This window comes from Trematomus bernacchii, unplaced genomic scaffold, assembly GCF_902827165.1.
Source record: "Trematomus bernacchii unplaced genomic scaffold, fTreBer1.1, whole genome shotgun sequence".
Lineage (NCBI taxonomy): Eukaryota > Metazoa > Chordata > Actinopteri > Perciformes > Nototheniidae > Trematomus > Trematomus bernacchii.
Window position 1 is genome coordinate 1,013,988 of NW_022987708.1, and position 121,896 is coordinate 1,135,883.

Here is a 121,896-nt window from a genome sequence, read left to right on the forward strand (position 1 = left end):
AAGTAACAAAACACAAAAATTGCATAATTTTTGTAGTAATAGATGTATTTTTTTTCTTCTCAAGAGAGTACCAGAATGTGTATTTTATGCTAGTATTTCAAAAAATCTCCGGGGGAGAATCCCCCAGGACCCCCCGGCTGGGGTTGGGTTTTCAGCATGTCAACTTTTTCACCTGTGGGGAAATTGCAGGATTGGCTCCAGGTCGCCCTTTTTATTTACTACAAGACAAATGTGCCTTTTTATTTCATACAGTTCAATTTTGATTGAGACAGGGAAATAATCTAAACCTCACGCGTGGCGTTTCACTGTCAAGGGGGGCGATATAGCGTGTATGTAATTACATTGCAAATACTGACTTGAGCCGCACCACTGTATGGGTTAGCCCAGCGTTTCTCAAAGTGTGGGGCGCGCCCCACTGGTGGGGCGCAGAGATGTGATAGGTGGGTCGCGAATGGACGCGATGAACGGGAGATTATTATTATTATTATTTTTTTTTTAATACAATATTTTGACCTAAGGCCGGAATCGAACCTGGGTCCTCGCAGGCGGTAGTGGACTGTTACAGCCGGAGACTCGCAACGGCAGGTGTTTGCGGCGGCGGATGCGGAACCGGCGCAGCGGCGCTGTGAAAGTCCATGGCCCACCTATGCCAGAGCCAGCGGCCCACCGAAGGCAGCAGCCCACCGAAGGCAGCAGCCCACCAACGGCAGCAGCCCACCAACGGCAGCAGCCCACCAACGGCAGCGGCCCACCGGGAAAAGTCCCGAATCTCCCGATGGCCAATCCGAGCCTGCTCAAACAAACACAACTGAAACCAAAATCATTTACAGACATATGTAAAAATCTCTCATGCACACATGTGAAATGCACTGAAACGCTCTCACACACACACACAACAGCGTTGCACCTCACCACTTCATAAGGAGTTTAACCGTGACACTTTTCGAAATTCCGTTTGTGTCCCCCCCACTTTACAAATATGTTTTTTTTTTTTTTTAATGCAAGCCGTCATCGCCACGGAGGAGCACACAGCCTCTGTGAGCGAGCGAGACAGAGAGAGAGAGAGAGAGCTAGAGAGAGCACACCTTTATCTATTTAATATAGCCTAATTGTAAAAAATAAAGTAAGAAATCATTCCAATGTGTAGGACAGTAAAAAAAAAAAACAGTTTAAAAGGGGAGTGATTAGTAAAATATGCATAAATAAAAAGAAAGAATGCTAACTAGGTAACATAAGATAAGAATAAACAAGTTTAAATGATTTGTTATTGGTTGAGATCGTATTCTAAAGATGTTTGGATTATTGAAAAGTATACAGCTCCCTTTCATCTGAGTGTTGAGAGCTGTATCCATCAATTCATGTTGTGCTCAAAGTGCACCAGATTGATGCATTTAACTTCAACATTTAAAAACAAATCTTCCCTGGGTTGTATGCCCCTGGACCCCCCTAGAGGATGTGAGGTCCACCCCTAGAGGAGGTGAGGTCCACCCCCAAATAAAGCAGGTTAAAAATAATTAAATGTAATACATTTTATTTTAGTAAACACTGAAAAGGGGTCCCAAAGACCCAAACAGCACACAAGGGTTATGTCGCCTATGCCAAAAACCGGCCCTGATAACTATTCTCTTCAGCCCAACTATATAGTGAACTTTAGCAATCTATCTAACAAGCTTGCTAGCTAAAGTTAGCTATCTACTTAATTTAGCTATCTAATGTTTAGTATACTATCTAACTGGTGAGCTAGCCTCAGGTAGCTCCCTATTTAACAATAGTTAGTTTCTCTTAGCCAGGTCTGAGCATCATTTCTTTGGATGCTTAATTTGTAGTTTTACTCTTTGCTGCGCTGTGCATATGTGTTATGATTAAAAGCTGATTTGAATCCTTAATTGCCATGGTTAAACATCCTGCTTTACAGGAACTGTGTTGCTCCTAAATTTAATTTTCTTCTGTCTCAATTGTCGGTTGTTTCGTGGTTCTCTTTTCATCTTGGCCTAAAAGTTTGCCTCTCTCTATCTTTTTTTTTGGTTGTTGCTGAATCAGTCTGACATCCTGGTTATATCCTTGAAATCAATATTGAAGAGTCTTTCATCTGCTTCTCTCTGAAATGTATTTTTCCTATTTCCAAAAGGGGAGCACAGTGAGCGCAGTGTGGGCTCCATCATAGCTTCAATAGCTTTGGGAGTAGGTCAACTATAATGCTCTAATGACTCTAATAACTCCTCTGCACCACTTTTCAATCAGAAATCCGTCTTCGTTGGATTTGGGTACTGCATTGTAAAGGCTGAGGGTTGGAGCACTTAGACTTATTTGGAATAAGAAGACTGTCAGCTTGACTGTGAGCCGAGCACACTGTCACCACTGTGATGCAGCTGATGAATTAAATCTAAATTATTTGACTCTCACAGTGTACATTTTTACAAGCTTTTTTGTATTCGGTAAGAAAAGTTCAGAACAGGAGGCTGCCATAGTAGGAACGGTCCTAGTAAACATCGATTAGACATTTATTTGACATCCAGCTGTAGATCAAGGTAGGATGAAGAAATATCAACAGGGTGTGTTCCACTACTATTGATCACGTCTCATACACTGCCGGAATGGAGAAGCTGGACAACGTTTCTCCTAAGACCCTCTGACATTTAAAGGGAGTGTGTCCAGCAGAGGTGGGAAGTAACTAAGTACATTTACTCAGGTTCTGTACATAAGCACCATTTTGAGGTACTTGTACTTTACTCAAGCGTTTCCATGTTATGCTACTTTACACTTCTACTCCACTGCATTTAATAGGGAAATAATGTAATTGTACTCCTCAACATTTATTTAACAGCAATAGGCGCTTTCACACCAAGTACTTTTCTGATGAACTCTTTAGTTCTGATTAACTAAAGAGCAGATCGCGTTCACACCGGAATAAGTCCCTGAGGGAGGATTAGTCAAATGAAGCCGCTGACGTCACTTCTTCTTCTTCTGCTTTGGGTTTACTGGCAGGCCGCAAACAACTTCACAGCGTATACTGGCACGCGAAGTCCCCGGCCGGAGTTGGGGACTGGCTTCAGTAGAAGCTGCTGGGACTTCCGAGTAAATTGCCAGAAGCGCCGACACCTCCTCATCTCCACCGCTCCCATGTTTTCTTTAGTGTTGCCATAAGTTAGTCTCTCTGCGTTGGTGCGCTAATGCTAATGCTAATAATGCTAATGTGAGGAAAATAAAATGGCGGCTTCACAAAACATTAGGGGAGTTTTACGGGGCGTGGTTTGCAATCCGCCCAGCCAATCAGAAATGGGAACCTTTTTCTCCCATGAAAGTAACTGCTCTCTAGCAGGGACTGAAAAGGGGGTGAAAAGGTTCTCATTAACTAAATTCTAGTTCCGGATTTTTTTGGTGTGAACGCACATTTTCGGAACTATATCGGAACTATACTGGGAAAAGTACTCCGGTGTGAAAGCGCCTATTGGCTACTTTCATACATTTCCATCTCTAAAAATGGAACTAGTGGACTAACTCTTTAAGTCACAAAAAAAAGTCAATCAGAACTTTGCTTGTTTACAACAGTAAAATACTACGTGATGGAACGATATTATCTAGAAATGTCACATATATAAATATAATTATATACCCACATAAAGGCAATTTTTCTGCACGATTACTTTTACTTTTATATTTTAAGTTCATTTTGCTGATAATACTTTTGCACTTTTTCTTAAGTAAGATTTTGAGTGCATTACTTTTACTTGTAATGTAGTATTTTGACATACATGTAATGTATTACTTTTAGTAAAGTGAAGCATCTGAATACTTCGCCACATTAAACTGCAATGGATTGTTTCTTATTTCTTTAGATAAATTTAGTTTGAAGACCACGTAAAAAATATATTTTCATCTCCAAAGTGAAGGATGGAGGAACATCAGTGGACTTTCCATTGTTTTCACTAAAGGGTTATTAATACATGGGTTTAAGAATGATTGTTTAAGACTAATTTATTTAGAATGCCTCATTACATTTCAGCAAGCTAAAAATAACATCCGTATGTTTAAAGGTCACCTATTATGCAAAATCCACTTTTTCATGTCTTTTCTACATAAACATGTGTCCCCTCTGTGGAAAGAGATTCTGAAAGTTTCAGGAAAAAATATTCACTCATGTTTTGTCCTGATCCATTTATATAAAAAACCTGTCTGAAAATGAGTTTATCAGATTTTGGCCACTTTATGATGTCATAACGATTTGTTGGCTTGTGAAACCATTAGCCAATAACCAACCAAGGTGACACTATATCTTGTTTCTTTTTATGAACAATTTCATATTTCATTAGGACGAAGATAAGGGAATATAGTAGCTCCTGTTACCAGAGAGGATACGGTGTTAACATGAATTTAATATATTACAGCATAATCTAAAAGGGTTTTTGGAAGCTCTGTGATGCAATCAAGAGTATAGTGTTGTGTCTACTTGAGGTATAATTTATATATGAAGCAAACCAGACAGTAACCTGCACTTATGAGTGAGGCAGTATCTGCTCTGTGGCACTGAAGAGGCAGCATCCCAGAGGCAGGCAGACTATATACAGAGAAGAGAAGCAGACAAAACCTGGTAATGGCATGGTTATGAAAAATTGCATCTCAGAAATCCACTCCTACGGTAAGCTGATGGAGAAAGAAAACACTCTCCAATGTATCCAAGATGCATGATGTCTTTATCAGAATCAGGAGGTGTCCATTGGCCTTTCAAACATTCGTGATCTTATTTTGGATTGCTTGCTACCTTGGATGTGCTTGTCTAGTGCATCCAGTACCTTCTTCCCAACCTTGAAGGGAGAAATAACCATTAACTGGGCGGATAGGATCCCAACGATTTCCTAGCACTCTGCATGGTGCAGGAGTTCTTTCAGTATTTGAGGACCTGAACATTTATCTTGCTTCTGAGGTGAATCAGTCTCTGCCTTGCCTTGTCACCGCTGATTCTGGATGCACACAGGCCTATATTATAAACGTTGCTTATAATGAAGGATGAAATGTGAGATGTCATTAAACCATACTGTGTTTATTGGCATTCAAACAGTTTGATCTCTGTGTTTAAAATGGGTTTTTTGTATTGTAAAGCAATTTTAAAGTTATAATTATTATTCCATCTGCCAGCATGTGAACGCGACGTGTTGCTTTTAAAAACAGAAGTGGAAACAAATAACATCTATTATTTACATGTACAATGTCATTTAAAATAACACAATTCCTTTATATCTTATTTCTTCAATGAACGGAGTCGCTTGCTGGGGTTTGGGACGAATGAGGTGCAATGGACACGCTGGGCGAACACAGCTTGATTGATTGTACTACAAAATCTCATTGTATAATGACAATAAAGGCTTTCTATTCTATCTATTATTCTATTGTCGTTTTCCGAGTCATCCGATACATCTTGCCCACCTGTGTCCCCCTCCGTGATTACACTCTTCAAGAGAATTTCCAGGATATTCACTGACTGTTTCTCGTAAAGGTAGTTGTGGTGTCACCCATTGACTTGGCTCGTGGCACAAACACTCTGCCTGTGTAAGGCTATGGGCATTTTAGCAACCACTTTTATGTCGAAGCACTCACTTTTCAATTTGGTGCCGGTCCAACCTTGTGAGGCAGCAGAATTCACAGTGTTAACCTCATGCTGCCACTTTTTTTTGTTTTATCCGAACTGTTTCCACCAAACAACATTATTTACTTGTATCCACCTCCCCAAAAATACATTTCAAATTCACATTGATCGACCTTTTCTTTTCTAAAGCTGTTCTCTCTGCATCTACAGGACAATCCTCTTTTTACACCGTATAAGTATTATTTAATAAGGAGCATTTCACTGAATATTTAAAGGCAATCGTGGGCGTTAAGTGAAGCTGGCAAAGGTGAAACACGTTTGAAGTTGACTGTGATGTGCAGGTTCACTTTGGTATGAATAATGTATTGAGTTATTCAGCGCGTAAGAACTTTCTCTGTTCTTAGTCCATACGCAACCTTTGGATATCAATCCTACCCACAGTTTTATAAATGAAGTAGTGGTGTTTTGAAAACTTTTGAAATACTTTAAGGTACCCACCCTCTCAACCGAGGACCCATTGAGTTTAAGGGTTGCTATGGTTGCCGCCAGGTTGGTGCACCAGCGGTGTTTCACAGAGAGATACCGCAGGTCCTTCCTTCCTGCAGCGGTCAGAATGTATAACCAACACGGCCCTTGGTAAACCCCCACACAAACGTAATACCCCTGATATGCAATATCACTGTCTTTAAATATACAACTTTGTGCAATATACATGTATGTGAATGAATGCTTATTAGAGTTTAGTCTGGAGAGTGCGTGCGGACCTATCGGTTAGATAACAGGCGTGTGTAAGTCCTACATCTGTATGATACAAATGTGTGTAAAATGATACCGGGCGCTGTAATCACTCATCTGGTTAAAAAATTACATGTTTAATATCAATTATTTGCTGTGGCCAATTGTTTTCATTGCATTCACAGACCCTTGAATCTCTCTGATACCACCCAATGAATGCACAGACTTGCTTGTAGAACCACGCTACACAAAGCAGATAGCAACACCTATAAAAACTTAAGCATAGACATTTAAAAAAAGGGGCTACTGTATCGACATTTTAAAATTATATTTAAAGAAAAGGCCCTGACAAAACAGCAGGGCTCTATTTCAGTATTAACTATAGAAAAAAAGACAGCAACAGCTGACATCAAATCTTTGCTGAGCCCAAGGATAATCATAAATAAATAACATAGTGAAAATAAATATATTGCAATGCTCAGTACAGCAGCATCCAACCGTCTCTAATCATAAAAAAACATAATACAAATAAATGTATTGCAATGCTCAAAACAGCAGCATCCAACAGTCTCTAATCCTTGGATATTACATGTCACTGCATGCATGCACGGAGCAGCTGTAGCGCGGAGAATATCATATCATTCTGTCTTGTATTACTTAACAAAAAATAACAAAAACAAAAAAACGACTCGTTCGCGGGCGCGAGCCGGCTCCCGTCGTTCACTTAAAAGAGCCGGCTCTTTGAGCCGGCTCGTTCGCGACCGAGACATCACTACTGTGTGTGCCTTCTATATTGAATGATCAATATGGTCAAACATCCTTCATTCCAGAGGGAAACTGTTATACCACCTGTGATGTAAACTTCTGAAGCAATTGGAAACAGGACTCAGAGAGTCTTTGATGGCAAACACTGACGGTTTATTTGGTGCTTTGGCCGGAGAATTCACAAGACATGTCATGAGCCACGAGTTGACACAGGTTGAGATGCCACAATCAATTCTGAAGAACTCTTCTGTAGTTCGAGGTTTTAACTAGTTCAGAGTGTAATAATCAACATTCTTCATCTATGGGCTCAGAACAGTCTCATAATACACACATGCACACAGAAGGATTCACACTTGTATTTCATGATCCGCAAAAGGATTCACACTTGTGTTTCTGGATCCACACTTGTGTTTTTCAATGCACACACAAATGTGTTCCGTTTCATATACATGTAAATAAAATCCAAATACAGAAAAAAGTTTTACATATGTATTTTTGATCCTCACACATTTGTTTTCCGTTTAAAACCGCTGCACCTACAAACACAAACCGCTTTCTGTGCATGGATCGCTGTGCATTCGTGTGTGGGTTTTTTGAGACTCCCCTGACGGTGACCCGATTCGTACTTGTAATTTTTTCTATCTATAGCCAATCAGATGTCTCCTCAATTCTAAGCCAATCACATGAGCGCGTCCCCACGAGGGTAGATTTCTTGCGTTCATGACACTTCATATACGCATTTTGCGCTGTCCGGAGCAGGGTGGACAGAATTTATTTACCGGACAAATTTGAAACTTACCGGTCATGTTTCAATAATAATAATAAGAAGAAGAAGAATTGTGTAGCAGAGTTTCCGTTAGCAGGTAATTACCGGACTATGACCGGATGGCTAATAACACGGGAGTAAGGATCATCTATTTTCCTCTCTCCCTCCCTCTCTCCTGACAGCCCGTCAGTTTCTCATGCAGCTCGCTAAAACTTCACTCGCGTTTATGTCCATATCGATCAGATCCAGCTCTCCTGATCGGCCTTTATAGAGAGCACCGATCAAACTATTAAGAGTGAATATCGGCCGATAATGACCGGCGGGGCTCCCGCCGTTGACAGTTTACTGTCTAGCACTGGCTTCGTAATGCACTGATCGATTAGGCTAAGCTAACCTGTAGCTGCTCCCTCCACACTCACAACAACTTCATACAGACATAAATAAAGCAGCTGTATTCGCCATACAGGAAACATACATTTAAAACGGTTTTGCCTGCCGTTTTTGTGTACACAAGCATTCATTAATGGTTCGGAAAGTGGCAATGTACTGAGAGTGGAGGTGTCCTGAGATTAGCGCCTGCAGGCAGGCTCCATGGACCTGTCAGCTCCGGACAGCGCAAAATGCGTACATGAAGCGCTACGTCATGAACGCAAGAAATCTACCCTCGTGGGGGCGCGCTCATGTGATTGGCTTAGAATTGAGGAGACATCTGATTGGCTATAGATAGAAAAAATTACAAGTACGAATCGGGTGACCGTCAGGGGAGTCTCAAAAAACCCACACACGAATGCACAGCGATCCATGCACAGAAAGCGGTTTGTGTTTGTAGGTTCAGAGGTTTTAAACGGAAAACAAATATGTGAGGATCAAAAATACATATGTAAAACCTTTTTCTGTATTTGGATTTTATTTACATGTATATGAAACGGAACACATTTGTGTGTGCATTGACAAACACAAGTGTGGATCCGGAAATACAAGTGTGAATCCTTCTGTGTGCATGTGTGTATTATGAGACTGTTCTGAGCCCATATTCATCAGCGAGACTAAACAAATATGGACCCTGCGCCAGGGAACCTACGTTCCAGAAAAGAAGGGCTTCTAGATGTCCCTGAACAATAAACTATCTCATGTCAGCTTGTGCTCGGTCATAAGCTGGCAACAACAATGCGCCCATGCTGCTCCTCCTTAAGAGAGATAGCAGCAATACCCAAGGCCGTAGACCTATGCCATGGGAAAGGAGACAGTGAAAGGAGAAAATTATGAACTGTGTCAAAGGTTGAATACCTAAGCAAATTATTCCCTAACACCACCAAATGCCATTCTATATATTAGAGGCTCAAATGTAAATCTGCTTTAGCTTTTAACCTTAATTCACCTATATCAAATAAAATAAGATGTGTTTATTATCTATTTCTATTCATATTTTCTCTTAAAAGCTGGATCTCTTTGTACAGTTGTGGTTTGTTTGTTTTGTGCCGACAAAGAATGTTCAGAAACCATGGATAATGTGTATTTGCATGCCACAGTATCCTGCTTTCTATTAGAATAACACTGAACAATATTTACATCAGGAAAACATAAATGATTACTCCAATAACCAGATCATAGCTACGATTCTGTGTGCTTTCAAATTATTTTTTAATATGTATATCTTACAAGCTTCACTTACAAAAAGTGAAATAATGAATCAATGTGTTGAAAAAAGTATTTATTTAGGAACATTTTCACAATAGATATATGTACCAATAAATAGATTGCAAAAATGTATTTACAATTGAATACATGCAATGCATCAGAAATAATAAGATAATAGTATAATGTTATCTTATTATGGTACACTCATAGTACATAATGGGTGGAATGCTCAAAGCAATTATTAAGACTTCATGGAAATTATAGAACTGATTTGAACGTAAACAAATCATTGTATTTGCTGGAAAAAATATGGTACTTATATGTTTTAAACAAACAATGATTTTAGCCTCAGTGTATTGTTCGAATGGGGGGATTATGATAGTTATGGAAGTCCAGCAGTAACACTGATCAGCCTGATGGGGGAACCATACCTAAAGGGCAAACTTTCTGCATCACTGGTCTGACTCTGACAACTTCAGAGATGATGGAGAGAGGATGCTGGTTGAATGACCAGAGGTGGGAGAAGTACTCAGATCTTGTACTTGAGTAAAAGTAGAAGTACCAGAAAGTAGAAATACTCTGTTATAGTAGAAGTCCTGCATTCAAAATGTTACTCAAGTAAAAGTACAAAGGTATTAGCATCAAAATATACTTAAAGTATACCGAAAGTAAAAGTAGTCATTGTGCAGATTGGTCCATTTCAGAATAATATATATGATATGTTTTATAATGATTGATCATTAAAGTGTTCTCAAAGCTGGTAAAGGAGCAGCTAGTTTGAATGACTTTGTATACTGCAGGGTAGCTTGTGAATTTACTCCAGGTGGAACTAAAGTCTGATTTAACACTTGATTATATTTACCATCATTAATCCAGATCTGTAAAGTAACTAAAGGTATTACAGAAATGTAGTGGAGTAAAAGTACACCATTTATCACCTTATTAGCCTACTAGGCATTGGTGACCACATGTGGGCCACCAGCTCTAACCACTGATCTATTCAGCGGCCCAAATTAAAAACAATTTAAATGATTTCCTCCCCAAACATATGTAGAGCAATTCATCAGTATAGCAAGTTGACATATCCATATACAGCACAGGATAAATATGTACAGTATACAAATAGACAGGAATATAAGAATTTGAATGTGTATCTCAACTTGGATACTAACCCACTTATGTGGTTATGAATCTTTAATCAGCTGTGTGGATTGTTATTCTCTTCTGTTCAGAGACATTGTGCTGACATGTCGTCACTGCTTAAATAAAAAAAAATTGAATCAAAATTTATTATAGCCCCAAATCACAAGAAATGCCTCAAAGGGCTGTACAAAGCAAACAAAAGCAGATGTCATAGCATAACATTTAAAAAAACATTATACAACATTATACAACAACATAAGTATTGCCATGTGATAAAAGCATGTGACTGAAGTGATGCTAATGTAGATGGAAACTAGGTGATGGAAATTAGTTGACAAGGAAGACAGATGCGAAGAGATGGGTTTTGAGTTTGCGTTTAAAGGAGTCAACGGAAATAGCTTCGCGGATCTGAAATGGAAGACGATTCCAAAGGACAGGTGCTTATACAGTTATACAAGCCTTTTATAAGAGAAACAAAACAAAATGACATCTACAATGATTGTCCAATCCTCTCCATCTGCCTTCTCACTCACCTTGGCTGAGGCAAGTTGTTGAGGTGAAACTGTGATTATGTTTTTTACTTTATTTTCAGACATAATGTCTATACTGCTAAAGAGAGTGTATCTAAGTACCTAAGGTTCCATGATTCCCAGTTCAATATTGTTTCAACACATAAAGTTAACTTTTGAAAAGGTTAATGTTGTAAGAAAAAATTATAATTAACCAAAATAGTTGTCGTACCATACTCTTACAACAGAGCGACTAGGTATCACACCAGCCGAAAAACGACACAGCAAGGGGCTTAAAACGCAGCCCTGGGGTGCTCTGTTGTTAAGGACAAGGGTGGAAAAGGTGTGACCGCCTGCTCACACCACCATTGGTATCCCATTGGGAAGTCAAGGATCCATACGGACAGTTTTGGCTTATTCCAAGATCCTGAAGGCAGTGAAGGATGTGTTCTATAGCGTCTTCTGTTGGAACAGAAGCCCACTTTATTGGTTCAGTGTGCTGGGAATGATGAGCATAAGCCTTGATCAGCTGGAATTTCAGAGTGCCAGTGGGCGGTATAGTCTTTCAGAAATACTGGTCATGTTTGATTGCCAACAGGAATGATGGTTGACTTTTCATAGCACACAGTTATTAAAGCCTGACTCAAGGACAGCCTGTTAAATACAATTACAATGAACAACCTACAAAGAGTGTTAATATTAAAGGTGAAAAATACACAGTGGAAAGTAATTTACCAACCATATTATATCATAATAGTAAAGGACAAGCTTAGAATAGCATTCACTCTTTACATTATACAAATTATAATAAACCAAAATGGTTGTCGTACCATACTATTACAACAGAGCGACTAGGTATCACACCAGCCTTAACATCAAATCAGGCCAGGGGTGTAAAATCAGGGGGCCTCACTTCTTACACCCTTCCAGTGCCCTATAAGACAATATCCATCCCCAAACTCATTTAGGTCTCAACTACACACCTGTAATGTTTTGTGAAGCCAAGTTGGGCCACTCAAAGTCGTTTCAGTGGTACTTTCTGATACAGTAGGGGGCTGGTGAATATAGGTCATCAGGCTGCTTGTAATACATTACGAACCTGCAACATACACATATGTTCACATGGATTTAAGATTGTTCGAATCACAAGATGTTTTAAGCGAATTTTCAAAAGCTACTTTTTCCAAATTTGGAAGCAAAGACCAATCTCAGCCCAGCCAATGGTGAGCTTATCCAATCAGCCGTCAGTGGGTTTTGTGTTGATGTGTGATTGAGGGAGGGACCTGTCAATCATTTAGTGTGCGGCTTACTTGAAATGACATCTGTCCCAAGCAGATGCTTCATGAGCCTTTGCAGAGCACAATGAAGCCTGGCTTTGTGAGGAAACAGAAAACAACCTGGTGGAGCTTCCATCCAAACAGAACAAATATATATGTGTTTCCAGTGGAGGATGTTACTAAGTACAAGTACTGTACTTCAGTAAAACATTGAGGAACCTAATATTTTCTCATTTTGATACTTTATACTTTTACTCCACTACATTCTTTCCGCAAATATGCACTTTTTACTCTACTACATTTATTTGACAGATTTAGTTGCTATACTTTGCAGATTTAGATTATAAATACAAAATATACATAAACTAATACATTATTATATTTTATTATAGGTTAAGCTAGCTGGTAGTCGATAATATAATTCAAATAAAACCTACTTTTTTCAAGTGCAACATTGAAGTTATGTACACATAAATACATGTATAATTATAATAAAATAATTCTAAATATTATTGTGCCATTCCGAGTACTTTTACTTTTGGTATTTAAAGTATATTTTTCTGTTAATACTCTTTTGCTTTTACTTGAGTACAGTTTTGAATGCAGGACTCTTACTTGTCTCTGAGTATTTTTACACTGTAATATTGCTACTTTTACAATGTAGTAATGCTACTTTTATTTAAGTTAATAACCTGAGTGCTTCTTCCATCAGTGTGTTTTTCAGGTAATACATCAAAAATATTTGCTCAATACGTAAGAATTTCCTGTTGGATCAGAATGCAAATAAAACTGTTTTTGCTATATGGTCAACATAGGTATAGTTATTCATGACATGTTTGAATTCAATATTATACCATTATATTGTTGAACAAGTCATGTAATGGCTGTAATCTTTTTGGAAAGGCTCCATCTCCGCTCCCAGAGGCAGGCAGCCGGAGGATCTGCCTCTGACTGATTGCCTGCTGCTCCGAGGTAAAGGGCAGGCTAAGGTTGCTAAACTACAAACTCAATACCACTCCCACTGTGATGACATCAGGCCCCGTGCTGTCATCACCACTGCATTACATAATCACAGAGCACACAGGACAACAATCCTGGCACAGCAGTCATCAGTAAATAAAACACGTTAAAGGCATTCTAACACGTGCATCATATTTGTCCTTGCTAAATGCCTAATTGGTGCCTTTTTGGGCCAAATTGGAGGCGTGTGAGCAACTGCGTTTGGGTTTTTTAATGAATGAATGCATGTCAGCTTCTGGGAGGTTGTCTAATCCTGTGTAATCCCTGCCTGATGAAACCAGATAGAGTGGAAATATTGGCAAAAGAGAGGGATTAGTGACCAGCGAGTCTGGCAAAACATGTGATCGCAGCACGAGCACATACTTTACTCACACATATGCAGCGCTGCCCTGGCACACACTGCGCCACAGCACCAGCCTCCATTCAGGATTCTTCTGAATCTGAATTTGAATCACAAAATAATAAAGCAGGATGTGTGAGTGTGTGTTAGTAAGAGGGTGCAAGTGTTCCCTTAGAAATCCAAGTGACCCAAGGCCAATGAAGCGCTGCTAAAAAAAGACAACAGTTGAAGGACAAACTGAACATGGGACTGGCACACACGTAGATCTCATGCCGAGGACAGACGGTGAAGGACAAAGCGACCTGAATCACTCGAGCTTTGGGCAAGAGAAAGATTAAAACTCCTCTCTGGGTGAAATAAATAAATATAAAGATATCTGTGCAGCAGACAGAAAGGGTCAGTACCGCAAACACAAAGCGGTCTGTGTCTAAAAAACAAGATGCGTAGCAGTGCCTCGTTTCAACCTGAGCAGTGGTGGTTCTACATTAATCTTTCAGTAAATGTACATTACTGACAAATAAAATCCCTGTTAACTTTGGCCCAGGTTACAGCACAATAACTTAGTAAAAACTGTACTGTTTGGTATAAGATAATATTAAAGTAAAGTGTAGTTTAATAGGATATTACATTAACAGTCACACAAATGCACACACACACGAACACAAGCCCGTTTGCCCTGTTGCATTGTTGGAGAAGCCTGACCTAAGATTTTCAACGACATAATTACTCTGTAGCTATGTTAGTTTGACAATAAAGAACATTGAACCTTGAACCTTGTTTAGCTCTCAGTTACCATTTCTGTCTACTTTATATTTAAAAAAATCTTTCATAATTTGTACAAATATTGAATATAATTGTTCTTTTAAGCTTTTTAGACTTGCAGCAAAAAGTGAAAGACGGTTATAAAACCCATTTTTGAAAAATATAAAATCAAAATCACTGTTTTGTTCCCCAGACTAATACCCATTTCACACATGCACTGCAACTGAACGTATGTAGACATTACCCAAGGGAGCTGTATGTGGGAAAGCAAATATGAATCAGACCGGCTATTAAAGAGACTTGTATTGCAAGCTCCCGAGAACAATGTCAGTAAAACGTTAAATTCAATGTCAATGTGTGAATAGAGGCGCTCTTTGTCTGGTGAATTCACAGCGAGCGAGTGAGTGTGTTGATGACGGTTCTGACTTGAAAACAGACATCCGAGTGTGAAGAGGTCATTTACACAGAAACAGCGTTGAAAACAGGAAGGAGCTTCTGCCTTTAGTGGCCGACTCAGAAAGGTTTAGACCATTTCAAGGGAAGGAAAAGATAATAAACAATAATATCATAATATCACGTTTAGACAAACAATATTTGGTTCAACTTCATATTATTGCTTTCAAATAACCTAATACAGTTATGCGAAATCTGTTGACAAAATACATTTAATTAAAGTCTACATTTGAGTTGTTTCAATGTAATATCAAAGCTGCCTTTACATGATCAGCAGGAAGAATCACTCCGCGCTGATGCTGCCGTTGTTTTCCTACTGAGAGAATTCTATGGAATATTCAAATTATTTTGACTTGGACTTCAACAGCGGTATGAAGCGACACAAGAAGGCATAGTACAAACCATAGAAACAAAACTTACTTAGCTGTTTTTAACATAACGTGTAATTTCAAGACAGATAACCAAACTCACTTCTAATGTGTAAACCATACCGATCCAACCAAGAAGACAACAAGTCCTAACAAATACAAGCCAGAATAGGGCGGGGCATGCCTTCACAATAATAGCAGAGTGTCTATTTTCATTGGGAGTTCTTTGGTTAATGGACTCTCAGAGTATTGGGCCTTCAGAACAATGGGCAGTCCCCATTTCCAGTAAACAAGACAGCTTCTGACTAGGACAACCTCCTGTTGTGTGTGTGAAAGTTAAACTCCAGAGAATCAGGATGAGGAAACAGCTTAAAAGTGGAGGACAGATGTGGGAGCAAATGAGAGAAATGGTTATGGATCTCATGTGACAAGCCAGTAAACTGACAGTGACTGTACATAGTATGCAGGTCCAGTCAAATGCATTTATGCTAATCCCCTGGCTATTCTCAAAAGGCATTTATACATACATTACTGAATGAAACCCATCTGACCTGCAAAGCCCTCATGCACGCTACTTCCCTAACACGCAGCGGAGGAAGGTGATCTTTCAAACACAGATTGTCATTGGTCGCAGCGAGTTATCCTCATTGGAAACAGTCACCCAATGTCAAGGTGAAAATAGTCTATAAGCAAAACACGTGAGATAGAGACCATATTGGGCATCCCTTTTCAATTCGAATAGCTTTATTTGCATGACCGTAATGACATACAGTATTGCCAAAGCTTTGTACAACTGTGACACCTATACATAAATATATACGTTTGAAATTGACTGTTAAATGTATAACAATGTTGAATAAATGCAAGAACAACATGTTTTCTTTACAAGGAACACAAGGAATTACCAGTTTCTCTGGTTTAACTATTTATAGGTATGTGTTTGAGTAAAATTAAGGTTTAATTTTTCATTCTATAAACTAGACTGGAATTGAATGGCTGCCATACATGTTGAGATTGAGATTTATGAAACATTTGGAGTAGTCTCTTTTCCAGAGCTGTATATAGAAAACATACAATACACTTACATTCACTTTACATAATAGAAAAATGTTTGTGAGTTATTGATTATTTTGCAGGATAATACTGATAGTCAATTCATATAATACATTAATAAGAAAATAATAAGAAAAAGAAGTGAGACCTGCTGTCAGTCTGAGTCTCTCATGTTGACAGGCAGAGACAAACTGTCTTTCTTTAATTTCCCCTAATAATATTTTTTGTTTTTCATTTAATTTTCTTTTTTAAATTATTGAGGATGCTAGAACTTTGGGAATAATTGTTTCCGTACAGGTTTGTGTTTTGGGCATTGTATGAGGAAGTGCTGCTCTGTTTCCAAAGCAGTTCCTCCGCACTGTTGACAAAGTGCTTTGTTCACGCACAAGAAACCAAAGTGTCTGAATGAATTGCTTCGGGTTCAGATAATACAACACAGCACAGATAAGCTACTGCCAATTTTCCTTCATCACACAGATCAGTAGACTTAATAAAGACATCAGAGGTTTTGAGTAGTACTTGTTTTGTTAAAGCAAGTGTATATTCTTTTGTCCACTAATTATCAAGCGAATAGGAACTTTGTTCTTTTAGATATTATTTGATGTCTTGTTATTGATATGTTAAACCAGTTCTCTATTGGAATTAAAATAATTTCATTAAGGACTGATATGTAGCCCTCAGTGTCAGCTGCCTGAGCAAAATAGTTTACAAATTATTAAATATTAGGGATGCTCCGATCGATCGGTCACCGATCGAGATCTGCCGATACTCACTCTCTACCGATCGATCGGTGCTCTCTAAACATGCCGATCGCGAGAGCCGATTGCATGACGTAAAATACATGACACTTTTCTCTGTGCGTGGCAAAACAAGCTGACAAAATGGCTTCACCGGTCTGGCATTATTTTAAGGTGTCCAAAAAAGACAGTAAAATAGCGGTATGCAACGTGTGTGTGAAGCAGAAATCCTGCAGCTCCGCCCGCTGTGACGGACCGGTGAGCGGAGCGAAACACACAAGAGTTAGACCTAACACACTTAGCTATTTTATCTACCTCTGGAACAAGCTAAACTAGTTATAAATATATTTATTCTTCACTGTCGGCCTCACACATTACTGGATCAGTGAGCTGCAGGAGATACTGATGGGCTGTCAGGGGAGGGATAGAGGGGGAGAGAGAGAGGGAGAGAGGGGGAGAGAGGGAGAGAGGAAAAGAGAGCGCTTTCGCTCATTTCTCCCGTGGTATTATCCAAAGTGAATGTAAACTTGAATAATATACATAATTTGAATGTAATAATTAAGTTGATTGTTGTTTGTGGAAGCTCCAGTGAATGAGCCCCATTAACTGAGTTTTAAACATCACTTTAAATGGAAGATTTAAAGTGATGTTTAAATCTTCCATTTAGGCCCCGCCCACTCGATCGGATCGGCGATCGGTATCGGCCGATACTGATTCCGGCGATCGGCCCCAAAATTGGCGATCGGAGCATCCCTATTAAATATATTACATCTGCCTTGAACAAAATGCTGTGTTCCTCTTTGTATGCAAGCTCTGTATTCTCAGCCTTTACTTCATTCAGCCAAAATACATATATGTTTATAATTACAGAATAATCTTTTATTTAACAACTCACCTCGTGAATTAATTAATTGTCACATCCCTCTGACTGGCAGCAAAATAATATCTATGTGAAGGAAAATAAATGAACTTTGGATGGTGGTGAGAAAAAACAAAAAGTTCCAGATGGAAAAGAATGCCCATAGTTGTCGTTTCCCAATTTCAAATTGACAGATTTCAAAAACTCCCCAAAGTTTTGCAAAGTCTCCTGAACACTATGAATAATATTACTGAGTTAATATATAGTATGAGATTCGACAAGGTCAGGATTCAATTCACTCTCTGCTGAAACACAGCCAATATTGACATATTCTACAGTGTACAACTACATCATTAATTAGTGATGGACGTTCACTAAAACTAAAGATAAATTGATAACAAGTCAGATGATTTTGAGGCAGTAAAAAGTGACCTTATTAAAAATAAATCTGTTATTTTATTCCTAATTGTCTCTCACCTGCAAGTTGCTCTATCACATAACTGGATGTTAAGCCATTTTCTTCTGTGTTTTGATTGAGTAAACGGCATTTGTAATCATCATTATTGGTATTTAACATCAGAAAATGCAATTTGGCATTTGTGCATATTGGTTTATGCGTGGTCGAGGGCACTGTCAAATGTTGAGGTTGTTTTGGAACGAGTAGAAAGTAGGATAGTTGAATGTCGCAACATTCTTAAATTACTCTTGCGCACAATGGAAGACTAAATATGTGCATTAAGCGAGATTTATGCATGAGACCCAATTTTTATCAATTTTTACCATTGAGCTTACATTAGCTAAATGGTCCCTTTGCTAAGCCCTGCTCTTTTGTTCTTTGTTGTACTCTGAAGTCTTTTCTCTGTCCATTCCCAGAGGACGCTTCACAGTTCAACATCACACTTGTGTAAGGTGCATGTTGGAGCGCGGTCGTTGTGATGTGAAGTTCAAGCTTGAATGTAATAAAATCAGTTTTCAGTTGAACCCAGAGAAACCCAAACACTTGCAAAACATTTCTGAGTGGATTCAGTAACAGATGCTGGAGGTCAGTGGGTTCAGTGAGCAGTCAAAGAAACATCAAGAACTTTTTTAACAATTTCATTTTTCTATTATAACTTTGCAGACTTCATCTTGTTGACGCATGTCGGGATATTTAAAGCCGCGCTCTGTCCTTGTCGCCTTTCTAGCCAGACATGGTCCCTCGTTTCATATTCATCATCCTCTTACTCTGTTTGGAATATAAATATTCAACGAACACAATAGTGTCTGTTTTTCATCCACTTCCATTGAGAAGCAGACTATGTCGAAGCCAATGCCTGTGAATGTACCACACTGACATTTATTTTACATTTAGCTGTGTAGTTAGCTACCTTGGGAGAGGTGTATTCAATCAATTCAACCAGAATAATGTATAATAGAAGTAAAAAACACTGAAGATGACAAAGAGATTGAATAATGGTAGATAAGAGAGGAGAGGAGTACAATTTTGATATTTTATTTGCATTGTCTTCTGTATCTTCTGTCTCGGATAAATGACCCAGATGATGTCCTTAGGCTTTACAAAGTTGGGATTTATGAGGAAATAAATAGATAAGTGAATTTTCCAGACAGAGAATGTCAAACAAAGACATCCTTTTGAGTTGCATTATGGGAGGTGGAGGGACTTAAAGGCAGGATGTCACACTCTGGTGCATCGATTAGTGGAATTTTACTTTATATTAAACATTTTGTCTTAAAGGTTTGAAAGTTAGCTGTTGATCAAAACCTGGCACCTTTACTCTGAAAATGTACACAAAAACTGACTAATGTCGTTTTTAAAAGGATAAAGAGCACACATGAGATGTAACAATGTTGGGCAGTTACACAACTGTGTAATATTATTTTCTCAGTCCTAGAAATACTTAGATTAGAAAAAAATACAGTTTGTGTATCAAAGAAGATTTGAGCAATTAATAACGTGGATGATCCGCAAGACAACACAATTCTCTCGGCACATAATTAATAAAGTTATTAATTCAATGTTCTGTATGGAAAAAAGTTGTAAGGAGAATTGGTTGTGTTAACATTTTTGACTCTCCTAAGTGAATAATAGTGTCGAACATGCTATCTTGAGGCTCCAAACTTGTCTTCTACATATATGGTGAAAACAGCCACTTAAGATTTGTTTTCATGGTTACGTCCCCTGTTAGCTTGCGCAGCTTCATACAGCTGTTATCTGATTGGTTGACTACGAAAGGTCAGCTGTAAATGAGTTGAAAGTTCAGATAATTTGTACTTTGAGCGCAGCGCTAGTCAACTACTTTGAGCGGTGCGCAACGCCAAGGCTAGCGGTTCCTCCTGGTCGGGCAGCTGTCTCCATAGAAACAAACCGGCAATGTAAGCACTGAGCCACTTTACAGAGCATCATGTGAATTAAGCTTTAGCCGGTTTGCTAACCTTATTTTCACCTTATTATGTTGATTTGGATATTGTGCTGACATTGAGCAACATTACCAATAACTTGTAATTATGACAAATGTATTTACAATATTTACTCACCTTAAGCTCTGGTTTGGTCTCCACCCACTCCATAACGAAGATATCTGTCTCTTTAGCTGTTGAATGCTTCACTATGTTCATCAGCTATGACTTTGTGAGCTTGGCAGGAAGTGTACAGTGTATTTCAGAGACCATTTTTACTAAAAATAAAACTGCCTGGTGCGGGCCAAGCATAAAAAAACAAGCATTAATAGTTATATTACACAACTGAGGGAGAATATCTCTGTGGGTTTGTCAAGACTCTTTAAAACATGGTTAAACTTAATAAATCCCTACTACGAATTGAAATATCTTTTTGGTCTAGTCTTGGCTATTTTTGTTGGTTTTCTTTGCTCACTGATCCCCATTTGTATGAGTTTTGTGTATGCAGAAGCATCATCTTATTTTCTATCTTAAGATTCGCAAAGATACTGCTCTATTGACCATGAATTATTGGGACACACCAAGCAATCACATGTTTGCCACTGCTTTGAATTTGAGAACATCGGTGGAATGAGGCTACTTATTTTGAATTGTCATATAGTCCCCTATATCAGGTCTCCACTGATGAGATTATTTAATGTACAAGGAGTAGCGTTTCAACAATGACAACTTTGGGTTGTGCAACCATTAGCCAATAACAATAAACCAATCACTTCACAGAGGGGCGTGGCCAGCAGCAGCTCATTAGCATTTAAAGCTACAGACACAGAATCAGCATTTTTTAAAGAGGGCTTTAACGAAGGGGTATATGGCATGCTACAATGCATGATCTGTTTGGTATTTCAAACTAAACACTTCAGAGACATGTTCTGTATATATCTGAGACCTATAATATATTGTTGAAAAAGAGTATAATAGGGGACCTTTAGATCATCCCTACATAATACATAAGTGCATCAAAAGCAGTTCATTACCACTGTAAATACTTTTTTAGACAAGGTTCTGTTGTCAGTGCGTGGGTTTCAGAAGGCCTGTGTGGTGGCTCCACTCTGCTAACCTTGTCAAATTGTGCTTCCATCTTTAATCCAGCTTCAGACCTGTTTAATACAGTATAGCACACTAACAGGATTGGTGATGTTAACCCCCAGGGACATAGTTGCCAGCTGTCCCCCCCCCCCCCTGGTGGTGGGTCAGCTCACACAGGGCGGCTGATGATGGGTGGAGCTGGGTGGGAGGGGATGCCTGGAAAGTGAGTGGATCTTCTTAGCTTAGTGCAGATTGCTGTAGCAAGAGGACGGGAGGGATGCTGAGCCCGAAGGTGCTTTAAAACATCACGGAGGAGTGGATATTTCAGAAGCCGTCCCATCCGGTCCTGGAGTGTGTTTTTTTGCTCGTGTTTTCATCACCACACCTGGATTTTAGGTTTGGTGTTGGGTCCATTTATGGGTTGCAGATAGGACGCAGGACAGCTGACTCACGATGGCCGTGGCTTTGGACGCAGTGTGGTTGAGGGTGAAGAACGTCTGCAAACAGAATGGGCTCCTCATCATGTCGGTGCTGGCGGTCATCATTGGGTGTCTTTTGGGATTCTTCCTGCGTACAAAGCGCCTCACTGAGCAGGTCAGTGTGTCTCCCCCCTTTGACCCGCTGTGACGTCATGCGGGCAGAAGATGATCAAGGATCTTCCCCCGTTTCTCACACATCTGTGGAGCATTACACTCCTCATTTATCCACCTGATTTACTGCATTATTACGCACAATTTCACACTGATGCTAGGCCGCAAATCAGTGCTGACCTCTGTGCTTCAAGTCATTATCTGCATGGGTTAGCGCTGCACCATAAGTCAAGTATACTGTTCCAAAGGCAAATGATTTGTTTATTTTAATTCTGCAATGTTGAAGAGTACCTATAGAGCTTATATATAGCTGTCTTGAAGTGCACATTTAGATGCATTTTACTTGAGTTTTTCCATTTTAAGTTACTTTAAACTTGTACTCCACAAAATGTCCTGACACAGACCATGATTAGAAATGTATTTGATACTTTAAAAACACATCTAAACCAGGATATTAATGTTCTTTTTTAAATGTAATTGAAAAAAGCTGTTTTTCAGGCTGTTTGTTAGCCTCCCTTTTCAGATGTCTATGAGTTGCTGGCAGTTCAATGAGAGACTTTTCCCCATCAAACATTCCCGCATGGTTTCACTTAAATAGCAGTTTGAAGCCCAAATAGGTCAAGTTCTCCAATAATTCACAAAAAAACATTAGGAAAAAGTTAAAATAACTAGTATGCACTTTTGTTGCAGAAATGTTTTCCCTTCCTTCCAACCCATTTAACACTCAGATGTGTCTGGTGAGTGGATCTTAACTGTAGGTTGGTAACCGCAGCACAAAACTAACTACTGTAACTATATAACAAGTACTAACTACACGTCGACCTACTTAAAAATGAAAAGGCTGCGTTTACATTGAAGCATCATTAATAATCGAACAGTGTTACTTGATAACATATCAATAACAGTGACGATTGTGTTGATCACCTTTGATTTTTAAGTATATTTTGATGATAGTGATTTTAATTTCGTAGGAATTTAAATGGACAACATTTTTATGATGTTTTGGTGCATTTACTAAAGTAAGCTATCTGGGTACTCCTTCTGCCACCGTTTTCAAGTCGCAATTTGTTTTATTTTAAACAAGTCTAAGCCCTGCAATTTTCTAGGAAGCATGATTTGTTGCAATTTAAACCCCTAAAAAACAGCAATCTGCTGGCAGGCCATTTATCATAAACATACTCAATGCAGCCAAAAATCTCATGACTTTGATTTCAAATAATGCTGAATATCCTAACGTTTTCAAACTAACGAAAAATACTTCTGGGATAATGCGTCAAGTTATTCACAAGATGGAATATTTCCATCTTATAGATTTGGGCAAATACTGTATATGAAACAATACATTCTTGGGTTGAATATTTCACTCAGTGTTCATATAGCTTTAACAAACACATACAGAAAATGATAGTGTCACACTGAGTGGAACAAGGTTAATTTTCAAACCTTTTCAAAACCTAAAATAATGGAGTCTGTGTTAAAGCCATTCTCACATGTGTACAATGTTTTCCCTGTCCATTTTAGCTGTTAGGTATGGTGGCCGACAGGTGCAAATGCGTTGCAATGGCCCAAAACAGTTCTATCAGGAGAAACACGATGTCATTTTAAAAACTAAAATGTGCCAAAACACATGCAAATAAAGAAACATTTTCACCAACGCTGCAATGAAAAAAACGCTGCAATAAGCTCAAAAGACAACGGACATGGGGACACTAAAAAGTGATGCACACAGCTGGGACCGGAGCGCTTGTTGACGTTCAGGGATTATACAGTTGGCCAACTGTCACTGTTGGCACAGTTACATGCAGTCTGTTTTCTCTTTTTTGTCATTATATATAAAATTACTAGGTTAGCTACATTAGCTAGCTAGCTAGCTAATGGCTGATCTGCAATGATACTGGAAGAAAACCTGTAATCACCTTGTTAAAATAAGACTTACATTTTAGGTACGTTTTCAGCGAAAGTGACAGTTGGCTCGTTTCTCTGGCGGAAGTGTTTTGGGCCGTTGCGGCGCATTTGCACCTGTCGGCCCCTGACGTTGAGAAATCCCTCTCTAATATTAATTATTAATATTATTAAAATAAATCCCAAAATTCCACTCATGAGTATAATGTTTTCATGTCGATGCATTTTAGTACACAAGTCCCCCTTTGTGTTTGCATCTCTCAACAAGTAAACACTCTTAGAGGACACAAAGAGAGGCTGCTAAAGGCTCATACAAACTCCAGATTAACTTTAAAATATAAAGAGAACTGTGATTCTTTCTCTAATGAAAAGATGTATTTTATTTTATTTAATAACACCAAAATAGCTTTCAAAATCAAACCGTTTTTGACAGGGGTATTTAAACTGGTTGCTTCTTTTAAACTGTCCTTCCTCTATTTGTAACTAAAAGTGGCGACAATTTATCTGATGAAATTGACTCCAATTGGTGTTTCATGCAAATGTCTTTGTAAAAAAACATCATTGCACAAATCCAGGCTAAAAACAAGTCCACAAGCTTACTGTAAATACACTGACGTTAATACATGTCACGGCTTCAGCACATTGCTCTAAACACAGCCAAGCAGCTTTATGGAGGCGCTCCATAAACAAAATGCAGCCTTTTCTCTCCCATCAGCCCTCTGGCTAAAGCCCTGTCAAATTCTCAAATAGGCCTAAAAATAGCCAGTGGATCCTTTACTCTCACAATAGAGGGATTACAATCCAATCAATGAATTGCTTTCTCTAATTGTACATCAAATAAGAGTGCCTATCCGTGTGATGGCAGAGTACCAGAGAACACAGGAGGCACAGACCTTTATGTTCAGACCATTTATAGAGGCCTGATCCTTGGTGTGTGTGTGTGTGCGTGCGTGCGTGCATGCGTGGCATTAGTAAAGTAAGTCCAAATCAAACCAATTTCTTTCTGAGGACATAGTACACGGTGCAGTAGCAACATGTTAAAGGATTAGCCCAAATAAAAGGAGAATTTGAAATAAAAACTGTGCAATGTATGTTAGCATGCAGCAGAGTTTCTATAAAGGAACACATGCTGAGAGGAAAATAAATGGATCAATCTATTAAATTGGTTTGGATTATAGAATGGGGGGTGGGGCGATCTGACGTTTTGCATGCATGCTTATATGTAAAGTTTACAGAATTACAAAAAAGTGTGAAATGTAATAATAATAAAAAAATATAAATAAAATAATAGTAAACTTAATAAAGCACAAGTGTTTTCTGCCATTCAAAGTGCTTTAACAAGGCACACATCACAATTTAAGACAGAAAACGAATTAGATTCAAACGTTTAAATCTTTTTGCTCACATAAATAACATAATATGACAACTTAAAGGGCCCATGTCATGCTTTTCCAGTTGTTACCCGTCCCCTTGTGTGTTATGAAGGTTTTTCTGCATGTAAACGGTCTGCAGAGTAAAAAACCCTCAAAGTACACCCTGTAGCGAGTAAAACTCTAACACAGAAAATACCTCCCCAAAACGCCTCGTTGGAGATTCGTCACTGATACAGTACGTCATTGTCCAATGTTTCTTCCGGGTACGGCTTAACGTCATGCGGTACCCGGAACCAAATGGACCAATCCGTGGAGCCGTTACGTTACGTCCGCGGAGCCGTTACGTTAAGACCCATTCTCACAGCGTTTATCAACCTTTTTCTTACTCAATATCAAGCCACACTTATTGTTTTTAATCCGGCTGTGAGTTTGTGTGTGCTCAGGATGAGTTTGGCTGTGTTTCGATATGTATCCTAAACAAGGAAACAACACCTCCACGGAGCTCAGCGCGATTCACAACGTCCCGACCAATCAGAGCACACTGTGCTCACAGGGAGAGTGGGGGCTGGAGCTATTGGCGCTACAACGAGCCGTTAAAGGCAGAGAGTGAAATTCAGTGAATACACGTAGTTTACAGAGATGCTGTATGAGAAACCAATGTGAGTTTGGAAAAATGCACAATATAAATCTATTCTAGTAGACCTCAACAATGGAATTATGATCAGTGGAAATGGCCATGACATGGGACCTTTAAAGGTGGGGTATGTCATTTCAGAAACACTTTTTGTTATATTCCATGGAATGCTCTTAACATCCCGATAGCAATGAATATATTAAATGCTTTGACAATAAATACATAAAAAAATGTCATCTGTGGAAGCCGTGGCGCTGTAAAAAGCACGACCAAGCCTTCCATCTGTGCACAAACTTATCTCGTGCCCTCATTGGTCTTCAAGGTTCAAGGTTCAAGGTTCTTTATTGTCAATCTGACATAGCTACAGAGTAATTATGCAGTTGAAAATCTTATGTCACAGGCTTCTCCAACAATGCAACATAATAACATAATAACATAATAACAATAAGAGCATGAGCAATACAAAAATAATAATAGTTATAAAAATGAAATAAAGTTATGATGTGGAATAGTGCAGTATGAGTCTATATACAAGTTATTGGAATGATATATATATATTAGGTATTAGATACATACTACTGAGTAGCAGTTGAATGTTTGATGTTGTTTCAACAGTTCAATTTTGAGCTTGTGCGCGTTCGTGTGTGTTGGAGGAGGGGCTCTGTAAGGAAGTGGCAGATTGTTTTCGGTTGTATTTTCAAATTCTAGCGCACTCGAGCTGGTTTCTCCAAAATGACCTACCCCACCTTTAAGGAACACAAGGAGGTAAAAAAGACATGATAATAAAAAATGACAATAACAAAAATAATAAAAAGATAAGAACCATCTCAGTAAAACAAGGGAAGACTAAATTAATAAACACAAAAAGATATTAAAAACTATAAAACAATATAAAAAACAAGAATATTAATGATTAAAAGACCAATTAAAAGGGGGATGTTGCTAATAAATGCTGTTGTTTGAATCCAATAAAGTCCAATATCATGTCTGAATACTGAAATTTAACAAATGGCATTTTGATATTGTTGTGTATATAGAACTTTACAAAGAGTGTTGCTGCCTCATGTTATAAACACTGAGTGGCAACTGTAACACACATTTACAATCTATGGCAATTGAAGGTATAACGTCTTTGTCAAAAGTTGTACCTCTACGTATTTTTTTAAACCTTTTGTTTGATTTGCAATTATATCTTTAGAACTTAGGCTTTGGCAGGGATCATTGGAGAAGGCAGTAAGAGTAAACTAGAATTAAAAGCATTGTTCCAATCCGAAAAAGCCAGCACAATGTTGCCAACTGTTTTGTAATGGAAGCAACCAAAAGTAATGAAGTCAATAAATATAGCACAAAAGTCACCAAGCTGGAAAGACTGACAACCTGTCCCTTCAGGCCTCCCTCCAAGGCCAATCCTCCAAAATGATCATTTTAAACGTCATTATAATGAGCATAATTAAGGAATATCGCTATTGAAATAATTCACAGATATTAAGCTAGAAGATTTTGAAAGAATTGTAGATGTGCCATCAACTCACAGGCACAACAAGACATATGCTTTTTTTTTTTTTTTGTAATGACAAAACGTATTATTACTTATTGTTTTAAAAACGGCTTTTTTCATTTTTCAATTAAATGGGATTGTTTGAGATGAATTACAGTAATACAACATCGGTGACACAATGCAAATTTAGTTTTACCCAACAATGTTAAATATTGATGGTAAACCACATCACACAATGTATTTCATCTACCATTGAGACACACCATCTGGAAGGAAGTTAATTCAGTTTTGAATCCTTTCCATTCTTAACGACAAAGGTTGACTCTCGTATTTCGCCCAGTGCTCTAAAAGTTGGTCGATTGGTCAAGGAACAACAACTTTGTTTTTCGGTCAATTATTTTATTTTTTCTCTCTTTTTCCCTGCCTAGGTATAAGATAAAAAATCTTCATGTATTCTTTTAGCAAACAATTGTGCTACTCAGTGTGAAACTTTGAATAAAGGCTCTCCTCTTACCGTCTGCATGTTCGCTTCGTCTGATGTCTGTAATATCAGACGTGTTATGATCGCACTTAAAAAGCAGTATTTGGGAGATCATTCCATGAGTGTATTTTTTCGTGATAGAACATCTACATACTGTGTTTGAGCAGCTGCTGACCGAAGAAAAACAATATCAGAGCAGATTTCTGCAGTGTCCAACTTTGAATTGAATTGAATTGGGAGGGATGAAACCCTCTTTTAATGGTCACACATGCAGAGCACAAAGCACACACAGTGAAATTTGTTCTCTGCTTTTAACCCATCCTAGTACCAGGAGTCTAGTACTAGGAGCAGTGGGCAGCTATTGTACAGCGCCCGGGGAGCAATGGGAGTGAGGGGGGAAGGGGGGTGTCCGGTGCCTTGCTCAAGGGCACCACGGCAGGGCAGGAGGTGAACTGAGACCTCTCCAAGTAGCAGTCCACACTCCATATTTTAGGTCTGGTCGGGGACTTGAACCGGCGACCCTACAGCTCACAGTCCAAGCCCCTACTGACTGAGCAACTGCCAAAAACAGGATGTTTTCCAAACAAATGTTTTCCCTTGCCAAATAAAGTACATCTGTTCGTGTTATTTTTGTTGCACGTTTTGTTCTAGGACATACGCAAGCAAAAATACTCCACTCGTGAATGTCCGAAACTTGTAGTCTGACTTTAGCTTAGCAATAATGTTGCGCATCCGTGGGTCTGTGATGTAGTTCGTTTATAGCATTACATTCGCTTTTTATATCTGCCAATTGTATTTACGCTGGTGTTATGATATATTCATATTATCCTGAAAAAGAAAATGTGTTAAGTATCATAAACGTGTGTTGGACTCGTTGTGTTTTGTCGAGGGACATCTTGCGATGCTAACTTCCGGGTTTGGCCTACAAAAATACGTCATCACTGAACCACTCTATGGAAGGACTATTTCAAAGTTGCGTTCACTCACGGCCACATTTACAAAGAATACACTGCAACTGCTCCTCAGCGGTTCTCTTGGAGCTTCAATCCCCCATAATATTACCTGCCAATGATGACATATGAAAGTCTGCCCATCCACTGTAGAAGAAGCCCAGTATCACTGCTGGTTGCAGATTGTTTTTTTAAATTACATTCTTGTTCCACATGTTTGTTGTTCAGTCTCAACAGAGCTAGAGAGGAGTGAACACACACACACAGACACACACAAATACCCGCAGATCAAGGGGCGCTGGGTATTGTCCACATTATTCACTGTTACATGTCTGATATGTGTAATATGTAATGTAAAGCGCTTTGAGCATTCGGAAAAGCGTTCTAATAAATTTAATGAATTATTATTATTATTATTATTATACAGACAGACAGACAGAGATAGGGACAACAGCAGAAAAGCATAATACCTTGTGGACTGAAGCAGAGAAATGTGCTGCAGCGCCTGAACGCAGCTCAGCTTCACCCAGCGGAAGTTACTAAACTTTCACAACCGTCAGATAAAAGTCAATCAATAAGTCAGGCAGTAGAGAGAACCAGCTCTCTGCCGGAACACATGTGAACAATGAGGCTGCATTTAGATTATTTCACGAACGAGGATGGTATTCGTCCTCATTTCGCTGTCTGGTAATGATTTTACAGAGAAAGTATGCCCATACCATTTTGTACAAATTGCACTATTGAGTTCATCGATTTGACAAAGTCAAGCCTTGACACTCTAAGAAGAGAGAAGAAAAATAACATCTTCAGCCCTCTCTACAGATCGTGACCCACATGCTTCACAGGCATTCCTCAAACATTCAGGCAACTAAGTCAAAGACTGAAAACCTTTAAGATATAGTCAGTGACCACCAGTTCTCTGTAGATGCAAAATTGCACTTTAACCGAGAGACATCTTGCAGGAAACAGTGTCTGAGGGCATGTTCATTTAATAAACTATGAATGTTTTATATCCATGTAACGCGAAGAAACTCATCTAACTGATCATTTTTACTTTTTTTTCAAAAGAAAACCCACAATGCTTATGCTCAGCCTCTGAATTAGCAACGAGCCAAAAATGCTAACAGATTACTGCACCGAAATTCACTCATAAAACCTTATTATTTATCTTTTCTGCACATCCAACACATCGATTCACACCGTGAGATGACACAGAATTGATGGGTACATACATTATCAATCTATGATACGAACTCGCGACTTTATAAACAAAAACAGACATCAAAACATGTGGCGCTAGGTAGCTAAAAACGCTAACATGGCTCACCTGTCTCGTAGTCTGTTCAAAAGTGATCTTCAATGGCATTAAAACGATAAAAACGCTGCTGAAGTTAATCCAATGTGTCTGTGTCCCTTTGAAATGATTTCTGATAATCCATAAGCAATAAACCTGCTTTTCCGTTTCCAGATGTCAAAGCTAGAGATAGGTTCGCTCTGATGCAAAACTGCATGCGCAAAGCCCCCACCTTTTTTTACCATGTGTGTGTGTGGGGAAATTCCCCTTCGATTCTATTGGCTCTAACGGTCAGAAAGAGGTGTCAATCACCAAAATCGACCAATGGGTTCCAGAGAAACTGTAAAACCCCTATTTCCACCCAAATCACCTCAGAGGTGGAGTCTTTTTTGCTAAACCTCTCTAAAAAGGTCAAATGTAACTTGTTTTGCATCAATCTTGATACAGGGTACTTATTATATGTTGTACTTTGGATTCCTAAAGCTTTTAGTCTACCTTACCATCATCCAAGGGTAGTTTTCACTATAAGTAAAAAAGAATTGTTGGACGGACACTATAATTTACAGTTTTTTACTATGTTCAATCAGAATTTTCTTTAAAATAAAAAACATCTATATTGATTCTGACTTTTCTACATCCAACTCACAGGTTTATCATTACTTTGAGAAAAAAGATTATTGATTTAACCCTTTTAGAAGGGAAGATATCGTCATTTGTTCTGGGAATGTCATTTTCGAGCCTGAGACCTGAAAAACAGGCTCAGGGCTAAACAGGTTAACTGCATGTGGCTATAGCAGTGGTCTTGAAAATGTTGTACTAAATGTCTACATATTATCTAAATTACATACATAACAATAACATAGTACCAAGACGCTATTTCCCACCTACAACCCATGGAGACTTGCACCGCACAGAATAGGTATCGACGGGGCAATGGTACAGTCAATCAATGAAAGTGTATTTATATAGCCCAATATCACAAATTCTACATTTGTCTCAGGGGACTTTACAGTTTGTACAGAATAGTTATTAGCACCCTCTGTCCTTAGACCCTCACACACAGTCTACTGAAAACGTTCACAATAAACTAAGACACAAATTTGTAAAATGAAGGACAAAGACATTAAACTCAAAACCAAAAATAAAATAGGAAAGTGGTTGCTAAAAGGTTCAGCCACCCTCTGAAGATGGACCGGTTGAGAGACCTTTGTCTTCAGGCTCAACTCCCTCTTCAACACAACAGTTCAGAAAAGCATCTGCAAAACCGTTTCGCTGCTCTCATTATCCGGCCCATCTCACGCTACATTATCCCCGTACTCAAGAACCCGAGATACTTGAGTCCCTTCCTACGCAAAGGAGACTGATCCTCATCCCAGCCTCTTTGCTGAAAGATAAAATAGTAAGTGGGGCCGGTACTCAGTGGTACGCAGTACAGGCACTTCCATATTTTACTCTTTGTCATACCATGACTTTTATTTGTGTACTGGCACTCCTCACAGGCTGCCGGTGCTCTACTCAGCCCACTCAAATCAGGTTCAATTGATCCTTTGCCAATAAAGGGAAAAACTGCTCTATCCAGGTAGTGTTAATTTTGCAATTAGTCCTCCAACTCATACGACCAAATGGGCCAATTGTTCAAGCCCTTATTACGACCAAATGTGTCGTTTGTTCAAGCGCTTAATACGACCTATAATTACGTTTGAAAGTTTTCGCCCTCTAGTGCTCCCGTTGAATGCAAACGTTACAGATGGTCGTTTATTCACAAATAACCCTCTCTGTAAAATCCTAAATTGTAGGATAGTTTGGCCATTAAAACGCTTTTTGATTAGATTTCTAGCGAGAAGTGTATATTGTACTTTTAGAATCCAGTCGATATGTAGGATCTATAGTTTGATAGATATTACGAAGATGATTTGAGGTTTCGACAGGAGAACGTGTATATGCGGTAGCTTCCATGTAAAGTTACGGGTTGAAAACAGTATTTCCGGTCTCGACGTTTTCATAATAAAAACAATGATCAAATGATTTAACAGTGATATCTGCAGTACTCATCCACTAAAAAACATCAGTTTATCCTTGTTAATTATACAACATTAATTAGTTTAAATTGTGTACAATGCTTTTGTGTTTTTCCCATAGGTTTTTCTCTTTCGATTCTGAGAGACACATTTCTTTTTTCAGAGGTTTTGATCACGCCGCAATGCACGTTGGGAAAATGGTGTTTATGCGATATGAAATCGGAAAACATTTAAAAAAATAAAATAATACTTTATTCCGAGTGTTCTTGCTTTTCTCTTTGGAAGTCATCACATAACGGCCTTGTAATTCACGGTTCGGCTGCAGTAAATATTACACATCTGCCGTAGTTCTTTATTTATAGAGCCCTGATGAGAAGACTTCTGGACAAACAGGAAGAAGTGCCGCCGAAACTGAATATGTGACGTGAATCATAAATATATCAGCAATTAAACAACATCTTACATTTATTTTCACAAAATACGTCTCCTTGCAGTATCAACATTAATTCGGCTGACTTTTATATTTGATCCAATTGGTAGATAGGTTATATTTACACCATAACGGTGCACAGCTGATAGAAAGGGACACCTAGTGGTTATCACTGACTCAGCCATGTTTATGCAGCACTGCACGTGGAGATGTGGACGCGCAAGTTGCGCAGATTACGTACATATAAACCTGCGGCAGAAACCCCTCTTGTCTGTCAGTGTGATTATGACTGATTTTATAAAAGTAACGAAGTAACGCGTGTCGGGGCAATGTTAGTAACTGTAGTGTGATTACTGAATTATAAAAGTAACGCGTTACACTACTCCGTTACCGACAAAAGTAATATTATTACAGTTACTGCGAATGGTGTACATTTGAAAAACTTCATGTTAATGTTGTTTTACATGTTATAAGGAGAGTAGCGAGTGACGCAATTTATAGTTTTAATTTGTACGTCACCAGGTGTAGGACTCAAAGGACTCGGGTTAATCGAGAGGGGAGACTCGTCACGACCAGCTCATTACTAGGATCCGGGTTAATGATCCGGATGAATCAGGACTCTCAACACAGTCTCACGGCATTTCGTGTTATAGTCACGAAATGAATCTATTGATTCGTGTTCACCAACACGATTTCGCCATTTTTTTCGTGTCACACAGAACGATTTTAAAAGCAATGTAAATAATAACAAATTAGAAGGAAAAAGACATTTAAAAAAATACAGATTTAACCTCTTAAGCCCTGAGCCTGTTTTTCAGGTCTCAGGCTCGAAAATGACATTCCCAGAACAAATGACCATATCTTCCCTTCTAAAAGGGTTAAATTAATAATCTTTTTTCTCAAAGTAATGATAAACCTGTGAGTTGGATGTAGAAAAGTCAGAATCAATATAGATGTTTTTATTTTAAAGAAAATTCAGATTTTACATCGTAAAAAACAGTAAATTATAGTGTCCGTCCAAAAATTCTTTTTTACTTATAGTGCAAACTACCCTTGGATGATGGGTATCAAGTATCAAGATTGATTCAAAACAAGTGAAATTTGACCTTTTTAGAGAGATTTAGCCAAAAAAAAACACTTCTGGGGTCATTTGGGTGGATTTGACCTATCTCTGGCCCCCCTTGCTCGATTTTGATGAATGAAATCTCTTTATAACCGCTAGAGCCAATGGAATCGAGGGAAAGTTATATACACACCAACACGTTAACAAATAAGGAGTGAGAGTGACGCGTTACCAAAACCGGAAGCTGCATACACTCTGGTGGCTACCATTAGCAGCTAACTTTTCCGCTCCGATTTTTACATAAAAAATGGAATTATGGATTATAAATAATTTCTTTAAAGGCACAGGTACATTATCAACCTATGGATCAACAGTTGTAGTATTTTTTTCTTTTCGTTTTAATGCCATTGAACACGTCTTTTGACCTACAGTAATTGACCTACGGTGAGACGATCTGCCGTAAAAGCTCCGTAAAGGTACGTGTTGTGATGTCTGTGTTTGCTTCCCCTGTCGCAAGTTCGGATCGCTCAGTGATGATACTATACCTAAATAATCAGTGGAGTCTCAGCTTTAATCGGCTATATTGTATGTGCAGCTACGATAAGTAATAAGGGTATCTTTATCTTGAATTGTGTGCCGCAGTGCGTTAGAATCTTTTCGCTCAGGGGTCATTTAGACGCTTCTTATGAGACTTGTGTTTTGTTTTGGTAAAAATGGTTCATATCTTCAGTTAGCTGAGATTCTTCCCGTTAATCTGGTGCTACACATGAATAGTTTCATAAATGTTAAGAAGCCCTGAGACATTATCTCGAAAAGAAAACGGTGGGAGGGGTCCAATGGGGGGACCGCGGTGCTTAAGAGGTTAAGTATTCTGACACAGAACGATTTTAGAAGCAATGTATTTATATTGGTAGTATGTTTCGTGCCTGCACCAAATAATAACAAATTAGAAGGAAAAAAAGATGACATAAAATACAGATTTCAGTATTCTGAGGCTCTGAGCCCCATTTCTTTTCCTCACTGACAGCAAAAAAACTCAGACATTATACAATTTAAAATAAAAGGGATAGGGTTAGGCTTAGGGTAAGATATTGAGTAAGAACATGTTTTTATGAACCACACAGCTTCTGGTCTTCCAAGACCCGACCGGACAAAAAGACGTGTTGCAGGCACGAAACATACTACCAATAGAAATACATTGCATTGAAAATCGTGTTGGTGAACACGAATCAATAGATTAAATTAATTTCGTGACTATAACACGAAATGCTGTGAGACTGGGTTGCATCTCTAGACCACTGCTCCCAAGCCATTTTCCTTTCTGTTAAATAAGGTTCGTTAGATCCGAGTCTTCCTGACCGTGCATAGTGTTCCGCTGGCCCGGTGTAATTCAAATGTACCGTGCGCAGCACAGACACACAACTGCTGCCCAGCCGCAGCACCGGAAATGGAACTGCTGGGAAAAAAACTGACTATCAGAGATGTTACGTTATTTCGAAAGTAAAGAGAGATTTTGGCCCACGAAATTAACACTATACCCAGGGAGTACTACGTTCCCAGCGTGTATCCAAAGACGCACTTGAACTACATTGGTGCTCAGGTGCTTACATTAGCGAACCTAAACGACCTAATCTACACCCTCTGCTATTGTCGGCAGGTAGTCTAGGGAATGTAAACTCAATAAAATGTTGACCTGGCTCCAAAAGGGTGAGATTAAGATTTATATAAACCTTTATTGATCCCCCTAGGTGGAAATTCAGTTTTGAACTCCACACATTTTTTAATACACACGCATGCACATTCATTTTAGAGAGGAGCACAGAGTGAAGAGGCAGCCATTTTTGCCTGGGAGCAGTTGGGTGTTCGGTGCCTTGATCAAAGGCACCTCGGCAGTGCCCAGGAGGTGAACTGGCACCTCTCCAGCTCCCAGTCCACACTCAATTTTTGTTTGGTCCGATCTGACATACTCGCCCCAGAAGGTATGGGGTCTTAGTTTTTGGTAAGCAGGACAATCAACGGGGAAGCAGGGCCGACCAACAAATCTATACGAAAACAGTCAAGTGAATATAGCCTAAAGGTTCTAGCTGATATGGTGCCCTGCAGTCTGACCTTAATTGCCTTCTTTGATGCAAAGTCATCAATCAAAAATTACACAATGGACTTGTCAGTACAATTACCTTTGAGGTGTTTGCTAAATGAAGTTGACTAAATCAATAACGGTTATAGTGGTAGTGTATTGTTTTTTCTTTTCTAAACTGGGCACCTGATGCCTTGTGCCTTTTTTTCTCCATCACCGTAGGTATTAATTTTTGACCTGAGAACCAATGCATAGCGTACCCCTCCCCAACACTGTCAACTACAGGTCAGACTATACCAAGTTGCCATAGTCAGTTTTTAAATAATTCTTTATTGTTTCATACAACCCAGGCCAGGAAAAAAATTAATCTGCAAAATGTTTTATTTGTATGTTGGACTATTTATTTCAGCTCAACATGACTGGCCACCAACTGCAGTCTGTCCATTGGCTTCATTGGGAATGTACTGTTGAAATACTTAAAATATTGCTTCCACTGGCTCATGTTCTTGTGATTCTTATTCGACTTTGGAAATTGACTTTTAATATGTCACAATAATCGCCACTTAAAGTCCTCTTATACCCCTTTCACACCAACGGTGTTTCAGGGCCGGTTCGGTGCTGGTGCTTGAAAAGCACCGGGTTTTCCTGTTCACACCGCAGCGGAGCAGCGTCATAGCTCCGGAATCCGGTTCGTTTCGAGCACCAAAAAGTTGTCCGTCTAGAAGCAAGAACCGCATACGTCACGCTTACGTCGGAGGGGGGCGAGATTAACCTGAGATAACAGTTAAGGCGAGTACGGCAAATAAAAGTTGTAACAAGCAGTAGTGCTGAGCAAAGTGACTAGAACGCAACCACACACTTGTTAAAAAAAAAACACACTTTATAAAGTCAGGCAACACTAACCAGGCTTTGTGTGATTCTGTTTATTTGTACCTTACTTTGACCATCCGTTCGCTGTTATTGATCATTGTGGAGAGCAGGCAGACGTTTTGTTTGTTATTATAGCAGCTATCGGATGGAATCAATACATGGGCTGCACAGGTTGTCATGTCCGACTATCACAAGTAGAATCATAATGAAAAATACGTCGGTAAAAAGTGCCTGTAGAAAACTGCTTAGCAAGTAGTCAGTTTAGCTTCAGTTGCTATGCTAACATCACCCATGTTATACCAGAGAAACTTTCATAACAGCGTTGTGATGCCAAACAGCGTCAATTCAGACTGACACACATTCACTTAAGGGGAACTGGGGATATGTAACAGCTGCTTGTGTGACAGTCAGACAGTGAATACTTTAGAGCCGTGTGAGCTAACCCGGAGCTAACGGGAGAATACACTCCCGTTGAAGAGCAGCCGGCCAGCACTGCAGCGGTCGGTAAATGCCGCTGAAACACATTAATAAACAATGAACCACGGCACTCTGGAGAAAAGTATAAGGTTGGAGAAGTCGTTATTTAATTTAATCTGGCTTCGTATGATTAAAAGCAACGCAGTCCCCGGCCCGTTGTTGTGAGGTGAGCTCCGGCGTTGGGGAGAAACTCAGCGACGTAAACTGTGACGTCATGACGCAGCAGCGGCAGCACCAGTCGGGCTCTGAGCGGTGTGAAAAGAGCCGGCGCTAAACCGAAGAACCGGTTCTGAACCAGAAAAGCTCTAGCACGGAGCTTGAACCGGAGTTGCGTTGGTGTGAAAGGGGCATTACAGGCTTTTTTTATTAGAGCATCTCATAATTTGTATCAGTGGATGCAGGTAATTCAATAGCCAATGGAGCAGATGGGTGCACAGCACGACCAAAAATGACATTACGACAACAAAACCCCAATAAGAAATAACCAAAGAAATGACCTTAAATTCTTTCAGATTTTCTTTATTCAGATGCAATTTATTGCATTCAACAGCTGAACAAATCATTTAGTGGGAATGCTGTTAACAGCATTCCAACTATCTGTTCTTCTACGCACGAAATTCTTTGTTCTTATTATTCCGCCCGTTATTTTGCCGGTCTTCTTCTCCCACATTCCACATCGCAGAAACTCGGTCGGGAATCGATGGCTATTACTTTTCTTATTCATAACTTTCATAATTCCAGAGATACATCCCATAATTCATCACATTTTTAACCATTGAAGTCAATCTTCATGCGACTTCAACTGCTAACTGTTCATTTATACTTTCACTCAGAAACCTCATTCCAACTTTAAAATGTTACACATCTTTCTGACATTATTCGTGTAACACAACTTTTAAATCTGATTCTTACTTTTAGAGATATTAAACATTGTTCAGAGCTTGGTACAGAGGCCTTCTTCAGATTTTAACATTAACTACAGTAGAGTGCGTGATGTCACAGCTAGAGGGTAGGAAATCTTGAAATTTGCCTTCATATTTTTTTTTAAACTGCCATAATTCCCAAACCCTACATTCCTGAGACATAATCTTTCATGACAAACGTAGGAAAACATCTCGTAGCTTGAAAAAAGACAAATAATTAAGCAAAAATAATTAAACAAAATGCCTCTTGAGGGCATGAAGTGACAAAAACTTTCAACATGTCTCCATTAAAGCCCATTGTAATTTCAGGCTGATATTTCCTCACAGCAGCAGCCGCACACCTTGAGTTAATCTGCCAAAAAGGCCACATTATTGACCCGAAAAAGAAAAAAAAGCACACTTCAGATACTCAAGGTCCTTGAGATGCTTCACGCTTTGAAATTTCACCGATATCTGTTGGGGTTCTTCAACAAAACGTTCACATGTAAGAGCAGGGATGCAAACTCATCAGGTATGAAAAAGGTGACAAGGATCCGAGCCCCCGACCCCACGGAATATCGGCTTTAAAATTAGGAATAACAGAGGATTTTAGCAGTCGGAACAACTAAAGCAGTTAATAATAACAGAAACGCCAAGGAGTCACATCTAATAGAAATGTATAAAAGCATTTATTTTAATTGTGGAGCAGTCAGTTTATAATTTTGGCAGCACTGTTGAGCATTTTGAAAATGTATTTTCATGCCTCTGTGCAAGGCTTAGTCTTTCTATCTTTATAGCCAGTGGTGTAAAGTAACTAAGTTCATAAACTCAAGTACTATACTTGGGTACAATTTGGAGATACTTGTACTTTATTTAAGTATTTCAATGTTTTGCTACTTTGTTCTTCTTCTCCTCTACAGTTCAGAGGTAAATGGTGTACTTTTACTCCACTACATGTATTTAATACCTTTAGTTACTTTACAGATTTGGATTAATGATGTGAAATATAATCAAGTGTTAAATCAGACTTTAGTTCCACCTGGATTAAATTCACAAGCTACCCTGCAGTATATAAAGTCATTCAAACTAGCTGCACCTTTACCAGCTTTGAGAACACTTTCATGATCAATCATTATAAAACACATCATATATATTATTCTGAAATGGATCAATCTGCACAATCACTACTTTTACTGTCGCTACTTTAACTATATTTTGATGAGAATACTTTTCTACTTTTACTTGAGGAACATTTTGAATGCAGGACTTTTACTGTAACAGAGTATTCCTACACACATTCCTTTACTCAAGTACAAGACCTGAGTACTTCTACTTTTACTCAAGTACAAGACCTGAGTACTTCTACTTTAACTCAAGTACAAGATCTGAGTGCTTCTACTTTTACTCAAGTACAAGATCTGAATACTTCTACTTTTACTCTAGTACAAGATCTGAGTACTTCTACTTTTACTCAAGTACAAGATCTGAGTGCTTCTACTTTTACTCAAGTACAAGATATATACTTATACCACCTCCGTTTATAGCCTATGAAAAAAACTATTTGAAAACGAAGGCTAAAGCTAACGTTAGCAGATAGTGACAATGTATGCTAGTTAGCTAGCTCAACGATTCCTTAAATAATATTGCGACAGAAAAACTTTTCAGTGCACATCACGCTCTGCCGCTCCGACAGGGAGCTCTGCTCTGAACACCTGAACGGCCCGTTCTAACAGCTGTTCACCAGCGGTCCAGTCTGTGCCACAGTGACTCCGGACCGCACAGTTAATATTAACTACATTACCTACGGTGCGTTGGTAATGTAGCTGCTGAAGCTAGACCATCATCCCGGAGCAGCAGAGCCTTATTATACATCCATGAGCAGAGCCGACAGGCAGGAAGACTCGAGCACTCAGCTCGCGCTTCATTATAATATATAAAAAAAGAACACCATGCGTGTCATGATGGCACATAACAGCTCGCGGCCGCAGATTACTCCGGGTCCCAGACCCCCCCCCATACCCCAAAAATATTTGTATTGCAGATCTACATGAATCACACAAACGACCTATTTTGGATTCAAAACGGCGAATTTCGCCGAAAGGTGACAAGTTTGCATCCCTGAAGAGGTTTATCTCTCATTCAGAACAATGGAAACCTTTGATCTCTGGACACCTCGTTAGCTCAAATATAAACACCTGTGTCATGGAACACCATGATGTCATAACTCCAACTGACATGCTCAGAGCAGCAGACTTCAGATAATGGTTAATGGTCCTGCCCTCAACAGCTCTACGTCAATTATGGGGTGTCATCATATGCCGATCCCTCGCCATAAAAGACGATGTCGCTATAACTCCTATGAAAATGTTCAAAAAGTGCTCAAACTTCACATGTGTGCTAACAGTCCAGCCGTGAAGATATCTACGGGACAGTTTTGAGATTTCTTCAAATGCCGTTGCCATGGCAACACAATGCTCGCCATGAAACACGTTTTCTCATAACTTCAGTGAAAATGCTCCAAACGGCCCAAAACTTCACAGGTTGGGTAACGATGCAGCCATCAACGCATCTAAGCGTATAATGGGGTGTCATCAAATGCTGTTGCCATGGCGACAGACCACTTGGTTTGAAACACGATGTCGCTGTAAGTCCAATGGACACGGTCCAATCGTCCCCCAATCTTCACTTGTATATCACCGGTCCATGCCTCAACAGCTCTACGCCAAATCTGAGATCTCACCATATGCCGTTTCCATGGAAACGCATCCCTCGCCATAAAAGACGATGTCGCTATAACTCCTATGAACATTTTCAAAAAGTGCTCAAACTTCACGTGTGCTAACAGTCCAGCCGTGAAGACATCTACGGGACAATTTTGAGATTTCTTCAAATGCTGTTGTCATGGCAACACAATACTCGCCATGAAACACGGTTTTCTCATAACTTCAGTGAAAATGCTCCAAATGGCCCAAAACTTCACAGGTTTGGTAACGATGCAGCCATCAACGCATCTAAGCGTATTATGGGATGTCATCAAATGTCGTTGGCAGATCATTCACCATCAAGTTAGTTCAAAAGTTTGCAGTTCAAATATTCTGCTGCTTTTCCAAGCCTTTTTACTTTCTTTTCTTCTCTCATCACACATTCAAGCCCCCGGTGTTCATGTATCATTTCAATCTAAATTCTTCACTTTCTTCTTACACATTACATTTCAGCATAGCAGTTTAGCGTCAGCTTTTCAGCATAAAGCATTCCCACTAGCAATTTCTTCAGGAATTGCATTCTCTAGTTGTAATTGCAACCTTCTATGCCCTGAAATTACCTTGGTGAGTTTAGTTTGAAGGTGAAATATCTAACTAACTCTTTCTTTGGTTTGAATTTAGTACGCTTGCAGCGTGATAATAATGTATCTTATTTTGATCATGCAACCAAAAGAGGAAAGGGCATGATTGGAACTAGTCACTGAGATAATAGACCTCCGCTGAGGCTGTTTACATAAGTGAAAAAATAATGAGTTCATTCGCCCTGTGTAATGAAATCCACTTCAAAATTGTTAGTTTTTTGGCCCAAGCTACACCCTTTCAGACGTTTTATGCAGTACTGCTGACAGAAACATACAAACCAACAAACCAAAACTCTATCATATAAACACCTTTTTAGGCGGTGGTGGCGAAGTCCATAGGGATACAGTAGCTTCTCTGATGCCTTATAGGCTTGAAATTATGCAACAAAGTTGAATATTGAGTATTTCCTGCCCTATTCCAAATATTATATTCCATTAAAAAGCCCCATCAATCAATAGTTATGCACCAACAAGTAAACCACCCAATGGGCCTATGTTTTTTTTATTATATTTCAGAGACAATATGTTGTCAAATGGTTGGAAATAAATTGGAATTGCAAATTGTACAATGAACAATTGCAGTAATGTTGTTGCTAGCTGCAGTAGGCAAGGCAAGTTTATTTATATAGCACTTTTCTGTACGCGACAATTCAAAGTGCTTTACAAAACAAATTAAAATACTTTTTATGAATAAATACAGTAAAAACACATTATATAAATGGCATTTTACAACAGGCATTACAAAGCAAAGATAATAAAATAATAAAAATAAACACCACAGGTATACAATACATGTTTAAAAGGCATACTGTACAGTACTATGGTAAATGTGCAAAATAACTTTACAACACTGGCTACTGTTTTACTGTTTTGTATTTGTAATTATGGTCAGAATGGCTGTCGTTCAGCAAAGGTACAGGCTCATTTTAGTGGCGGCTTCAATCTATTGAACCTATAATCTTTTTATGTTTGTATATATTTCTAATCTAGAATGAAGGCAAATTCCCCCCTGAGGATAAATAAAGTACTTCTGATTCTGGATAATGGATAGATGGAAAATGAATAAGTAATGTAATGTAATGAGTAAAACTTGTATATTCTTTACCAATGCTGCTGCTTTGTTTCATTCTGTTGTCTCTTTCTGTGTCATGCTGAGCTGGTAAAACCACACACTTGCAGCAGCCCTGTCGACTGGTCCTTTGAAAACAGCTGTACTTGTACCACAAACGTCACACACACACACACACACACACACACACACACACACACACACACACACACACACACACACACACACACACACACACACACACACACACACACACACACACACACACACACACACACACACACACACACACACCACACACACACACACACACACACACACACACACACACACACACACACACACACACACACACACACACACACACACACACACACACACACACACACACACACACACACACACACACACACACCACGACCCATACGCATGAGTGCAAGATGAGCAGAAACCTCCTCTGATCCTGCTCTTATACAGCAAACTAAGCTCTCTCTGCTTAATGCCCAACAGAAAAGCTCTTTAGCTGTCATTATGCCCCCGCCTCGCCCTGCAGCCCCTCAATCCACGTCCTCCCCTCTCCCCTGACAGCCCTAACCTCACACTCCCTGCCGTCAGCTCTGAACAATACACAACTTTTTGTATTAATCACATCGATACTGTATGGGGGTCCCAGCCTATTTGCCAGTGATTGCATTTTGCTCATCCCACCAGCAGTCGTGAATTACAAATATTTCCTGCTGTAGGGTTGGATAGCAAAGTAATGCTTACTTAATCCAAGCTTTTAATAAGATATAACATAGCTTTAATATCATGTTATAATACTACTACAGTGTTTGTGACAATTGCAGGCTTCCAGTCCAACAATGACATGATACCCAAGATTATCACGTTTAAAATAAAGCCTATGCTTTGGTCTGAACAAATGGAGGAAAGTAAGCCTAACATTGCTTCGGTACGTAGAATTGCATAAGGCTTTGTGGGACTGAAGACATGAACAATCAAGACTTTGTCCCCTGTTTACAGGAAAATAAAAGTCAATGTAACAATGTGTTGTATGTAGAGATATCTTATATATTAAGACCACTAATCTATATATGTATTGTTCTGCTTCTGGATGGGTAATGCCTATGAAGTGTGGTCCACACATCATCCTACAATTGACTTTGAAATTAGGTTTGGACATTAGCGGGACATGCTGACAGTGACTGTCAGCTAAGATGTTTGCTTTGGATGACCAGTTACAACTTCCATTTTCTCCCCTGAAATGCCAATCCTATCTTTGAAACTTCACTGAAGCAGTTTTTCTTTAAGCCATTTTTCTGACTATGGCTCCACATACTGTAGCCTCTGTGAATGTTTCTGACAGACAATCTCTGTGTGTAAAAGGGTACCTCATGTTCAGAATGCTCAGAAGTGATCCTTTAGACATTATCCGACAATAACCTCTCAGAAGACTTCTCCCAACCCAAAACCAGTTCCTTGGATTGTCAAATGTTCAGTTTCAAGGCTAGCAACTTTTACATTTTGTATGTTGTGGTATAGCATAAAGAAAGTCAGATTTGAGATGGTCATAGTTGGGGTTTACATTTCACAGGCGCTTGAGTCTCGTAATATCAAGAGTGGCCCGCCCCTCCCTACAAGCAGATCACGCAGACTGCGTGGGGCCTCACCTCGCGGAGGGGGCCTCATCTTGCGGAGGGAGCCTCATCCGAAGCGCAAATGCGGCGCACCTTTATGCGCTTATGCGGCGCAATTACTGCAAGTTTTTATATAACTCACCCATTTGTATTATATTAAGGAGTAAAGTTACAGAATAAGAGGGGCATGGAAGCATTGAGTGAATCAATGGGAGTCAAACAATGGCGTCTCTGCCAAGATGGCATCGATCAGATCCACCACTTTAACCCTAACCCTAACCCATCACAGAAACGTATAGGTGACATCACAGACAGAATAAGTCTATATTGTATACAGTCCATGGTTCTAATGGATTATGTGCTGAAGTTCCCCGTTAGTAAAAATGTGAAGTGAAACTACCTTAAACTGTTCAAAGGAACTGTAGTAGCAGAAATCCACTGCGCTTCTCAGCACATTTTTTGCGATTTTATCCAATTTGGTGGCAACGCATATTTAACCACAATTATTTAGTGCATAATGTAGAGTTATTTTGATTTGGTTTATAAAATGGGATATATTACTATAGTTTGGATTCAACTCTTTCTGAATCCATTTTGGTTGCTGCTAGAACCGGTACTGTACAGTATGAACATGAAGCGACAACTGCTCAAATTCAAGAGGCGGCTCATTGACTGAGTCATTGATTCATCATGCTCTGTGTATTACAGAGCTGCTGAGAGTGGAGGGGGTCAGCAGAGTTGGCTGATAATTATCTTAAGGTTTATTACCGCAAAAAACATATTTCTCATCCAAGTAGTCATATTAATGATGACAGTCACTTTAAGTTAAAGGGCACCTATCATGCAAAATGCACTTTTGTACGTCTTTTATACATGAATATGTATAAAAGACGCACCAAGTGTCAGAAAACACAACCCTCTCTATTTTCCTCCATACCCAAATCTCTAAAAAAGGGGCTGCAACGGATCTGATAAAAACTGATCCAGATTTGAACACTGTCCTGACGTCAGGAAAGTGGCGCTACGGCTATTGGGCCAACTCTCCACCTATCAGGGGAATGTGGGGTTGGCCATTGCCGCTCGAAAGCGCTGGAGACGCTGTAGTACATATGCCAGGCCTGTAATGCTGCGTTCACACCGGACGCGATGCGAATATTCGCTTCGCTCTAATCGCTCCTATCGCATCGCTCTAAACGCTGGAGTTTCACCGCGGCTGCCAGCTGTGTTTACTCGCATCATTCAAACAAGACGCGCTGGCTCGGGAGCTACAACTACAACAAAATGAACATATTTTACCGTGATTAAATTGTAATACACGTTTCTAAATGATGCCGAAGTAACAACATACTGATACCGGTTAGTACAAACCATGAATTAATGCTTGACAAGTCTGCAGACAAGACGGCAGGCGAAACATCTTTTAAAATGCTTGTTTTTCTGAATGAAGATCGGGTCGACCAGGCTAAGCTAACGTTGTATATGCTCATTCCACACTCATAACAACGGCCTACAGACATAAATAAACCAGCGACTATATTCGCCATGGCACAGACAGTCTGTGGTTTGTACTTGTTTAACTTTTGTCCAGTTTCTGAACAGATATGAGGAGCTGTGAGCTCTGTGTGCTAACTGCTAATAGCTAACGGCTGATGTTGTGTGGTTGAACGACAGTGACGGCAGGCTGAGATCCTCACCGCTGATTGGCTTCCGCGAGAACGCGTCACGTGAATTTGACGCTCGAGGTTGAAAAAATTGAACTCTCGCGTTTAACGCGGCACCGTTCAATCGCCTCAATCGCGTGATTGGCGCCGCGTCCACCGCTTCATGCGCACCGTCGGAGCGAATTCGCGTCTGTCCGCGTCTCTGCATTGACTTTACATGTAATCGCACCGCCCCCAAACATCGCATCGCGTCCGGTCTGAACGCAGCATAAGTGGCGCTGTAGTCTGCCACAAAAGCAGCGAAGAAGACTTCCCGCCCATAGTTACCATGGTTACCCTTCTGTTTATTCTCCGCTGTGGCTTTTTTTCTCCCTCCCCGAGGCAAGCGTTTGCTCCCGCTGCTTTAATTCAATGCAATCCCTCCCCGTCGAGGCAAGCACTGTAATTCTCTCCGGTTAGTCCACCAGCAGATGACAAACACCCACCTCTCCGCCTCTTCCAAGGAACAAGGGGACCGTGCGGCAGAGTTTCAGTTTCAGTTTCTTTCGCCGGTCAAGATGTCCGTTAAAGTTTAAATCTTCCGGACAAAATTAGAAAAGTGCCAGTCAAAGGTCTTCTTTGTTATTTATTGAGCTTTAAAACAAATGAATAACAACTCTATATAATAATAGGCTATAATAAAACACGGAAGACGGAGATCTATTTTTCTCCCCCTCTTCTGACAGCCCAGCAGCTGATCAGAGCACGCTCCCCTCTCCTGCAGGTCAGCTGCAGCTCACAGAATCAGCCCCCTGCAAAAACAGTGGAGGAGAACAACAAATAGAGCGAAATGAGGCATGGCTTAAAATCATGATCTGTTTGGTATTTTGAAAACAGAAACGTATAAATATACCTTATATAGGTATGGCCCTACAATATATAATTTAAATATAGCATGATAGGTCCACTTTAAAGTATTTAACCTGGTGCAAAAACTGTTGATAATTTACAGATGGTCAATTTATAATGAAATTATTTTCATACACTACTTTTTTGTTTCGCCTAATGTTTCTTAACTTATTTACATATAACTCTGTATTTCATTTTTAAGCCAATCGAGATTTGACAATTTGTTGTACCACAGAGATAAGGTAGTGGCAAGAGCCAATGTTATAGGAAGACAGTGAACTCTGTCTCAGGGAAAATATGACCATTTGCAACTTAAAAATCTGATTTTGTTTCCACTTTGATTGGCTCCTCCATGATGATATGTTTGTGTTTTTATCATGTTCTGTTGCTTGTACCTCATAGAATATTTAACAAATGGTACGGTGTCCTTGGGTGTCATGAAAGGCGCCTTTAATAAAATGTATTATTATTATTATTATTATATATTTCTCAAAGAGGGTATTTGCAGTTCCATTGAGTTGTATGTATGTGAACGTCATTTCTAAGGGATATTATTGAATTGTAAGACCAAAGGATTTTTCTGCAGCTCTGTGTGATTATGGCAACACGTCCTCATAACCTAACAACAGAATAGGTTGTTTACCAATGACTCCAAAAATACATATACGACTGTTCCGTAACGTAGTAAAGTGGCAGTTTTAAACATGTTACCAAAGTGAACGCTTAACACAAGCCGGTTACAAGCATGAAATCCATTTGATTAGAGTTAAGGAAAAGATCATGGTTTGGTTTAAACCAATTTTTGATGTAGAATGTGGTTACCTACTTACGTAGGTTTGTAACTCAAGGTGTACATATTCGAATGGTAATCTGAACACAAGCTGCCATATTCACAGAAACTTTCCTCTCTAATTGAAACAACAGCTACAGCTAAAAGGACGCTGGTCGAATGTAAGGGAGAAAATAAACCTTTTTCAAAGTGTTTAAATTCATTATTGTAAACTGTGAAACACAATGCAGACAGAGAATCACATAAATGAAAGGAATTAAAAGTTCCTTAAAATGGCAGCAAAACTATTTGATGCAACATTCCCAGTAAATAATTGCTTTATCAATTTGTTTCCACTGCTATTGTTAAGCATTTAAAACAATAAGAAATATTAGTCAGGTGATGACAGTTTACTCCAAGATAGAAAAAAGGGTTAAACGTTGGGAACCACTGATCAATTTATTGATCACTGATACTGATACAAAAAAAAACGTCATAGCCCTCTAATGGCCGTAGTTACTATACTGAGAGCAAAAGTGGTCGGGAAGGGGTGGATGGGTAAAAAAACACAGGACTTTCACCCAGATAACTGCTGTTTGTGTCCCGCGTTACCCTAACCTCCATATTTAGACTTTTTCAAGTTATGTTGACTATGCTTCTACATAATCTACGTTACAGGTTGTTGTTTTGTTTCACACATTTTTACGTTTAAAACGTGGTAGGCACTCGTTAGCAGAGATGGGGTCGTTACTAAAAAAAAGTAATATATTACATATTACTTTAAAAAAAGTAATATATTACACTACTTCGTTACTCTCTACATAAAGTAACTCGTTACTTTACTCGTTACTTTACTCGCAGGGCCGGCCCGCCCCTCCCTACAGGCAGATCACGCAGACTGCTAAAGTTTCAAATGTTCTCTTTAGTTCAGTTTCCATTGCCGCATAAGACTGATCCAGATAGCTCTGACCATGGCTGTCCTCTGTCTCCTGCTATCTGTATTTTGCGCAGTATATCTCTGAACAATGCGATTTCCTCTACTATGAAGGATGCTACAAGCCTGTCCATCTCTGCTTTGGTTACCGGTCCTCCAAATTCTAAATGTTGCTGCCTCGGAGTCGGCGGCGGCGCACTCACAACATCCTCACTCTGGGTTCGGGGGTCCTTAGCTATTAGCTTCACCTTAGCATGTGTGCTTTGCAGGTGTTTGTTGAGGTTTGAAGTGGTGTTTACAGCAGTGGATAACAGCTTCTGGCCTGGACACAGTTTGCACCTCACCGTCACATTCCTGTCTATGCTTCGGACGAACTCAAAATAATGGGCATACCTCCACCCCTCGAAAGTTATCGCTGACTCAGCCATGTCTATGCAGCACTGCACGTGGAGATGTGGACGTGCAAGTCGCGCAGATTACGTACATATAAACCTGCGGCGGAAACCCCTGTTGTCTGTCAGTGTGATTATGACTGATTTTATAAAAGTAACACGTGTCGGGGCAATGTTAGTAACTGTAGTGTGATTACTGAATTATAAAAGTAACGCGCTACACTACTCCGTTACCGACAAAAGTAACGCGTTACACCCAACTCTGCTCGTTAGTTCCTTTGAAGCAAACACTAGGGGGGAACATCAGCTCATAGAGAACAGCTGTCCACTGATGCACAGGATAGAGGCCAGAGCTTAGCCCGGTGGACACTGCAACCAATACACAGAAAGCCTGTGAAATCAGAACACTTCTGCCAAACTGTCACCCAAAACTCCTGGGTCTTGAAACATGGAGTTTGTTATTTCCTGGCTGTCCTCCTGTTTGTTTCAAATGAACGTTCCCCATCTGTGTTTAGCTGCATCTCCCCCTTTGCTTTGCTTTTACTCCTTGGACAAGTGAAACCAATAATCTATTTACCAAAAACATTGTTTACACCTACGCAAAAATCTCTGGCAAAGCACACCCTCTTCAGGGTCTCATTTCCACAACAGGTTCTTGTTACTTGCTTTGGCGGTCTAAAAGTGAGTGGGAAGGGATTTCTGGCAGTAAAACAGCAGAGATCATCAACAAAAGTCTGTCTTACAGTAGAAGTGAGAATGTGTGGCTTGCATCTCATAACAGATGTGCATAATAACTTTTAGCATTGTCAATAATTTACTCGTTTACAAAATGGTTGTGTTTCTGTTCTCAATTAATTGCACAGTTTTATGCGTTCAATATATTGAACACACAAATACACACCCTTCAACATCAACAACACAATTTCAGAAAAATCCCAAAACCAACATCAGACACTGCAGTTTATAAAAATGTAATATAAAGAGAAAGTTAAAAAAAAAAGTACATGTGTGCATTTACATATATGTTTTCATATAGACATACATTTATATATATATTGCACTGGAATATCACATCTAATAAATAAATAGATTGTGCAGATGAAACAATGAGCCTGTTCCTTCGGAGGAGAAGTGAGTAAAAGTCTCTAGGAGAGAAGCAAATGTCCCTGATTTATGATTGAGATGATTAGTCAGTTTTTCTAGAGGGAAGAGAGCTGACATATGTCGGCTGTGGGGACCTGAAGACCAGACCACAGCAGAAAAATACACTTTTTTTGTCAGAAAAAAACAGAAATGTTGAGTTTGCATAAAAAATGCGTTGTCCAAACCCGAGTTGCCTTTTGATCCGGGGTGACCGTAGCGGGGCGACACTCAGACCGAACCCCTCCTTTGTTCCCAAAAACCTAAGGAGTTCGTTCAGGTCGAGGGTTATACAGTTGAACGGCTTTAGTCTTCCACCCGATATTGGGGCCAGGGAGGCTAAATTACGAGTGCATTTCACATGCCTATGGGAAGGCGGGGAGAGCCTTCCCCACTGGGGTCCGTGCACACTCTACACGGGGTATGGCCGTGTCAACAGCCTTGTTCAACGGCGTGAGTGTGGAGGACATATGCACGGCGGCGTCTTGGTCTACGCCAGGCCTCTTCATAAGGTCTTATCTCTTGGACATGTCTGACTCCTTCTCATCCTCGGTGCTTGCTGGGGCAACACACGACTGGTGAGAGGGGGGGGGCTGTGGGTCAGATGCCTGCATCTGACCCCCCCCCCCCCCTGGGACATAGTGCGCTTATATTTTCCCATGCGCCTTAGGGACCCGGGAAACGTAGTATGCTGTAAACCCCGTACAGGACTGGAGGACGCTCCTCGCCTTCCTCACTATTTTCCATGCACACTCTACACGAGGTAAGCGTGTGTGAGTGTGGGGACCAAAAGCCGGTCAGGGGCAGTGTGATGGGTTGATGTTGTTGAACGACAGGGCGTTTATCCATCAGGGCTCCACCCACTGTAGAGTCCAGTAGAGGGCGGAGCCTGTGTGAAATATAACGGGGGGTTACGTATTGTAACCCTAGTTATATAAGCACAGGCGGAGCCCTCTACCTAGGGGCCCTGTCTTTCCTATGCCGCTCGCTGAAGAGGGTGTAGGATGACAGGCAGGAGGCGTAGCCACCTTATATACTGTGGGCCTGCGCACGCATTCAGGTAGGCTCGCCCCGATTGGCCGGCTACGTTTATGCAACTCAGTATGTGAATGCTCGCATAGCATGGTTAAGGGTAGTATCCATAGAGTCCAGTAGAGGGCTCCGCCTGTGCTTATATAACCAGGGTTACAATACGTAACCCCCCATTTGAATATACTCTTAGAAACATACAGCTCTGGAAAAAATTAAGAGACCACTCCACATTTTTCTTAAATCTCAATCTCTACATATATGGCAGCCATTCCTTTCCAGTGTCTGTTGAAACAAAATGTAATTTTACTGAAAGACTTTCCCATAAATAGTAAAGCGTTTTTACAAAAGGCTTTGTAGTTCAATTATAACGTTTCGAAAGAATCGAACAGGAGCGGCTCTAACCACTGAGCTAACCAGCGGCCCACATCACATTATTTTAAGGGATATACAGTACATAAGGGGGTCCCCGGTATATTCTCTATCTAGTAAGGGCTCCTTTGCTGGTAAAACTACCTCTGGCACTATCTCAGTTTTGATTTGCGGCAATGCAACTGTACCTTTGTTAATTGTGTTTCATAGAAGTTAACCCAGTTTACAGTTCCAGATTTCACCGGTTGATAGTAACACTAGATGGAAAATCCCATGTTATAGGGGTGTGTTGTTTTATAGTTAAATCACAGTATTTGCATGAAATGACTGTGTGTTTGTGAAGACGACTCTCCTGGTGATGTATCTTCTGATCAGGTCAGAGGATTTTGGCCATTTGTATTACTAGCACCCACAAAGATGCTTGTGTTGTTTTTACCTTACAAGTCTTTGTGTGTCTGACTGTGTACAGTTTTTGTCACCACATTGCAAAACCTTGCCTTCACAATCAGAAACACAAGCCGGCTAAGCTGACCAGTCACAGTTCTTACAGTCTTTATTTACCTTCATAAACAGAGTTGCATTGATTTATAGTTCATTTTTAGGATGTACCTACCCAACAAAGCGTATGCACATAGCTGCTGTTCATGGGTTCAATCCCATCGCCTCTGCAGTCTACATGTCCCTAATTGCTCCTGTAGGCATGGCTACGCTATTGAAGTGTATGTCAGCTACTTTGGAAAATTGTAAGCTAAATAAAATGTAATGTATTGTAATAGTAACACAGGCTCACTTCTATAGAGTGAAACAAATTCAAAGCATCCTTTCATGTTTGGCTGAAAAGGAACATTTCAAATGCATGATTAGCCACAGTGAGAGTTAAAGTATAATGCATTGCTACCTGAACTGAACGGAAGAATAAAAAACACTATATTATAATAATGCCTGTAGAGCATTTCATGGCCAAAAGATGCAGGAAAATAGCAGGAGCTTACATTTGAGCCTTAAAGGCATAATTGAACCGTCATCATGTTCCTGCTGAGCCAGGGCTCATCTATAATCATACATTTTATATGCTAGAGAAAAATGGATGTATCTTAATGATGTTGCAGTCAGAGCTCATTTTCAGCTCCGGCACTGCTCCAGACTTGCTAACAATGTCTTGTTCCTGTTAATAATTGTTTTGAATAACATCTACTTGCTTTTCACAAGATTGCTAATGCTCTTCCTCAAATCACGACTGACCGTAATGTGTTTTCTCCTCCTGGCAGGAGGTGAAGTACTTCCAGTTTCCTGGAGAGCTGCTGATGAGGATGCTGAAGATGCTGATTCTGCCACTCGTCGTGTCCAGGTACCGACATCCGCCTCCTGCACGTCATTACTCCACTGACCCCTTCACCTTTGGATAAGCAGATAACAAGTTTTCAGTGACGTACTGTATTCTCTGATTCATGGCCTATTATGTATATACCCAAATCTGCAGGTTCAAAGCCGAGTGAGTGGAAAGGAACGGAAATAACAAAATACCTTTGAGCGTAGATTTCTACACTGCAATTATATATGACTAAAAGTAATAAATATGTTTTATTATATGAATACTTTTACATTGGATGCTACACGCAGTAGGGTTTAAACTAGATTATGCTTTTCATTTAGTTTATAACATTCAGGCTGAGCGAAAATGTAACATATTTGAACTAACAAGAAAAAGGATTCATATATACATGAACCAACTGTCACATAAAGCAGAGCAGGGTGGTGCAGAACACAGGTAGACAAATCTGATAAATACCTTTTATTTTAGGTCATTCAGGCAGGCAAGGGCTAACCAGAGCAGAATTTCAATGGACAATATACTGTAGGCCTAAAACATACAAGCACCAGACAAAAATTAACAAAACATCAGGGCTGTGGTGGCCAAAACAAAATTCAGGTGCAGTAAATATAATGCAACAGCTGACGTTATTGACATGTCTGCCCTGGTAAAACACTTTTTCTGTAAATGGACTACAAAAAGAGCATCTTAATACTTTGCCCCATGCATTATGATTTTGTTTCATGCAGGCTTTAAAACAGTGGACAACCGTGAATAATATATAACTTCATTAACAAGGTTTGAATCAAATTGAAAGGAAATGGTTGGTTGCTCACCTTCCTGTTAATTTGTAGAATCCCAATTAGTAGTACGATTGTATGAAAACATTTCAATGAATAATACTTTTAGCAATATATGTTAGGCCTAAACATCGACTACATCTACTATTCTGCATATCACCGTTCACACAATAATACACGTTGAAATGTAATATTAATAAAATTTAAAAAATGAATAGGAAACACTACCCAAGACATTATACTAGTGCATCACTTTAAATGTTGCAGCCCCATGAATTTAGAGACAGCTTTATCGCCTTTTCTTTTGTAAAGGATAGTTCAGTGTACCCGTAACTAAAGGATTATGAAGGAAGCAACCGTTTCTATCATTTAGAGAGATCCAACAGCCCTGAGCAAAAAATAATATTTGACTGCAACCCAGGACTTAAATACAAGCAAAAATAATCACGAAGACAAGACACAGATGGAGAGGGCAGCAGGGTGATAACACACAGGTGTGGCAGACAATCAGAACGGGCGGGAAATCATAAAGACAGGAAATAAAACCAAATATGACACGGGAGAAATAGTTTGAAGAAAAAGAAAAGCATAAAAGATCAACTAAAAATATAATGACAACATTGCTTCCTATCATTGAGTGTTAAGAATTGCCCATCTTTGAAGTCTCAAAAGTGCAGGCACACTGTGCACTGGAGTCTAAATACTACTCTTACTGTGCAGATGTGGTCAAAGTTGGCAATAGGCCACGTATTTCCTGCAGGATTCTTCTTAACTTCCGCTATCTGTGCAATGTAGTTTAAAGAGAAAAGTCAGAGCGTTTTTCCCCATACCAGAATTATGTGGAGCAACCAGGCTTTAATCCAGCATTCGCCTAAGACTAAATCCCCTGAATACCCATTCAAATGTATGTTGTAAATGACAGGAGAAAATTTAACAAAATGCAGTAAAATTAGTTTAACCATCAACCAAACCACAGCAATTTTCACCAAAATCCACAGGCAGCATGCAGGGATAGCATTTAAGCTAACGCGCTAACATGTACCGTCTGACTCTTTTGGACTCAGTTTGACGTGTAACAGTTAGTAGTCAGCTTGATTTGTTTTGTTTTTCTTACATTTTGAGGGCTGTAATGCTTCCATTAAAGTTAGTTAACATATTATAGCCAAGGCGAGGAGCCATGTTAGCTGTGTCTGACCTGAAGTGCAAGCATAGGCAGTACCAGTGAGGCCAACTCTTTTCTGAAGATGGCATTAGTTTCAAAAGTCACCACACAGCTTGCAAAATGCAATTTGTTATGTCTATTATACCTAAATATGTGTCCCCGGTGTGTCAGGGAACTCACGCAGCGTCAGAAAATAAAACCCTCTCTCTTTTCCTCCGTACCCAAATCTCTAAAAACGGGGGTACAACGGAGCTGATCCAGATTTGCGTCCGATATGACGTAATATCGGAAATGTGGACACACGGCTCTATCAGAAAGTTGCTGAAGAAGAGTCATTCCACAAAATAATAACTTTAGATTTTAACTGATATATAAAAAAGTCAGATATTAACATCCATCGGCCAAACCTTGAATAAAACGTCCCTGTTTCTACTGAACCATCTTAATACCTTATAGGTAGAATTGATAACACATTAAGATAAAACATTTCAACTTTTCAGTTTCTGGCAAACAGTCTTTAGAGCTTTTCCTATTGATGTTTAGGTAATTTATTCCTTAGCTCATTTACTGCATTTCTGAGGGAAAGCAATTTGCGGTATGTGATGGAGAGCAAAGAGGGGATTCAAATGGAATTAAATAAATAAAATATCCTCGGATGTGGCATTTTGGTTATTATTTCAGAGGATTTTTAGCACTTTGAGGCTTTAATTTAATCACATTTCATTTAAAGGGGACCTATCATGCAAAATGCAATTTGTTATGTCTATTATACCTAAATATGTGTCCCCGGTGTGTCAGGGAACTCACGCAGCGTCAGAAAATAAAACCCTCTCTCTTTTCCTCCGTGCCCAAATCTCTAAAAACGGGGGTACAACAGAGCTGATCCAGATTTGCGTCCGATATGACGTAATATCGGAAATGTGGACACACGGCTCTATCATAAAGTTGCTATCAGAAACAATGCCCGACTGTAATAGAGTGGCGAAGTCACGCCCATCTACTTCCGCCCCATGGGACCTTATTTCGGAAAAATAATGTATTGAAGTCAATGGAGAGAGAAAACTTATCTTTCGATCCCGTTTGAATTGTGCCATGAATTACACATATGTGACCTGCTCTATCGAAATCAGTCGCATTGACCCGAAGACACATTTTGAGTTGTATACACTGTTGGAAAGAGGACATTCCTAGCTTTCTAATGATATCAAGATTGTTTTTGTACTCCAAATATTAAGCAAAATATGTCACATTATATAATGACTGTCACCGAGTCATCATTTTGAGAAAAAGGCCTTCAAAGTTTCCTCTTCTCTGGAATCCATCGATCTGATTGATTATTAGCGGAGCAAATTATCAAAATAGTCCGGAGGGAAAATATTTCCGTTTGGATTACTGGTCTGGGGGAAGCTCGCGAGTGTGTGTGTGTACGTGTGTGTGTGTGTTTGTGTATTTTTGCATTTGTGTATATTGTGTTTGTTTCCCGGGGAAAACACTCACGAGAAACACCGGCTGTTGTGACGTTAAATTACTCCGTTCTCCGCTTGTAAATATGCCGTTACAAGCTTCATAGTTGTATTTATCATCTAAATTTGCCGAAACAAGTTTAATATTCTGAAAGCCAAGACTTTGTTTAATTGAAATCAGATGAAAACAAACTGTAACGGACCCTGCCGTGTTATCTATGATTACTATATGCCTTACATTCATAATTTCAGCAGGAGGGAGGGGGAGCTGCGCTACGGAAGAGCAGATTGCGAGCGAGAGGTGCCTGTCATCTTCCCTTCACAAGCTTCACAAATGTATTTATCGTGTGATTTTGGAAATAAAAGTTTCATATTCTGAAAGCCAAGACTTTGTTTATTTAAAATCAAACAAAACACCCGAACCCCTAAAAAATAGTTTTTTACGCAAATCCACGTTTATTTTGAAATGAGCCGTTGCGACTTCCGACTGATTTTGATAGAGTGGGTCACATATGATGTTTGTCAATCTTAAAAAATAATTTCCATGTCAAAAAAGTCACAGTTTGTCATAAAACTGTTGAAATATAAGACTATGAAAAATACGTAACTAGAAAGACTACAAATCCCAGAGTCGCGTAAGTGATGTCACAATTGTTTTCCTCCACTAAGATCTAAGATCAGCGCCATATAGATATAATCTATCTATATGGCGCTGGCTAAGATAAGATAACTTTAACAAGATGCCTGTGTGCTTAGTACCAGGTTGTTATTATACCAGCAATGGGTCTTGCTCGTTCTTTCGCTTCCCGTCTGATGAAAGGACCAGGAGTACTCTGGATCATGCTAGCTAGTAGCTAGCACGTTAGTTAGCATTACAGCCTTGTCATTTTTATTAGCCTTAACATGAATTAACATTAAGTAACCCAAAATGTTAAACAGTAAGAGTAGTAGTCATATTTCGTGAACCCTTTGAAGAGTACTGTCACCGGTGTGATCATTCTATAATACACAATTTAAGCCCGGGGGAGAAATGCTAACGATCTTCTCTACTTCATGCTATCTGCACAAATGGTTGACATTAAACATTAAAACGACCAGGCAGTTCAGAGAGAATCAAAGGAAGGCAGGCAGGCAGCTTTGCATGACATTCTTCAGGACGTGTTTCATTGTGGTGATAGTGAGGGTAGTCAATCGTTTTGTTGACAAGACAGTAGTGACGGCCATCTTGGTGACGTGTGTTGTTGACCAGAGATGTAGTTCATTGAGCGTTTCACACAAACAAATGTGTTACTTCACAGTTTTACGACACTTTTTTTTTTTTTGACTTGCAAAATTATCTTTTAAATTGACAAACATCATATGTGTAATTCGTGGCACAATTCAAACGGGATCGAAAGATAATCTTTCTCTCTCCATTGACTTCAATACATAATTTTTCCGAAATAAGGTCCCATGGAGGTCCACCGGAAGGGGAGGGACTTCGCCACTCTATATGGTCGGTGTTTACATTAGCATCGCTAACACTCAGAGCTAACCTGTACTGGAGAGCATGTGTGTGAAGAAGCAGGAAATGAAAAGGAACTCACCTTGTGGTATAACCGGCAAGAGAGAAAGCCTTTAAACTCCATACTGTTTCAGAAATAATCCTTGATAATCCATGATATGACGTTTCATCACGGCAGTATTTAGTTTAGACAGTAGCTGCTGGGTCCCGCATGAGCTCAGGCCCCTCCCCCAAATCAGTACTTTTTAAACAGGAAGTGAAATAGAGGGAAATGAGGCATGGCTAGAATGGGTGATCTGTTTGGTATTTTGAGCAAAACACTTCATAGACATGTTTTTTATATATTTGTATATATCTGAGACCTATGCTATTGCCTAAAAATAGCATGATACAGTAGGTGCACTTTAAATGGAGTCTGATGCTGCAAGTTAAAATCTGGCAAGACTAAAGTGCAAAATGAATATTTTCACTGCTGAATGGCAGAACATGCTTCTTTTATGATCTTGTTCACTTTTCCTACTTTACATTAAAGGAGAGGTGTCATGGCCATTTCCACTGATCATAATTCCATTGAGGTATACTAAAATAGATTTATACTGTGCATTTTTCCAAACTCACATTGGTTTCTCATACAGCATCTCTGTAAACTACTTGTATTCATTGAATTTCACTCTCTGCCTTTAACGGCTCGTTGTAGCTCCCAAAGCTCCAGCCCCCACCCTCCCTGTGAGCACAGTGTGCTCTGATTGGTCGGGACGTTGTGAATCGCGCTGAGCTCCGTGGAGGTGTTGTTTCCTTGTTTAGGATACATAGCGAAACACAGCCAAACTCATCCTGAGCACACACAAACTCACATCCGAAGTAAAAACAATAAGTGTGGCTTGATATTGAGTAAGAAAAAGGTTGATAAACGCTGAGAGAATGGGTCTGCAGAGAGAATTTCGCCGCGATCCCAACTGTCTGTTATCAGCCTGCAGCCAGGGAGGAGAAATCAGCTGAGCTGCCTGCTCCCTGCACACAGATGTGTGTGTGAGGAAGTCCGTGGATTGGTCAATTTGGACCAATCAGCGGGGGCTTAACGTAACGGCTCCGCGGACGTAACGTAACGGCTCCACGGATTGGTCCATTTCGTTCCGGGTACGGCTTGACATCATGCCGTCCCGGAAGAATCAAATGGACAATGACGTATCTCCAACGAGGCGTTTTGGGGAGGTATTTTCTGTGTTAGAGTTTTACTCGCTACAGGGTGTACTTTGAGGGTTTTGACTCTGCACACCGTTTACATGCATAAAAACCTTCATAACACACAAGGGGATGGGTAATAACCGGAAAAGCATGACACCTCTCCTTTAACAAAGGCTGTTTAATGTCACCCGTAATAAGGTAAAAGCTGCTTCTTGTATTTTTTTGCCGATTAACAAGGAGGAAATCAACACTGACGTATAATCTGTTTGACATTGTGGTACAAATTAACTTATTGCCTATAAAAACAACATTAAACATTAAATAATCAGTTGCAGTCATTTCTTATGGCTCTACAGTATCTGCAGCAGATTACATTTTTCCACAGGCCAACAACAGCTTAAAAAAAAACTATTTCCCTCAAAGAAAAAAACAAACATGCCCTGTTGTCGCAAGAAAAAAGTGCAAGAGGAAACATTGAAACTCAGTTTGCTGCTCTGTGATGCTAGGTCAAGCCAGATACTTGGCATCTCATCTTGGGTGCAAGTTCATCAATGTTTGGGGTCAGGCTCTGAGCTGAGGAAATCCTCAGGATTGAGTGAAGGTGTGCGTGCAATATACCGGCGGGCCAGATCTAATAGTAATTAGAAATTATCCTGCGGGCCGAAATTAAATCCACCAAGGGCCTGATTTGGCCCCCGGGCCTTGAGTTTGATACATGTGGCTTAAAGTAATGAAAAAGTGACCTTTTAAAGGGGCCCTCAAATGCCAACTTTCAGGTTTCATATTTGTATATTGTGCCTCTACTGTGACATGTCTCCATGCTTTAATGTTCAAAAAGCTCTTTATTTTTCTCATACTGCCTGTGCTGCAAGGTTCAAGGTTCAAGGTTCTTTATTGTCAATCTGACATAGCTACAGAGTAATTATGCAGTTGAAAATCTTATGTCACAGGCTTCTCCAACAATGCAACATAATAACATAACATAATAACAATAAGAGCATGAGCAATACAAAAATAATAATAGTTATAAAAATGAAATAAAGTTATGATGTGGAATAGTGCAGTATGAGTCTATATACAAGTTATTGGAATGATATATATATATATTAGGTATTAGATACATACTACTGAGTAGCAGTTGAATGTTTGAAGTTGTTTCAACAGTTCAATTTTTTAACAGTCTCACTGCCCGCGGGAAGAAACTGTCTCCGAATCTTCTTGTCCTTGCCAGGATGCTGCGGTAACGTCTGCCAGACGGCAACAGAAAGAACAGTTTGTGGCTGGGGTGATGGGGGTCTTTGATAATCCGTAGTGATTTCTTCCTGAGCCGCTGGGAGTAAAGGTCCTCCATGGATGGCAGCTCCGTCCTGGTGATGTGCTGTGCAGTTTTCACCACCCTCTGTAAAGCCTTACGATCGAGGTCGGTGCAGCTGCCGTACCAGGCCGTCATGCTGCCAGTGAGGATACTCTCTATCGTGCACCTGTAGAAGTTGCAGAGTATCCTGGAATCCATTTTGAACCTCCTCAACCTGCGGAGGAAGAAGAGCCGCTGTCGAGCTTTCTTGGTGATGGTGGTGGTGTGAAGAGACCATGTCAGGTCCTCAGTGATGTGGACCCCAAGGAACCTGAAGCTTTTGACTCTCTCCACCGTAGTCCCATTGATGGCGATGGGGGCGTGTCCCTCTCCCTGCTGCTTCCTGTAGTCCACAATCAGCTCCTTTTGTTTTGCTGATGTTGAGATGGAGGTTGTTCTCCTGGCACCAAGATGTCAGGTTTTCGACCTCCTCTCTGTACGCCGTCTCGTCATCGTCTGTGATCTGGCCGATGACGGTCGTGTCATCAGCAAACTTCACGATGGTGTTGGAGCTGTGTGTGGCCACGCAGTCGTGGGTGAACAGGGAGTAGAGGAGAGGGCTGAGCACGCAGCCTTGAGGGGCACCGGTGTTGAGAATCAGGGTGGAGGATGTGATATTTCCCACCCGCACTGCCTGGGGTCTGCCCGTCAGGAAGTTCAGGATCCAGTCACAGAGGGCGCTGTTGAGCCCGAGGTCTCTGAGCTTGATGGCCAGCTTGGAGGGCACAATGGTGTTGAATGCTGAACTGTAGTCAATGAACAGCATTCTCACATATGTGTTCCTGTTCTTCGGGTCCAGGTGTGAGAGGGCAGTGTGGAGGGTGAGGGCTATGGCGTCGTCTGTGGACCTGTTTGCTCTGTAGGCAAACTGCAGGGGGTCCAGAGATTCAGGGAGGGAGGAGGTGATGAATAATTTGACTAACCGCTCAAAGCACTTCATTATGATGGAGGTGAGTGCTACTGGGCGGTAGTCGTTGGGGCAGGTGATGATTGTCTTTTTGGGGACAGGAATGATGGTGGAGTGTTTAAGACATGTGGGGACTACAGACTGCAGCAGGGACCTGTTGAAGATGTCTGTGAACACCTCTGCCAGCTGAACTGCACACACCCTGAGAACACGGCCAGGGATGCCATCAGGTCCAGGAGCCTTGTGTGGGTTAACCCTTTTAAAGGATTTACACACATCTGCCCTATTTAAAACAAAAGGGCAGTGTAGCTCCTGGTCCCTCTGTACCTCCACAGCCTGGCTGCTCTCAAAGCGTGCAAAAAAACTGTTTAGCTCATCTGGGAGAGATGCGCACGCAGACACTCCCGCAGCACCCCCCGCTGCTCCTTTGTAGTCAGTCATTGTCCTTAGTCCCGCCCACATATTCCTAGTGTTACAGCCTTTGAAGTCAGATTCCACCTTGTCTTTGTACTGTCTCTTTGCATTTTTAATTGCTCTCCGGAGATCATACCTAGACTTCCTGTACTCCTCCAAATCTCCCGCTGTGTGCGCGAGAGTGCGCGCTTTCAGTTTGCCGCGCACCTCACCGTTTACCCAGGGCTTTTGATTTGGGAATGTCCGTACAGAAACCTTCGGTACCACGTCATCGATGCATTTCCCAATGTAGCAGATGACAGTGTCCGTGTGTGTGTTGATGTTATTGTCCTCAAACACACTCCAATCCGTAGATGCAAAGCAATCCTGCAGTGCTGAATCTGACTCCTCGCTCCATCGTTGTACTGTCCTTGTTATCGGTCTGTCCCTTTTAAGTTTCTGCTTGTACGCAGGCAACAACAGTAGTGAGATATGGTCTGATTTGCCGAAGGGAGGGCGAGGGAGAGCCTTATATCCATTCCGGAAAGGGGAATAAACATGGTCCAGTATGTTTCCCCCGCGCGTCGGGAAGTTGATGTGTTGGTAATATTTTGGCAAAACCTTCTTCATGTTGGCGGTGTTGAAATCTCCGGCCACAACGAATGCCGCATCTGGCCGTGAAGTCTCGGTTTTATCAATAAACCCAAACAGCTGATCGAGTGCCGTGTTGTTGTCGGCGAGTGGCTGCGGCGGGATATACACTGCTGTTATCACAACAGATGTGAATTCCCTCGGCAGATGGAAGGCCCGACATGAGATCATGAGGTGCTCTAGCTGTGCGGAACAGTCCGATGAAATAATCTTCACATCTGAGCACCAGTTGTTGTTAGTCATTACACACACACCGCCTCCCTTACTTTTCCCCGAGTTAGCAGTCCGGTCCTGACGAAAAATAGAGAATCCGTCAGGGACAACAGCGGAGTCCGGGATAGCGGGGTTGAGCCAAGTCTCAGTGAGAATTAACACGTTACAGTTCTTAATGTCCCGTTGAAAAGCAATCCGGCTTCTGAGTTCATCTAGCTTATTTTCAATGGATTGAACATTAGCCAGAAGAATACTCGGAAGAGGGGGCCGATTCTCTCGTTTTCTCAGTCTGACCAGCAACCCGGCCCGGCATCCCCGCTTTGTCTTCTTCTTGCGTCTCTCAGGTAGAACAGCAACAGGTAGCCATGGTGAATCTCCATTGTTTGTCGGAGGGTTAATATTGTCCACGAAGTTTCGCAATTGGAAAAGTTCCTCTCTGCTATATTGTATGGCAGAGTAGGTGCGGTCGGCTAGCATGTTGCGAACCATGTTAAAAGTAAAACGGCAAAAGTAAAAGAAATATGTACAAAATACGAAAATGGGCAAAGTTGGAGAGGAGCACAAAGACGATGCGGCCATCTTCACCGGCGCATCAAACATTTAGCCGCTCTTTTCACCCTCTGTCTGAAAACAAACCTGGGACTTTGGGATTTTAGCCTTGCAGACCATTCACATGCACAAAAACCTATATAACACACGTGACTGCAGGAAAGGGAAACCCCCCAGAAAGCTTAATAGGGCCTCTTTAGCATTGTACAGTTTATTGTGTTGGACACTATCACGCAGCACAGTTGCTTTTAGTATCTCTTCATTACTCTCTGTGTGTGTGTGTGAAAGCAGGGGATTAAGCATCTTTACATTCACAAGGGAAATCCAGCAAACACCACTTACACTGATGCGATGCCAGCTTGGCTGTAATTAAAAAGCTGTTTGTTTTGTTATTGGTGGATCCTCTAGTGGCTACTGGTTATTGATTTAACATGAGTGTATGCTTCCCAAAATAGTTCACTTTATGACTAACGCACTTAATAATTAATATTCATTACTGAATGGATAAGCCGCAGCAGCAGCAGTTCTCTCCCTCTGCAGACCATGAGCAAATATCCATCATCAATGCAATGCCCTGAAGAGAGAGACAAGGATGCACTGAAATAATTACAAGGATCAAGATCCATTTTAAACTTTGCTTTGCAGGCAGTCTCATACCTCCGAGGACTGAACACTTATTCAGTGCTCCGAATAGAGAATGCTGTGTGTAACTACAGTAAGTGCCGGCATTTGTGTGAAATGCGTCTTCAATATTTAACTGAAATCTGATTTTAATTTGGATAAATCTTGAAATAGTAATACAAGCAAGTTCACACAGAATGGATTGTGGCATACTGTACATGATACAGGAAAAACCTTCCCGCCAACAGCATCCCAGCTAGACATTTTTTGTTCTAAAAACATTCTGAGAATGTTACATTAATTGTTCTAGGAATGTTTTCAGCGGGAAGTTTTCTTTTGGTTCCCAGAACGTTCTTCTGAAAGGTAGGATAACGGTCTCTAAAAACATTCTTAAAATGTTTTTGATAACATTGTTAGAACATTATGCCCTACTATTCTTAAAACGTTTTCAGCAGAAGCTTTTATTTTGGTTCCCAGAATGTTCTTCTGAAAGGTAGGATTACGGTCTCTAAAAACATTCTTAAAATGTTTTTGATAACATTGTTAGAACATTATGCCCTACATTTTCAGCTGCAAGTTAGATTTTTTTATGTTGCCAGAATGTTATTATTTTAGAGAAGGATAACATGCTTTATGTTTAAAACATTATGCAAATGTTTTGTGGTAACAATTTACTACAATATTTTTACATTATTAGAACATAAAGACATAATATTCCTGTAATTGTTCAACTCAAAATTCCTGGGTAACTGGACTGACCACTGTAACTATTGGAATTTGACTATTAACACATGCAAAAGGATGACTCTGAATCAGCTGGTGAAAGTAACATTTGTTTATTAGAAAAGGGGAGCTGGGAGTGGAGGTTGGTTATGGCAGCAGTGGGAAACAGTTGTTCCAGGGTGGAGAGGCCTGGCTGGTCTTGGGAGTGTGGAAGGCCTTGGATTCCTCCTGGGAGAGACACAAAAATGAGTGTGAGGCAAAAGCAGGCAAAGTTGTCAAAGAATATGCTGGCAAAAAGCTAGAGCGGCACGCAACAAACCGTTCACGGCAACAATCCGGCAGGGAATGAGTGCAGGCTGCAGGCTTTCATAGTGTGGCTGATGAGCAGGTTGCAGGTGTGGTTGATTGGAGATTGCTCCCAGCCGTGTAGAGCAGACCAGCAGGCAGGTGGGGGGAGAGAGAGACACACAGTAGAAACAAACACATACAAACACTAACAGGGGTTTAAGGGACGGGCAGTGATAGTTGGTCTGTTCTTCTATATGTCTGTCTTTGGTTTTCTAAGTGTTATTCGATCCATATGACAATAGAGATATGTGCGTAAACAACAAAAACACTCGGGGTATAATGTTCGAACAATGTTATCACCAAACATTTTAAGAATGTTTTTAGAGAACGTTATCCGACCTTTCAGAAGTACATTCTAGGAACCAAAATAAAACTTCTCGATGAAACCATTCCTAGAACAATGAATGGTAACATTCTCAGAATGTTTTTAGAACCAACAATGTCTAGCTGGGAACTCAGACATGCCTATGCAAACATGCAATATCATGAATTACATGCTTGTTTGTTTTTTTAAAAGGAAAATGTGGTGACATCAGATTTTTTTTAAACATCCTTTTCAAACAAATGCAACAAGTTTGTATTTTAAAGCGCACTACAAATAAATCTGACGTTGACCATGACCGTGTTAATATTTCGCATCACAGGAACGTTTTATAAAAAAAGAATAACCTCCTGAAAACATTATCCAAATGTTGCTTTCAAAATGTTCTTCTTCGGTTATCATGTAACATTGAGGGAATGTTTTATAAAGAACATCTTTAATGTGTTATCCCAACAACGTCCAAAACACATCCTTAGAATGTTGCAGGCAAAATGTTCCACCTTTGTTAACATATCACATTAAAGGAACATTTTATAAAACACTTTCTGTCATCTCAGGCCTCAATAACATCCTGAAAACATTTTCAGAATGTTGCTTGGAGAATGTTCTTCATTTGTTATCATGTAACATTAAAGGAACGTTTTATAAAAAAACTTTCTGTCATCTCAGGCCTCAATAACATCCTCAAAACATCCTCTGAATGTTGCAGTTAAAACGTTATGTCTTAGTCCTAAAAAGGTTCTTTGAACATCAGATGAAAACGTTTCTTTAAAACCTTATTAGAACCAATAGGTTACGTTAGCCAAAGTTGTGAGAACGTTCCCCGCTAGCTGGGATAACACTTAACAACAGCTCACCTCTGGCTGGCAGAGAACTCACTGCTCCAGAGTTTTAGTTTCTCTCTCTCCATAACCAGGAACAATTTGCAAAACAGCCACCTTGCATATCTGTTATTGATATAATATCCTATGTAGTGTATATATGTGCTCCTGTAGTGCAACATTAAATGTATCTTCCTGCAGTATTTTGGACTTTTATAGAACATTTTAATTATCCAGAATATATTTATTGTAGTATGTTTATACTTTATTCAATCTATTAAATATTTGGTTTTGCAATGCCTGAACACACTGCTACCTTTCCCAAATGTCCCAATTTGGGATCAATAAAGTATTTATCTATCTTTTAATATATCTATCCATCTGCCTCTCTTCAGGTCTGATTCACAAAAGATATACGTTAATGATATCACAGCGCAAACACACCCCTAAAGTTCTGAAACTGAAATTTGCCATTGCAATATTGGTTTTGAAAAGCAGAAATATTGCTTTTGCACAAACAGTAGGGAGAACTACAGGTCCTGACCAATGAGGTGCAGAAGCATTCCTCAAAGATCCAGGCAACAAACTTAAACGTGGCAGATGGATACCATATTTGGGATTTATGACTTGATGGCCTCTAAAGTCTTGGCGTGACCCACCTGATGAATGATGAACAACCAACTCTCCAAATTGTTTTGTTTTTTGTAACTGTGCGACTGTTAGCACCGTTCTCTGTTAATTGGACTGTTTTGTGCCCATTTGCATAGAAAAAGGGGTGATTCTGCTAAAAAAAAATGCATGTTACTGTAAAGGAGGGGGGAGGGGTATCATTTATGGTGAGGGAAAGGGTTCTTTTAAATCAGGTAGAGAGCAAAACTGGGTAATCAAGGAGCCAACTACTAAGTTTAAGATTTTAACACAATAATCTATTCAGGAGAACATAAAAACGTTACTAAAATCAGAGCTGTCTAAAATATAATCTCAGTAAAAAGATAGTCTAAAACTATTTAAAAATACAATTAAACGCAGTTAAAACAATACAAATAATTAAAATGTTAAAAGGGTTAAAAGTAGTGACGGCAGTTTGACACTGAAGCTTCGATACGTGCTTCAAACCCTGGTTTTCCTATTCCATAGAAGCAGTGCTTCGAAGCTTGCTTCAAACCACGTGACATATGACGTCCGAAGCTGCTTCGTTTCCTGTTCGCCGTCCAATCAGGTGATTCAATGCACTGCCTCGTCTCGATTCTGACAGGTGACAGGTTGAAACAGTTTCAAATTTGAGCGCTTCAACACTTTATAACCGCTCTAAACAATGCGCAATGTGTGGGTTGTTGTCGCAGTTTGCGTTGTTGCTGTTGAGTTGTTGTTGGTATTGCATTTGTATTGGATTATTATAGAGCAAGCCAGGAAGAAAGATAGGTCGTTCTGGCTCGGGAAACACTTCAAAATGTGGAGAAGTTGTGAACAAAATGACAATGAGTATTAAAAAAAAAGTTCAACAGTTTAAAGAATAGATAGCCCAGTGTATAGAGCCAGCGGCCCACATGTGGCGATGTCCTCCTTGCAACTGGTTCGGATCCCGGAATGGATTAACTTCTAATCATTGCCCGCTTTTCAACTTTAATACTATAACTGATAAAAGGCCCTCTCCGGCCAAAAAAATGCCTTTAGAAAAATACAAAATAAAAAGAATAATGTAGGCTACCTCAATAAAGATCTTTGAGTGTTCCCCATCCCACATAATTACCCCCTGCCATAATTACACAAGCACACCCAACCAATGCCACATTTTCCAGCACTCTCTTCTCAATAACCCAATACACAGAATTATCAATCTTTAATTGCAAATAGAACATGATAGTCAGTCTTAGCGTTTGTGTGCATCGAATATTTTTCAAGGCAAAGATAGGTTAAACCCACTGCAGCCTTGCACTTCGCCAGGAGAGGTTGCTGCTGTAACTGAAGCTTCGAGAAATGAACCTATTTTCGAAACAATTGTCCAAGTGGTTTGATGCTTCATTCAAAGCTTCATTTGCCCATCACTAGTTAAAAGTTAGTTATTTTCTTCAAAACCAGAGTCTTTCCAGGCCTGCAAAGGTGCTCCGTCGACACTCTCCTAGACTGCCGTGGTCTCTTAATTCCTGTTCGCCTGTGCCTCTGCTTCTGCTGCGTTCTGCCTCTGCTGTCTCCTTCAGTCTCAGTCTGTCTTCTGCTGCTCTTCTCCTTCCATTTATAGGCAGGGCTGTTGGTGCAAATTGGCTCCAGGTGTGGTCACTCATGCCCCTTTCACACCGGCGCTTTTTCAGCTCCGGCTCGGAGCTGGAGCCTGAAAAGTACCGGTTTTTCCTGTTCACACCGCTGCGGCGCCGCCTCATAGCTCCGGAATGCGGTTCACTTCCAGCTCCAAAAAATTGTCGGTCTAGAGGCAAGAGCTTCGGAGCTAGAGGCGGCGTCGCTTACGTCTCTCTTACGCCGAGGCGTGCCTGCCTACAAGCAGTAGCGCTGAGCAAAGTGACTAGAAGGCAACCACACACTTATAAAAAAAAACACACTTTATAAAGTCAGGCAACACTAACCAGGCTTCGAGTGATTCTGTTTATTTGTACCTTACTTTGACCATCCGTTCGCTGTTATTGATCATTGTGGAGAGCAGGCAGACGTTTTGTTTGTTACAGAGATGGAGTACTCAAGTCGGACTCGAGTGGCGATTTTCGGGACTCGTGACTCGACTCGGACTCGCGCACTGATTGACGCGACTCGGACTTGGACTCGTGAATTCTCGCGCACGATGACTTGGACTCGGACTCGGACTCGTGAATTATCGCGTACGCTGACTTGGACTCGGACTCGGACTCGTGAATTTTTCCCCCCATGATGACTCGGACTCGACTTGTACATTGACGCTCCGACTTGGACTCGGACTCGGACTCGAGCAAGTTTTCTATGGAGTCTGATGTCCTCTATCCTGGCGTGTGCACCGGCTGCGAGGCGAGTTCACGTACTGGGCCCCGCTATTCCAGTCTAAAGATGTCTAGAGACACACCCCGCATCGTGCTGTATGCTAGTGATGTGTCGGTCGCGAACGAGCCGGCTCAAAGAGCCGGCTCTTTTAAGTGAACGACGGGAGCCGGCTCGCGCCCGCGAACGAGCCGTTTTTTTTGTTTTTGTTATTTTTTGTTAAGTAATACAAGACAGAATGATATGATGATCTCCGCGCTACAGCTGCTCCGTGCATGCATGCAGTGGCATGTCATATCCAAGGATTAGAGACTGTTGGATGCTGCTGTTTTGAGCATTGCAATACATTTATTTGTATTATGTTTTTTTATGATTAGAGACGGTTGGATGCTGCTGTACTGAGCATTGCAATATATTTATTTTCACTATGTTATTTATTTATGATTATCCTTGGGCTCAGCAAAGATTTGATGTCAGCTGTTGCTGTCTTTTTTCTATAGTTAATACTGAAATAGAGCCCTGCTGTTTTGTCAGGGCCTTTTCTTTAAATATAATTTTAAAATGTCGATACAGTAGCCCCTTTTTTTAAATGTCTATGCTTAAGTTTTTATAGGTGTTGCTATCTGCTTTGTGTAGCGTGGTTCTACAAGCAAGTCTGTGCATTCATTGAGTGGTATCAGAGAGATACAAGGGTCTGTAAATGCAATGAAAACAATTGGCCACATGCAGCAAATAATTGATATTAAACATGTAATTTTTACTTTTGAATACTTCAGTACAAAGGATGTATTGAATAATTTAAGTGATATGTGTACACATATAAATCATTAGTCAAAACAGGGCTACATTTGATTGAATTATAAAAGGTATAATATGTGGTAAACTGAAGAGCCGTTTGGGAGCCGAAAGAGCCGGCTCTTCTTGGTGAGCCGAGCCAAATGATCCGGCTCACCAAGAAGAGCCGGAATTCCCATCACTACTGTATGCTTTCACACATTCTGCTTCCACATTGGAAAAGAGCAGCGCAAAATGCTCTATGTGGAAACAATATTGAAGAGAAGGCTCCGTAACACATTACTCTAAACATCGAGTTCAGACATATGCTGTCTTGAACACTATCATCAGAGTAACGTGATCTAATCAATACATAAAGATTCAGCCGATAACACGAAAGCATATGGCTACTTAACATGCAGAATGACGTCATTTTGCATGCTAAGTAGCCATGTGCTTTCTGGGGCTAAATCTTTATCAGTAAACCGATTTAACCGGTAAAAGTTCCTTCAAAATAAGAGTCCCGATCTTATTACTATCAAAATAAAAGTGCAAAACGAAAACTTTACCATAGGAAAATATTGGCATACAAATATAATCACTTCTCTAAAAGGTAACTCATTTTAAACATAGTTTATTTATATATAATAATAATAATATTAATATTAGCAGCGACGTGCAGTCAGTGGAGGCAGGGGAGGCAGAGCCTCACCTGTCATACTCCAATGTAACGGAAAAACAACTAAAGAAAAACGAAATAGTAATAATAATAAAATGTCTCCACTGATCTGTGTTGTAAGTGTGATTTATGTATGATTCTAATCGCTTTTTATAGTCAAAATCAGCAAATTTGCCGAGCTCCGCTACGGGAGCGATGACAAGTGAGGCAGGGGCGTGCTCTGCCTCTCGTAAGCCCACAGTAACTTGCTGGAGCGCGGGCACCAATGTAGCGCGGGCACTTATTTTGTGAGCGCGCTCAAGCCATTTACTGTGGGCTGAGTTGAGGCACAGATGAGATCTGCCTCACCTCAGAATGCGTCACCCCACAGAAACTGTCTGGAAAGCGGGCCCTAAGCGCATGCCTGTTACCATCTCACTGTAGGTCACCAATGTAATGTATGTAGATCCCTTTATTACATTTATCCTCGCCATCCATAGTCTCTAAATAACTTATTTCACGTATATATGATATTTAGGCTCGCTGCTCTCAACGGCAATGAAAATGCACCAGGGGAGGCAGCCATAACCTCTGCCGCACTGAAGGGGGCGCACGTGAGCCCACAGGTTCTTGTTGCTACTGTAATTCTACGCAGAGACGGTAGACGTAACAACAAACTAGACTTTTGAAACTACAGGAAGATAAGGAGGACTTTTACAAAAAAGTAATAGAGATTGTTGTCCAGAAGGATAGCATGGACTTCATCTTCAAGTCAAGGTAAGACCACATTTGTAATGAAAATGGGATCTTACTAAGAAAGAACAATCCAATATTTAGATTTTGGGTATCCTTTTGTTGAACGGTCTGTTTAAAATGAATCGAAGCATCAGACTAAAAAAGCTTTTGAAAATAACCCAATATTTCGATTAAGGTCAAAATATAATATTTGTAAATCTGACTCAGTGCCTCACCAGCCATGAACCTCACCGCACGTCACTGAATATTAGTAATAAGCTTTATATTTGTATAGCACCTATTACAAGAATTGTAGCCAAACTGGCTTCACAGCAGTTCAATAGACAGATTAGTATAACATGACAGGATAAAAGCAATGTAGAGGAGCAGCTACATTTCAACACATATATCCACGAAGATTAATACATGAAGACTTGTGACTCGGACTTGACTTGGACTCTTCTTAGGTGACTCGGACTTGGACTCGGACTCGAACACAGGTAATGATGACTCGGACTCGGACTCGACTCGGACATTCCTTGGGTGACTCGGACTTGGACTCGAAGAGTGGTGACTCAAGAGTGACTTGGACTCGTGAATTGGTGACTTGACTACAACACTGGTTTGTTATTATAGCAGCTATCGGATGGAATCAATACATGGGCTGCACAGGTTGTCATGTCCAACTATCACAAGTAGAATCATAATGAAAAATACGCCGGTAAAATGTGCCTGTAGAAAACGGCTTAGCAAGTAGTCAGTTTAGCTTCGGTTGCTATGCTAACATCACCCATGTTATACCAGAGAAACTTTCATAACAGCGTTGTGATGCCAAACAGCGTCAATTCAGACTGACACCAAACAGCGTCAATTCAGACTGACACACATTCACTTAAGGGGAACTGGGGATATGTATCAGCTGCTTGTGTGACAGTCAGACAGTGAATACTTTAGAGCCGTGTGAGCTAACCCGGAGCTAACGGGAGAATAAACTCCCGTGGAAGAGCAGCCAGCACTGCAGCGGTCGGTAAATGCCGCTGAAACACATTAATAAACAATGAACCACGGCACTCTGGAGAAAAGTATATGGTTGGAGAAGTCGTTATTTAATTTAATCTGGCTTCGTATGATTAAAAGCAACACGATCATCGACCCGACGCAGTCCCCCCCCGTTGTTGTTGTTGTGAGCTCCGTTGGGGAGAAAATCAGCGATGTAAACGGTGACATCATGACGCAGCAGCGGCAGCTCTGGGCGGTGTGAACAGAGCGGGAGCTGAAAAGGGAAACCGGAGCTGAACCAGAAAAGCTCTAGCTAGGAGCTAGAAAGGGAAAAGCGCTGGTGTGAAAGCCGCATCATTGTTAATCAGCATGGCAGAAGTTAAAGGGGACCTATTATGCAAAATGCACTTTTTGATGTCTTTTATACATAAATATGTGTCCTCGGTGTGTCAGGGAACTCACAAAGTGTCAGAAAACAAAACCCTCTCTCTTTTCCTCCGTACCCACATATTTTTTTTTTTAAAAGAGGGGGGTGCTGCTAACAAGCAGATCCAGAATGTTCGCTCCTATAACGTCATTGGCACGACATCCGGCCGACGTGACACGTCCCAACCTATCGTCTCCAGCACACGTGACACGTCCCAACCTACAGATGAAGCGTCTTATTTTGGACAGTTTAAAATGCGAGGGTCGTGATCGGTTCGTGCACGTTCCGTGATGGCCGGCCGGCCCCCAGTCTGACTTGATACCGCCCCTGTGATAAATACATTTAATTATTGTGAAGCCAGCTGCAATGGATCATTGATCCACCAGGGGGTGCAGTGGGGTTCCACACTGGAGTCATGTGAAATCAACTTCTTTGTTGTTAAGATCCATATGTCACGGATAGGATCATAGTCTGTGCTAAATAAGACATGTAATCATTTAAATAATGTTGTTTAGTCGGAAAAAACGAACGAGCCGGCTCTCCCGATTTTTAATCCTAATTTAATCATCATCATTGATGTTTATGTTCGCCGAATTGACATGAAATCACTGACAAATATGAATATTCTGTATTCAACTTCATTGAAACGATCAGGATGGGTGTTATTTTTCCCCACAATGACCAAGTCGCTGCAAATGATCCCATGTATTACATGTACATGGCCACATTCTCAACAAAGTAACGTAACGAAACATTCTGTATTCCTTGCTTACTTTTTATTTAATGCTTTCTAACAGCTGGAATAGTTCGTTTAGAACAAGCACCTCACTCGCAATCTGCTCCTCCGCAACGCCTACCACCTACCTCCGGCTGAAATTATGAATGTACAGTAAGGCATAGTAATCATAGATAACACGGCAGGGTCCGTTACAGTTTGTTTTCATCTGATTTCAAATATTTCAAATGTCTGAAGTTAATAAATACATTCTCAGTGTTCAAGTCAATAATAGTCATATAAGAAAAGTACTGATCTAATAACAGAGATTTTATAAGGACTTTTCAATGTTCGACATCGCTCATGTGAAATACAGTAAACTGGATGTTGTGGTGCCGAGAGGCGGGGTATCAAAAGTACAAGCTAAACTTTTATTTAGCATCTGAACACACTTGTAAACAACGTGATGCCCGGGAAGCGAAGACCCGGCGGAAACAGCTGGTCTGGTTCACTAAAATGTCCGTGTACAGTATATCTGGTACTAATGTATAGCGGATCTTTGTTAAGATCCATATGTCACGGATAGGATCATAGTCTGTGCTAAATAAGACATGTAATCATTTACAAAACATCACCATGTTGTTATGCGCACGTGCGAGATGTTATGCATGCGCGCATGTGCGAGATGGTCCGCCATGTTGCACAACTCAATTAAAAAAAGTGTGTTGGTGTATGATCACATTTGTATATGAAAATGTCAGAAGTTAATAAATAGCTACTTGGCACTAAGAGTACAGATATGTCTACCCTTTCTTTTCAGAGTGTAATATCTGCATTTTCTCTTTTGGTTTGAATAGGAGAAGGGCAATGGTTATCGATGGTGCTTTTAATGCCTATTGTATACGAACTGTGTGATTTATATTGCTTTTCAAATGCATATAAGCCCCCCATTTACACTGCACTTCCCCGTCAAGAAAATGAATAGCACTTAGTTAGATCACTTTACAGATCAGGTTGGACCAGCCCTGTCGCTACTCTCTGCATTTCCTACTGCAGATTAAAAAGAAGCTACAAATATGTATTTCTTAATAAACTAAATAGGCCACCATTGGTAGCAGTTCTCATTATATACTTCTCAGTAACTGCTCCCCTCCTATTCTGTAGATAAATGTAAACGTTCACCATCCCCCACCCGCCCACTGTTTGTTGCTTTTTGACATGTAAATGGATAACTACCCCCCTCTGAGTGAATACCTGTTGTACCTGTCCGGGGCTAAGCCCATAGGACGATGCTCTGATGTCATCACCCTCGCACATTGGTCATATGTTTATGAGATCACTGTGATTCACTTCTCCGCGGCTCCTCCGTGCAGAGAGCCCCCCCCCCGTTGACAATTCACGAGCGTCTAACTCTCTCCCCCCTCCCCCGTCGCACCTTCTAACAGAACACCCCCCCCCCCCATATCTGGATTTGGCCCACAGACCTAGAGAGTAGCAAAATACAGTGAGTCCTAAACACAAGTAGTCAGGGTTCATTTATAACGCTTATTTTGATTTATTTTTCTCAAATGATGCTGTATGTTTCACTTTCTGAAAGCGTTAGAATCGCACATGAAAAATATTGAAAGCTGCCAGCTGCCCTCGGCCATGTCTTTGGCGGTGATCCAAGCTTCGGTACCACAGTGGATAAAGTTAGTAATACATTTATAGGCTACTGATCAAATGTCAATACATTACATAAGTCTTATTCTCATTCATACTTAATTTATTTCTTCTTCTGTCAGTATGAACACAAAAAACTAACCGGTATTACATTTCATTCTAAAGTTTACGGTCTAAAAAGGTATTTAAAACAGATAATTTGTCGTTGCTTTTGGCATAAGCAGTCAGAGGAAACATAATGTTCTCAGTAAGATTCACGAGCGTCTAACTCTCTCCCCCCTCCCCCGTCGCACCACATTAGACAGAATGGCAAGGGGCTGCTTTTGAACTTTTCGTGAAGATGGCCTTATTCATTTTTAATACAACTGAGATGTTGGGAATCTATTTATAGACAATTTATTGTGGCTCAGGTTAAGATTCCTCAAGTGAGAATCCAAACATAAATAGTCTTGCAATGGTCTTTGACAGAAGAGATTGACAGCTTCAAAGACTGGCGCATGGCTCCCTCTTTTCTGTCTTTTGAGGCGACTGCAACAAAGGTTCCCCACTGTTGTGTTCGCAACAAAGCATGACTCAGTACACATATTCCAGGAATGTAGCTCCTCAATTTCTATTTCATGTCCAAACTAGTTTAGGTTGTTTGAGAGGTAATTGAAATAGCTAAGGGTGATGATCTGACTTTAAGTGTGTGTTTTCCTCCTCAGGTGAACAGGTATTCACTCAGAGGGGGCAGAGTTTTTCGCCGGTCAACGTGTGTGAAAGTTAAAATCTTCCTTATTGAGCTTTAAAACAAATGAATAACGACTATATATTATAATAAAATAAACACTGGCTGTTGTTATGCCTGCTGTAACGTTAACTTACTCCGTTCTCCGCTTAAGTAATTATGCCGTTACAAGCTTCATAGTTGTATTTATCATCTAAATTTGCCGAAACAAGTTTAATATTCTGAAAGCCAAGACTTTGTTTATTTGAAATCAAATGAAAACAAACTGTAACGGTCCCATATTATTCATATTCCGAGTCATAAAGACTTTATTTAAAATAAACATTTATAACTAGTTTAGGTTGTTTGAGAGGTACAGCTACCATTCTTTAATTAGATGTTTGATAAGTGCATGCAGATCACATAAAACACGTACACAGATACATTATTTTGTATTTTTATTAAATTCGACAATGTCAATTTCACTTTCCACTATGTCCACCGTTGTTTTTCACAACCAATGGCAGAACTTTATTGAGGCCTGTAATTAGTCAACTACAGGTCTCTTGAAGTCTTTTTCTTCCAAAAAGCTTGTGACAAGATGTTATTGCTCTTGGGGCATTAAAAACAAGATTTTAACTTTAGTTTTTTATATAATATCTGCATTGTCTCTTGTGAAAAATCAAGTCTTAGTTTGGCCATAGTTATTTAATATATAGCGCCATCTCCTGGTTAAACCCTGAAATTGGAGAATAGTGGGAGGGCCTAACATTCCTGAATACTGGTCTTTGGCAGGTCTTAGGCAGGTAACTGGCTGGCAGTAGGCAGGAAGCTGTATGCTGGGGTCCAAAATAAGAGGCTCCATCTGTATAGAGTGGCGAAGTCTCTCCCCTTCCGGTTGACCTCCATGGGACCTTATGTCGGAAAAATTATGTATTGAAGTCAATGGAGAGAGAAAGATTATCTTTCGATCCCGTTTGAATAAAAAAAAAAAAAATGTGTTGGAAATCTGTGAAGTAACACATTTTTTTGTGTGAAACGCTCAATGAACTACATCTCTGGTCTCGCACAACAACACACGTCACCAAGATGGCCGTCACTACTGTCTTGCCAAAAAAAGGGATTGACTACCCTCACTATCACCACAATGAAACACGTCCTGAAGAATGTCATGCAAAGCTGCCTGCCTGCCTTCCTTTGATTCTCTCTGAACTGCCTGATCTTTTTAATGTTTAATGTCAACCATTTGTGCAGATAGCATGAAGTAGAAAAGATCGCCGATGCTAATGTAGCATTAGCGTTAGCATTTTTCCCCCGGGCTTAAATGGTGTATTATAGAATGATCACACCGGTGTGACAGTACTCTTCAAAGGGTTCACGAAATATGACTACTACTCTTACTGTTTAACATTTTGGGTTACTTAAAGTTACTTCATGTTAAGGCTAATAAAAATGACAAGGCTAAGCCGGCTGTAATGCTAACTAACGTGCTTGCTACTAGCTAGGTAGCTAACTTGATCCAGCCACTCCTGGTCCTTTCATCAGACGGGAAGCGAAAGAACGAGCAAGACCCATTGCTGGTATGATAACAACCTGGTACTAAGCACACAGGCATCTTGTTAAAGTTATCTTATCTTAGCTATCTCTTATTTAGTGGAGGAAAACAATTGTGACATCAGTTATGACATGACTTACGCGACTCTGGGATTTGTAGTCTTTCTAGTTGCGTATTTTTCATAGTCTTATATTTCAACAGTTTTACGACAAACTGACTTTTTTTACAAGGAAATGATTTTTTAAGATTGACAAACATCATATGTGTAATTCATGGCACAATTCAAACGGGATCGAAAGATACGTTTTCTCTCTCCATGTGTCTCTCCACAATGTATTTTTCCAATATAGCATAATAGGTCCACTTTAAAGGTCCATTTGGACCAATCCACTGACTGAACGTAACGACTCCGTGGACGTAACGTAACGGCTCCAGGAATTGGTCCATTTGGACCAATGGGTCCATTTGGGTATGGGCACATCACTGTACCCAGGAAGAAAACAATGGAAAAAGAGAAATCTCCAATGAGGCGTTCTGGGGCAGCATAGACAGGTATTTTCTGTGTTAGAGTTTTACTCGCTACAGGGTGTACTTTGAGGGTTTGTGACTTTGCAGACCGTTTACATTCATAAAAACCTTCATAACACACAAGGGGAAGGGCAATAACCGGAAAAGCATGACATGGGACCTTTAACTTAAAACCAGTTAAAAAGGCAAACACATTTCAGAGTAAAATCACACAATAAAAAGGTATAAAACACACACACACACACACACACATAAAAACCATGCAATAATGAATAATTAAAATACATTGCCATGCTACATTACTGCATTTACCTCATGCACTGAGACACAATTTGCTTGCCAGTGCAGTAAGAGGTGCATTTCACACACTTGTTGTTGTATTTGTACAGGTTTAGCAACCGCATTGAAAACTGAATTGTTTTACAAGTTTGCCTCTCAGTATTTATTTTGTTCGATGACAGAGCGATTGCGTTTTGTATTGTTTGTTTTAACATTAACGTCAAACCTCAAAGGATAAGAAAAGAGAAGTCTTATGATGCAGTAGCTGTTACTCTCTTTGCCTGAAGGTGGCGACGTCAACGAGTACATTTGCAGGTCTAAACTGCTGCTCCTTATAAACAAAGCTACCAACCAGTTGATGTAATTATAACACACGAGGAAGTCAGAAGACATTATTACATAGTGAAACTTCCACAAAGTGGGGAGGACGGGCTGGATGGACGATGAACTTTGTACTTATTTTAACCCAAACCTTACAATTTGGTTTTTGTTCCATAAACTTGCTTTACTAGTCATCAAACACAGTATAAGCTTCTCATAAAACAGATTTTGGAAAGCACAGTCAAATGATGCTGTTCTACCAATCAGACATCAGATCAGAAAAGGCCTTGCTGTGTCGTTCTACAGGACATGGACAACCAGCCTATGTTGTTGCTTAATTTGGAGAAATTGTTGTGTTCTGTACATCTACGTATGTCCAACGGATGTTTTAAGTTTACTTTTAGGCTGGGAAACAGCTGTTTGTAGTGTTTCCTGAAACAGACAAATATATCCTTTTCCTCCGCACTAAATATTGGTTCAGTGGAGATTTAAATAAAGTCATTTCGTACCTTAAAAAGAAAAGTTGGCAAAACAATCACAATTTCCGAGATCCAATTTCATCATCCATGAAATCTTAACAAACCCGACGTCAAGTAAAAAAAGTTGCAATCTCCAGATGGGCTACACAGTAGAACCTTGTGGGGAAGTTGTTTTCTTAAAGCAAGTTTGAAGGTTCGGATAGATCAAAGGATTTCATATTCTTGTATAAATTCAGAACATTGTCCGAGGTCTAAAGCCTCATAAAACCATTTCTAAATGCATTGGCTTCACTCAGGAATCCACTGTCTAAATGAATGTCCAAGTTTTATGTCTGAAGCTTTCAGATCAATTGAAGGATTGTACTGTACAGCCTTGAATAGGTGATGAGTTTTGTCCATGGTATTAGGCCTGATAAAACTATTTCTATATGCATTTGCTTGACTCAGACATCCATGCTGAAAATGGACATTTCGAATGTACAGGATTATGCGTTTTATGCAATATAATCATAAAAACTTGATTGACAAAGGAAGAATGAGTTGCTAACTGATGTATTGCTTCGATATTACATGCAACCAATGTTCTGAGGCATCTGAAAAATGCCTGTTTGGATGTGACTTGGACCAGCATGCAAAGTAGGTTCTGTGGTGTTTAATATAGCCTCAGACACAAATGCGCCAATTTATTTATTTTTCTTTAAAAAAAGCATTTCTCCACACCTGTCGAAAAAGAAAAGAACAGAGTAGAAGAGAATGGAGACCTAAGGTGCTGCTGCAGTTTATATTGATGTATGAATGCCTAAAAAATGGGAACTGATATTCATTGTATTATTCTTCGTTTTTTTTTTCATTCATTTTGTGTATTCTATGTATTATATTTAATTATACATTTTTCTTATCTACCATTTTCTTTTTAATAATTATGGCAATTCATGAATGTGTATTTTCCCTTATTGTGAAGCATGTTGTGTTGCGTTTCTCGAATAAAGGATGCTGTACAAATTAAGTTCACAATCATTAACAACATTATTATCATCTACAGTACATGCATGGAAGACATGTATTTTTCCCTCGGGATAGAGGCATAAAGCACTAACTGGGATGTTTCCTCTTGCAGTTTGATGTCGGGACTTGCTGCCCTCGACGCCAAGTGCTCCAGTCGGCTGGGCCTGATCACAGTGTCTTATTACCTGTGGACCACCTTTGTGGCCGTGGTGGTGGGGATCGTCATGGTCTCCATCATCCACCCAGGCGGAGCAGCACAGAAAGAGGACTCTGAGGACAGCGGAAAGCCCATCATGAGTTCTGCTGACGCTCTGCTGGACCTTATTCGGTAAGACCACCATAACATCTGACTGAACATCAGCTGACCCTGAGACAGTGTTTGACTGAAACAGTACAAGTGGAGCTCATGCTGTATAATTGATTGGCTATAAGGATATCGCTTCACCATTATTGTAATGTATCTAAGTACATCTACTCAAGTTCTGCACTTTTGATAAATGAGGTACTTCACTTGAGTATTTGCACATAATACTACTTTACACTTTTGCTGGATTACATTTTGTAGGCAACTTATTTACTTTTTACTGCACTGCATTTATTGTCCAGCTTTATTTATCAGCTACTTCCCAGATTTAGATTATTAATTCAAAATATAAATCAACTAATCAAGGATGCTTTATAGGTTAAGCTACTCATCAGTAAGTCAAGTCTTTTAATTAAACACAATTTTTACCAAGCAAAGCATTGAGTTGGTATACACATAAATAACAACTACACAGCCATTCATTTTAGAAACGGGCCATACTGTTGAATGAGTATTTTTGCTACTTTAACCCTTTAAAGTCCTTACCAAGAAAAAAGCAATGAAAAAAGTATTTCTTTACATTTTGAATATCCTTGGGCCAATTATAAAAACAATCAATGTTTTTTTTTTACAAAGGAGCCCACCATTTTTTAAATATAGGCCTCTACCAAACGGACAAGATGTCGCTTAAAATCATACTTCTAAAGTTATTTCATCAACATAATGATGAAACATTTAACATGTCAAATTAACAACAATAAATGGTCAGAAGTGTTATCATTTTGTAGCAAATAGTCAATTTTAATGACTTAGCTTAGTTCACTAACTTTACCATAAAGCGTCTAATCAACTGTTTGAGCATGTTGGAAAAAAAAATCTTTCTTTTTTTGTATCAAGTTACACAATTATGATCATCAAGTCCTTAAACACAAAATTATGCCGAAAAAATGTGTGTTTATCTTTGAAAGTCCCACCAAACAGAGGCCTCATGTCAGGAGTGATTTTGTTGTTGCTACAGTAACTTCCTGTGAACAGGATAACTTGCTATCTGTGCTAGTGAAAAACAAAGGGGCATCTCGTGGACTCTCTGTTAAGCCCCGAGCCTGTTTTTCAGGTTTCAGGCTCGAAAATGACATGCCCAAAACAAATGACTACAACTTAACTTCTAAAAGAGTTATATGAATAATTTCTTTTATCAAAGCAAGGATACATCTGTGAGTTGGATATAGAAGTGTCAGAATCAATATAGATTTTTCTCAGTCAGAGTAAATTCAGATGGAACATAGCAAAAAAAGGTAAATTCTTACCTCCGCCTAAAGAGAAAACATTACTTATAGTGAAAACCACCCTTGAATGATGGGATGGTATACTAAAAGCTTTAGGAATCCAAAGTATAACATATAATAAGTACCCTGTATCAAGATTGAGGAAAACAATTGAAATTTGACCTTTTTAGAGAGGTTTAGCAAAAGAAAGTCCAGGCGGAATAAGCTTTGGGCACATTTCGGCACATTTGGGTACATCTGGTTCCATCAGTGCCATTTGACCTTTTTCAGGTACCAGACTATAAAAATGGTGTATTACATTGAATTATCACCATAGGTATTCATTCCATCCAAATAAAAATTAAAAGATTAAATATAAAAAAAGAAAAAGAAAATGTTTTTTATTTAATTTGTGAAAAAAAAAAGGACACGCCGACGGGGTCTTTGGGGCTTAACAGGTTAAGCATAACATACATCAACCAACCGGTAGAGATTGGCTGACACAGGTGGAATTAAGTTTTTTTAAGTAAGATATGGTGACTCAAAGTGTGCTCTACCATTTGGCCTAGCAGAAGGTTCATTTAATACTTTTATACTTTGACTTGATTACGATTTTGATTGCAGGATTTTATTTGTGACAGAGTTCTTTAACAGTCTAATACTGGTACTTGTACTTAAGTTAAATATCTGAGTACTTCTTCCACACCTGCTCTAAACGACAATCTATATCCGCAAAGTCAAGTGCTCTCGCTTCAGGACGGCCTCTGTGAGGTCGACTGTGGGGAAAGGATGATCCGCAGAAAACTGACAGGACACAATTACAGATTATATCTGTGCCGCAGGGGATTTGTGTTTGGGTTTAAAGGTGATGGATTCTGAAAAAAGGGACACAGCAGGGAACCGAAACAGAATGAGATATAAGGAAACCGATCTGGAGTGTGTACATCTACTATACACCTATACCTATAGACACATAACAAGTCCTTTTTAAAATTCATTTCAATGAGGTGAGTCCCATATGTTACAATCTTAAGAGTTTAAAGCCGTAGTGTGATAATGAAGTTGAGGACTTACAAGAAATGGGAATTGTACGAAATATTTTTATAAAAATAATAATTGTTTGGGGTTTAAAGTCTTAATATTTAAAAAATAACTGAGATGTAGAATTGTGTAATTAAAAGTAGGTGTGTCCACCTATGTGTCATAAAGAAGGCTGTCACATTGGAACCACAGAATCATAAATGTATACTGCAGATGTTTAGTATTGCACTACCAAATCAAACAAAGTCAAAATGGCGGCAGCACAGGCGGAGGAGAGATGACCATCAGGAATTTCAGGAAGTCTCCCAAACAGCTGATACGTTCCAGTCCTGGCACATGGCCATCGTTCTTTATCTTCGATGTGTGATGTGAGCAGTGACTGTGTGCTCAGTTTATATAAGCTCCTCAGTGAGTATCCCCCCTCAATATTACATGAATATTTGATATAAATACATGTATTACATGTATATTTAACATACATACACTTAATAGTGAAGGGGGATAGGAATGGCCCCTCCAAATTTGGACTGATCCAAGTGTTTTGAATCTACTGAGGTGCTTAAATAAGTGTCACCCCTTAAAGGTGGGGTAGGTAAGAATGGAGAAACCGGCTCGAGATCGCTAGAATTTGAAAATACACAACCGGAGAAAATCTGCCCCTTCCTTCAGACTTCCTTACAGAGCCCCTCCTCCAACACACACGAACGCGCACATGACCAATGAGGGCACGAGATAAGTTTGTGCACAGATGGAAGGCTGACAGGCAGGTAGGCCATCCAGTTATTTTAGCCGGGCCGGCTAAAATGATTGGTCGTGCTTTTTACAGTGCCACGGCTTCCACAGATTACATTTTTTTATGGATTTTTTGTCAAAGCACTTAAGATATTCATTGCTATCGGGATGTTGAGAGCATTCCATGGAATATAACAAAAAGTGTATCTCGAGCCGGTTTCTCAAACTTGCATACCCTACCTTTAATATCTTCAAGGGGTGACACTTTATATTAAAGGTGGGGTAGGTAATTCACTTCAGAAACACTTTTTGTTATATTCCATGGAATGCTCTTAACATCCTGATAGCAATGAATATATGAAATGCTTTGAGAATCAATACATAAACATTTTTCATCTGTGGAAGCCGTAGTACTGTAAAAAGCACGACCAATTATTTTAGCCGGCCCGGCTAAAATAACTGGATGGCCTACCTGCCTGTCAGCCTTCCATCTTGTGCACAAACTTATCTCGTGCGCTCATTGGTCATGTGCGCGTTCGTGTGTGTTGGAGGAGGGGCTCTGTAAGGAAGTCTGAAGGAAGGGGCAGATTTTTTTCGGCTGCGTACTTTCAAATTCTAGCGCACTCGAGATGGTTTCTCCATTCTTACCTACCCCACCTTTAAGGTACACAAATTAACCATCAACTAGTTGTTAATTAACATGCATATTAGCATTAATAGAGTATTCCGACACTGTTGTACATTAAGTACAAGATATATCATATTACCATATTAGTAAAATCACAGACAAGTGCCTCTGTCTGCAGTACAGGAAACATACATACAATTGGATGTTTTCCACATTGAAATGCTGAAGCAGTGTTCAGTTATTATGCTTTATAATAATAACACCTCACTGCAGCTTACTTCCTTCTTACAGCCTACTTTTTCTGTTGCCACAAATCCCAAAACAGGATTAAAAAACATTTGTTGTTTTAAGCTTTTCAGTTCCTGTATTCTGGGATGACTCATTGTTGACTGATAACATTTCATCTTTTTTAATATTTTAATATTAGTTTAAAACTTGAACCTGTCTGTACGCTGTGCCTCGGCAAGTCCCAGCAGTTTATTGCATGCTGTTGATGTAATGCTGGGGTTAGAGCTACACCTGAATGATCAGCAGGTGATGAATGGAGTCAGTGAAAGCTCTTGAAAATATTTTCAAGCTGACAGCATAATAACAGTATTATACTGTAGTTAATATTAGACTTTTTGTACTCAATGCAGTGTATGTTATCTTTACATCTATTATCATACTATAGCTACCTCATTAGCAAATATTTGTACTGGACACATGGTTTGAAACTGGGCTATCACTTAAAAGGCTGAAAGAAAAATACTTACAAAGAATTTATCATCACCATACTGTATGTTACAATGGAGTACAACATCTTCAACAGCTCCCTGCTGCAGTCTGTTGTCCCCACTTGTCTTAAACACTCCACTATCGTTCCTGTCCCCAAAAAGACAATAATCACCAGCCCCAACGACTACCGCCCAGTAGCACTCACCTCCATCATAATGAAGTGCTTTGAGCGGTTAGTCAAATCATTCATCACCTCCTCCCTCCCTGACTCTCTGGACCCCCTGCAGTTTGCCTACAGAGCAAACAGGTCCACAGACGACGCCATAGCCCTCACCCTCCACACTGCCTTCTCACACCTGGACCCGAAGAACAGGAACACATATGTGAGAATGCTGTTCATTGATTACAGTTCAGCATTCAACACCATTGTGCCCTCCAAGCTGGTCATCAAGCTCAGAGAGCTCGGGCTCAACAGCGCCCTCTGTGACTGAATCCTGAACTTCCTGACGGGCAGACCCCAGGCAGTGCGGGTGGGAAACATCACATCCTCCACCCTGATCCTCAACACCGGTGCCCCTCAAGGCTGCGTGCTCAGCCCTCTCCTCTACTCCCTGTTCACTCACGACTGCGTGGCCACACACAGCTCCAACACCATCGTGAAGTTTGCTGATGACACGACCGTCATCGCCCAGATCACAGACGATGACGAGACGGCGTACAGAGAGGAGGTTGAAAACCTGACATCTTGGTGCCAGGATAACAACCTCCATCTCAACATCAGCAAAACAAAGGAGCTGATTGTGGACTACAGGAAGCAGCAGGGAGAGGGACACGCCCCCATCGCCATCAATGGGACTACGGTGGAGAGAGTCAGCAGCTTCAGGTTCCTTGGGGTCCACATCACTGAGGACCTGACATGGACTCTTCACACCACCACCATCACCAAGAAAGCTCGACAGCGGCTCTTCTTCCTCCGCAGGCTGAGGAGGTTCAACATGGACTCCAGGATACTCTGCAACTTCTACAGGTGCACGATAGAGAGTATCCTGACTGGCTGCATCACGGCCTGGTACGGCAGCTGCACCGACCTCAATCATAAGGCTTTACAGAGGGTGGTGAAAACTGCACAGCACATCACCAGGACGGAGCTGCCATCCATGGAGGACCTTTACTCCCAGCGGCTCAGGAAGAAAGCCCTACGGATTATCAAAGACCCCCATCACCCCAGCCACAAACTGTTCTGTCTGCTGCCGTCTGGCAGGCGTTACCGCAGCATCCGGACTAAAACCACCATATTCAGAGACAGTTTTATCCCACAGGCGATAAGACTGTTAAACACCTGAACTGCTGTAACAACATCCATAACATTCTGCTACTTAGTAATCATTTATCTATTTACCTAATATATCATTCAAATAGCTTGCATATAGACTCTTATTTCACTATTTCACTTTTTTTTATACTATTCCTTTCTTTTTGCAGTTACTTTTAATATTTACTTGCACTATATTTTTCTGTTTTTCTGTAATATTGTGTTGCACTGTTGGAGAAGCCTGTGACTTTTTCATCGACATAACTACTCTGTAGCTATGGTTGTATGACTAATAAAGAACCTTGAACCTTGAAAGGCCACTTAAAAATAGGTTTGGAGATCCAAGAATAAGTCATCATTTGGCAAGCAAGATCTAGCAACATTTTCAGATTTTTCTTCTTTGGTTCAGCGGGAGAAAAACAGTTGACTAATCTTTATTATTTTCTTTTATAAAAATGTATTATATTTTGAGAAAAAAAGTTATATATTTTTAGACCAAAGTTGTAAAAACAGCTGATTAAAAATCCCTGATTTACATCTCTTCCTGTTGCTTACTGCATGTTAATAGGGACATTTTTCATTTGAATTTTGTTATAAACTGTTTGTCAACAGTTGTGGGTGTCTTTAGATTGATATGTCCAGACCTTCTTTGCCTCAACTATCATTCTGAATGTAACCAGGTGTCAGATCTTATCGTGAAGGCAGAGCAAACTAAAATGTCTGCATTGGGCTTTGGGATACATCTACATCTGTTGCGCTTGTGGAGCAATGACACTGTTCATCTATCTGTCTAACTGCACTAGCCTGAAAAGAAAAAAATACATTTAGCCATGATAACATTATTTAAATGTCCCCACTGTTTGTCATCAATATATTATAGGTCTCAGATATATACAAAACATGTCTCTGAAGTGTTTGGCTCCAAATACCAAACAGATCATTGTAGCATCCCATAATTCCCTCTGTTTCAGCCCTGTTTCCAAAGTGCTGATTTTCTGTCTGTTACTTTAGATGAAAATAAGGAGCCACTCCCCACGCCCCTCTGAGAGATATTTGGTTATAAAGAACACAATGGTGCTCTAGGAAGAGATTCAGGTGATAAGGTGGGGGGTGTTACCATGGTTGGTGATTGGCTAATGGTTACACAAGCCAAATAATTGTTATGACATCATAAAGTGGTCAAAACCTGATCAGCTCATTTTCAGACAGGTTTTTATATAAATGGATCAGGACAAAAGGTGAGCAAATATTTTTCCCTGAAACGTTCAGAATCTCTTTACACAGAGGGGACACATGTTTATGTATAAAAGACGTGAAAAAGTGGATTTTGCATAATAGGTGACCTTTAAAAAATAACATAATTGTGGGGGAAACTTCTGAAGCAATTGGAGTCAGGACTCAGAGAGACACGAGGAGAGCTGGAGCTTTGAGGGCAAACACTGACGGTTTATTTGGAGCTTCGGCCGGAGAATTCACAAGACATGTCAAAGGGCCACGAGTTGACCACACGGTTGAGATGCCACAATCAATTCTGTAGAACCCTCCTGTAGCTCGAGGTTTTAACTAGTTCAGAGTGTAATAATCAACATTCTTCAATAGATAGACTAAACAGCTGAGGACACTGAATCACATTTGTTGTTGCTTATGGCTCAGAGTTGCCCGGTCATAAACTGGTAACATCAACAATATGCTAGGGCAGCCCCTCCTTATGGGAGATAATGGCTGCTCAAGGTTGGTCAGCGGGCGAAGGAGGACATGCAGGGCAAATTATTCTGTAACAATAATAATAATAATACATTTCATTTCCAAGCGCTTTTTCAGGTGCTCGAAGACGCTTTACAGTGGTGATAAAACGAGATATAATAGAATAAAACGGGGGTGATATGGTCTCTGGACATAGTGTCTGAAAATATTTCACCATGGACATATATATTTCTTTCTCATAAGAGACCAGACCAGGGTTGTCAAGACCAGTGAATTGCAGCCTTGGATTTGTATAGTCATTGAGTGCAAAATGCCTCAGGTTGAATAATATTGTCTGTGTTGTGTTAAAGGTGGAGCTGTTTGGAGCCCTGATGTTTTCAGTCAGTTTATCCAGATCTTCAACAAAGATGCAACTCAGTGAAAACAAGACAAAAGTTTCTGTTTCAACTGAGTTGCTCTAATTAACGTCAAGGAGAATATTTGTTGGCTCTGAATCTTAATATATAGGTTTTATTTAGTTAGCGATTAAAGGTCCCCTAATATACTATTTTTCAACAATATATTATAGGTCTCAGGTATTTGAAATACCAAATAGACCCATAAACCCCTCTGTTTCAGCCCTATTTCAAAAGTGTTGATTCTGTGTCTGTAGCTTTAAATGCTAATTAGCTGCTGCTGGACACGCCCCCCTGAGAATTGATTGGTTTAAAATAACGCAATGGTGCTCTAGGAGGAGAATCAGGTGATAGGGTGAGGCCGGTGTTACCTTGGTTGGTTATTGGCTAATGGTTGCACAACTCCTAAAAAACAGTGTGACATCACAAAGTGGCCAAAATCAGATCAGCTCATTTTCAGAAAGGTTTTTATATTAATGGATCAGGACAAAAAGAGAGAGAGTATTTTTTCCTTAAACTTTCTGATTCTCTTAATTTTTTTATGAATAAAATACATTAAAAAGTGGATTTTGCTAAATAGGTCACCTTTAAGTTGAATGTATTTGGTTAAGATCACTGTTAGCAGTTTGTTGTTTGGTTGTATTTCAGAAATTGGGTATTTATGTTCTTTGTATTACAAATTAGGGTCTGTGACCACATGGCATTACCGGGGCTTTTCTGAAAACCATTTATATTTCTAATTTAAAGTGCTCGGAGCGGCCGCACAACATTGGCAGTGGGATTTGAAAAACGTTTTTAAGGACATTTAATTAAAAAAGACGCTGGTGCTCAGAAGAGGTTGCTATGTGGACATGACCCTTTTGGAGCACTAGTAGAACACAGTTGAGTTGATGTAAATTACATTTTTATAGTGAGTCATAGTAGTCAGTTCTGTGGCATCGCTGATGGTTGAAAAAGTATTATCAGCGACAACCACGCAGATCAGAGCGACGGCTATTAGCTAGCCAGACACAGGACGATAACATGCACGCACATGCATGCACGGCAAAACGGGCTACATAAACAAAGCAAGGAAAAGATCGGATTACAACACACACAACCAGTGTGACTTCAATTTGCTGAGGTCACCATTACTCCACAATATCTTTAAAAAGCAAATAGCTGTTTCTGCTATGCTGTGAACACTGTATATTATGGGTTGGAAGGGTTACTATAAAAATGCCTTTGGTTAAAATGACTGGTTACCTGTCAAAAATGTAATCAGTAACATAATCTGAGAATCACAATAATAAAGTAATGTGACCTGTATACTTTCTGTTACTTTTGGATTACCTCAATGAAATGCAATGTGAATACATAAAAGAGATAAGAAATATTATAAAGATGTTTTTTACTTAAGTGTATTATGTACGACAACAGAACAATGTGACCTTAGGAAGAAAGAAACCAAGGTCTAGGATCAATTGATAGGAAAAGCTACCTTTCATGAAGCACATTCAGCCAGTTTCATATAAACCAACAATGAACACATACTGTAGTTTAAAAAAGCAAAAATAAAATCTGAGTTTACAGAAAATGCTCCGTTTTAGTTTAATACTCGTGCATGGTATTTTACTACGTGCCTTTTAGCTGTTCATATGTATTAAGGTTTTCCTGAGTGTCTATTGAATCTTGGTTAACACACCCCTATCACCACATGTGTGCAATTAGGCTTTGATTTCGTACAGCTGTGCAGTCGATGGTTAACACCTCGGTTGTTGTTTTCAGAATGATTTGTATGTTGGGGTATAAAAAAAACACAAATGCATTTAATGAAAGTTAGTGGAATGGTGCATCATGAGCTATGGAAAAACCCATTAACTTTGAATGGGACTTCGATCATGAGCTATATTCTCATATTGCAACCCAGTCTCACGGCATTTCGTGTAATAGTAACGAAATAAATGTAATCTATTGATTCGTGTTCACCAACACGATTTTCCCATTTTTTTCGTGTCACACAGAACAATTTTAAAAGCAATGTATTTCTATTGGTAGTATGTTTCGTGCCTGCAACACGTCTTTTTGTCCGGTCGGGTCTTGGAAGACTGTGTGGTTCATAAAAACATTTTCTTACTCAATATCAAGCCACAATTATTGTTTTTATTTTAAATTGTATAATGTCGGACCTTTGCCGTCCGCGAGGAAAATAAATGGAGCTCAGAGCCTCAGAATACTGAAATCGGTATTTTTTAAATCTTATTTTCCTTCTAATTTGTTATTATTTGGTAAGGGCACTAAACATACTACCAATAGAAATACATTGCTTCTAAAATCGTTCTATGTGTCAGAATAATGAAATCTGTATCTTTTTTTCCTTCTAATTTGTTATTATTTACATTGCTTTTAAAATCGTTCTGTGTGACACGGAAAAAATGCGGAAATCGTTTTGGTGAACACAAATCAATAGATTAATTTCGTGGCTTTAACACGAAATGCCGTGAGACTGGGTTGCAACTCCATAGTTGTGTGGGATCAATGGCTGGGTGACAAAAGATCAGAGAGAGGTTTCTTTTATGGTTCAATAAACCAAATGTTATTAATTAACATATCAGAAACCCTGCATTTATTTCATTGTATTGCAGCCACTCGTTTTTTCTTATGTGGTAGAATGTCACACAAATTTCAAAGTATGACTCTACTGTAAATATCAATATGATTTGAGGTCAGTCGTGCTGAGTTAACACTGTATTGCACAACTGCAGACAAACAGACCAGCAAGACGTTTTCAGTCCGAATTGGTTCGTTTAGACAAAAGGGTAAATGTATCATTTTACATAACCACGATCATAATCTCATTTTGTATTTGTTATTTGTTTCATTACATTTTTTATGTAGAAATGTTAATAATTAAGTCTACTGCGACCAGGAAAAAGGTTTCACTGTTCACTCACCTATTCTGTCAGATTGTATAAAAGTATAAGATGTTATTCTTGAATCCTGCTAACTATGAGTCACTGCCATTTATTTTAACCCTTTTGGGATGTTTTGAATTAAACAAATGATATAAGGATATTTTTCAATCTGAAGCTCCATGGCCTTGGCTTGCTAAGAACATTGAATTGGAAAAAAACATTTGGTACAGATGCCAAAATGCCCCGCCACATTTTTGTCATTCATACGAAGAAAATCAAAAATAATCTCTATATCTAAATTATAAAAAGAAAAACATCATAATTAAGAATAATTATAAATATAAATATAAATATAAAACCCAACTCTTTATTAAAGAGAATTTGTGTGCAATAATTATAACTTCATCACAAAAAACGAATTACACTTTTATTGTTAAAGGGGCCTGATTATGCTTTTTGGGTAAAGACGATATTTGTATGGGATTGTGTATGTAGTTTTTACATTTCTGTAATGCTTTTTAAACCCCAGTCATGTACAAATTCAATTTGACCTGAACAGTACCAAAGGGTCCAAAATGTAAACATAATATAGGGTTAAACTATTGAGTGGTATTCTGCTTTGTGGTGAACTGGATCCGTTTTGATGAACAATATTGTATAAAAACAACTTTTGGAAGACAATATACTAATAAATATATTTGGCTTGCAGAAACATGTTCCCATCCAATCTGGTCCAGGCAACATTTCAGCAGGTGAGACATTGGATAATACATACAACATTTCCAACACAAAGGCGTAGATTTAATAAAAATGTATATTTCTGCTTCTGTTTCTCTTCCCTGGCAACAGTATCGAACGAGTAGCGAGTACATTGTGAAAACCAAGCCAACGGTGAGCCAGGCCCAATCAGAGTCCACGACGCGGCGAGCGCTCATCTATGGTATCCAGGACGATAATGGGACTGACATCCAGAACTTTGCCCTTGACCTGACTCCCCCCCCTGATGTGCTCATACGCATACGAGAAGGAACAAGCGATGGAATGAATGTCCTTGGAATTGTTATTTTTTCAGCAACCATGGGTAAAAAACTGCATTGTTCCTCTTAAGTTCAGCTTCAAGCTTCAGCTCTGAACGATCATATTAAAGATTTTCCTTTATATCTTCACAGGTATTATGTTGGGAAGGATGGGGCCAAATGGCAGCGCCTTGGTGAACTTCTGCCTGAGCGTGAATGAGGCCGTCCTTAGAATTGTTGCCATAGTTATATGGTAATATTTTTCTTTGAATATACTACTTTAATTAAGGAAGCAAAAGTGTTTGTCCTTCAGAAACATTCAAGGTAAACCGGCAGCAGATATGAATAAGCGACGTGGGTGTATGAGAAGGCATTTCAGTCTAATATGTTCTAGGTTTTGCTGAAAACTTCAGTGAAGTCGGAACATACAGTAGATCAGTCAAGCCATTTCAATTTTCTATTCAAGAAAACCTACAAGCTGCCTCAGGAGTGATAACTAGCTTTATGATGCTATCTTCGGTTTGCAAAAAAATATTATTTAACTCAATTGTCTACAAATAAACATTTCCAGGATTCAGATATTCATTACAATACATTACATTACATATCACTTAGCTGATGCTTTTTTCCAAAGGGACTTACAATAAGTGCAAAAACCATAAAGATTCAAACTCCGAACGAAAAGGAAAGTGCAGATATATTCACTTTATTCAAGCAAGATCATATTGTAAGTGCGAATTAGTTACAAGGCCTAAATGAACTCAAAAAGTGCTTCGTGATTCTTTTCAGCAATCATTTAATTGCCAAGGTACTGTACAATTGAAATAGATGCGTTTTCAGTTTGCGACGGAAGATATGCGGAGTTTCTGTTAACTTAATGTCAATGGGGAGTTAATTAGGAGCCAGGATAACAAACAGGCTTCTTTTTGAGGGCTACCTGGGTCCCACTCGCAGTAATGGAGTAACAAGCCGATTAGCTGACGCCGAGCGTAGTGCACGTGCTGGAGTATATGGTTTAACCAAGGCCTGGATGTAGGAAGGGGCTGTTCCATTCACCGCTCGGTAGGCCAGCACCTGTGTCTTGAAGCAGATTCTTGCATCCACTGGCAGACGTTGGAGGGAGCGAAGGAGTGGTGTAGTGTGGGAGACCTGGGGGAGGTTGAAGACCAGTCTGCCTGCAGCATTCTGAATTAGCTTTAGTGGTCTGATGGATATCATATGCAGGGAAAGTTTGACTCCTAAGAAACTATTTCAAATCAGGCTTTAGTTAAAGGTCCCCTATCATGTAAAATGCACTTTTTTATGTCTTTTATACGTAAATATGTGTCCAGTAGAGTCACAAAGTGTCAGAAAATAAAACCCTCTCTCTTTTCCTCCTTACGTCTCTAAAAACGTGGATACAACGTCGCTATCAGAAACAATGTGCGACGTGTTTTGGACGTAATATGGTCTTTGTTTACATTAGCAAGCATCGCTAACACTCAGAGCTAACCTGTACTGGAGAGAGTATGTGTAAAAAAGCAGGATAAAAAAAGGTACTCACCTTGTGGTAAACCCGCAAGAGAAAAAGCATTTGGGCTACTGTTTCAGAAATAATCCTTGATGTGGTTTGGAACATGATATGGCGTTTAATCACGGCAGCGCCGTTTAGCTGAGTATCTGCGTAGAATTCTCCTGCATGAGCTCTCGTCTTTTTTTCTTCTTTTTTTTAAAGCTACGGACCTGGAATCAGCACTTCTCTAACAGGGCTGAAATAGAGGGGTATGAGGCAGGGCTAGAATGGGTGATCTGTTTGGTATTTTGAGCAAAGCACTTCATAGACATGTTTTTTATATATCTGAGACCTATAACATATGCCTAAAAACAGTATAAAAGGAGACGTTTAATATTTCATTCATAATGATTTTGGCATACTTTATATTTATTATTTACTTAAGGAAGATGGATAATTAAGGACGCTCTATGATCTTTGTAACATTTCTTACTTAGCTTTTTTCATCCAAAACTTTCATTTAACCACCACTCATAATGATCAGATAAAAAACTCTGAAAAACACAGAGAAACAATATATGTCTTATCTTAAAGCTTTATGCTTTATTCTGTTAAATGATTTGCCCATTTATGTCTGGGTAAAACTATCCATAACTCTATCATAAACCAGGGCCAACAAGGTTGCTCAGAGCTTAAAGAGCGATTCCTTGCAATCTTTGAAATGTATAGTTCTACTTCTTAATGAAGTTGTTGGGAATCCTGTCTTTTGGCCAACTAATCTAACAGTTGAATACATATAAAGGACTTCAGAGCCACTCTTGCTGACTTTCAGCTACTTCTTCTTTAGGTACTTCCCGTTCGGCATCGTGTTCCTGGTGGCCGGTAAGATCCTGGAGATGAGCGATCCGTCGGCCATGGGGAAAAAGCTGGGTTTCTATGCCGTCACCGTGGTGTTTGGTCTGGTGTTGCACGGCTTGTTCATCCTGCCTGCCATGTACTTCTTCATCACCAAAAAGAGCCCCATCGTTTACATACGGGGAATCCTGCAAGCACTGCTCATCGCACTGGCAACCTCTTCCAGGTAAAGGAAATAAGTTCAGGGTGAACAAACTCAATTACCTTGTTTTTCTTTATATTGTAAAAGAACAGACCAGAGATGTTTTTTTATTTCTCATGTGTGAATCATAATGATGCATCCAGAGCACTAATACCATTTATCCTTTCCTGTTTTATCCATTCACTGGAACAGCCTCAAAGGGACTTTGGGATATCAGAGACCATCTGTGTGTGTGTGGGAAGGCATGGGCTTGTAAAGGAACATTCCACGCATTTGATTAGACTGGCAGCTGTGTGTGTGTGTGTGTGTGTGTGTGTGTGTGTGTGTGTGTGTGTGTGTGTGTGTGTGTGTGTGTGTGTGTGTGTGTGTGTGTTGTGTGTGTGTGTGTGTGTGTGTGTGTGTGTGTGTGTGTGTGTGTGTGTGTGTGTGTGTGTGTGTGTGTGTGTGTGTGTGTGTGTGTGTGTGTGTGTGTGTGTGTGCAGATGTTGATCATTTGGGAGATAGCTTCTCTATATAAACAGAATTTACTGAGAGTGTTTTTGAACGTTTTAGTTTGTTCACATTAGCAGACATTATTGTCACTGGTAGATTTCAGACTGGTTTAATCTTCAACCCTATTGAAAAAATAATGGACACCAGTGGCTGCCTGGAAGGAAGACAAAAGTGGCAAACTGAACCTTTAAAACACAACAGGGTTGGGAGGGTTACAACATTTATTCCGTTACAATTACCTGTAAACAAATGTTTTACAGTCAAATAAAAGTAGTGTAACCTGTTTACTTTACGTTACTTTTGGATCACCTCAATATCAAATGCAAAATAAATAAATAAAAGAGAAAATAAATATCAATAAGATGTTTCTTACTTAAGTTAATTGTGTAAGACAACAGAACAATGTGCCCTTAGAAAAGAAGAAACCAAGATATTCAGTATGAACATTTTGAAAATATTATTTGCTTGACATACAGAGTAGTTAAGAATAAAAGAAGCCTAAATGAAAACCCAAAAGAAAATTCAGGCAGTTTGTCTCCCTATAATATATCAATATGGTATATTTTAAATGTATTGGAACATTGTAATCCTGCTAGTAATCCCCATTATTTTATTTATTTTTTACCATTAATCTAATTATGTATTTTTTTCAAGTAACTGTAAGGGACTACAGTGTCCTTTTTTTGTATCCTGATTACATAATCCTGTTACATCCATTACTCCCAAAGCTTGTATGTGAATGGGTTACAACATACTAAAATGTTTGCACTGGTTATTATATTATATGAATATTTGCATTTGCTGGTGATACCACTTGTTTACACATATGCCTAGGAGAAATTCTGAAGTGGTTATGTAATGATTCTATCCTGACCTTTGCTTGTTCTCACCTCTGTGTTGTTCTTCTACAGCTCTGCCACATTGCCTATCACCTTCAAGTGCCTCTTAGAGAACAACCACATTGACCGCCGCATCATCCGCTTCGTGCTCCCTGTGGGCGCCACCATCAACATGGACGGCACTGCTCTCTACGAGGCCGTGGCAGCAATATTCATCGCACAAGTTAACAATTATGAGCTGGACTTTGGCCAGATCATCACCATCAGGTCAGTGGACCGTGCTGCCGGCCTATACCATCTGTGCTTCTAAGCTCATTAACATGGTAAAGATATCATTGGGATTTGAAAGCAATGATATCAACGCTCATAAATCCTTTACACCAAATGGCAGAAATACATTATGCATAATACATGGCTTTTCAAATATCCACTTTAATTTGGGTTTTCAGTCATTATTTGACCTCATTTTTTTTGCAGCACAGATGTAGGAAAATATATTTCACCAGTTTAAAAATGCTACTTTTAAACAGAGCGGGGCAAGGATGATGGATCTGAAGTTCCTTGATGTTTGGACACACTGTGAAATGAGCGTCAGTGAAGACTTTTTGAGTCATTCCTTCAACATCCAATGAAAAAAACAGCTTTAAATCAGGTTGAGCTTGCCCAGCTTCCAACCAGATGCAGAATTGCGAGCAATGTCCTTCCTTTCATGAAGCAATCCAAAAACTCACAGTAAACATGTCAGTGTTTGTTGATGAGCATCTCAACCCACAGTTTGAATAACTTAGCGCTCATCTAAACTGAAACCGAGAATTCTATCTGATCTGGAGGCTTACTTTAGAGATCTTTGGAAAAGTAGAAGCAGGAGGAAGAATATATTGATGGATGTCAGCAGCAGACAGAAATAACAGTTGTGCACAAAATAATTTCGAGCATGCTACCATTGAAGCCATGTCCTATACAACATCAAAGCCTTTCAACAAGTCTGGATTAGTCAATAGTTTTTCATCAAAGGGAACATTTTTGCACCTCAAGTGTTCGGTTGATCTAATAAAAATGTTTCCCGCATTGAGTAATTGATTGACTCAATCGTTTCCCATCAACACTGATTTGAAATCCACATGAAAGAGAGGGTTGGAATAAAAGCAACATTCCAACCTTTGTCTCTCAAGCTCTGAAACTAGTCTGTACAAGTGCACATTGATAATTAAGGAAAACGTTTTCCACAGATGGAAAATAAAACTGTATAAAGACATACATGAATCACTAACTGACACATAATGATAACAACACAGTCTGTTCTCAAGGACTCTTATGTTGTGCACAAAAGGAGATGGAAGTAGCAGTACGAGAGAAAAGAGTGCTGAGAAGAAAGTACAAATCCTGCCTGCTTTTTGTCTTCAACACACTTGGCCAATCGCAGTGTGTGATGTGGATATGATTGCTGGGTTGTCCTTTTCAGATACAAAAATGTCCCTGCCAAGTGCTATTGGAAATGTGCGTGTGGGAAGGGCATTTTAGACACTGTTTTTGACCATCTGACAAGTGCTGCATATTGATGTGTTTATGTGGCTTGGTTATGGGTTTTAATCTCTGACAAAATTGTCTTTCTCATGTCTAACTTATAAAGCATTCTAATGCATCATGTTAACTGCGTGGTTTGGCTCCCTTCAACTCACTGTTGGTACAAGGTTTTATTATCTATCTCGTTTTTCTTCAACGCTACGCTTCCAGAACACTTTCATCTGCAACCAAACAGAGGAACTTCTGCGTTTTGTCAATTTTAAAGCATAGTGTAAAAAGCATACAGAGTAATTTTACATGCTGATTATTTTAATAATCTGGGTTGAGTGAATAAATAATTGTGGTCGCTATTCACTGTTGCTTGGCAATTTAAAAAAAGCTAGGTTTGTACATCTCATGTTGGACTATTTAGAATTCTCCCTGACCGTAAACTTGGAACCTTGACCAAGATGGTACCATAAAAATAAGCACGTACTATCCACGACATGTTAATGGTGGAACCAAAGAAACAGCAAATTAATCTGAGTAGAGCTAGGATTCAGTGGAAATGCAGACTCCTCTCCTGCTGTTGCAAAAGAAACAGTAGTGATCTGCTAGAAGAGACAAGTGGAAGCACAGATTACAGAAAACACATGGGTATTTGATACAGTGCGCCGTAGATAATCTGCCCACAAAAGCATTACAACTTGCAAGCAAAACAAGATAAAAGCTCCACTGTGCTACAAGTGTAAAGCCAACAGTGATACTCATTGTGTTGTGCTGTGCTGAATAACAAACATATTGTGGAGATGTAATGCATGTTGGAAATACAAGGAAATGACGCCTACTGTGTCTGGCTTTTCATGAATACTAATGAAACATACTGTAAGTATTCTGACAGCAAATGACTGTTGTGTAGTGAAAATGTATTTATACATTTTAAGAACATATTTGATACTACCACTCCGACATTCTGTTTTAATGAAATGATTTTGTCCAACAACCCCCCCTGTATATTTTTCTATATAATTCCATATATCAACTGTAGATTGAAGCTATCCGCTTATCTCTCTCTGAAAAGAGCCATGTGGCCACGATAAACCCGCATATCTCGGTCACGCCACCACTGGACTTCTGAACCCAACCCATCCCCTCCCCCCACCCACCATCTCTCACCATCATGCTCTAATGAGCGCTGGGATCATCCCATCCTCAACCTCTGGATGTGAGGCAGATACCAGATGTACACTTACACAGAGTTTACCCTCAATACAGTTTCTACTGGTATGCTTTCATCTCCTTTACCATTCAATAGAGAGGATGCTTCTGATCAGTTGAACAGTTGCTATGGAGATATACTCCCACAAGGCTATTCTCAATATTTCATTCCATCCATGAACAAATAAGATTAAGGATAAATGAGATCAAGATACTTAATGGATTGAATCTGAGTGTTTGTGCTCAACTTTTCTTTTTATCATTATGGGTAACTGCTGGCAGCGTTCATCTACCAGCTGTCTGCTGCTGCCCACAGGGAAAGTAGGGCACTCTATTAAATATTGGCTTAGTCGGCCACAATACAGATAATACAGGAGGGTTGAATCACAAATAAAACCAATTAACTTTCCCTAGCAGCCAGCATTCAACACCAAAAATGCCAATGTGTGAATTTCTTTGTAGGAATTGCCCCTTAAAGCCACTATGTGTGGAATTGTGTGTGATTAAAATATATTTCACAGTATGGTGGTGATGATAAAAAAATATGTCTTGCATAACATCTCAATAGTAGGTTGCAGAGAAATTGAATGCATAGCAGAAAGATATTGGTTATAGCAAACTATGGCTAGGTAAAGGGTTGACCCCCAATGTTTGATTTTTGGACGATAGGAGCAATGCTTGGTTTCGCTTCATAAATCATGATTAAGTTAAATATCAGCCAACTACAGGACCATAGGAGCAGCATATTGTTAATGGCGCTATAAAGGCTAAATAACATTAACAAAGGGTTTTATCAAAGCTCTCGCATAAAGAAAGTAGCACTTTCAGGCTGCTACATTTTTTATATACAAAACAAATCTCTGTCAAAATCAGAAGAGGTGGGATGCATAGAAAAGTATTTTTAATTCTTGTATCTCACTCTCTCTGTTTGATGATTTCCTTACTGGAGGAATGGAATTATTGCCATATGTTTTTCGTACAGTCATGAAACGTAAGGAGGCTGAGAAACCAAATGTAGTTACGTGTTTTGTATATCACTCTATCGGTCTCCTCTCTGTGTCAATACAACGGTCAACGGCGCACTTACACTTCAATGACCATTGGCTACCAACTTATTGTTAGCCAATATGCAATTGCCGAGTCTTACCAATAACGTTCCAAATCTTTATATTCTTAGCCTGGGACGCCCTGACAGAAGGTATATTTAGGATTACACAACTACCTCTATTTGTTAATGTTAGGGCAAGATTACAGTTAAAAAAACATATTGACTTACTTTCTCCCCTGCCTACCACTGTATGGTCCGAATTATCTCCCTTTATTGTTCACTTTCCTTGACAACATGGTGAGAATTTCTCTAACCTGGGTTCATTTTAGCTTACGCTTCCATCTTAGTTCAGTTCAGTCTTTCTGGTTTCCATGTCCCAGGAGGGGTACTTATAAGCGCAACTGTTGGTTTTCGAGTTGTGTACATTTGTCCATCAAAGGACATATTCATTGTGACTTCACAAAAATAGCATTTTTTTTGCCATAATTCCTATGCTTTCAAACGAATATCTAATATGATAACATGTATGAAGTTATAAGATTTGTATACACTGCAAATGTACTGGTTGTGGGTGATACAACCGCAAGGCAGTAATTATAGTTCTGTTAAACTCCATTAGAGGGTCAAATACAGTGGAAAGGCAATTGCTTTTGTAAAAGAGGAGTGATGATATACCGTTTTGGAGAAAAAAGCTTGTCTTTGTGAATTTGGTTGTGCATTGTTCTTTCATGACATCCTTCAACCTTTGTTCAGGGTCTCAGGGTCAATATTTAACTTCAGTTGTTACAATACATTATATTAAAAATGTCTTTGTTGACATCATGTTTCTTTTTACATTTCCAGTATCACAGCCACAGCAGCCAGTATTGGTGCCGCAGGGATCCCACAAGCTGGACTGGTCACCATGGTGATAGTGCTAACATCCGTTGGGTTGCCAACTGACGACATCACTCTCATCATTGCAGTCGACTGGGCATTGTAAGTAGCAAGTGTGTTCACTTACTTCCAGATCCAAATTATAAATACGAGATAAAAAAAACACATGAGCCCCATCTTCTTCATCTCCTCTTCATTTGGTCAAAATGTCCCAAAATATTTCAGGTTTATTCGTCTTATCCTCTCAAATGTCTTCCTCTTCTACAGAGACAGATTCCGAACCATGGTGAATGTAATGGGGGACGCTCTGGCCACAGGCATCATGGCACACATCTGCAGGAAAGACTTCATGGCAGAGGGGGATGGGGTGAGTTTTAATTATGGCTTCAGTTCTTCTCTATTTAGGACACTTGCCCAATTGTGACCCTAACATGGATTTTCATTAACGGGTAATTCATAACAAAAGCATGGACTGGATGTTATTAATCGAGCTGCTCCTGGGGTGTTCTCAATACTACTTTCTGAGAATTGAAAACCAAATGAAATGGCAGGTTTATTTTAATTTGAATGTCCAAACATTTGCTAAACATTAGCGTTAACTTAAGTTAGTAAGTTGCCTGACGTCTTCACGGCTAGTAGTCGTGTGCTGACACTGTAGGCCTGATATGGGAGGCGCCGTCTTTTGAAGGCCATCAATAATTCCTGTTGAGGTTGTCACAGTTAGTGTTTAATAATGTTAGTGGCAACTTGTCATGCATCGTTTTAGTAGTGGATAAAAATGATGTAAAAGAACATATTAGTTATTTTTAACAAATTGAACAATGCAACAAGCAAACTCTCCATTATAGAAGACATTTAGAATGAAAGGATATGTTTTTATCTGTAGTTACTGTCCTTATAGATTATACAACATCAGGAGCTGTACATCTCTTATCGACATGTTGCATACATTTTCATCCTGACATTTGTCTGTCATTTTTTCTTCTACTTCCTAATTCCATTTGTGCTTCCCTTCCTGTGAACCCATCGGCCCCCAGGTGCCTCTGATCTGTGAGCCCAAGCCCGTGTTGAACGCCCCAACTATGATGAACTGCCACAACAACAACGGTAACTACCGGCCCCCTTCTTCAGGAGGCAAACACGAGCTCGTACCTTCTGACGTGGCCAGGCTGATGCAGCTGGAGGAGGGCGTCCGGCCGCCTGCGGAGAGGAAGAAGCCTCCGATTCCCCCGAGGCACCTGAAGAAGATCAAAGAGCACTGCACCATCGACATTAACGGTCTTGAGACCAACGTATAGTTCCTCCTTGAGTTCATCGGTTTTCTGTGTAGATTTGCTGAGCAGAACTTTGGAGCAAAGGATGTCTTTACCGATGGGAGGACAGCGCAGCTTGCATCTTATCATATTGGGGGGACAAGATGTCCTGGAAACTAGGAGATAAGCCTCGTAGTGGGAAAATTGTATAGCAGTGAAATGCTTTCTGTGACTGGACAAGTATCACACTGACCATGGATACCAGAAGGACAACATGTTTATGATTTTATTCATAAAACTCGTCCTTGGTGTGGACCTACACCTTAACCCCCAGACACTGATGTCAGGTGTGAGTACTTGCATTGATAAACTGATTTCTATTTGATATTTACATTTTATATAATTTATGATTTTTTTGTCCTGTGTTTATAATATTTTATACTAGTGCAAGCAACCAGCTGTTTATGTTATATAGGCAGCCTGGTTTCCAACATCTACGATCCAATACAACTAAACTGCATTGTCAATTACGTTTCAAGGTAAAAGAGTTTTGTTTTTGACATGTCACAGATTATTTTGAAATCAGTGCGAGATCCAACTGGGAACACACTACGACTCACGGATTAAGTACATTAGAATGTGGGGGTCAAAGATAACTGTGACCTCACATCCATTTAATTCTTGTGATCGCAATATCTCAAGAGCACCCGGTAGGAATTTCCCAAGAGACAAACCTTCACCTGGACTCAAGAATGAACTGATGACAATTGTGTGTTCAAAGGTAACTGTGACATTACAAAACATTCTGGCTATTCATACGCTGATCATGACAGTGTCCCACACATGTCTAAAAGGATACAATTATATAACAAAAGTGTTTTTGTTGCTTTATTATTTTTCTCTGAATTATTTTAACGTATACTTTAATCTTTGACAGTAATCCAGAATTGTCCCTTGAAAGTGATTGAGAATGCAGTTGACCTGTATCAGAAAGTAATTTGAAGGAGACAGGGTTGCATATAAGACACAAGGCATGAGTGCAACTGTCTGGTTTGAGCTAAATGATCAGATGCCCTGATTGTTTAGTTTTGCCTTAACAAAGCTGGTGGTGCTAGGTTGACGGGATGACTGGGAAGAGAGGACTATGGTCATGTGAGAAAGGTAATACTAGAGCAAAATTGAGATTTATTTAAACAGCCTCAGGAGCACCTGATTTTAATAAACTTTCCAGTCACTTGAACAGCCTAAAACAACCACTGGTAATTCAACATAATCCAACGGGGCCGTTTGTTGGTTGACTAGATTTTTGGCTACTATGTATAGTATATCAAACATGACCTGTGTTGTGTCTCAATGTGCATACTTCTGTACATACATGTGCTATGTTGAGTGCATACGTGCGCCCCCTTACAAAAGTAAGGCAAATATGCAGTCAAAATACTGTATGTACCCGGATGGTGCACTCATAACGGTCAAAAAGTCTGGAATGGTTTACACTTCTCACACTCATCAACGACAGCCATCTTGGCCACGTAACGGAAGAGGTGCAACCAGCCTCGATTGCAGTTTGACCGGTTAATGAGAATGAATGTTATTATCTCAGGAAGAAATTAAGTTGTGTGACAGTTGCACCATTTTAGAATAAAATAAATATATCTTTAAACATAGGAAATTGAAGTTAAAATGTGCAATACAAATGTATCTAAACACTGCTTAAGAAATGTTGAACACACAGGCTCATTATGAAGACATCGTAAAGCTCTCGGTTCAATCCCTGTAGGCAGTGCTGCCACTGGCCAAATTGAGACTTAAGCTAATTGTGCCCCCCCCCCCCCCCCCCCCCGGTCTGTACACGAAACTCCCTGTCGTCAGGTATATCCTGTTAAAGCCATGTTTCCATAAAGCACATTAAGCTACACTCTAGATATTCTGTCTGACTACTAGCTAACACTGTTAGCTTGTCTATATCTTAAGCCAGTGATATGACCTTGCCCTGGACATGAGGGGTGAGATAAAGCTTATATCTCTGTTTCTCCAAAAAGCTGGACCAAGTTCTCGTTCTTTGCTTCAGATGCCACCTTTAGTTTTAGTGGTTAAATCGGGCAGTCGGTAACGATTTGCTACTGTGGACGATAACGTTGCTAGCTAGCTAGCAGCAGCGATCACTTCCGATGAAAGTGTTCAATTTGACCCATGGACAACATTTATAATCTGCGTAGGTATTCACAGTGTACAACATACAGTTTACTAAGGGAATTGTCCAAATTGAGACACAGCACTGAATATTCTGTAACAACATTAACTTTTGCGCTTTTCTACTGTGTTGGTTAATATAAATTCTCAATATTCTGCACTAAAGTGATTCAAAGTTTAACTCAAGGGTTAAGCTATATAGCATTTTACTCTAATCACATGCAAGGTTTTATGTATTTTGTCATTTTATCCACTATTTTGTCAGCTATGTGAACAGTAATTGTCAGAGACTTCAGAGTGAAAAAGCTGCGAACATTTTTCTCATGGGAAGAGAACAGATTGTTAACTGAGATGTGTTTTTCCTCCTGTTATTATAAATAATGTTTAAGCACTAGCCTCATATTTGGAGTCAAATGAGAAATGAACAGTGACACTGACTTGTGTGAGAGAACCGGCTAAAATATTAAATATATGCTCTGGTGAATGTTAGGAAACGCACAGTCTTCTTCAGCCTTTTTAAAATCATTTATTGCTGTGTTCAATTACTGTATTTGTGGAAATACTATACTGCTGTTTGTGAAAGTGACACTGTATTCATAGTAATATAGTGAGTGTAATAGAATGAGTATTTTCAATGTCATATAAAAATATTTACTATCATTTAAAAAAGCAAGAAATAGAAATGAACTTAAGTAACAGCGGAATGGGTTGAAGCTTTAGATGTGTTTTGAATATTTCATTCACAAGCACATGGTAAAAGAACAATTTCAAATCATGATTATATCCATAATTGTCTTCATTATAGGTAAATTACTGGTATTTAAGATTCAAGGCTGTCATTCTGATACCTCACTGGCTCTTCATCCGTCCCTTTTCCCCAACATGCTGAAACAGTACTCTCAACTCAATTATTTAGTGATAAGAAAAACAAATAACATAAGATAGCTTTGAAAATATAAATAATTTGATTAATTTATCATGGAAACCTGCTAAGCCAACATGTTCTCATTTCCAACTCGTCAACCTTGTTCAAGACCCAATGGTGTAATTTTGTAATGCTCTCCTTTATCGGTATCGATTTATCTACAACATATGATTAGGTTAAGTACATTGCATCTGTACCGTAAGTTAACATTAGTACTTGGTTAGGTTTAGAGAATGAAACTATTTGGTTGGATTCAGTAAGTAAAAATAAGTCAACATTGACTTTTGGCTTTACACGTAACACAAAGTGGTCTCCTGGGTAAAAGACCATCCAACTAACTGCACAACTAACGTTCTTATTACGCCACACTTAACTCTCGTCAGAATAATTGCGACCACTAGATGAGAGCTGACATGCAAAACTGTGGTTCAAGAGGTGAATGGAGCATCATAGTTTGATGCCTAGGCCAATGACCACCAGTGGTGGATAGTAACAATGTACTTTTACATGTACAAGTACTGTACTAAAATACAATTTTGAGTTATTTGTAGTTTACCTGAGTATTTTCAGTCTATGCTACTTTGTACTACTGACAATACTTTTTAGAAGCCACTGCACTTTTTACTCCACTACATTTATTTGACAGCTTTTTATTACTTGATACTTTTTAGGTTTAGATTATTATTATATATAATCTTAATAGTAACTCAATATAAATAAGATTGTGAAATAGGCTATTACGCATGATGAGTACTTTTCTACTTTTACTGAAGTGAAATGCAGTACTTTTATTCGTAACAAAATACCTTTAAAATGTAGTATTGCTTATTTTACATAAGGTAAAAACATACTCTTCTTCTTCCACCACTGCTGACCACCTGCCGTATTTGACGAGTTGGGAGTGAGAACACCCAGCTAAGCTTTAGTCTCTGAATTAACAGTCCTTGAGAATTAATTCCTGGTTGGTTTGACAGCAGCTGTGTTAACTGGTGGTAACATCAAGTGCAATTTAACAACACAAGTCCAAGGGTTCTGTTCGAAATGTCACACTTATTGTCCACTGGCGCTAGCTAACATGCTCTGGGTGGCTACTCGGTCTGTCTTTGGAGAGCGTCCCACCAAATTGTGGTCCAATGGAAATCAACACGTTACATTATTTTAATAAAAAAGACAATGTCATCCAACAAAGAAATACTGAACTCATTAAGCAATATGTGCATCATGTCCTGTACATTTACCTATACAGTTCATGACCTTATGCATTGTGTCTCATGAATCCCTTGGGTGTTGTTTCTCATTGACAAGTAGCAAGCCAGCAATTCCCGTGCTCTGCAAGGTAAAATTAGTGTCTTTTGAATGGAGTCTGGTGGCTTTGGAGAGAGCTGAGATCACGGTGGCATTTCCCCATCAGAAAGAGATTTCTGATGGCCTGGTAAAGCAGTGAAACTTGCTTCAATCATAATGAAATTGAATTGCAGCAATATCATTTGTACTGAGTGTCAAATGATTTTTGATTACTAAGGGCTTTCTTGGTTTTAAAATGAAACTGCTAATCTTTTACCCTTGGTGTAAAAACACTAATTACTACTTTATTGTGGTATTGATTCTGAAACATTCACATGGGAAAATTGACATTTACCTACTGTATGTAATGTATTTGTTTTTAATGCACAAAAACACAATCAGACAATATATGTTGCGTGTCAACAGTCCAAAACAAATATTTAAAGTTCAGATATAAAGATATGCTATAATAACCAGCCTAAAAAAAGGAAACTAAAATAACTTTATCCGGTATCCTGCACCAGAGATATGTAACTTCCAAACAATAATAGCACTGGAATTACATTCAAGGGTTAATTCCTATTTATAATCAGTTTCTGTCCTTGACACTAAGCGGTCCAATGTCAGCTAACCGTGTCTTATGCTTCCAGTTCCTCCTCTATCTCCTCTCTTTTAAAGGGGAGGTCGGTGTTTCCTGTGCCAATGTCCAGTACTTGCAAGTTGGACAGGTGTGCGAAACAGCTTTCGTCCACAGAATCCACAGCCAGGCGGTTAAACCTTAAAGGAGGAAAAGGGAAATGTTCGTGATGCTTTATTACTCAATTGACAGTTGGCTTTTGGTGACATTTCAGAGGCTGAAAGCAAAAATCCTGTCGTGCAGAATGGTAAGCAGACAGCAGGTGACATACTGTATACAAATCACATCTGTTAGCTTTGATCCACTCAGGGATCAGTGTAGTGGCACATATCTATCGAGAATATATGCCACAATGAATTTCCCACAGAATAATGTTTTAATTCAATCAAATACTATACATTTAGTAGGTTTTTTACTCACTGAACATCAAAGCACTTCTGAAACACTGGAATGACCTTCATCTAATCTTATCTATCTAAATGCTTGCATATGTTGCCCATGATCTATAGCCAATGGGTAATACACATGCAGTTAGTAATGAATAAACACACGTAAATCCTCCTTTCACTTCCACTTACTCACGGAAAGCATTCCAGCCACACTAAATTGGCTCAGGCCAAAGGCTGCCAGCTGTGGGGGGAGTTTGGTGGGAAAAAAAGAAAATAAATGTGGCAACAGCTGATATGAACAACAGAAAGAGCACAGCAGCCTGGAAGGGGTCAAGTCCCATAAACAAGAGCCATAAAGCAACTAGGTTGAGGTCAGGCTGACAACCAAACAGAACAAAAGCTTTAAAGCGCACATCTGCAACCTCTTCACTGTCTGACCGCTGCTTTCAGCTGCCTGTGGGTGTAAGCCTGCACTATGTGGAATAAACCAAAGTGGAACATTTGCTGAATGCACACAAGAGATGGAGGGATTAGATACCACAACGCAGTACTCTGCAAAATGAAGCTCATTCAGACTGTCCAACATAGAAAATGTATTTGATTAGTAATAACGAAGGCAACAGGGATTGTAACATAGAAAATTATATTTTGAACTGTGGTGTTATGGGTTAAAAGTAGGGTTTAGTAGAGTTTTCACTATTGATAATTATGAAGCTATCAACAGTTTAGGAAGCCTGGTCTCCTTTCAATTACCTTTCCCTTACGATGAAACTGCATAAAGTGTTGCAGTGATGACATATTTGTGTAGGCCAACTCGGAAGTTAGCATCGCAAGGGCTCCCTCAACAAAAATAAATGGGATTTACCCATTGGATTTTTGGTATATTGCATAACAAATATGTTTGGCAAACACATACTGTATTTATGATACCTAACGCAGCGTCCACACGGCGGCGTGCGTTGAAGCTTGCCGGTGGGCGTGTCTGAAACTCGACCAACAACCAATCACATGAATCTCCCGCCCCGGACACACAAGCACGCGCTTTGATTGGCTAGAGCTTGTACTGGCATATGATTTGATTGGCTGACGCTTCTGTCGAAGCTTCAAAAGTTGAACATTGCTCAACTTTTGAACCGAGCAACACGAGCAAAGCGAAGCAACGCTCCCACAATGCAGTTCGGCAAAGCGTGACGTCACCCCATTCAAAGTGAATGGGCAGAAGCGTTGAAGCTTCAACGCACGCCGCCGTGTGGACGGGCCGTAACATGTTTTGTTCAGCAGGATAATTTCCACATATAAACACAACTTTGTGATTTAAAAGGTAGTAAAAAGGTAATGTTAGGCAATAAACAAACTACATCACGGTTGCATGACTGCGCACAGCCAAAGCTAAGCTAAAGGCAGTCTAGTGTTGACGTGATGATGTTTAGTAGTCTCATTAGATCATTTGTTAGCAACTGCCGTTTTTGAGACACGTTAACGCTTCATACATTCTCAAGTAGGGTATTTACTGATGTACTTTATATAGTGGAACCAAAAGTGAACATCTCTTCGCCTTGTTTTAACCACAGACCTTATTTCAGGCTTCTGCACAAACATGTCCAAAAGGGAACCGGAATTGGTAATATGTGAAGTCATTTCTGGGTTTTAGTACTCTACACCACTCTATAGTCATTTACGTTTTGAAAGAAATCTATTATTTGTTTTGGAAAATAAACAGATATAATTCTAATCAAAGGCCGTGGAGGTCTACAAAAGAAAAAGGACATTTTTGAAAAACAAATATTCAGTCATATAAAATAACCGAGAAAATGTTTTGTGTCAGATTGTGTATGGATCAAACTAAGAAAATATAATTTGTTGAAAAGCAATGTTCCAGACAGAACATTTAGTAATGTTTGAACAGAGCCAGGTCAGCTGTTCCCGGTCTTTGCGCAAAGCTAACCAGCTGGCTTAAGCTACATTTCTTGAACTAAAAAGTAAGTGTGTTTCCCAACAAGGCAATCTATTCCTTCAAATTATGCAATACTCTTACACTACTTTCATATATTGAACAAAATCCATTCAGAGACTTTGAGCTTTCTGCACTGTGAAAGTCGTCTTTCCATCCACACTTTCTCAATACCTTCTCATTGTCCATAAACTCTGTTTGTAAGAATGTGTTTTGAAATCGAGGAAAGAACACTGGCGTACCCAGCAGCTGCTGTCCCTTGGAGACCTGCAGAGCAGTATAACAAAAGCAACAATTTCCACACAGCCATATTTCAGTCGCACTTGCGCAATCATTCCCTGAGTGGAGATCAATCTAAAAGGAAAAGAAAGTTATGAAAGGGACCACCTACCAGATTTCCACAAAGCCCTTACAGCGGCAAATAATGGCCTGTTCCCTCACTTGTGTTTCATGCAGCTAATTTGAAGTAACACAGCTTGTGCAGACAATCATGAGGGAAAAATACAGAGTTAACCATTGCGTAACACCCGTTGAGAAAAAAAGGACTGACAACTACCCAACACTGAGTTCCAGAGGTACTCATCGTATAAGAAATGGTTTGTGGGTCTCTTACCGGAGAAAGATGCCTTTGATGTTTGGAGTGCCTTCAAATGCTGAAGCAGGAACACTTGAGATACGGTTACTCTGCAGGTAAAGGTACTCCAGGGACTCGGGCAGGTCGGACGGGATGTGTGACAGCTGGTTGCCAGACAGGTCTAGTGTCTAAAAATTACAAGATGCACAGTGAATACTAAACATAATGCTTTATGTTCCCTGATCTGTGTACAGAGGTTCTTCATTGATCTCAGATCTGATGTGGGTATTAGTATATAACACTCATTTGATTGCTGTTCTGCTTAACTTCCACTTTTTACAGTTACATCCTCTTATTCACTGAAAAAACTGAAACATTGACTTTAATTAAATGTATAATGTCAGCCGATTTCGCATAACTGTATTAGGTTAGTTAAAAGCAAATATATTAAGTTGAACCAAAACCTTTTTTATTTTAACTTAATATTATGCCTTCAACTAACCTAAAACAGTAATGTCAAATCTGTTGAAATAATACATTTGATTAAAGTCAACGTTTCAGTTTTTTCAGAGTACTAAAGCTCCATAGAGCTTCACAAGAATCTCAAAAGTCCAGGTTGGGGATTGTTAAGTTCCTGTAGTGGACAAGCACAACAAATGTCTTGCTTTTATATCCGACATGTTTCTTTCTCCTATAGCCATTTACCGTGAGCGCAGTCAGCTCCATCCAGGCTCCCTGGTAGGCTGAATTCAGTTTCAGCTGGTTGTCACTCAGGATGAGCTTCCGTAGCTTCTCCATGCCCGTCAGTGTACCATCTGGTATGGAGTTAAGCTGGTTGTTCTTGATTTCGAGCACCTGCAGGCTGCGAGGAAGACCCAGGGGGAACGAGGACAGGCTGTTTCCCGACAGATCCAGGGTTTCCAGAACACGCAGCTTCCGGAAGGCCTCGCGGTGAAGCTTGGGACTCGTCAGCTTGTTGTAGCTGAGGTTGAGTTCTGTCAGGGTGTACAGCATGGCCAGGTCGTTACGGCTAATGTCAGTAATGAGGTTGTGAAGCAGCATGAGGGTCTTGGCCCTCTTAGGCAAGCCCCTGGGAACCCTCTCCAGCAAGTTGTTGTACAAGTGAAGAGTGTGTAGCTTCTTCAAACCCTAGGCAAAATGCAAATTTGTTTCACAAAGCATTTGAGCATTTTAACCTCCAGGCTGTTCTGCCAAATTAAATTATAATGTGAAATATCTTTATAAAATAGATATGTACCCGGAAGGCAGACGGGTGGATGGAACGTGAGCGCAGCTTGTTATTGTGAAGGAGCAGGTACTCGAGGTTTCGGACAGAAGTAAGAGCGTCTCCAGGGATGCTACGAATGGAGTTCTTCTCTAGATGAAGCAGTACTAGATTGCGCGGCAGCCCCGTGGGGACCACACTTAAGTTGTTATTTGACAAGTCCAAAAACTCCAAGCTGCTCAATTCGCTGCCAGAAAAGAAGAGATAGTAATCAATTATTTGTGCTTTCTGTCTGATGTAGCAAAACGATTATTTACGCACATGAAAAACATATATATATATGCTGTCCTTCTTTTCCACTATACAATAGCAACAACGGTGGTGGAAGAAGTACTCAGATGTGTTACTTAAATAAAATTAGAAATACTACATTTTAAAAGTACTTTGTTACAAGTAAAAAGCCTGAATTCAAAATACAAAAGTATCGCCATCAAATGATATATATAAATAAATAAGTATATATATATATAAGAACCAAAATCAATATAACTCATGTGTAATGGCCTATTTCAGAACCATACATTGAGATAATGGGTTACTATTATGATGATCATGTATTCTTATCACAACTGGTAAATGTAGAGCTAATTTGAATAACATTTTTATCGTGCTGCTGGATGTCTTAACCTATACATGTATGTCAAGGTTTATTTAATAATGGATTTAGATTTTGCATAAGCTAATAATCTAAATCTAAAAGGTACTTATTAACAACATCGGTCAAATACCGTAAATGTTGTGGAATAAAATTTACAATATTGGCTTTTATTATGTTGTGGAGTAGAAGTAGACTGAATTTTTTTTTTTTTTTTCAACAAATGTCATATAACTGGATTAGTTTAGTTGAAAGCAATAATATTAAGTTGAACCTAATGCTTTCAACTAACCTAATACAGTAATGTGAAATCTGTTGACATAATGCATTTATTTAAAGTCAACGTTTCAGTTTTTGAGGGTATAAAGTAGCATAAACTGAGAATACTCAGGTAAATAACAAGTACCTCAAAATTGTACCTATAAGTACAGTACTTGAGTACATGTACTTTGTTACTATCCATCACTGAGCATCAAGATGTTAAAACATTTTAACTCCTAGGGTTTGTCCACCTGAAAGTCTTGTTGTCCATGCCCTCATTGTTGAGGAGGTTGCTCTGGAGATACAGCTCTCTGAGGTTTGACAAGGTGTCAAAGGCCCCTGCAGGAATTTCCTCCAACTTATTACTCTGCAACGACAAGAACAATCCTTATGCTATAATTTACTGTAGTCATTAAGATTATGTATTTCATCCACCTTACACCTAAATGCCCACTGAACAGGTGCTGCACCTTCAGATGAAGACGGAAGAGGCTGGAGGGCAGGTTCCTCGGGACGACCCGCAGGAGGTTGCTGGACATGATGAGGATCTCCAGGTTGTCAGAACCATTGAACGCATGTTCAGGAAACCCTGCGTCTGTCAGCTTGTTGTTATGGAGATACACAGACCTGGGATCCATGATCAAGGGACATTGTCATGTGTACAGTAAATGGACATGATTCCAGTAACTAGGAGTACATTGACTCAAACACACACATACGTACCTCAGTTTGGGTTTTTGGCCAAATGTATACGGGTAGATCTTTGTAAGCTGATTAGCAGCAAAATCAGCACTAACCAAAGAGGGTGGTAGGACTATTGGTGCTGAGGTGAGCTGCAATCACAAGAAAATAAGCAGGACAAGACATAGTTAATGAGATATGGTCATGAATACCGGTCGGATTGTCCCAATTCATGGTCCCAGGATCCTAATGTCTTTTGGGATCCCTTTTTATATAGTGCCACTAGCAGTTCAGTGTTTGTAGAGTCAGTTAGAGTCCCCTGAGCATGTACAGTATAGTGATGACTCTACTGATCCCCTTGTCAAACTTTGAATCTGTAAAATTGTTTGACCAATTTCTGCCAATTTATCCCCAGCTGACTTTGTGTTTACTGCTCATAGGAATATGTTAGCGTGATATAACAGAAGACTAAATGGTTACCATGGGGAAGATAACACCTTTTAAACATGCGCATGTTAACACTCCCATTATGATGATTTAAGCATGCTAACGTTATTTGTACAATTGAAATTCAGTTTCCAGTCTGTCGTACACACACATGCGTTTTTATACAGGTAATACAGTACACACTTTTTACAACATGCACATACATATACAAATAAACACAGTTATATGCACACATGCACATGAAGTTGAGAGGTCAGAGCGGAGGCAGCCAGTCTAGCCGGCGCCAGTGAGCAGTTGGGGGTTAGGTGCCTTGCTCAAGGGCACTTCGGCAGTGGCCCAGGAGGTGAACTGGCTACCAGTCAACACTCCGTATTCTTTGGTCCGATCGGGACGTGAAGCGGCGACCCTTCGGTCCAAAGTCCAATCCCCTACAGACTGAACCACTGCCACCCCTGTACAGGCTAATAGAGCTGATCGTTTTCTATAACCTTAACCATCTCAAATAAACACTCAAATGTATTTTTATTTTGGACATTATGGTGGTTTCGAAAGACAACACATCTATAATGTTGTTTGTGTAGAAGAATTTGATTATTTCCTACGAGTATTTGCTTTGATGCCGTCTGTCTTCTCTAAAGAAGTGGACTACTGTACATTAAGCTGTGTACCCCTTATTAAAAGCAAGGTTTTCTTCACTTCTTTCTCCACAGAACAAGTGCACCATTGTAAAAAATAGCAAATCCGAGAAGCACTGGTGAGATTAGATGTTCATTTCGAGCTCTCTCCTCCGGTTTATGGATTAAAGCAGCATGGGTGTCTTTGAGGCTTAGTGAGCATTTTAAAATCCCCTATTCTTCCTGTTTGCCTATTCATCTCTGTGAAGGCAAAAAAAACAATCTGTCCATTCTTTCTCTGTCTCTCGCTGTGCCCAAAAGGGTCAGTAACATTTTAGCTCTCACCAGCTGGCACAGCCATACTGGAAGTGATTACCAGCATAAGCTCGCACACAGAGTGAATGAGAGGAGACTGCCACCTCTCTCTGCCAGCTGGCCCTATGTCAGTGTATCGGAATAAAATGTAATCAAATTATTGTGATGATTGGACAGACAAAAGATTAAGTTGCCTTTGCATCATTTAAGCACATTTTAAGTTTCAGTATTGAGAATAAACACGAGTTTACTGGGACTCACCTTGTTATTTGCCAGGTATAAATAAGCCAGCTCTTCAAGCATCTCAAAACCTTCATCTTCAAGGCCTATCAAAAGAAAAACATCATGAACTATTAATCAGCTACGAGTAAGTCTCAACTGTCTCTTTTGTTCAAAAGTTACCAAAAATGTAACGTGATCACATGATTCCTTCCGATATTATTGAAGGTCTGCTGTAAGCTAACTAGCTGACCTAGCTAACCTAGCTAACAGTAATTTTAAATACTTATGAAACAGACTAACTCTACCAACAGTGAGAGCTGGACAACTTTATCATCCCTGAACTTCAACAATCCCACCGGTCCCATCTGTGTGCATCAATGTTTTGTTTCCCCAGATTTCTGTTGTGTTTTGAGCTTCTTGCAGCGTTTTTATTTGCAGTGTTTCTTTTAGTTGGCTGCGCATGTTTCATCAAGTTGGTTTCCTAATTTGCATATGTGTTGGCACATTGTGCCTATATATTTACATTTTGCTTTGAAGCTGCAGCGCGTTTCTCCTATTGGAAATGTTTTGGGGCGTTGTACCTTTGTACCTTTGTACCTAATGGGCAGCGTAATATACCGAAGAAAATAATCTCAAACTCAATTAAGGTATTTCAGGACAATCGGAATACGAAAAAGTTCTTCAAAGCTCTTTTTAGATTGAGCACTGGAAAGTCAGATTACTAAAGTGATGTAACTCTGCAATATGTGTCTGACTTGTAATATGCTCATTTGCGCAAGGGTGGAAATGACACATCATTTTGCCAATTTTACTTGTTGTGTTCTATTTAGCACATTGATTTATTGGCAATTACTGGACTTAATTTCATTCATAACACAGTGACGCTAATGTGCTGCTTCTGAATGTTTTTTCAGTTCAGCTTGTCCTTTTAAAGCATCTAAAGCAAAATCTTTATTTGTGTAGCTTTCACATTGATGAGAATCTGTACATCAGTGCATACCTTAAGTCAGTCCCACTGATAATCAGTGTATGCTCAGTTCAGCTTGACAAATCTGAAGTAAAACTTTATGAAACTAAAATGATAGACAATCCTTGTTCTGACCCTGAGAATGAGTAGTAACTGGGAATGACTTAATAAGGTATTTTAATGAACACATCCTTGGTTTCTACCTCTAAACATTTAGACCAGAACATTGTTAGGGCAACTACATGGCAGGTTCAGGAGTCTACAGATAAATTAAGTTTGAGGCAGATTTGAAAAAGAGACTGAAGGAAGAAGAGGTTCTAACTTTCGACTGGACCAATGCAATTGATGCTAAATGATTCCAGGCACTCCAGGCTTGATTGGATTTCAGGAGAGCAGTTCCCAGTATAATGTATTTAAATGACTAGTTAAATAGACATTGTGATATTTTGTCTTTACACTACAGACATGTTCACAATCTTGGAGTTATTATCTCCCATATACATTTTCATCTGAAGAGTGTATGTTGCTCTATAGGCTACTATAATAACAAAATGCTTGGTCCATAAGATTTGGGAGACGAAGGAAACAGAAACAAAGCTAGCAGTCGCACAGCTGGCCAGGAAGAGAAAAATCCTCCAAGCTATCTGTTCCTCTCAGCAGACTGTCAGAATTATAATGACACATTGGCATTCAGCTACACATCTAGCACACACAACAAAGGCTTAGTCAATGGGGAAACTATCGTTAGCAAGAGGTTTGATGCCTGTTGTGCCATTTGTACTTTTGTGAAGACCAGACCAAGATTCATGCAGCATGGTTTCTTAATGGCTTGTAGCTCTGGGCATAGTGCAGCTGAGCCAGTGGTTAGCAGCTATCAATGCTAACAGTGCCCACAACAACTTAAAGTGGACCTATCATGCTATATTTGAATAATATAGTGTAGGACCATACCTATATAAGGCATATTTATACTTTTTTTTTTCTCAAAATACCAAACAGATCATGCATTTTAGCCATGCTTCATTTTGCTCAATTTGACCATTTCTAGCTCTGTTTTAGCAAGGGCAGATTCAGTGAGAACAGCACCATCTACTGGCCTGGCATATGTACTACATCGTCTCCAGCGCTTTCGAACGGCAATGGCCGTGGCTGTCTCCTCCTGATTGGTGGAGATGGCCCAATAGCCGTAGCGCCACTGTCCTGACGTCAGGAAAGTGTTCAAATCTGGATCAGTTTTTATCAGATCCGTTGCAGCCCCTTTTTTAGAGATTTGGGTATGGAGGAAAATAGAGAGGGTTGTGTTTTCTGACACTTGGTGAGTTCCCTGGAACACCGGGGACACATATTCATGTATAAAAGACGTACAAAAGTGCATTTTGCATGATAGGTCCCCTTTAAGTTGCACACAATGCCATAATCAGGAGGGCACCAGCAAATACTCCAAGTATGCCTGCTTGTTACCAGCTAAATCACAGCCCATTAGAGCCCGTCCCCATGTGTTTATTGATAGGATCTGTCTAGATTCAAATAAGCCCACTATTGCACACAATGAGATGGTGCTCTATTCACAAAACCTATTGAAATGCACCAGAGAATATTATGGGAGCTAGAATATGGTGTGTACCGCCTCATTTCCATGGCATGGTACAGCTCAACTTGATTCTACTTGACTTACTTTTGATGCCGGGTACATGCCTCCATTTCGAAAGAATATTGTTCCCCATCAGTGTCGGTGGGAGGCTTAGCTTTGTAAAATGTTTTTTAAATCTGGGTAAAGTGAGGTTGGCTAGTAGGCTGGCAATTTAAAAATGGCGGGTTTCGGCACGACACAGGACACGGTGTGGCACGAAGAACATTCCTTGGGACGATTCTCTGATGAATCAGTGGCCTGTAGTGTTTTGAATGTACCTTTGAGTATAGGTTGAGGTTGCTTGGAACCACAAATGAGGTGGTACTAAAAAGAGCACCAGGTACTATCCCCCACCTTTGTCTATGGAAGCAAACCAAATAATGCTGCAGAAAAAAGGCATAATATAAGGGTAGTGATGACCCGATTAAACTAAATGAGGCATACAGTATTTAAGCGGCTTGCAAGTTCATTTTACAGTTTTACAGTTAGACAAATAGAGCTCAGATATCCTTGACAGCAGGTCACTGCATTTCTTTCTGCCTTAAAAGACTATTATTGACCTTAGCTGAAAAGCAGCATTTTATAGAGAAAAGTCTTCTCAAGTTTTCATCAATTGCCCTGCCTTTTCTGGATTTGACTGTAAGCAAAGCCTAGTATTGATTTGGTGGAACACTTGACAGCCAAAGCACTTGTCTTTTATAAGCTGTGCTTCAATAAAAGTGTCAAAGTAAATATGGACCCACACCAAACTGCATTTCTCCTCTAAAATATCTCCCAATGGCGATAGTTAGTAATTAAAAGAGTAAAATTGCTTTAATTTGACCTGACAGTGACCCCACTGCTGAGCAGGGAAAAGCATGTACTGTATTCAACAGAACCCTTTCACACAGAACACTGCTGGGTGTTTAGACTGTTAAACATTGTTTACCAGCTGATGTAAGCCAGTTGTTCTGAAGGTTGAGGGTCTCGAGCTGATGCAGATGGGAGATGTGCTCCACTGTTATCTCCTTGATTCTGTTGTTCTGGCATCAGGGGACAAAACACAGAGAGTTCATACAAAGGCAGCCAGATTGCTTTAGTCTACATCATTTCTGAGCAGAATTACAAAATGTTGATTTAATGAACTGTATGTGTACGCAGTCTACAGACCTGTAGAGAGAGCTGGCGAGTTTGGTCCGACAGCTCGGCGGGAAACTCCGTGAGATCGACTCCAGCGCAGTCCACCGAGCCTTCTGCCGTACAGCTGCACTCCAGCGGACATTCAAGCAGCTCAGATTTCGTCACCATTGTTGAGATGTTGTTCTCTTTTATTGGCTCTTCCTCCTCCTCTTCCTCTGGCTCAAGAGGGGCCTGGCAATGCACCAACACCAAGGCCAAGAGCAGCACACTCAGGGCCTGCAGGATGGAATGCTTGGGAAAGGCCATGCCGAGCTTTCCTGTTGCACAAGCACATGGAAAGAAAAGTTCAAAACATCAGGAGGATTTGGTTCCTGGAAATAGGGTCTTGTTTATAGTACAATCTTCTACTGTTGGCCATTAAAGTGGTGGTACTGTATATCCTTTGTCGATCAATGTAACCTATTATTATGTTGGGTGAATGAGATGCACCATACACCACTGTGGCTCCCAAATAAATGTTGTGTTGGGATAAGCCATCTTCACTGTTTACTACCCTACTGTCTGTCAATAATGGCAGCAGAACTCCGTCTGGTTATTACTAACTCATCCCTACAAAGCAGATGGGCTGTAATTGACATGGTTGAAAACACATTTCTTGATTTTGTTAAAGCACCCCAAAATCCCAATTACTCACTGTCGATTTCTAAAAAATGTAATTTAGCTCACAGCTAAGGTTAAAAAAAACAAAAACAGCAGGAAGCCATTTTCTGAAACAGAGCCGACCATACAGTATCTCTGTGTTCCCCACCTGTTGGCTTTAAGCACAGCAGTTACCTGGAAACTGATTCGCAAAAGTCAGTTCGGAGGAAAGTGTTTTTACGGGATGTCGAAAAGAAAATCCTGCTTGGAGGGAAAAAGGTGTTTATTGGTACATGAAGGGGCACTGCACAGATGTCTCATGTCAAAATCCATTTGTGAGTCAGAGGGAGTTCTTTTCATTCTTCACAAACAGTCCAAATAAAAAAATGAAATAGCCTGTAATTCATTATAGGTTTTTATGTTTTATTAAAAGTAGCTGTGGCTGATCCTGACATGTTACAGTACAGTGACAAGAGTTGGCTCAATGTGTTGAGCTGCTTTAGTTTAACGGTCTTGGAGTTGTAAATGCTGGCTCACTAACTTACAGGGACACTTGAATTGAACAGAGCCAGAGTGTGTTTAGTGATTTTCCTATAATGACCAGTAAAAAGGCATGCTGTGAAAAATGCCTATTGTATGCTACTTAGAGGAGATGACAGGGGTTAATCTATTCAGACACTGATTATTAAGCCATTCTATCATGCAGTGGGTTTGAAAAAAACGAATTACATTATCTAACTTCCAGCCTCTTTGCACATGGTCTACCATTTTGGTCCACGATGAAATGTCAGAAGAATTTTTGTGGATAATTAAGAAATGTGCTGCAGACATTCATTTTCCCTTCAGGCTGAATTTCAATAACTTTGGTATTCATCTGACTTTTCCTCATCAAGTTGACATTTAAGTTTGTCTAAACTTTGGTGTATAACCAAATACATGCAAGACTAATGGTATTCCCATTAGCTTAAAGCTGTAGAAACCGATTAAGCTACAGTAATACTATCGTTGCCTTTACACAGATCTGGGCATAGTGACGGGTGAGCCAGTGGCTAACGATGCTAGACCGTGGGGCACACAAACAAGTACTAACATGAACTAGGATACTAACATTGTAAGTAAACAAAGCACAGAGAAACTTGGATTACACCCACAACACACTCTTTGCCTAAAGGGGCCCTATTATGCCAATTTTCAGGTTCATGTTTGTATTTAGAGGCTCTACTGTGACATGTCTCAATGCTTTAATGTTCAAAAAGCTCTTCATCTTTCTCATACTGCCTGTGCTGCAGCACCTCTTTTCACCCTCTGTCTGAAACCAGAGAAGTCTGCTCCGATTGGTTAGCTGGCCGGCTCTGTTGTGATTGGTCAACCGCTAACAGATGTGTTGGAAAGGTCCAATACCTTTCCCGATCTTTTTCAATGTGTTTGAGCGCTAGCCAATGGAAGAGTGAGTGTTACCTATGTTACGGATGTAAACAAAGCAGGCTAATGGAACCATGGGATTATGTACGACATAATTTCATTTCAAATATTTTTCAAAACAGCAACACTGGTCTATCTCTGCAGAGCATTTTATTTAATTAATGAAGGGTTTGCAATGTTTACGCACCAGGCTAGCAACAAAAGACGTCCGGTTCTCTGCCCTCTGCGTGTCTGAAGCTTCGAGCCTCAACAACTTGAAGGGCTAATTTAAAAAAAGAAAACAAGCATCAACAATCTCAGTGCATCTCATCATTACACACCACACACACACACACACACACACACACACACACACACACACACACACACACACACACACACACACACACACACACACACACACACACACACACACACACACACACACACACACACACACACAGTTTTGAAAACTGGTTCTGATTGTTGTCATTTATGAGGTACTTATCCCTAGTAGTTGTATAAGCTAAGGTACATGGTGGCCACATTGCCCCCTCCTCCCAAGCAGTGTGCTGCTGTGTGAGTCAGCAGCCGTAAAACGTACTTTAGACACCTAGAGGTAAGTCCCTCCTGAATGAACTGAAGCCATTATGTATGTTCTTTTGCCAGATACACCAGACTCCATTAACAAAAACTGTTATTTAAGCATGTATAACTCTTAGTCTACTGCCCCTATATTTGTTAGTATGTTTGTGTTATTGCGTGACTTTGGTGAATCCGAAGTTACCCTTTAAACCCACAACAAACATAGCTTGTACCTTAACCATTTAACCCAACACTTAAATGGTCTAGTAGTCCATTAGAAACTAATTCCCCAGCACTTACAATGCGTTGGCTTATTTGAAGCGAATATATATGCACTATTATTTTTGTTCTGAGTTTGTATCTTTTCGGTTTATTGCATTTATTGTTAGTCTTTGGATAAAAGCTTCACTAAAATGAAATGTAATGTAATGTAAAAAAACTGAAACAAACAAAGTAATCAAGGCAGCGGTAGACCAATGGAGTCTGGTGGTTTTGGCGAAAGCATGGATGGACATGAGAGCTTTAGTTGCTGTGGCCAAAGAGCTGTTTTAAGGCAAGGGAAAGCATTTCCACAGGCTGGTACTCGACTCTGTTTTTCCAATGCTAAAGCTTCAGGCATAGATCAAATTAGATAATAAGAATCTAGCCTTTTGTTTCTGTCAGACAAGCACAAGCACAGTAGTGTTTATTTGAGGCTAGAGTTAGGGAAAGCCAGGAAAAAGCCTGCTGTCCAGAAGTTTTGATATAACCGTTTAAGGGGGCAATCAAGTCATGCTCTCAAAGCAAAGGTCTAAAAGCCATCTATCAGAAGAGCTTGTGTGTTTGTCCACACAGAAAATCCACAAAGCTGAATGCTTACACCCACAACAAATACACACTAAAAGCCTTTGCACTTTGCTGCACTTATTGTACATGTGAACGATGGCTAGAATATAAAACAGCATAGCATCCAGGGGTCAGAGAAGAGTTTAAAGCTGTCATATAGTCAACAGCACTCTTATGTTACCTTGTAATTTAGAGGCTTCAAGAGCAAGTATTTATTAGCAGAGGCAGAGCATTTTAAAAGTCTTCATATCATTTGCATGGTCTTTCTCGGCTGAGCAGAGGTCGTAAGGTTGCTTTGCTAAAGTGGATCGTCTGGAATACATATTGTCATGCACAGAAGAATGAAGCTGACACTTAACAGCCCAGTATAATATAGAACGATGACATACCAGCAGCCATCCATAAAACATGCAGCGAAGAAGTCTGCCAAAGCAATGTTCTGCTGGTCTGCTACTTTACCCCGTCCGACCAAGGTTTGCTGAAGCGCACTGAAGTCTGACGTCCAGTCCAAAAACAAGCTGTCCCATAGCAGGCGAGGAGTCACACAGCCACGGCAGATACCCTCCAGATGTGAGGAGAGAGAGCGGGAGAGGGAAAGTTAAGAGAAAGACATGAAGGGGAACAGGCAGGAGTGAAAAAGGAAGGGAGTGAGTAGGCGAGAAAGCTCGGACCTGAAATCGAGCCAATACACAAATTATTTCCTTTTTTTCTCATATTTTCTTCCAGAGAATTTGTTTTTTTCTCCTTAGTGTAGCAGTTTCCTTTGAAGTATAATATGAATTCAACAAAAACTTTCCATTCCCACATGATTCAAGTGAGATTATAATCATAGACTTGGGATAGAAGGCCTGATCACTTCAAATAGATCTTGGGCTGAAAGAATGTGTTCCAATGTATAAAAAGAACATTATCCATAAAACATGTTACCTATTTGAAAAATCTGTACCTCTGTTTGTTGACATGTTCTGAGGTATCTTTTATTTGTGGAAGACAGAATTTATTTTGTCATAGGAATAAATCAGAAAGAAGAAGAGTGGCCTTCCAAATTGGGGCGGCAGGATGTGATCTAATGTCCCACGTGTTTTTGAAGAAGACCTCTTCAACAAGCCCACCTACCATTAGGAGCAGTGTATGAACATCTGCTGCCATTATGATGC

The 121,896-nt window shown here is 39.8% G+C and overlaps 2 protein-coding genes across 3 annotated transcripts; one reads left to right on the forward strand and one right to left on the reverse strand.

Annotated features, from left to right (window-relative positions):
- Positions 1–21,942: 21,942 nt before the first annotated feature.
- On the forward strand, positions 21,943–101,245 carry slc1a7b (solute carrier family 1 member 7b). Its single transcript, XM_034140780.1, has 11 exons — positions 21,943–22,083; positions 52,551–52,630; positions 79,527–79,742; positions 91,116–91,158; positions 91,256–91,487; positions 91,576–91,675; positions 93,762–93,995; positions 95,375–95,569; positions 99,915–100,049; positions 100,215–100,314; positions 100,985–101,245. Exons 1-11 carry the CDS (start codon positions 21,943–21,945, stop codon positions 101,243–101,245), a joined length of 1,737 nt encoding a protein of 578 aa, XP_033996671.1.
- Positions 101,246–103,906: 2,661 nt separating this feature from the next.
- Positions 103,907–121,348, reverse strand: podn (podocan). Of its 2 annotated transcripts, none has more exons than XM_034140845.1 (12): positions 121,129–121,348; positions 119,538–119,612; positions 117,320–117,606; positions 117,099–117,192; positions 113,613–113,677; positions 112,018–112,127; positions 111,765–111,921; positions 111,546–111,661; positions 110,412–110,625; positions 109,859–110,302; positions 109,193–109,341; positions 103,907–106,379 (listed from the first exon to the last, which is right to left on the reverse strand). In XM_034140845.1, the coding sequence occupies exons 3-12, from the start codon at positions 117,593–117,595 to the stop codon at positions 106,241–106,243; spliced, it is 1,764 nt and encodes a 587-aa protein (XP_033996736.1). In that variant the 5' UTR covers positions 117,596–117,606; positions 119,538–119,612; positions 121,129–121,348; the 3' UTR covers positions 103,907–106,240. The 2 variants fall into 2 exon arrangements, with proteins under 2 accessions (XP_033996736.1, XP_033996737.1); XM_034140846.1 differs by having other exon boundaries at positions 121,199–121,310.
- Between the last annotated feature and the right edge of the window lie 548 nt (positions 121,349–121,896).

Excerpts from the sequence above, each read along its gene's own strand:
- slc1a7b (XM_034140780.1), top strand. The coding sequence starts at position 21,943 with ATGGCCGTGGCTTTGGACGCAGTGTGGTTGAGGGTGAAGAACGTCTGC. Across the intron at positions 91,159-91,255 it reads TCCAGGCAACATTTCAGCAG|TATCGAACGAGTAGCGAGTA; the intron begins GTGAGACATTGG and ends CCCTGGCAACAG. Across the intron at positions 100,315-100,984 it reads TCATGGCAGAGGGGGATGGG|GTGCCTCTGATCTGTGAGCC; the intron begins GTGAGTTTTAAT and ends ATCGGCCCCCAG.
- podn (XM_034140845.1), bottom strand. The coding sequence starts at position 117,595 with ATGGCCTTTCCCAAGCATTCCATCCTGCAGGCCCTGAGTGTGCTGCTC. Across the intron at positions 111,662-111,764 it reads TCTTCCGTCTTCATCTGAAG|AGTAATAAGTTGGAGGAAAT; the intron begins GTGCAGCACCTG and ends TTGTCGTTGCAG. Across the intron at positions 110,303-110,411 it reads TCCACCCGTCTGCCTTCCGG|GGTTTGAAGAAGCTACACAC; the intron begins GTACATATCTAT and ends CATTTTGCCTAG.